Below are 142,845 nucleotides of genomic sequence, written 5' to 3' on the forward strand. Positions count from 1 at the left end.
TGCTGAACTCCTGTTGATTTAGTCACTTCATTTCCCTTCTTCACCAGCCAGTGAAAGACACTCAACCCCACCGCCCCACTCTTGCTCAAGGAGTTCAGCTATTTAAAGTATTTTTCTCACTCCTCTATTTTCAAAACTGCTTTTTGCCTCTAACAACAAACTTTGCTGAGAGAAGTAGATCAGAATGTCACAGTGCAGACTTGTGATCTTAAACCTCAAGGGCAATAGTATAAACCAGAGCATTGGGAGCAAGGCATTTAACTTTTCCTTAGTGCAGTACTCTGCTTAAGGTTTTTTTGTTTGGACACACAAACAATTATATTAAAAAAGTCATTCTTTTCTGAAAAGATTTAATGGGAAAATACCCTTTAATTCTGATTAGGAGTTCACTAATGGAATGCCCATACCTATTTGTTCCAAAGTCCGCCTTCAGTGGTGCAATGTTTCATGTGTTATGCTGACAATAGGAAGTTATTAGCAAAGTAATATCTAATAGGTTCTTTTGTGAGGTTGCCTAACTATTGGGTTTGATTAGTAATAACATTCTGCAACAAAAGATCACTTACAATACTGTATCATTTAATGTTCTAAACTCTATTGGCCAAACACCATTTCCACTTATTCAGCTGAATGCAACTAGGCATCTGGTATACCCCTGATTTAGATCTTGACAGAAAGTAAGCTAATCTTTCACAGCAGTAAGAGTTTCTACCCTGAACATAAGCAGTTCTCTGCTTGGACCTTCTAAAAAGGAAGATTGCAGAGATGTTACGGAGGTACACCACAGCTCAGTAACACATCCAATGGGCTTCAAAAATAGGGTGATGTGTACAATAGGATGAAAATATGTATGGCATATTTGCCCTGGGTACCAGTCAACTTACCCAGAAAGTCAGTAGCAAGAGTTCATAAACTGTACTGTACATAAGCTATTTGCAGGCAAAGATCTATAAAAAGTTCCTGTACCTCCATAGATTGTCCTGGTTTGAGTCCCCCACCGGAATCACCCAGAGTTCTCACATGTATTGAGACAAGGACATACGCATTTAACAGGATTTTGGAGCAAACATATTTTTAAACTTGCTGGGTCCCACAGGTGCCAGCTAGCTTTTTGCATTTACCACGTGCAACTTCATCCAGCTAGACCATTCAGAAACTCTGTCCTCTGCATCATGGTCCTCTTGAGCTGGCTCCCGTTGAGGTATCCTACAGAAATAATATCCTACTACAGAAATGGTAGCCCAAGCTCTCCTCTCATAATGGGAACAGAAGGCCTAATTCTGTCCTCAAGCACATCACTGTAAATTTGGAGTAAATCTATTAAGTGACTGGAGTTATTCCAGGTTTACATAGGTAGAACTGTAATCAGTCACTCAAGATAGGACCAGATTCTGAAGGATGCACTCAAAGAACATATACCTCATTGAGGAGAATTAAGGTATTACATACATTAAGCAGCAGAGGAAATCTAGGTTTTTGTTTAGCAAAGGAAGTATTAGTCCAGAGCTTCATAAAAATTTGAAAAAAATCTTTATCCAATTATTCAAGACATACATTATAAAATGTAGCCAAAAGTGACAGCGTCTATTCACATCTGTAGAATGTGCTATTTTTTTTCCACACAAACAAACAGAAGATAAAGAAAGTACAAAGGAATCCAATTTGTAAAAGCTATAATCAGTTTGACTTTCCAATACAAAATTGATATAAAAATTGGCAGATTCTGAGGCCTGGAAAGAATCCTTATGTAAGTGAATAAACCCATGCTTTACCCAAGCTCTCAAAGAATAAGGGCAAGATCATAGCTTATCCTGCAAAAGGAAGTAGGGGGATGCAAGCTGCCTCTTACTCCCTTGCACTGGAGTTCTGTACCAACACTTCCTGTGGGCCTGGGAAAGCAGGCAATACATTCCTCCCCACACCTACAGATGGGCAGAAAGAGAAGGAGTAGCCAATCTTGACTTTACCTCACCAACATACTAGAACAGCAAGGCGTGTGTGCGGCACCTGTATAGACCCACTGCAGCTTAATCCCTCCCCAGAGGAGACTGTCACTTCAATTCACAGTCCCCCAATCTCCCTCCCAGGCTGCTCCAGCACCCTACCCTTTTCTATGGGCTAGACTGCAAAATGACAATCTAGCCCTAAATATACAAGAGGCTGTGGCCTGAACTGTAGTTCTCTGGCTTTGGTACAGCAAGTTACTTTGATTTTCCTGACCCTTGTGTTGTCACAGTTACCATGTGTCTTGTCCCTTGGATGCTGCAAGATGGAGCAATTAAGAGTTGGCTGGTGAAAGGAAAAGAAGAGAGTTTCAGGTGCTGTCACAGTGAGGTGACAGGTAAGTCCTTGAAATCAGGATCTCTACATAAAAAGGACTGTTTTGCTATGACATTTAGCACTGGGACATCTTACCTGAGTAGCCACAGGGACAAAAATGCAGGTCAGGAAATAATTTTTGACGGGTTCAGCTATTTAGCATAGAATTCTCATGTAACAAATACACTCTCCCCAGTGAAAGAGAGCTGATGAAGGATGGAAACAACTAAAACAACATACATGAGACATGACCAGTCACTTGTGAATTTAAATACACACGCCTTGATATCTCAAATAATACTGAATTTCTAACCAGCAATGTAGGAAGCATGGACTAACTACTTGAAAAAAATAATTTATGTATCAAATCCCAAATTTGAGGTTGAGTCACCAGTTTTTACCTCTGCAGATTAGTCACCTTCATAAGAGGTTTGTTGGAACCACCACATAGACACACACGCAGAGATCATCAGTAGCTTTGTGAATCTAAATTGGTGACCTGTTAGGCTCCTATCTGGCTTGTTTGAACTGGAATCTCATAAGAAAGGAGGTTTGTTGGAAAGAAGATGGATACTTGGAGGCACAAGTATATAAACCACTAATGCAAATTCTGGAAATCTGAACAGTGAAGAGCCGGCTCAATTCATTTTGCATTCTCCCATTTTTTTTTTTTTAATATTTAGTAAGAATATAATAAAAGAACTGGACCATACTTACATACACTGTTTGGCAAATCTTGGCATAAATCTTATATTCTTGTTGCTGAATAACTGACTTTAGCGACAGAACTGACTGTGTTAAGTGGCTAAAAGGACATCATCTTTTAAGGCCATAAAATTCTAAAAAGCATTTTAAAAGGCAAAAAAAACACAACAGTAGAGGGGACACTGTTCCTGAGCTCCTGTGATGTATATACAAAAGTCTACCACGCCAGGTGAATTATGGGTTTTTTAATCATTAACGATTGCACCCAATACACATTGGACAAGATAATTTACATTTGCAAAGAACAGAGCTTACTATAGAGTTGTCGGTCCCATTTTACCAGTTCCAGAAAAAAAGCCTGCTGCCATATTTAGCAGGCTTCAAATCTCCTTCAATGGGCGGACTTGGCTCTGGTCTTGGTCTGGAATGATAGACATTCTCAGGGATAGGTCGGTCTGTCTGCACTTTTGTGACCTGGAAGGAAAAGTAGTACACTGGAATTTTTCTTGTAGTATTTAATAGACAAAACTACACTAAGCCAATAGCTTGGAGGAGAAACAATACATGTGGCTTTAATGCGTCATGCAGCAGAAAAAGAAACCATCCATTAGTAGAATTAATCAAATGCTTACTAATTCAGCACATATTGCTTGAAGACTCTGCAAGTATTTAGTAGGGCACCTTATAGTTAAGTGGGCCAAATGATTCACAGTGATAGACTGACACAGATACATAGGGTACATTAAGGAAAGGACTCGGACACATTTCTATAATCTAGATTAGGATAAGAAAAGCAGGAAGGAGTGAAATCAAAGAGTGGTCAGGGAAGAGTAAGATAAAGCAAAAACAGTACAATAATATGGTCACTTAGGAGAACAACGCATGTGTCAAGGGTTACACAATTTTTTATTTTTTTTTAAACTCAATAGCTTAAGCACTTTCTTGAAGGTAAGCTTCTAATTTAAAGTCTAGCTCCCATTTACACCCAATACAACCCCCTTGACTTCAGTGGAGCTACATGCGTACGAGAGAAGAATTTTGTCTTGTCAACAGTAGGCCAAAACCTCAGCACCTTTGAAAGCTGCTACTTTGCAGATAAAGTCAAAGTATACACAAGTATGCACAAGAAGTTCCTGTTTTAGCTGTTTGAGGTTAAGCACCTGAACTGTCTCAAAAATCAAGCATAGAAAAAAAACCTAACAGATGCTCAATGCTGCCTAAACTTGTATTTTTACTTGTATAAGAAGGCAATTCTTAAAGGGATTATCCACATAACAAAATTTGTATCAAATTTTTAGTGGAAGTGTCCATTTCAAACCCAGCACATCCTTTCCTGCAGTCCAAGGTCAAATATACAAAAGAACCAGCATAAGCAAATCAATGGAACAGTAGTGCATACATTAGAGAGAACCATCACTAGCCAGACATTTTTCCCCGCACTTAGCATCTATGGTAGCAGGCATTTATTTTGTGCCATCCTTTTTTCTTTTAACATATTAAAAATTTAATTAATTGAAAATTTACTGAGTTCCACTGTAAGCATTTTTGTTTTTAAAAAAAACTTACAAGCACTCAAGTATTATTAGTAACAGATCAAGAAAAGAACCTCTCACCAAAGTAAGTACACACTGTAGGAAAAAGAGTTCATAATAAAAGATTCCCCACCCCAGAGTGTGCTTAAAAGGCCTCTACAATTCTGCCACAGGCTTCAACAGAAGGTTGAGAGTTCATCAATAACTTGCCACTTCCATTGCAGTAGAAGTGGTAATTTAAAAGTAGTATAAGAGGGGAACGCTAATAAAACAGACAGAAGAATCTGGCCATCCAGTTAAGGAAGAGCTGAAAGAGTGTCATGCAGTACACTGGAACATTTTTTCCATTATATTGAACTGACAAATGGAACACTGGTATATGAGAAAGGAAAAATGAATTCAAGACAATATGAAAGCTACATAGGGATCTAGAACCGGAATTGTCCTCCTGGGTCGTCTAGTCCAGTCCCTTGCTACACCTATTAAACCAGAAAAAAATCCACTATTACAGTGGAGAAGTTATGAACTCTGCGCTGTATTTATTGCAACACAACTTTCACACAGAATATCCTAAAATGCTTTACAGAACTAAACGTAACAGCTGATTAAAAATAGTAGATAGAAAGAGATGAGGCATACGCAACAGAAAGATGTTTTTCAGACTAGATCTGAAATGAGATGGAGAAATACAGGGGGGTTATCCCAGATCACAAGCATTGCAGAGGAGGTTCTTGTATCAAAAGTGCTGAGACTGTGTTCACCTGGAAATCTAGTCTGTTTAAAAACAGTTAAAAGTAGTTTAAAATATTATGCATGAAGAGTGGGAAGATGTGAAGCAAAGTGGAACAAGTACATAGAATACTTTCAAAATGTAGCAGCACAATTCTGAACTAGTTTCTCAAATAAATGAGAAGCAGTAGATACACTTCAAGATTACACTAAAGGGGACCATATAGGACCTGGGTGGATAAGGTGATGAATCTGTGGGTCTCTGTGAACATCAGAACACCAGCAGCACTCTGCACACGCTGGGTAACAGGGACTTTAGGAGGTCAGAGAGAAGGGAGCTGAAATAACCAGTAAAAAAGGAGATGAAGACATGGAACAGGATTTCCTAATTACCTTAGACAGCTCTCCCAGATCAGGTCTCACCCAGCCCAAGTTCTCCAGCACACAATTATCAAATGCCAGCTGCTGTTTTCGGCAACGACGAAGCTCTTGAAGGTTGGTATAATCAATACAAGTCCAGTACTCAGTAAAAGGTTCTGCACAGTGTGCCTTAATCTTCCTATAAAACAAAGGAAACGACAAGGTGTTATTTTGGAAAAGACAAGGTAGCTTATAAGAGCTACATTTGCAAAGCTGGCACTCTCCCATTCACTCCAGCCCAAAATGCATGAACCAATTTCCATTTGGTTGCCATTCAGTAGTTATTTGCAAAGTTTAATTTCCAGATGGTATTCATAAAATTGTTAAAGCCTGGTAATTTTGAAAGAAATAGATAAAAGAAAGATAAGCAATAAATAAAAAAATTACGACACATATGCATGGCATTTCACAGAATACTACAACACCCTGTCAAGAAGAGCTTACAGTCTAAGCATATGAATTTATAATTCCACACTGATCTCAATACAGGTCTGTATTACCCTTTAAATAACTACAATACAATGATTAATATCAGGTTTCAGAGTAACAGCCGTGTTAGTCTGTATTCGCAAAAAGAAAAGGAGTACTTGTGGCACCTTAGTCATTAATATGACTGTTAAGCTCAGTCAGCTTTCAGACAACATTCTTACATCTCACTTAGTGCATGCTTATTTTAATAATATAATGTAAATGCTCTGTTTAGGATACTTAACTGCTTCCAACTAGTTAGATTTTTTATTTTTTTTTGAGCTTAGTAAGACACATCCGCTTAAGGTCTACTATTAAGGCTGCGGGTCTGTCATGGAGGTCACAGATTCCGTGACCGTCCATGACCTCCGTAATTTTTGCCATGGCTGGTGCTGGCTCAGGGGCTGCCCGAGCTCGGCAACCCCTGGGCCAGCAGCAGCAGTTTGGGTGTGTGGGAAGGGGCTTGGAGCAGGGGGTTGGGGAATGCCTGGGGACACTTACCTAGGGATGGGGAGCTCCCCGGATGGCTCCCACTGGCATGGCCCCCCCTGCAGCTCATAGGCGGCAGATGGGGCTCCGCGTTGCACACTGCCCACGCCTGCAGGCCCCATTCACGCAGCTCCCATTGGCTTCAGTTACCAGCCAACGGAAGCTGTGGCAGCCGGCACTTGTGGCGGGAGCAGCAGAGCCCCTGCCTCTGCCGCCTAGGAGCTGCAGGGACACGGAGCAGGATAGGAAGCCCCTGCCAGCCCACGTCCCCTCCAGTACCTGCGGGGGTCCCGGGCCACATCCCCCAGCACCCACGGACTGCCCCCCCACCCCCCAGAATACCCGTGGCCCCCTGCCCAAATTTTAGTCAGGGCAGGTATTTTTAATAAAAGTCATGGACAGGTCACAATTCTGTGAATTTTTGTTTACAACCTGTGACCTATTCATGGTTTTTACTAAAAATACCCGTGACTAAAACATAGCCTTATCTATTATTAATATTTGTAGTGCAATAGCACCCGGGGGCCTCAATCAGGATCGAGCCTCACCTTGCTGGGTGCTATACAAACACATACAAAGAGGTGCTCTGCCTCTAAGACTATGATCCTCCAAACATTTTTACGCATATGATTTCAGTCATGTGAGGAAAGTTTTGTATTTATTTAAATGTTTGCATCATTGTGCCCCAAGATGACAAAGGATGGGGAAAGCAACTCACAAAACAAGTCTGACATTTTTAAAAGTATAGTCACAAGTTACTGAAGCCCAGATACTCCTGATCACCATCTTCAGACTTTCAAACAAAGCCAACTTGCCTTGAGGCTGAGCGCAAGCAAGAGAAGTCAATATAACAGAAAGAGTGTGGGTCACTGTTTTATGAACAACTGAAAACTATTGAATACTTTGCCTTCCAACTAGCAGAGGAAGTAGTCTCCACCACTGACACGCTCCACTGAGGAAGCACTGCCTCCAACCCTCAGGAGTTCAAGTCTAGGGAACAGCAACAGCACCTCAACGAAAGTTTAAGAATACCATGATCATCTTACCTATAACTAAAGAAAGTTGTTATTGTAGTGCTTGTGTAAATGGTAGCACACAGGTAGAAGCTATGCCAGCTGACACTTCAGGACAGATTCTCTCCTCCTACGTAAATACCTTAAGCAGACAGGTAGCAACATACAGCACATGCTCACTTCATTACCATACTCTTTTGAAGCACTAATTAAAAATAAAAAGTGTGTGTATTGTGTCAAAGTGCTGAAGCATGAAATATATATTTAATTTTAATACTTTCATCTTGGTTTCGATAGGGACCATGTATGCTACAGGCTACACTCAAGTAAAAATCTCACTGACTTCAATGTGAGTTTTGCCTAAATAAGATCTGCAGCATCCAGCCCTAAAACTGAATTTGAAAAGCCACCTGAGACTCTTACCTGAAAAACTCCAGTGCACACTGATTGACTTGCTTTCCTTCCTTTAAGCATTTCCGGGGGTCCTTCTCCTCCCAGCGGCACAGCATGAACTCCTTGTTGGGCTTGTCACACTGCGAGCCATAGTGATGGGCTGCAGCTTTCAGCACGGAGGAGCTGACGCTTACCTGAGGCATTGGGGGAGGAACGCAAGAACAGCCACACTGGGTCAGACCAAAGGTCCATCCAGCCCAGCATCCTGTCTACCGACAGTGGCCAATGCCAGGTGCCCCAGAGGGAGTGAACCTAACAGGTAACGATCTAGTGATCTCTCTCCTGCCATCCATCTCCACCCTCTGACAAGCAGAGGCGAGGGACACCATTCCTTACCCGTCCTGGCTAATAGCTATTAATGAAACTAACCTCCATGAATTTGTCCAGTTCCCTTCACAACCTCCTCAGGCCAGGAGTTCCACAGGTTGACTGTGCGCTGAGTGAAGAAGAACTTCCTTTTGTTTGTTTTAAGCCCTACTACCCATTAATTTCATTGGGTGGCCCCTCGTTCTTATGTTACGGGAGCAAGTAAATAACTTTTCCTTATTCCCTTTCTCCAAGCCACCACTCGTGATTTTACAGACCTCTGTCATATCCCCCCGCCCCCCTTAGTCTCCTCTTTTCCAAGCTGAAAAGTCCCGGCCTCTTTAACCTCTCCTCCTAGGGGACCCGTCCCAAACCCCTCATCATTTTCGTTGCCCTTCTCTGACCCTTTCCCAATGCCCGTGTCTCTTTTCTGAGGCGAGGGGAGCCCGTCGGTACGCGGCACTCAAGAGGCGGGCGTGCCGTGGCTGTAGCGAGGGGCAGCGAGACGGAGAGGAAGACGGAGGCTGCCCCTTCCCCCGTGTCAGGCCCAGGGTCGGGCCCCTCACGACGCACCCGGCCGCTGGGACTCGGGCCCAGATTTACGCGGCCGCGGAAGGGTTTCGGGTCCCCTGCGCGCTCGGCGTCCGCTCTAGGGCAAGTTCCGCCGCCGGGAACCCCCACAGCCTGGCACAGCTCTCACCTCCGGCACCTCGAGCTCCTCCAGCGAGGGCACCTCCAGCGAGCCCGGCATGGCGCCAGCCCGCGCCCGCGGCCCGGTCTCCTTGAGCTCCCCTTCCGCGCCCGCCCGCTACGGACGGCAGGCCCCACGCCACTGCGCGTGCGCCACCAGGTCTCGCGGAACTCGTGCGCATGCGCCACCGACGAGCGAGCGGGTCAGCGGCGCGCCGACTACGCAGGGGGCGGGGCTTGTTCTCTGTCCCCGCCTGCTCCTGCTCCTCATGCCCCGCCTTCCGGCTTGTTACCATGGTGACAGTTTGCTGCCCAGCCCAGCCCAGGGCAGGACGCGTCCCGGGCGGGCCCCATGGAGGTCACGGGCAGCACCTACCTCGGAGACTATGTGCATGGCAGGTGGGGGCTGGGGCTGAGGGGGGAGGGGCAGCCTTGGGGAACGGGGGGACAGGGCTGGGCCATCACCCCACAGTGCTGGGCCATTGCACTTGTGTGAAACGCAGGGTATGAAAATTCCCCAGCGTGAACAATCTGAGGCCGTGGAAATCTCTGGGTGTGAAAACCCCCAAGTGGGAAAGCTCCGAGATGCACTATCCTTGCACGCCCACTTGCTTGTGCCCACAGAATTGCAGGAGTGGAAGGACAAGACTGCGTTAGGACCTCTTTGGAAATTGGGACCTTTTAATGCGAGAGAGGCACAGCCCAGGATGGGGAGTGAAGCGTAGCTGCGGTCTCATCCTGCTCCTGAAACAGCTTCCAGTGGCCTTGGGCAAGTCACTTAGGGCCAGATTTCTAACGGTGTTTTGGCACCTAGAGGTGCACATAGGCCTAGTGGGATCTTCAAAAGTGCCCCATCGTCTGTCTCCCAACTCCCCTTGAGATCAATGGCAGTTAGGCATCTAGGTGTTTTTGAAGATCCCACTGGGCACCCGTGTGCATCTGTGGGAGCCTAAATATCTTTGAAAACCTGGGCCTTAACTTCTCTGCATCACTGTCTGTAAAATGGGGCTAAAGTTACCATGCTGAGGGATGTGAGGATAAACCGACTTCATGTTATTCATCACTCAACCACACTGCCTCGCTGGAGACACTGGAGAGTGGGAGGAAGAGTCTAGGACATGTCCTATTACTAATTGTAAGTAGCGTACAAATGCTACAGGAAATGATGTTGGTGATTCAGTAGGTTGCACGTGTCCTTCCAAGGCCACAGCCTGCTGATAGAGGGTGCTTTGCTGCTGTCGTCATCATCACCACATTTTGGATCAGATGTAAACCCGACATCTTATGGTTATTAAAGATTCCATGGCAGATGTTTTGTTTTTTTCAAAATTAGGGGTGTTTGCCCTATTGTCCTGGCCAAATTCTTAAAGGCTGATTCAGTTTTGTCTCCCTAGCATTCCACTTGTAGTTCCTGTTGCAAAAAGTGTTTTCACATCCTATCCTAAACTTTTGGGTGATGTTGCTATGGACTGTTAAGCCCCAGAAATGGCTGTGGTTAAATGGTGGGTACATTGATCCCTGTTTGTAAATCCAGTTTGAAATATATTTGGGGGGGTTGTTGGATGAAAGCTGCCTTGTAAATAACAGCCATTATTATCCACCCTTTCTAAGGGTGCTTAAAGATGGTCATCAATTTTCTACCGTTCATAGCTTCTGATTTATATTAATTACTATCAATCTCCCCTTCCTTCAATTTGTTGATTTTTAAAATTATTTTTATAGCTCCCTTCACTTCCCCTCTAAACCAGGTCAATTTTTTAACCAGTAAGGCCTTCTTCGTCAGTTGTTTTGCCTTTTTGGACATCTGGTTAAGTGTTCTTAAACAATTCCTGATTATCATTCACAGGATTGAAGGGAAAGGCTGCTATACTCTCCCAACTGAAACCAAATATAATGGCAAAATGAAAGATGGAATGTTTCATGGCAAAGGAACCTTGTATTTTCCTAATAGAAGCAAATATGAAGGAATCTGGGACTGCGGAATATCGAAAGAGGTATTATATCACTAGTCCTTTAGATGTGATCCTGAAGGCTTAGAAACATAGGAATAGAACACGAGGAGGTTGGAAGTTCACCTATGCCAACCCCTGTGGCAGTCATAGGAAACTGATTGGGTGGGGGTATGCCCATCTTATCTAAAGTCTGATCTCTGCTCTGTACTCAAAAGCAAGTTAAAACGCCTTTGCTCCCAAAGGTTACTGCAAATATGCTTTAGGGGAAATTCTCTCTGTTTCAAAGACTGTACATTCAGAAATGTTTGTATCATGAAAGAAGTGGAAGCTATCAAACCAGCACCTTTCCCATTTTTCACTCTCAATTTTGGCTTCCCCTATTGCATGTACAATAGCTATTTCCCACTGAACAGGGAAATGATTTGGTTATGGAATGTGGTTCTCATGGATCTGCAGGCATCATTTTCATCTGCACTTAAATGTGGAACAAAACTACATATTATTTATTCTCAGATAACATGCATCCTTGGTAATGGATATAAAAAATTGTTATTCTTCACTCCATTCATCACACTTATTAGTTCGGTACTTGAATTTGTTTTGCAGGGGAAATACACTTTTGCAGATGGTCTTGAATTCAAAGATAAAAAATGGCATTATTGTGATGGCTACGACAGAAGATTTTATACAGAAATCTGTTCCGGTCTAAAACCAGCAGGTACTGAGTTGCATTTGTGTCCGGAAGGATTTAAACCAACAACTATGTTTATTAAGAGAGACTAATTCACCTACATGAGTAACTTGGAGCAGGAACATTCTGGTTTATTTCAGAACTCCATCCACTTGACACTGACAAATGTGGTGAATAGTCTCTTCTTGAGTGATCATGTCATGAGGGCAGGACATTGTAACCTAGCAATTTCTGACATCTGATTAAGCCTTTTATGGGTTTCACATTCACTGCATTCTAGACATATTTTTATTACAGAAAGCTGGAACATAAAACAAAAGAAAACATATTATCTTGCACTCATAATTTTGCATAATGTTCTAAAGCACCTGAAAGAATAACAGAAGTCCACAAACAGCATGGTACATGAGATGTGTGGCTTGAAAATGACAAATTTTCAGTGGATACGAAAACATATACTTACTTTATGTCCAGCCTATAAAATGTGTCTGTTAGACACATTTACTAGTTCATCTTTTCACTAAAAGGTGAAAAAATTATGTGATAATCACTGAATAATATATTGGCATAGTGAACAATGACATTTCTCTTTAAGCCATGGCTAGGCTTTCTTGGACTCATTTTGGAGTTTTCAGTGCATGTTCATAGTATCAGTCTTATGGGCTAAATCACAGGACTGTCAGTAAGGGTAACCAAGATCTCTTCCTTTCTGTGCCAAACATTTTCTCGGTGGGCCACTCGGTGCTTCAGTTTCTCCATCTGCAAAATGGTCATAATAATTACCTGCCATAGGAGTGATGGAAATCTTAATTTAGTAAAGTTTATTAAATGCTTTGAAATCTTGTGATGGAAAGTGTTACAGAGATGTAAAATAATATATATTTATTATCATTATTTATTTTGATAAAAGAGTACAGTTGTAAAAAAAATGGGATTTTTTGTTTTTCTAATAAATTATACTGTGTCTTTTCAGGTATCTCGCAGCTTACAAACTTAGATCCTCCCAGAACGATTCCAACAGGCTGTTATGACTGTGGTGATGGATTCTATAATCCTAATACCAGAGTTGTCATTGATTACAAACTCAGGTTTTTGAGGAATGCAGGTATGTGTTTTTTTCATCTTGAAGTTCAGTGTAAGTTGACTTTGTTTCACATACATTCAATCGTGTATGATTATAGCTGACATTTAAAAACCTGTATTCAAGTTCTGCAGCTACTAAGCTAAAATATTTCAAACAACATGGATTGTTTGTATTAATTAGTTAATTCCAAGGAAAGTTGCATAAACCATCCTGCACATGGTTTACAAAATTCTAAGTGATGTTTTCACAGGCACATATGAATAAATGCATTTGATTCATATTTAATAGCTTTTAAACCCAGGAAGACTCATTCTCCATTATGATACCCAGCAAGACAGTGTTTTCAAGATATATATCTATCTTTTCAATGGGCTCAGTCCAGCAAGGTGTCAAGCTCTTTGCCCTGATCAGTTAAGTATATGTTTAACTTCAAGCACAGGGATAGTCCCTTTGATTGCAGTGAGGCTGCTCACTTGCTTCAAATTAGGGACATATTTAAGTGCCTTGCTGGATTGTGTCAGTGCTCACACTTGCGAAATCATGTCCTGAGTGCATTTACAAATCTGGATATAGTGTTGGGGGAGGAGAGCAGGGAAGAGGAGAGACAAAAAGAACTGTAGGTATCATCTGCTACAAAATATGTCCTATAGTATTTAGCCTGTTTCATAAACCCTCAATAAATACTGATTTAGATTATTACAAATGGCACTGATCCAAAATACTAGAGTGGGCCTACTGATGAGTAAGATAAGTAAAATGCTTTCCAAAAACACAGGAACCTGCACAGATTAGTACATGCGGGAACGCCTAGGAATTCAATTTATTGTTTTTTAAATGTATGCTTTGAACTCATTGTCCTTAGCTACATTTATTTCTGTAGCCTACAGATTGTATCAATCGATATTCACTAACATCACATCATAGAATGCAGTCTAACAAGATAATTGTAAGTAGAATATGCAGTACATTATTCTGATCTCTTTTATATTAACATTCCTTTGAGAATCCAATACTAGCGTAAAGTTAAATTTGTCAACATGGGTGTGAAGGAGGAATGTATCATGTAGGCCATACCCTTCCTCTAAGAACACAAACACAATTGAAAGATCCAGCACTTGTTCGACATCAGAGGAATGTTGACTTCCCCCAGAGAAATAATTCAGGGCACAAGGCCACTGCAGTTAAAAAAAAAAACAGCTGTAGGAAGAAGAAACTGAGGAAAGAGGTTGGAATGACAGGGAACAGATCCAGAACTATTCCTTTATAGGTTGGTCAGGAAAAAGCAGGAAAACCTCCAGGCTTCTGTCCAAGTCTTGAAAGCATCAAAAGCAGATGGTAGGAAGCATTCAGGAAGCTCTTACAACAGCTTGACAGGTTTAGCCAAATGACACCATCTTCCTAAGGTCTGGGAGTGGGATTTGAGGATACTCCAGCCTTTCACCCTTGTTTGTTGCGAAGCTGCTTGCTTCACTGCTGGTGGAGCTAGCAGGGAAAGGAGGCACTCTGCCTTTGGCACTGACACTCCTGCCAAACAATCAATGAATCAAAACATCTTTCTAGCAAGGAACAGAGAAGGCTCCATTTGAATTTGTTGCAGGTTGCTTTTCTTTAATGCAATGTGTGTACACAGAGTATCATAGAGATTCCTGCCTCAGTTAGCAGGACTTCAGTTTCACAAATATCGAGGGCCTGACACTCATTTACATTAAGGCCCCTCACTGCCAAGTGGTGCAACGGAGTCCTAGTGTAATTGAGAGCAGGTCCAGTGTGCATAATGAAAGCAATAGTTTAATTTCTCCTAGTGTTACTAGTCACAAGGATTTCAATTTTTTAAAAAAGATTTGAAATTATTTCTCAGTTTATAAACCTTCCTTGGTGATATACTGAAATTTCTGTAGTCTGTTCATGTGCTTTTTGGATCTTTTCTTTTTACCCCCCAATATCATCTAATACACAAAATTGCAGACATGAAAACACATGCAGAAATACCTATTTGTGAGAAGAAATGGTGTTCACATTTTTCAATCAGTCATTTTGGAGTTAGACCCCTCCTACTGCCACTAAAGGAGTATAGCCTTTGAGAACTCTTACTCATGACCCCATTTTTATTGACTGGCCAATACAAAGACCTGAAGATGAATATCTAGAGTTTTGCATCTTTCAATGAAAAGCATAAAATATGAGATTTTAGATTTGCTGTCAAATGGCGAGCAAATTCCAAGGTTAAAGGAGAGCTATGGCATTCTGGGAGTGTAGACACTAGATGCCATAGTTTTCAAAGAGAAATTACAGTTAGAAGTAGAAGTCATTCCCTGCTGAGGAGGTGGAGTGAAAGGGGATAACTGAGTGTTACTAGCAGTTCTGCCCCACTGATAACAAAACAAAGATGTTTGTGATGTAATATGCTTTCCTTCTGCTTCCGTCCTCCTGATGCTAACTTAACTGGTGCAACCCCTGCTCCTGCTTCTCCTAGTCTGAGATGGATTCTGCTTTGCTGCCTGTTCTCCTTGCCCCTCCTCTGGGACTTAGATGGTGCATAAGCCTTGGGGTTGACCCTCTGCATGTGGAATTGTATCTGATGTACCTTTGTCTCTTTATAGAACATTAGAGAGGAGGGCAGAGAGGAGGCAGAGACAAATCCTTCTCTCACTTACACCAGTGTAAATCCAGGGTAGGTTCATTGAAACCAGTAGGTTAACTATGGATTCACACATGTGTAACTAAGAGCAGAATTTGGCCAAGAGACTCAAGACAGGTTATTATTTATTGAGAGGAAAGGTTTTTTTAATGCTGGAGTCACAAAGCAGCTAATAAGCAAGTTATGATTTTGACAAGCCTAGCATCTTGTGACTTAAAAGAAAAGTCCCAGAATGCTCAAATGCGGAGTTTCTGAGTAAATTATTACTATTAGAAGTCAGGAGTATTATTTTATTCTGTAGTTTAAACTGCTGTATTTTTAGAACATCAAGAGTTTATTTACATGTCACTAATATGACTATAGTGAAGGTTGAGATGACACTTTAATTCTAAACCTCAATAATTACATGCTTGCAGCTTCCTCCTAACATTACCCTTGGGACTGAAACTTCTCATGCTTGGTCTGAACGAACCTGGAAGTGAATCATCTTGAAAAATTTGAAGAAATTCCATTTATCCCTTCTGGATCATCCAAGGACAAAATCCATTCAATAATTGTGTAGATGTGTGTGGCTATCCTTCCCTGTCAGTATCTGAGGGAGGCCACGCCCCCACATAGTTGGGCCTCTGTTCAGGCAAGGGTTACTGGAGAATTAGCAATCTCTGAGATGCTGGCCCTCTAAACAGGGCCAGACAGCAAGCCATCTGGGGCTCAGGCTCTCAGGTAGGGCAGGACCACAAACAGTCTTGGGGCTCAGGCCCTCAGGCAGGGGAGCACCAGTCTTGGGGGCTCAGGCCCTTGGGCAGAGTGGAGCACCAAATAGTCTGACATCCTAGCTCTGGCAGACAGCAGACAAACGCAGGCCTCTTGGCCTAAGGTAGGGAGGCTGTCACTCCAGGGGTGGGGTTGGCAGCAGGAGGTAGGGGGACCTGGGCCCACCCTACTCCACCTGGTGCCAGCCTAGGGCCTAACAGTGGCAGATGGTTCCATCACTGAATCAGCGGGGATCCAGTCAAAACATGCTGACCTGGATTCAGACAACAACACAACTGGACTAAAGTCTGGTGTCTCTAGGCTATTTCCTACACTCCCGTCATTGTGTACCTGTTGCTCAGGGTTGTCCTCCATCTCCCCGGGGTATACAGCTAATGGCAGTCCCAAACAGCTCCTCGGTGTTCCTGTCAGCAGGTGGCTCTGGCAGAACCTCCAGGTCCTCGGCGCAGTGGAGGTCTCCATCAGGCTTATGTCACAGCGACGGGCGGGAGACATCTGTGTCCTCCAGCGGCTCTCGCCCAACTGAGCTGCCTTTTATACTTCCTGTCCTGCCCCTCTGCTTCTGGCAGGGCAGGCATGGGTCTCATGGCTCCACCCACCTAGGGGTAGGCGGGGGTTCTTCCCCATCAGTCTCTGAGGAATGTCGTGCACCCTTCCTGTCTTCAGGAGCTTTGTCTTACAATTTAGATGTGGTGTGTACAGAGTACTCAGTGAGGAATGTGGGCTTTGCTTTGTCTGAAGAAATGTAGTTGAGAAATAAAGCCATAACTATTTGAAAATCATGCGTTACTCATGCACAGTGTATTACTTTCCATACCGCTCTTAGCAAGTACCAAATGTGAGCAGGTTGTGTGCTCATTCTCGCAGCCAGGGACTCTAGATGACATCAGAATTGGTAGAGGGGCGAGGACTTGGCAATCTTGCAGACCTAGGGAACTTTCTAGATATGAGGCAGCAAGTTAAACTTAAAAACATTACTTGCTGAACATCATTCTCCTCTGCGCTCCTCTGATGTTGTCCATTCTATTGATGTAGGCAGTGGGTGAATGCTCTGATTCCAGACTAGCCCCTAGTCATTGCCTGAGAATCTGAGAACTTTTTTGGCAGATGCCCTTTGCAAAGGTACAGGAAAAGAAAAGCCCTTCACCACAAAATATCTACATAAAGAGAATAATATTTTCATTCTTCGACTGAACTTAGCTTCCTAGTGATTTGAATGTCTACTTATAAGACAAGATTATTTAGTAATTTATATATTTGTTTCTCTTTTATTAGATTTAAGATTCTGAATGTAAATGAGCTCTAGCTCCTGTTTGTTGAAAATCTTAAAAGCTCTTCAAATAATTGTTCTATGGATACTTGTTAAGCTAAAGAAATCAGTTTTGATCGGCAATAAAAGTTCATGCTATTTCAAGTGCAATGCTACAGCTATTTGCTGTTGTATATTTAATCATTTTGAATTATATGTCATGTAAAAGATTTTAGCTCTGGGGCAATTGCCAGATGGCTGATTCTGCGTTTCACTACAACAAAAGAAATAATGTTTTTGTAAAGCTCTGAAAAATTGTTGGTAATCAGTATGTTCTTCAAGGACTGGGATCCAGACCTGTTTAGGAAAAAAAAAAAAAAGCTTTTGCAGAAATTAATTTGAAGTGCTTAGTCTTTACCTCTGGGCTCTGAACAAAACAAATTGTGTCTATTTTTTGTGGATTTTTTTTTATCAATTTGACAAATCCAGTGAATTTTAAATTTTACATATTTTTGTGACAAATGCAGTTTGTTTGCAATTCATTCATCTCTCTGCTTGGGGCTGGCAAGCTTACTTCTCCTTAAAAACAAGCAAAGACAGGTGAAGAAAAAGTTGTGCTCAGGTCTGTACATACATATAGATACAAGCCTGTAACCCTTGCTCACACAAGTAGTCCTTATGAGCCTGAGTAGCCTATTGCTTTTTTTCCCAAACACCTAAAACAGTTGTCCTCGTCATCTCCTGCCTTGCCTGCTGCTCACTCCTCTTTCTGAACTATCTGATATTACAGTCTAATCCCACCAAAATGCCATAGCAAAAAGTATCTTACTTGTCGGCCATCTGACCAAGTCGCTCCCCTTGCTTCCCTTGACCTCAAGGTGTTGCTCGATTTTACTCCAAACTGTGCCTTGGATCTTGTCTCCTATTATGTTCCCTGATGTCCCCTTTCCCCACCCTTCTTCTATTCCCACCATTTATCTTCTTCTGTGCTGCCCCATATTCATGCTACTCCCCAATGTCCCACTCCCCCATCTTCCAAAACCCCCACTTCTGTGAAGCCCCCAGATAGAAAATATGGAAAATATTAGATCAACAAGAGGGACAGAATATTTGTTATTATAAACCCCTTCCTCTGGGTCTCCTAGTTCATCTTATCTTCCTGTGACTGTCTTCTAAACTGTAAGCTTTTGGGGGCAGGGCTTGTCTTAAAGTCTGTCTTGTGCAGTGTCTAGCTGATAGACAGCATTTAACAAATAATACAGATCAATTGACTTTCAATGGGATTCCTTACAGGAGTAAGGGTTGAGGAATACCACAATCCCATCTTCTACAATACTAGCAAGAAACTTACCAAGTAATATCTTTATTTAACTCACTTATTTACCTTAGGAACAAACTGCTCTTTGGGTGGTGAGAAGGAACCCAAACATAAGAGAGCAGGGAGAAGATTGCTGGGATTGATACTGGGGACTGCTGTGGGGCCAAGTCAGGGGGGCTGAATGGGAAGACTGAGGGTGGGGAGGAATTCAGTGTGTTTAATTTAAAGAGAAAATACCCTAATCTCATAGAATGAAGTGCTGTGTGACTGTCATCACCCTGATCACTTTGGTTGTACCCTTTTCCCCGCCCTTCACTGGCTGTTGTCTTTTTAGATTGTATTTTCTGTCGTACAGGGACTGTGTCTTCCCCGTGAAAGCATCTAGCACATTTTGGACATGACTGCAAAATACATACTTATGTCTTCCTCACAGCTAAAGGCTGTGCAAGCTACAGCTATAATTGAGAACTCTATGCTATGTAACCTAGAGAGCATTTTTAAAAATTGAATCTGGCTTCTAAGTTTTACTAGTCAATTTACCCCATTCAAAAAACCAGTTTATTAACCAGTATGATTAGCCCTCTCTGCTGCAGCTAGCATGGCTAACATGGTGTTAATATTAATACATGCATCACATTACTAAATCACTGCAATCATGTAAACAACTGTAGCCTTTGCTGATATATTGTTCATTGTGGTTTCCTGAGCCTAATATAATTATCGCTTTGAAACCTGTGAAGGTTTAAATTCCAAATAGCAGCATGCCAAGAACAACAACTTTGTTTGTGTGTTAGCCATCCCATTGCGAATCCACTTAGAAAGTTTTGACCCAAACAGTATAGGGGTTTGTGTTCAGCTATACAGTACGTGTGAAAACAAGTTTTGTAGGAGATGGAAAGTTCATTTTGAGGCCATTTTGGATTTACGCAATTAAATGGAAATGGAACGGTGAGAGTTTGCTTGTGGAAGTAAAGGTTAATTGGATACATATTTTCCATTTTCTTGCCAGCACTGATGTTGTTGAAGTTAGGTGTGGTAAGGAAGGGGGTGCTGGAGATTTTGGGGAGAGGCAGTAGATGTGATGGCTGTGATGCTATCACAGATGGCTATAATTGTGGAATGGAAGAACATGATAAACTGCACCATGGATGATGGGAGGAGTCAGGTATGTGAGACAATGAACAGCTGTCGTTATTTACGAAGCACTGAGAATATGCTTGGCACTGACATAGATTAGAAGAAGACATAGTTTCTGTTCCAAGGAGCAGACAATGCAAAGGCCCTCTTTTGCAACCTTTGCTCAAGGCAAAGTAGCTCTTACTTATGCTAGTAGTCACATTAGCTTCAGTGAGACAGCTCTTGTGGGTAAGGATTGCAGGATCAGGCCCTAACACAGATGCAGACAATCACATTCTAACATACGGGATGTTTAAGGGGACAGTGCATGGTTTTCTCCTTGTGAGAGTCACCGAGTATTAATGCCGTGGGAGATTATAGAAAGATGCAAATACGGTTTAGCAGAGTGGTGGAGGCCTGTTGTTGGCTTGTAGCAGATTGGAAGGTAGAGTATCACAGTTTGGATGGAAACAAAAAGGCACAGAAATCATTCAAAAGAATCAAATGATGTATTCTAATGGCTCACCTAGCAAGTCCTCAGTTTACCTCAAGACTTCAACTATATTTGTGCAAATTATTAGATTTCACTAACTTTAGAGTAACAGCCGTGTTAGTCTGATGAAGTGAGCTGTAGCTCACGAAAGCTTATGCTCAAATAAATTGGTTAGTCTCTAAGGTGCCACAAGTACTCCTTTTCTTTTTACTAACTTTAGAGTAAGTTATTAAGCAAACTTGGCCTCCTTGGATGTTATCAATGTTTTCATACAAAGCAATGTCCTTTATTTTCAAAATTTGAACATGAAAGTAGCCCATTTTAGCAGAATATATTTCATGAATGTATATTCTACTGATGCTGCTGAAGAAAACGGAGAAAGAATAAACTTTTAAAGATAAATGAGCTGAAATAAAATTCAACACACAATGTGAAGAACCACACACTACCTAATTCTGTCCAGGATGATAATGTACAGTTGATTAAAGAGTTTGTATTTTTTTTTTTAAGAAAAATTACTTCTGAAGGTGAAGATGTGCTCAGACAATCATATTAACATATTCAGACAATCGCAATTTGTAAAAACGTAATTACAACAAGCTATCTGGTAGCATTAATCAAATGTCAAGGTTTAATTCCATTTTAAATATTGATGAAATGTGATTCTCCAGTCTAACCCTGGTGTTGCAGGGTTATGGAAGCCGCCAGCGACAGAAAAAGGGGAACGTGTAGTTAACAAGCAGCTGCCACAAAGAAGGATCGGCATCTGTGATTTAAATTGTTAGCTGCACAGTCAGGTAGAGTGTAAAAAGGGTAGTCAAGAGGCTGTTAAGTCCATTGCTGCCAATTATTAACAATCAGGGAGGAGCTTTAAGACTTGTTCAGTACAATAAACCCAGTTTGTCTTGTTTCAGGGGTTACTACTGAAGAGGTTGCAGCTGCACTGATTCAAATAGCCCTAAAACTACAGTAATTATCAACCAGTCTTCTTTAGCGTGGCAAAAGTATGTTCAACCATAGCTTAACTCTTTATGTTCTAATATTTCTCTGCCTCTTTACACATAGCTAATCCCTGGACCCCTTTGGATCTATATTTTTGTGGTTCCTCTAGCTATCCTGAATAGGATCCTTCATTTCCCTTACCTCAGTCTAAGGAATATTTGTGAGGTGCCACTAGTTGGATAATAGTCCTGGAGGTTCCAGATATTTTGGTCAAGGTCCTTCATTGTGGATATGGCGTCCCTGTTTCTTTTTGGGGCTCCCAGTGCATTTTACCTACCTTCCAGGGCTGCAGCCCCATCGAAGACAATGATTAGAAGTCAGTGGGACTGTGAGCGTGAGTGGAGGTTTGCAGACAGCGCCCTGCCAGCTCACTTCCACTTTCTTTTCCACTTGAGTGAGTTCTCAGCTCCGTATGCCGTTTTCAGCCAGCTTTTCTTTTTAGTGCAGCTCAGCTGTGAATAAAATGTTAGGAGGCATAAGAAAGAGGATGGAAAATAATACTGAAAATATGCCAGCCTGTGACACACCCTCACCCTAAATAAAATGTTACGTTCTGGTCACCCGCTTTCGGAAAAGAAAGAGGAGGTGTCCGCGGATGAGTGCTGAATGGGGTTAGAAATATAGAAAGGATACCATGGTTTTGTTTGGAGAGGAGACAAAGAAGAGAGGGACATGATAGAGGTATACAAAATAATGACGTATAGGTAAAGTAGATCAGTTGCGCCTATATATCCCTTTCCCGTAATGCAAAGCATGGAGACATGCAATGAAAATGAAAGGCCGCCAACTTAAACTATCCAAAGAAATGCTTTTCTATACCGTGCCTACTTAACTGGGTGAACTTATTGCCACAAGATGTTATTGCAGTCAAAATCTTAGGAGGATTCTAGGTATAAGTCAATTGCTAAATGAGAGTGGGTAGGAAGATGCTTTCCCTGTGTACATATTATTGCAAATTCTTCACTATGAGGTTTCTTGCGTCTGCCTTGAAGCAGCTGATACAGGCCACTGTCAGAGACTAAAACCTGGATTTGTAGCTCTTTGGGGCATGGACCATCTTTTTGTTCTTTGTTTGTACAGCACCTTGAACAAAGGGGGTCCTGGGCCATGACTTGGGTTCCTAGACACCACAGCAATACAGATAATAATAAATGGATCACAGGTCAGATCCAGTGGGGTAATTGCTATATTCCTCTAAATGAAGCAGAGGGTGCCCTAAGGTAGGACAATGTGCTGTAGTCCCTTCACCAGACAAACTCTTCTTTCTATTCAAAGTGTAAATTGGTAATAACTGACTCCATTGGGACATCTCCTTACAATTCAGTCTTTGTGAAAATTGTACGTAGTCTTTATCAATGCTTATTTGCTGATACTTACTGTGCACAGAATCAGATGGCTGCATGAGCTGAGCTATGGTGGTGCTGGGCCTGGATGAGAGACTAAAATCCTTAGAAGAAAAGACTTATATGCATGTTGTCTATTGAAAAATAAGTTTCCTTCTGCATCAAGCTGGATGGACCAGGCTCCTGTTGAAAACTCATTAACTGAAGTCAAAAACGTCTTGTGCCTTTCATATTGGTCAGCTGAGCAGCAGAATTACATGACCAATGCAGATTCGTTACCAGGAAGGCAGTTTGCTCACTTCATGCAACTCTCCTAAACAATATGATCTTTATCAAAGGAAGCAATGGATACAGGTGGTGTTTAGCAAGTGGAGTTTTTGATTGATTTCCTCATTTTGACAGAAACAGACAATTTCATTTCTTGCAGTTATTACAAATCCAGAGTAACAACTCTTACATTGAGGAGGTTCATAATCATATAGACACTAACAGTCTGCACACTATCTAGCTCATCTAGGTACTTCATGGCCTCCTCTCCATAATATTGGAGCATCTGGAGTGCAGAAATAGAACCTGACATGCAAAATAATCACAGCTTGCACATGATTTATTGATTACTCCCTGTCTTGGGCTCTGGGAGCCTCCCCCCTTGCAGGGTCTCACAGTTTTGAGTCCAGCATGAGCCCAAACATCTACACTGCAGTTTTATAGCCCCATGGTCCGAGCCCTGCCAACCCGAGTCAGCTGACCTGAGCTAGCCGGAGGTGTTTTATTGCAGTGTAGACATACCCATAGGGGCCAACTTTGCAGTCCTACCACAGATTTCAGTGGGATGTGTCCGCCTAAGGACTTCAGTGTCAGACCTTAAACAAATTCAGTGTTTTTTCTCTTCTTTTTAGTCATCCTTTTTAAAAAGTTATTCCGGTGGTGCTTATTTTCTCCTGGCTTATTTCCTTCAAGACAGAAAGAAAGAACACTATAATTGGGTGTTTTATTAATGTTGTACTCATGCCAAGGAATAGAGCAAAAGATGCATCATATACTTGCTGAGGTGGACAGAGAAAGCAATGTATCCACTTGGGGTATGTTATGAAAATATCACTGTATCATGCGTTACAGTAGTTAAAGCACATCTACAGACTAAACTAATGAGAGAGATCATGAGCAATACAGCAGTCTTTTCCACAGCCCCCTTCATAGCAGAGTAAGCTTTTACAAAACGTCATCCCTGAGTGTGGAATTGTGAGAGAGGTGACAAGCTCAAATAACTGCTGTGTGTATAAATTAGTAACTGTGTGCAGAAGAGTAACACACAGTAGTGTGCTCTTGGGGAAAACCTCCTCTGATTCACAAGCATTGCTGACTGCTGTTTGTAGAGGGTTTTGTGACAAGTGCCACCGTTTAGACTTGGGACAAAAGCTTGGGCATATGCTTTGGTTAAGTCTACATTCACTGGTGCTGTAGCAGGGCTCAGCATGAGCAGCACCCCCAGGCCGTGAGTGCCTGCACTTGTTCCACTTGACCATGAATGAAAAAAGATGCAAAGATGGCAGGGAAAATAGGAAAGGGAAACAGAAAAAGGAAAAGACGAGCAGATAGGGTTTGATCTAAAGCCCACTGAAGGCAATGGGACTTAAGAACAAACTTAAGTTTTTAATAAAGGGGCACCTCTTTGCCATATACCCTTTGTTTGCTTCTCTCCTTGTTAGACCAGCACAGCTGCATTTATATGACTTTTTAAACTTAAAGGTTGCTATATAAACATAATAAAGGCCCAACGCATAAGCAGAAGTCTCCCTTCAGAAGTTGATTCCTCACTAGCACTGTGTTTCTTTTTTTAAAAATATCTGACAAGGTCAGTATGTTCTCTTTCAGGTAAGCATTGCTGATTACATTGCTACAAAATCCTTGACATTTGGAACTAGGTTGGTTAGAAGCACAAATTGCAAACATTGATCGGAATTTGTAAAGATGACAGTAAACAGAAGTAGCTCTGCTACAGTATGTTTCATTTGAATAAGAAAATAGATACTGGTACTCTTTAAAGTGATATAATTAATATTTTTATCTGATCACCAACACAAGTAAAAGCCTATCAAACAGGTTTTTCAGACAGGCTGTTTTTAGTCCCTTCAACTGACAGACCCTAACTACTTATGTTTATCAAGTTATACTTTTCTGTAATTATTCAAAATATTTCTATTCACACTTTGCTGGATAGGTGTTTTCTCCAAATTGCCTTTTGGGTTTTCACTTTTCACCTTGTCTCTCTCTGAGAGATAACATGACAGACATTGAATAATTTTGGGAGACGCAGAAGATTGTCTAAAGTACTTCCATCAGCCTGTTGCTATCTGTTGTAATGTGGCATTTTTGTATAATAATGTTGGAAGAAGAGCTGTAAAAAAAAAAAATTCAAACAAACCGGGGCTTTGACTCTGGACTTTTCACCAACTGCAATTTTCATAAACTGACACCAACATCGATAAAGTTTTAGATCCTCATTATTGGTACTGGTATCACACTGTAAATGAGCATGAGACCAGAAATTATACTATATACAAGGAAGTGTTACAATTTTTTGCATGAGTTCCAAACAGTTAATTTGATCAGATAGCCTAATGATCAGATCTATTACCATAAAACCGGTGTTGCTTCCTTCTGTTATATATGTTTGAATCTTGGCAAATGCCAACAAAACTGTACCCAGGATCTGTTGGCTAAGCAAGAAGTATTTTAAAAATATATTTATTCCTCAAAGAAAATTGCCTGTCTGATCTGGACTCCTCTATGCAAAGAGCAGGTCTGAATCTATAAGATTTGACCATTTCTTTTTCTCCCTTTCAGATGATGATGAACATGAATGGATCATTCGCACCTGCCGGAAAGGCTGGGATGAAATAACTGGATATAAACCTAAACACTGAACACAGCTTTAGCTTCTACCCTGATTTTGGAAAACATAATTTGATTCATCCTTAAGTCTGAATGTCTTTGTGGATTTAGATCAGTCCCTACCATTATGTGAATGTAGTTTTGTAGCCTTTGTTAGCATAATAAAATTGGAAGGATCATTTAATTAACTACGTTCACATGAAGCCATGGAAATAAGCTTACTATACTTATCCTAATATTCCTGAGAGGTGTGCAGTGTAGTAGGATCAATATATACACATTATTAAGCCTCAACATACAAAACAATGTACTAAAGAGACTGCCTGAAATTCAGTGCTGAAGGCATTCAGCTCTAGCTTAGCATTATTTCCCCAAGGCCCAGTTAGCTGTCCTGGTGTATTTCTTTACCCTTCTTTTGCTCACTACTTTGATATTGACTGATCATTGTAATAACATACACCAGTTATTCTTTAACAACTGGTTTTCTAACTAGGAAATAATATCCATTTACCAGGAACATTTGTTGAACTCTCCTTTAACAAAATAATAAAAGAGAAAAACTGGGTGGGTTGCTGTTTGATTAGTAAGCCAGAAAATAATTTTAAAAATCAAATGGAATTACATCATTTTCTTGATGTAAGTGCCAGCACTTCTACTTGCATGAACTTTATTTATTACACAAATCAGACATTTACAAAGCACAACATTAAAAGTATGTAACAAAACAGACATTGGTTTTACAAAAAAGTGCTTACAATTTAGTTTTTGTTTTTTCAATAAATACTAGTCTTGACTGTCCACTCATTCAAAAGGATTTTTTTAACCATTGTAGCCAAGACATGTAATCGCAACATGCTACAACAAAATGATCTGCTTTTGAAATAAAATTATGAGAAGTGTGTATAGTTGGCCTCATATTACAAGGTCTGAATAGATCAGTGACAGCAGTAGTGCAGGATTTAGCCCCCACCCGAGTATTACGTTGTGCAAGCATCATTAGCTAGGACACTGGGGTTAACCAACATGAGCCAAAAATCAACAAAATGTTTTGGGAATTAAATTTTAACACACTCCATTTTCAGTCCTTCCTCCCATCAGATTTATTTATCGTATTAAATTCTAGTGGAAAGTTCATCTTTCACTGGCTAACCCCATTGGGTGGGTCTATAACGTTTTTTGTAAATAGCCATTGGAATATTGTAATACACAGAGTCTGCAGCACTGCACCGTAACCCATTTGGCAATTACTGAATAACCTAAGTAAATGAGAAGGATTTAAAAAAAAATAAATCTATAGACAGGAGATGAATGCGAATGACCTGAGTTAAGGTTTTGTTCAATGGCAACAGTCAATGTGAAATGCATTGTGAAACAAAGTATTGAATAAATTAGAGTATTTCTTACATTCTTGGTACAGTTGAGTATTTTCCATACACAATAGTTAGCTCTAAAACTGCACAAGCTGAATTGCTTCCAGTTCTTCCAAACAATTTGGGCTTAAAACGTCAGAGTCTGATTTCTGCAAAGCTGAATGCTGCTGTGGCTACTTACTGAAGAGATCTTCCTTGAGCATGAGTTGTACAGTGCAATACTCTCTACACAGCTAGTGGTGACTCCACTTACACAATATATATTTGGTCAGAAATGTCTACACATTAGCCCTGTGCTTTGCATTCTGATCCTGTCAGTGGTAACAGTTAAAAGAACTTTGATGTACAGTACATATTACAAGTCAAATTTGATCAGTAACTAAGTAGTTGTTTAGCAGACATATTCCGCAGTCTCCTGCTCATAATGCTGCTGAGACAGAAGAGAAATGCACCAAATCTTTGTCTCCCTCAATAAAACCGTGTTGTGGAAATCTCAATTACCATGGCATGTGGGGTCAAGTTACAGTCTGGAGTCTCACCTTCACCATCGTAAACTGAACATCTACCCATTACTGTATTACACTAGTTCCATAACAAAACATTCATTAGCATGAGCAAGCAGAGATGGGGGAGAAAGTGGCCCTTCCAAGCAGCATGTCACCATCCATGCCATTTCATGTGGACACAGACCAATTCACTGCAGCCTCGCTGTGACACATACCAACAATCTGAACGCTCAGCTGTTGCCGTTCTCTCGCTCGTTGTTAATACAAAAACAAAAATCTGGCTGATCGTTGACTGGTAGAAATTTGCATCTGTTTTCATTCACCTCCTCAAAGGGGCAATAATACTGGAGTTCTGGAACACATTAACCAATCAGATCACAGATGCAGCTGGGTAGACACCAGTCTCATGATGGTTGAATTCAATGGAAACTATTATTAATCTTTCAGGAGGTGAATAATAGTATTTTATGGACTTCTAACTTCATCTGCCCTTTCAAATGTTAAAGTGTGGATACAACGTCTAGCTGTTGGGTACAGTTGGCCTAGCTGAATTATCATAACAATAAATATCTGCAACGAGACATATTGACTTGTAATTTCAGCAAATCTCAAGATGTGTTTTTGCTCAGTTACTTCTCCGATCAATAGATCTTGATATTCACCTCAACAGAAGTCCATATCTGCTCATTATGTAATTTACTTTACAAAGTTACTTTGGTGAACACCACCTCGCAATAAGCTAGACCCACATGCCAGAAAGCTTTGTTACAGTGAGATAACAGGGTACAACTAGGAAAGGTGCTGCAGTGCTGGAAATACTCATTGCCTAATGGTAGTGTGATGGCTGCCATCTTGACTGAAACTGGAAATTGAACCAGGGACCTCCATAGCTAAAAGCAGGAGTCTCTGCAGCTTGAGCTATAAAGCCAGGTTGCATAGCTGGTGGACTCAGCCTCTGTGGATCAGGCACAGAGAGGGACAGGTCTCACACACTGATGGGTCACATTAGGACCTCACATTCTTGGAAAAGCTGCCTTCAGATCTCACCAGCAAGGTTGGCTGGAGCACTCACAGGAGAGAGATTTTGTTAGGGACCAACTACTAATTTCAAATATTGTTTATCTTTTATTATTACTATCTAGGAAGGATCTTTGCAGTGTTTCTTTCCTGGCTCGGGACCGGGTTGTTGAGCCCTTACTCAGTGGTTGCAATGCGACTGCTCGTGAGAGTAAGCACTCACCAGAATGGGGTGAGTGCTCTACAGCCTGGCCCTTTCTGAGCTGTCATTTTGAATTGTGGCCTAGTCAGAGCATTGTGCTCTCACCTCAATGAGCACTAGCCAGGAGTAGCCGTGAAACACCGGAAATGGGGTACAACAAAGACCGAGGTATTCATGAAAAAGAAGCTGCCAGATCTAGCAGCATGGCCCGTTTAAAAAAAAAAACAAAAAAAACCACGCTGTTCTTGCCTGCTGCATGAGCTCAGCCATCACTTGTTCCTACTGGCCCCCTGTGTGCAGTTTAAATTAGTTAGTGTCACTCTCACTATATTGAAAATGTAAAGCAAAAGATGTAAAGTGATCTCTTAGAAGTTACAGGCTTAATTCACGCACCACTGAGACAAGGGAGCAGGAACTGAACCTCTGGGGCCAGCAGAGGCTGATGAGCGCTGGGGGCTGATTCACGGGAATCCCGCCATCAGGAATTCCACCAAGTAGGGACAGCTTTAACTAGCTGCTGGGCCACCAGAGGAGTCCAGCTAGCAGAGGCTGCGTAAGGGATATGCTGAGTCCTACCCACTCTCCTGCAGGACAGTGCCCGTTTTTGTTTGGATGTAGGCTAGCTACAACATCTATGGAGTACTGGTGTACAGAGCCCTTGTGACCATTCTCACTGGCTAAACTTTTGCTGCTAGGGTTCTTCTGCTGGGGTCTGTGTCAGAGTGAATTAAGCCCTGTGTATTTAAGACACAACTTTCATCTGGAATTTTAGTAGTGAAATGTATTGTTTCCTAACCCCAGTGGGCACAGTGGCCAGCAGTCTGGTGCAGATACACTCCTGGGATCACTCATTCAGCAGTGAGAAATGGCTCCAAGGAAAAGGCTGCCAGGAAACAAAAGATGTGGCTGATGGTCCTTGGGATGGATGTGTCTCTAACGCACTGAGAGCGGGAATGACAGTCAGGAACCTCTGAGCACTAATCATGGCCATGATACCCACTCCCTTTGTGAGCCTGGGGAAGTCATCAACCTCTGTCCCAGTTTTCCCACCTGTAAATTGGGGAGAAAGAGATTTACTTACCTACCTCGCAGGGAGAGTTAATGGATTAGTGGTTCTAAATCTCTTTGAAGATGAAGGGCCATATTTCTGGCTGGCATAATTCTATTAGCTTCAGTAGAGTTGCAACCAGTGGTGAATTTGGCTCAAATGAGTGCTAAGTGGCTGAGCTAATGGGCCTGATCCAGATCTCATTTACAGTAATGTACATCAGGCGTAACCTAATGGAACCAACAGTGTTACACTGGGGCGAGTCAGAATCAGGCCCAAGTACTTTGCTCCCTCCTTTCTTTGTATTGTTAGGTAATAATCAATACCACCTCGGGCTCAGCATGTAATGATCTTTTCCTGTTCCAGGACGCTGGAAGCAACAGTGAAAGTGCAGTAGGGTCACTAACTTGGGCTGTGCATGGCAGTGCCTTTGGGGCTCATTGTCATTCTGCAGGTCCACAAGAAACAAGCAAAAACCATGACTGTTGGCAGTGCTGCTGGGAGGCAAGAACATTGGCTGTCAGATGCTGTCGGTGCGAACAGAATGCTGAATTGAGTTTCTCCTGCATGACTGATCAGAACTGCCTTCGATTGAACACCGTGTTTCAGCGGCTGAGGGTCAGCGGTGGTGGGAACGCTATGGACAGATGAGGAAGAGTTCGCGCCGTCAATATTGAAATAGGATGACCTAGCGGGAAAAACGTTAATGGAGAGTTAGCTACTTTCAAAGACAAGCCAACGCCTCAAGAGAAACATGTCTTCAGGGAGCAGTTGCAGGCATGTTTCCCAGCTGGAAACCAGAGGCTCATGCAATCAAGGATTTTCCCCCATCAACCAACCTTTTTTAAAAACTAAAAACATGGTTTGAACTTAAGCTTTAGTGACCCTTTCTACAGAATAAAGCCACTTCCTGAAAGAAGAGTTGTCTTGTGTAGATCAGTAGTTAGGAACAGGAGATTATGGGAATATGTTAATAGCAGCCTTCATTTAAAATGAGCTTTACACCAAGGGCAGATCTTTAGCTTTTCAATCATAGTACACCTTATGCAAACTTCATGTCAGCAGTTATTTTGTTTGCTCTATGGTAGCCTCTCATACAGCCAGTCACTGAGGTGTTTTGTTTTGTTTTTGAAGAATAAGATCAGGACTTTAACCAATTTGTTTTTAGTCTATCTACTCACAATAACAGAGCAGCCTGGCCCAACAGTACAATCTGAGTGAGCGCACACATGCTTCTCTTCACTGCAAATGGAAACAGGGCCCTAGGTTTATTTGTGTAGGGTCCTCCCTCATTTCTAATTATCAGTTGAATCCTATTACAAATCACATGTTTGGAAAAAGACACCACTTTAAAGTGACACGGTGGGGGAAGTAATAGCTTTTATTGAACCAACTAAAAAAATATTACCTCACCCACCTGGTCTTTCTAATATCCTGGGACCAACGGGGCTACATCACTTCAGAGTGACTGTTTTAAAACGGTGAGTAGCATTTGGGACAGCCCTGTACCCTCAGCATCTGATCCTGAGACATTTCTTAAGCAAGTAGTTTAAGTGGCAAGTAGTTTAATTGAAACCAGTTGCATGACCTGTACGAGTAGGGTTTGTGTGTGTAAGGCCATCAGAACTGTTTATCAAAGAGTTTGATAATCCAGGGCTGCCAAACAAAATACTGAATGCTTAGAAAGGACAGAGCTCAATGTCTTCAGAAATGGGTGCTGAAAGCTGAAACCAACGGGAGCTGAACACCCCAGGCTTTTGAAAATCAACCCACCATTGAATTGCCTAAATAAAGCTTAGGAGCCTAATTTTAGATGCATTTTTGAAAGTCTTGGCACTAGGTAAAATGTTTATTTGAACAGTAAGCCACACACCGAACATGGTCAGTGTTCAGTTGAACCACACTGGTTCATATCCAGTAGTTTTCTGTTATTGTTTCGAGACACAGTAGCCTAGTATTTAGGGTTGGAGGGTTTTTTTTTTAGTGATGCCAGAGAGTCTCCAGGAGCATTTCTCTTTCATGTTAACTCATGGAAAACTGAAAGGTCGTGGATGGCAAAGGCCTTCTCTACTCAGAGTTAATGTGAATGCCCATTCACCACAAACCACATGGAAAGCTGGGTAATGAAGCATGAGAAAATGCTCATTACTACACGGAAAGGGAAGAGACCAAACAAATGGGTGATGGTGGATCAGGCAGGACGAATCAAAATACTTCAATAAGTCTAAGTGCAACAGCCCAACACATCACAAGAACACCAGGGGCTGAAAGACATACAGACAAAGGACATTTTGTCAGTGGTTGGTGAGTAAATCAAGGGTCACCAGCCATGGGGACAGTAGGGATGAGCTGATAGCAGCTGGGGAGATATTTGGATGAAGGAGGGATGTTGGTGGCACCAGGAAATAGCTTTCATCTGACAACAGGCAGCACGAGGCTGTGGCAATTATATTATACACAACTTTACTACAATTAATGCTTGGACTCCACGCCTGGAACAGGGACTACATTTACCTTCTCACCCCTATTAGATAGTGGTCCTTCCATGTCTGCTTTGAGGTGCACTGGTGGAGCAGTGTAGGGAAGTCTACAGTGCACTTGCCCACACTGTACCTGACCTGTGAATGAGAAGAGGGCTTCAGCCTCTGTGACCTTCAATCAATTATTCTTTGTGCCAGAACTAAATTAGTTGCCATTATGCTATAAACAACACACACACCCCCTCTAGGCTAGGCAGCCAGGATACTGAGCAAGACATTGATCCGGACTGAGTAGTAGGAGGAAAGTCCAGGAAGAGTAACTTGGACATCCTTGCTTTGTTTCCAGCATACTGATGCTTAACAAAAATTAGCTTCTATCAAGGTGCATATGGATCAAAAGAGAGGGGAGAAAACCTTCAGATTTTCTTAAAAGCAAAATGATCCAGTGAAGTCATTGTACCCACGTTAGCAGCCCATTAATGAAGTGGGTGTTCTGGGACCGACCATTCACAAATAATGATTTGTGATTAATCAGCACTTAGAAGGATAGGAAGAAAACTTCTGATCCCATTCATGGGAACAAGACCACTCCATCTCCAAATTAAGTAATAACTACAGGGTCATTAGCCATCGTCTGCAATTTACAAGGAAAATGGAAGGAGGAATAATGACCAACAACGTGAAGCCAATACAATGACCTCAGCTGAGGATGACTGATCCTATTGAAAGACCATAACTAGGACTTCTCCTTTATCCATTCCCTTCTCCACCTCTCTGATTCTCTCCACCACAGCTGGCATTAAGCTCTTTGGTCTGCTCGGCTGAATAGACCCTTCAGAAAGCTCCAAAGGCCAGAGAGTTTTTCCAGGGGCCTTTTCTCTATAGGGAATCAGGCGCTCCCCTGACCATGGTCCACAATTAATAAGACGTCAGACCTGCAAAGAAGAGTATCTGCACCATTTGTGCACTGTACGTTCACAAGGAAGTTCTTGATGGCGGATATCTATGCAATGGCACCATTAACTTCTTTGAACAGACCTTCTCTTGCTACAAAGCCCTTACTTTCCCCAGTAGCAGGGTTGCCAACTTTCTACTTGACCAAAACCGAACCCTTGCCCCACCCCTCCTCCGAGGCCCCACCCCCACTCACTCCATTCCCCCTCACTCACTCACTTTTCACTGGGCTGGCCCAGGGGGTTGGGGAGGTGGTGAGGTCTCTAACTGGGGGCCAGAAATGGGGAGTTCAGGGTGCAAGAGGGGGCTCCGGGCTGAGGCAGGGGGTTGGGATGCAGGACAGGGTGAGGGCTCCGGCTGGGGGTGCGGGCTCTGGTGTGGAGCCAGAGATGAGGGGCTTGGGGTGCAGGAGGGTGCTCCACGCTGTGGCTGAGGGGTTTGGAGTGCGGGAGGAAGCTCCAGGCTGGGGTGTGTGGGGGAGTGCAGGCTCAAGCTGGGGATGCAGGCTCTGGGGTGTGAGGCCGGGGATGAGGGGTTTGGGGTGCAGGAGGGAGCCCCGGGTTGGGGGCAGGACTCAGGGTTGGGACACAGGCTTACCTTGGGCGGCTCCCAGTCAGTGGCGCAGCAGGGCTAAGCCAGGTCTGGCTCCTAGGGGGATGTGGAGGTGTGGGGGGGTGGCAGGAGGCTCCGCGTGCTGCTCTCACCTGCAGGCACCGCCCCCAGCTCCCATTGGCCCCCCGCCTAGGAGCCAGACCTGCTGGCCACTTCCAGGGCGCAGCCCGGGGCCGGACATGTAGGGACTAGCCTGTCTTAGATCCGCAGGACCGCCAACCAGACTTGCAACAGCCTGATCAGAGGTGCTGACTGGCGCCACTAGGGTCCCTTTTCAACTGGGTGTTCTGGTCAAAAACTGGACACCTGGCAAGCCTACCCAGCGGGCCCATCTCCCTTTCTGCCCCCGCCACGTACACGACACCACGTGGTGTGGTTGACACTTACTCTCTATGTATCCGTGCAGGGTTACCATCCTGGCCCTCTCGGGGCTGCTAAAGGGAGAGTAGTGGATGTCATCAGAAAGCGACGAAGGGATCCGGGACTGGGGGGCTCCAGAAGGCGGCACCGTGTGCTGAGGTGTGTGCTTTTTATGGCGCGCTCTGCAGTTTTGAAACCAAACCTGCAACGCCAACAGAAACCAAACCATTTGGGTCAAGCGAGATCTGCACTGAGATTTGATCGATCACAGAGACCACAACAGACCTGGGGCTTCCTTAGAATTCTGTGCATGGGGAAATCTTCCCTCCACCACGCTGTGCTGACCTCGCTGCCTTTATTTTATATGTTAGAGCAGAAGTTTCAACGCCGTGAAGCATGAGCGTCAGGGCTCCTTGGCTGCATTTTTACTATTAATTTGCCTTGGCTCATGAAATGACACAATCCAGCTTTAATGCAATGATGAACCTGTTGGGCTTGATGCTGGAATCACTGCGTGAAATTTCATGGCCTGTGTTATACAGGAGGTCAGACTAGATGATCATAAAAGGTCTCCTCCGGCCTTAAAATCTACCCATTTTTAATGGACAGCTACCAACTGTTATCTTGGTCTTTCGGTGCTCAGAACCAAGCTCAGTGGAAGCACTTGGTAGCAATATTGTAACATCTTAGGAAGTTCCCCTAGCATGTTCCTGACCAGGACTTTGGAACAATCAAATAAAAAGACGTTCCCCTTTGCCAAGGGTCCACCCCGGGTTTCACACGGAGTCCAGTGCATGCCGAGACAGGACGTTGTGTGTGTCTCTTCACTGCAGAGTGAACGTGGGCGATTGGCACGAACATCTGAGCTCCCAGGTTAGCCTAGCCCTGCCTGAGTTTAGCGGCCTCCCTGGCGCTGCACTCACCTGTGTGTGTTCCTAGAACTTCTGGGGGCGCATCCCAGAGTCCTTTGTGCTGCAGCAAGCTGAGCCACTCTATGAATCCTCCCCAGTGAGTCGGGGGGAAACCTGTCTTCTTGTCTTTCTGGGCACACAGGGAGAATTGTGGGAAGGCTTTGGAGGACTATCATACTTAAGTGCTTCACTGCAAAGCGAGTGAGTTACCATTGTGACTGAAAGCCTCACTCAGACTCAAGGTTTGTGTGTGCATGCGGGGGGGGGGGGGGGGGAAGAGGCATTGGGGCAATGCCTGGGTTAACTCTGCAGTGGAGACAGACTCATACTGTACAGCCAGGCAGTACAGACCGGTCCAATGAAACCAATAGGTGTGTATCTCATTGCTTGGATTAAAACAACACCCAGTAACCTCTGGCTGTAGTTAGGATGCTGAATCCTGCTTTTTCTGCTACAGTAAGATACACGTGAATGGCCATTTTTTAAAAAGTGCTAAAGTATTAATTTTATTTCTTCCTTTTTAATTTTTTTCAGAGGTAGGTCAGAGTACAAATGTTCCATGACTCTGAGAAACCCTCTCTCTTTGGTGGAGAATGTGGATATTGGATCACAGAGAAGGAAACATAAGTGTTTCACACAGGATTATGCTTGACAAATTGTTTCCTGATGAAAGGTCCTTTTTTAGAAAAAAAAAATCTGCACATGCAATTGCCCAATGTATAGTCCACTTGGTCGATAGAAACTTATTATTGGTCTTGGGGTTATTAAAGAGCCCTGTAACTGAGGTTTGAGCTAGATTTCATCCTACTAGACATTTAAATTTGCCTTTGGCCAGGCAAACATGGATGAAAGTCACAGGTTTGTTTTAGACTTTCAGGTTTTTCTTACATGCAAAAATAAGTCAGTAAAACATTAAAGCTGAGAATATAAATGCACAAGAGGGACAGGATGTTCAAGGTGAGATTCCTACAGGAACTGTACTTACTGCTTGCATAGGCAATGCTACTACTTAGCTGTTATATAGAGCTTTTCATCCGTAGATCTCAAAGTGCTTTATAAAAGACGTCAATGCCATCATCCCCATTTTACAGATGGGGAAACTGAGGCACATAGCAGTGAAGTGACTTGCTCAAGGTCACCCACCAGGCCAGTATCACAGCCAGGAACAGAATCCAGCTCCTGTGCTCTACCCACTGGGCAGCATTTCTATCTTACTCTCTATCATTATTACCTTCACTGCCTTGCTGCACAATATATACAGTGCACCCTCACTGTGATGGCTTTTGCAATTTCCTTACATATTTTCCTCATGGCTGTTGAAGTCCCTCCCACGTTCATTTGAAAACCTCACCCTTAATGTTTTCCAATGTTTCACCTGGGCTGCTCCTTGCTATCATTCTATTCAATGAAATGCACTGAACAGCTAAAGTTTCTTCGTATTGAGGAGTGTTTGTTCTTGGTTGTCTGGACAGATTTTCAATGACAAGGTAAAGTGGTTGGTGCCAGTATTAAAAGCAACTCCCCCCCCTTTAATATATTTGCACTGGCTTGGAGCTAGACTTCTTTGATTATACAAATTTGAAAAGAAAGAAGAGAAGGGAAAGGGGAGGAAAGAGTGGGAAAAGGGAGAGGGCGGGGGGGGGAGAAGAACAGTGCTGGTACAATTAACGGACTCTGCAATCAAACACATGCACCTTGGAGCCACCACTTGCTAGATCCAGCTAATCCAGCGTGGCAGTTCCTAGCAGTGACTCAGCGATGGTCACTCCTACCATGCGTAAGACGACTGTGGAGATTTAGGCTAGTGATTCCCATGAATCTCAATGTGGCAAAATCCCCAGTACAGCATGGCACTAAGTAACACTGCAAAGCATCAGAAGAGCAGAGCTTCTCCCCCGACCCTTACCTGAATGACTCTCCTACTAAGTCCTGTCATATCTGCCAATTTCTGAAGGGTCTGTGCATCTGGGTTGTTATCCTGAGCAAACTGGGCCTGCATGACCTAGGGCAGATGGACACAGGGAGAACAGTCACCTGGACTCATCCAGCAACGTAACCCTACTCCAGGCAGAACCCCACGCCAAGGCCACTTTACCTGCAGCTGCTCCGCGGTGAAGGATGTCCGCGCTCTCTTTGCTGGTTTGGGTTGGCTGTCTTGCTCAGACGGGACCGCTCCTTCTAGTGTGATCCCATTGCCTGCAGGGAGAGAGGACAGTTCTGAGCACACATCTCTATGGTTTGTGGCTCAGTCTGTTTGCACATGCGGTTGCTGTATATGGTGGAATGCCAGTTAGAGCCCACTTACAGGAACCCAGAACCAGTCGTCTAAGAGAAGGGGATTTTCTCATACAGCCGGAGCAGAATTAACCCCCTCCCCATATGACTGTCTGGGGAGGTCACTGAAAACAGGAGCTTGCCCAGTAAGGGAGAGTTTTGGGTTGACGGGATTTGGGCTACTAGTTATTTTAGGTCATGCAAAGTGATTCAACTCCCCGGGACCTGACGCAGTGCCCCATTATTCAAGTCAGCTCCCATTGCAGAGCATAGGAGCTTGGCCCAACTGCAGGATCAGGCCCTGACCTCGATGCACAGCCCAAGCTGGGGAATTCAGGAGGAGCGTGGGAAAGAGAAAGAATCAGGGCTGGAGCAGTCACTGCACCTCTAGATCTGCTCCAAGCAACACAGACCCTGTTGCCCAGCCTCGCGCCGGAAGCCCCCACAGAGCTGGGTTCCCTGGCATACCAGGGCTGTGCACTTCCTGCCTGCTCCCACGTCCCCAACCCTGGGTTTTGGCTCCCCTGCAAGGCCTCACAAGGGGACAGGATTCCCCCACTCCCGGGTGTTTAACATGTGCAGAAATCATGCGCTTGCAAAGCTGAGTCCTGCGTTAGCTACTGATCGTGGCTGGCAATTAGCACAAGCACCAGCTGCAATCTACAGCCAGGGGGAGACATTTCCCTTCCAGCAGGTGCCGAGTGTTTCCTTTTGAGGAATATGAAGTTCTGTGGTTCAAACAGGTCTCGAAGCAGCATCCTGCCAGGGACGTTAGCAAGGCAGGTCCTCTCCTCCTTGATTAACATCTCTCTGAAACGTGGCCCCTATTGCCAAGCACCTCACAAGATTTATCCTCCCAACAACCTGCCAGGGCTGTTATCCCCACCGTACAGAGGGGGATGGAGGGCACAGAGACACGAAGTTACTTGCCCAAGGTCACACGCAATCTGTGGAGGAGCAGGGAACTGAACCTCAGTCCCCTAACGTAAGAGCGGACATTCTGAGTCAGACCAATGGTCCATCTAGACCAGGATCCTGTCTTCCCACAGTGGCCAATGCCAGGTGCCCCAGAGGAAATGAACAGAACAGGGCAATAATCCCCTGTTATCCGGTCCCAGCATCTGGCAGTCAGAGTCTTAAGGACACCCAGAGCATGGGGTTGTGTCCCTGTCCATCTAGGCTAATAGCCATTGATAGATCTATCCTCCATGAACTTACCTAGTTCCTTTTTGAACCCGGTTATATTTTTGGCCTTCAAAATAACCCCTGGCAAGGAGTTCCACAGGTTGTGCATCATGTGAAGAAATACTTCCTTATGTTTGTTTGAAACCTGCTGCCTATTAATTTTATCAGGTGACCACCTGGTTCTTGTGTTAAGTGCAGAGGTAAATAACACTTCCTTGTTCACTTTCTCCATACTACCCATGATTTTATAAACCTCTGTCATGTCCCGTCACGTAGTCAGCCTGCAACATTAATGTTGGCACTAAATAGTTTGAATAACTCCTGCACCAGCTTTGTATGGGCTGGCAAGTTCCCAACAGAGCGACACCACTTAGCACTGATGATCTCAACTTGGCACCAGCAGGCGTCTTTGCACCGTCTCCTCCAGCCCCAGGAACAGTTCTGATTTATCTAAGGCTAGTGCCTAAGAACCCCAATCAGGATCCGTTGTGCTAGGCGCTGTACAAACAATATAAAAAGCAGTCCCTGCCCTAAAGAGATCCCAGTCTGATTAAGACGCAGCACAAGTAGGTGTATCAGGTAACTGGGAGGAAGGGGGCACAGTAACAAGGACAAGCATTTAGATACCATACCAGCCGGTATCGGTAGGCACAGCAGAAGCAGGTCTCTACATTCCGAAGCTCTGGACTCTGAGCACCGAATCCAGGCCACATGGAAGTCATTCGGGATCAGCCTGGCCCTGGATGTTTTGCTTCCTTGCGGTACCTATAGCTCCTGTGCCAGCCTGGCCCAGGTGCTGGCACTAACTATGGGCGGCCCAAAGTCAGAACCAAGCCCCAGACGCTTGCCCAGTGGCGACCCTGCAGTGCCGTACTGGAGAAGTGCTGCCCGGCTACAGCTGCTGTCCTTCAGCTGAGACACTCCAGCAAGGGCCATGCCACTCCTCCCTGCTGACTGTCCAGCGGGAGGATAAAGGTCTCCTGGCACTTTCAGAAGGATAAACCCTGAATCCTGGGCAACATCCCCTCCGTCAGTGAGCAGGTTCTAGTGCTCCTGGCTGTTGCTTCAGGTATAATCATTACCCCACTGCAATCCACGGGCAGCATCTACTGTAACTTTTCAGTTTGCAAAGTCCTTTGGAATCACTTTGGTAGTTCTGCTCTGCTGATTAAGGTGGGACCCACCACAACAAGAAGGCTCAGTGGGGAGAAAAAAAATTGGGGTCGGAAAAGTCCTCTTTGTTAGCTCTCCTGGAAACCTGAACATTGTAATGAGTTAAGCGAGTGCCGAGAAACACTTGGGGCGTGTCTCGTGAAGGAGATGTGGCTTTACTGACAGATAGCCAAGTCCCCAGCTACACAGCAGAGGAGTCCCTGTTTGGGGGTCTCAGGGTGAAATTCCCCAGCATAAAACTTACACACCACTCGAGTCCCACTGAAGTGTAAAGTGGGGTGGGAGTGGAGGACATTCACGCTGCCAGCACGCAGGAATCGCACCATCCATTGCCCCTGCCCTGCACTAGCTCTCTGGCTAAAACTAGTCATTTCCATGGCTAAAAGACTATTTCTGCCATGTAAGTAGTTTGTGGGGGGGTCTTTCCAGCTACTTCTGTCCCCCAAATCCTCCTTCCATGCGAAGAATGTAAACCCCTCAGTTCTAAAGTCTGGATCTAGGACTCCTACAGTGAGCAGTGAATAAGACCTGTGGTGTTGGTCATCTGGGTTCCCTGCCCTCCCCGGCCATTGTGGGGTGCTTTTCTGTGGGGTATTTCCCAGGACATATGCAGCTAAACCACTGCAATGAGGAAAACAGGAGAGGAAAAGGATATTGTGCGTTTGATTCATGCACGTTCAGCCAGAATCAGTTTGCGTCTGAAATACAGAACCAGGCCGTGCCTTGCCAGGGCCCACCCGGACACAAAGAGCTTTAGGGAGTGGGCCTAGGGCATGAGGTCACGTCAGGCCCCTGGGGAATATTAGAACCTTCATCTTTCACAAAGTCCTGGAAACGGCACCCACTATAAGACCTGCTTCTACGAAGTGATTCCTGAGTGCAGTGCTCCCTCCAGGGTCCTCAGGCACACTAGGGCTGGCCGTGCTCAGACTGGGTGGGTGCCTGAAGCGGGGTTCAGCAGCTCCCCCTTCCCTGCACCAGGAGCGGTTTGCTTTGTAGGCTGCACCAGGCTGTGATTGTCTTGGCCCACACTGAAGGGCTTTCTCAGCCAGTTTGACTTGTTCCTATAGGATGATGAATGGGATTCAGGCTTCAGCAACATCTGTTTATTTTTCTTATACATAAAACCTCATGTGCAGAAGAAATTGCTTTGCAATTACTGGGGTGGGGGAAATGTGTGGCCCTCTGCAATTCTCCAGACGTTGCTCCTCTCCACACCTTTCCCATCCTCTCCTCAGGGTTTCCTTGTTTGGTTCCAGTGCAGGAAACGCTGGCTTTAAGCTGCAGAATCATGCGGCATAGCCGCTCCGCCCAGCTGCCACTGGGCTGCCTCCTGCTGCTTGCCCTGCATGGCTGGTGTGATCTCCCTTTGGGAACAACCACCCTGTGCCTAAGCGGCAGGAGAGAGACAGCATCTCAATTGGTGTAAACTGGGGAAGCTCCAACCACTCCATTTACACTAGCCAGAGAGCCAACCCATTCATACCGGCTGGGGATCACAACGTTCAATACCCCCATGTCAGGGGAAGTGGCATCTTCCCCCTGCAGCCCCCTTCCCACCAAGAGCTAACCCTAGCAAACACAGCAGCACACCCGCATTGTTAAGAGCGGCGCTGTACCCCAGGCGTCGGTCTGCCATGTGGACTGACGTCCCGCAAACAAGCATCCCAGAGTCAGGACCCTCCCAGGCGGATTTGACATTTTGTTTTCATCTCGTTGCTTAAACCTTGTAAACACTCTCTGATTGTTTTCATGTCATTCTGGGTAATCGTTTCCACATGCAGCCAAGGATGGTGCACCACATTCACGTCTCTCAACAGCCCATCCGCCCGAGTTAAACACACACCGGCCTCCCCAGCAAACAAAAATAAGAACAGTACTTAGCACTTCGGCAGTGCTTTCATCTGCAGAGAGCTCTGATGTTAATTAGAGGGTAATAAATGGCAGGGGAAGGCACTGGGGACAAGACTAGCTCCCCCATGTGAAATTCTCTTATTTAAACTTCTCTTCCCTCCTCCCCCTTTCTCCTCAGCCTCTTCTGTGCTCCAAGAGTTTGGTGGAAAGATATGAGAGTCCATGATCTAGGCAAGAAACAAGCACCCTGTGAGCTCTCCTGATCACTCCTAGTCCAGTCTAGTAACGATCCTTGCACGCAGCTCTCCCACACAGTCTCTTTGTTAGCATTAGCCCTTTGGTCTCCTGCCTAACTGCAGCCCACAGAATAGCCTTAGTTTCTGCAGCACTAGGGAGGCCCCAAGGTTCTGCCCAGGCCAGGAGAAATTGTCACCCTAGGAGAAAATTAAGCTTCATTGAAAACCACTGTAGCACAATGCAGTTTGAATCACGTAATTGAGCTAAATGAATCTGCTTTGATAAGCAGGCAAGAACTCCAACACCATCCCTCAGAAAAACAGGCCAGCTGCATGAGGCCACATGTGGAAACAGGAGCAAGGGTAGGCCATGATTCCCGACTCACCCACCTGCACTGTACCATGGGAAACATTCCTCCCAAAAGGGTCTATTAAACCTTTACCTTTGCAGAAAAACCCAAGTGCGTCTCTCCGTCTCAGTACAGAGATAGCAGCCAGGGCTGGAGGAGACCTACCAGACTGAGCCACACAGAACTCGACAGATAAGATACATGGGGCCAGATCCTCTGCGGAGTCAGTCCCACTGAAGTCAAGGGGCTGCGCCATTTACACAGCTGGGGTCTGGCCATTGCTCGCCAGAAGGCGAAACAGAAGTGCTCTCAAGGCGTCTCAGTTCAGAGTCAGACACTCTGCAAGCACCGGCCACAGGCCTGCTGCTGTGCCCTGTGAGACTGACCAACCTGCTTTCACAGCCTGCTTTTATCACAACCTGTCTGTGTCCAGTGGCACCCTGGAAGGGCTCAAGCAGGGTTTCGAAAACCTTCATGTGACTCCCTGCACCCGACAGCACCTCCTCTGAGCCATTCGTATGGGAATAATGTTCTGTCAGCCTCATGACAGGGGTTTAGCTTCAAATGAGCATTTAGATCACAAAGCAATTCCTGCACCCTGCTGATTCCTGGGACCGTTCCTTCTCCCCTTTCAGAAGGCCACCTTCACAGGTGGTAGGTCTTCTCCAGTAACAATTTCTCTGGCAGCACAATGACTCTGCAGGCATCTACACCTCACTCCACACAAGCAGTCAAATAACAAAAGCAAACATTCAGCAGGCACCAGGCCACGCCGCAGTTTGCAGGGACAGACACTCAGCTCCCATGCTGGGGCAAGAGGAGAGGACAGTCCCAGATTCAGCATCAGGAGAGGCAGTTGCTGGGATTGGCCAGGGCTCCCTGGGGGCACTAGGGCCCTGGTAGAGATGCTGCCACTGACCCCTGCCGTCTTCGTCTTGACTAATGATAAATCCCTTGTAATGGCATAAGCACTCGTTCACCTCCACCCATTCTATTGGCCAGGGACACTGTGATGCTCACGTTATGGGCCTCACATCTAGCTAGCTTTCCCAGGGCATTTCCACCGGCCTTTCTGCATCCAGACCATTGCGTTACACATGGCTTCTGGCTGTGAGAATACTACTGGCTTATTTGTGATAACTGCAACGTGCAGCACCACCTGAAGACAATGCTGTGGGCAATTCTCCCCAGCCACCCGAGAGGGACGGTGTTCTTTGTCTCACTGTATAAATGCTAACTATTATATGCCCGTATTTTCTCACATAGCTGCGTTATCGCCTAACCCTCAATATGCCACATAGATACAGAATGTCTGAGACTGGTTTTTTGCACACGTAATTGTACATGTCTGTCAGCTGGGCACTAACAAAGCACAGCTCGGCCCCTCCCACTCCGAAATGCCCGGCCAAGGAACAGTGCATCAGCTCTTACTGAGTTGAGAAGCTGAGGAAAAAAGCAGGACAGTGCTAGGCTCTCTCTGGTGTTGTGAGCTTGCGTCCTCTCCAAAGCGTTCTAGACCCTTCACCAAAAACTTTGGCGCGAAAGCAGTTTAGATGGCTCAATCAACACCAGGTTTAATGGCAATAACCTGTAAAATTGCCACAGGTTCAGGGACGCAGACGGTGTCCCTGACCTGACACTCGGCTCACGCCCATGGCACAGTCACAATGAAGCTTAAAACCCAGGATATGCCACCTCAGCAGCTCGCCCCATGGCACAGTTACAATGCAGCGTCTCACAAGACTTGCTGACTTCAAGGTGAACTCATCAGGGACCCAAATCCTAAAGCTGAATGTCATCAGACTCCAAACATCCCAAGTCACCCACCGACCAGCTGTGCGTAATGCATGAGAGCTAGGGACGGTGCTCAAACAATCCAACTTTTCAACCCTTGGGCCTTTCATTTGACTCCCCACATGGCCAGCTCCTCCACATCATCCATGCCGAACTTCGCCATTCCCACGAGAGCCTCTTCCACCCCAGCCCCCGGCATCTCACAGTCCAGCTGCCTTGTTCATTTCCAGCAGCCAGTTCTTACTGTATTTTATTGGTATAAAATATAAACACCAGCACTCTCCAGCCCTGAGTGCAGTCCAGCCCCGCACTGCCCTGTGTTCGATTAGCTCAGCCAGTTGGGTTCTTTCTGTGTCCATTTGAATGTTGCCACTCAGGAAGAGGGAGCTGGAATTAGTTCAAGGGGAAGGGAGCTGCTCCGTTTTGCATTTGACCTCTGCTGCTCCCTGAGAGGTGTGGGACTTGATTGAGAAACCAGATCCTTGCTGTCTCGCTCTCCAATTGTGCTTACAGTAAGGGGAAGGTCAGCGCACAGTCCAGCACAACTGGGAAGTGGCAGGATCCGTGGGAGGGCAGGGCCAGTGGAAAATGAGGGGAATGTTTGGTCTGACTGCCAGGTTTCCCATCTTCTAGATTTATGACTCACCGACTCAAAATCCCTACTGCTTCCTGCCCCGCGTGCTACAACGGGAGACCAGCAAACCCAAGCAACAACGCATCCAATCAAAGCCAAGAGCGGGGCCTCCATTTCCTTGAGAGAGAACTCTCGGCGCCCAGGCCCTCCCGTGCGTTTGGGGGCAGCAGAGCTGAGAGAATGACAGCACCACCCCTCCCCCCTGCCTAGTGCTACCACGAAATCTTTGCCAGATTAGGCCCCTCAAGGCTCTTCCAGGACCTCAGTCACCACTTTGGATCCTGCTGGGCTCCTGGTAGCCTAGGGAAACGTCTGCCTCGGGCCTCCTATTGGAAGGCCAGGGAGGAGGAGAACAAAGGGCTTGTTTTGCTCCCGGGTGGCACCTAGACACGTCACCTACACACAGATAGAGCCCCAGGGCAGTTGGGAAAAGCGGCAGCAGTGGGAGGCTCCAAGGCAGGAGAAGAGGCAGCAGACAGCATGGGGCGGCTGTTCGCAAGGGGCGGCCACTTCTCACCCAGAGCAGCAGCAGCTGCATGGAGCTCAGCGCTGCCGGGGGTACAGAAACTAGCAAGGCGAGTGGGAAACAAATAGGTTAAATTGGCCATGCCACCCCAGTGGGAGGTTTAACCCTGTGGAGACTGTGGGCACGTCTCTGCAGAAACTGGAAAACACCAGGGCTCTAAAGCAAAGGCTCAAACTCTGCCCTGGGGCACACACAGGCCCCCGTCCATTCCGGACGCATCTGAGGGTGGAATTTTGCCCACAGAGAACTTGCCCACCAGGGATGATGAGGTTGGTGTTTGCTGCCATCTGGACTGCCCAGCTTTCTAGGTAAGCCTCATCCAGCCAGGGTTGCTGGAACAATTTGTATAGTGGGGGTGCTGAGAGCCAATGAACCAAACTGCAAAGCCTGTATATGAGGGAAACCACTTCAAGCCAGGGGGTCCAGCAGCACCCCCCGCTCCCAGGGGGTCCAGCAGTGGGCTGTTTGAACTGGCCCTAGCATCAATGCACACAGAGATGGGCTAGCACCATGGCTTAGTTACCTAGTAAAGGAACAGGAGGGGAAGGCGGGGAAAATCCGCTTATTCGGCCATTCTACTAACATGGAGGGTGACATTCTCAGGAGAGAGCAGTGCCAGCGAGTATCCCGGAGGGTCTGCATACCATTTTCAGCTGCTCGCTTGAGGTTCTCTATCATTGTGTCATAGTGAATCCGGCACAGCACTTTCTCTTCCACCAGGCCAAACTCCTCGCCAGTAGACAGCTGCCTTTTACAGGAGAAGCAGGCAAAGCAGGCAAGATGGTAGGCATTGCCGCGGGCTCTCCTTACCCAGTCGCTGGCATAGATCTGCCTGCCGCAGCGGGCACACTTTGTACCAAATCGACTGGAAAAAAAAAACAAACACAGAGAGAAAGGGTGAGAACTAAGACAGGCTGCCGCACCGTGATTGTCATTCATCTGTATGACGCCCCACCAGCATCAGTGGGGCAGGCCACACAGACACAGGCTCAGAGACAGTCCTTCCCTCAGAGAACTCGTGCTCTAAACAAACCAGAGGAAGGGTGGGAGCGGAAAGCGATGCCCAGAGAAGCCAGCTGACTTGCACACAGGAGGTTAGCGGCATGGCTCTTGACTCCTGGTCAGTGTCTTACTGCCTCCCTGGATTGTTGCGAAGGGATGGCTCTAAATACAGGCCAGCTGCACACGGACTGGAGTGAACACCACTTACCTAGCTGTGTGCAGCGTTATTGTCACCGTGACAGTCCCAGGACAAGGTGGGGGGAGGTGCAATACCTTTTATTGGGCCAACTTCTGTGGGGGAGAGAGACAAGCCTGAGAGCTTACCCAGGCCAGACCTGAAGAAGAACTCTGTAGCTCGAAGGCTTGTCTCTCTCCCCTACAGAAGTTGGTCCAATGAAAGATATTCCCTCCCCCACATTGTCTCACCGCTGACATAGGCCTTATCACTCAGCACTGTGCCACGGGCGCGCCCAGACGCCACGGGCAACAGGGTCAGAGAAATCCTTGAGCTAATAACCGTTCATGCTGCATTAAGCCAACCAACCAAAGCAAAGGTCCAGCAGATAGATTTGTTTTGGGGTCCCACAGCCATTAGTAGAGAGGAGAGAACCCCACGTGTATTCATCTGTTAAGAATTCACGAGAAATCTCAGCCCCCTCCCCAGGAGAAGAGGTCCACCACGGACACTGGCCATCTCAGCTGAGAGGCCAGGGATGAGCCACGGAGAATGAATTCTCCCCCCCGGTCAGGGTTAGGTGCACTGCCCGTGAGGGGCAGCATTTATGGTACTGCCTGGGCCACCCCTGTTCTGGGAGCGAGTCCTTTATCCCCCAGGTGCCAAGCCAGCACCTTTCAGCACATTCACTGCAAAGAAAGGAGCTCAGAAGCTAGAGGAGGTGGAATGTTGGAGGCTTTGAGAGCCCTGTCCCGGGGGATCGAGTAGGGCAAATGCATCTGGCATTCAGAATAGTCTGTACCACCTGCTGGGAGCAGGGGATTCCCAAAGCATTCGGTGTTGGCCCAACTCTGCTCTCATTTAAATAAATGGGAATGAAGCAGAGTGTTTTGGAAAATACCTTCCCCCCCCCACCACCACCACGGTGAAATGCTGACCCCATGGAAGTCACAGGGGGTTGCCCACGGCTCCAGTCGGGCCCGGATGTCACCCATCCTGCACACTATCACACAGGCTCCGGTGAGAGGCAGTCTCAGGAAACACTTCAAATTATTAGATCCAAACAGTTTAGTGAGATTTAGAAAGTTCCAGCCCTGAGAAAGCCAAGCAAAAGGGCCAGGCAAGGTAGTGACCTCAATAGGTTTCTTGGGGTCAGAGACTCAGAGGCAGAATCATAGGACTGGAAAGGACCTCAAGAGGTCATCTAGTCCAGTCCCCTGCATTCATGGCAGGAATAAGTATTATCTAGACCATCCCTGACAAGCATTTGTCTAACCTGCTCTTTAAAATCTCCAACAATGGAGATTCCACAACCTCCCTAGGCAATTTATTCCAGTGCTTAACCACCCTGACAGTTAGGAAGTTTTTCCTAATGTCCAACCTAAACCCCCCTTGCTGCAATTTAAGCCCATTGCTTCTTGTCCTATCCTCAGAGGTTAAGAAGAACAATTTTTCTCAGAAGAGAAATAGCATTAAAGGTCTGATCGAAAGCCCACTGAAATCAACTGAAAGATCCACCTCTGGTTTTGGATCAGGCATTTGGATAAGAGTTGAAAGTCCATCTGTGGCAATTGCCTAACAGATGATAAATTCATAAACAAGCAGTTGAGGTAACGTGGTTAAATGAATCATCTTTCAAGTCTGTGGGCTTTTTATTTTGGTCTTTGTCAATGTGACATTAGGATGGGAAATGTGTAAAGCTGGTCAAAAAAATAGTTGACAACTTTTTTCCTTCTAAATAAGCCGGTTTTATTGAAACTGAAATGTTTCAAAAAAATTTATCCGTTTGGGCTAAAGTTTCCTTGGGAAGGTTTCCCAGGCTCAAGATGGAATTCCTGTGGTGGGGAGGGGGAGAAAGAGAGCCCAGAATAGTCATATTGCCTAGTGGTCGTGACACTCATCTGGGGTGTGGGAGACTTAACCCTGGGTCTCCCACATCCCAGTTGAGTGCTCCAACTACTGGCTTTTCTGGAGTCTGTCTCTCTTGAAAAATTTCAGAAGGTCTGCACTGAAACAACAACATTTTGAAATCTCAAAAATTGTAGCTACATGGAATTATTATATTCCAGCCAGCCCTAGATATTTATTAGAGCCGTTTTCCCCATTCCAGTGAACGGAACCATTTTTTTTCAAATATTATATACATCATTTGCTTTTTTTTAATTTATAAATAAAAGTCTTTTCACTGATAGAGGAAGAAAGTCGGTTGATTAACGTATGCCAAAAATGTCATTTCATGTGATGTCCTTGAAAAGGCAACAAAAGTTCCCCAAGTGCCCTGTGTTCTGGGCTGTACGTCTAGGACTATTCTTCGGTTTATGCAGAACCCAGAACGTCCATTGACATCCATAATGCCTGAGGGGTGCAAGTCTCTGTTGCTTGCAAAGGGTTCTATAGTTTACAAGAGAGAATCAATGTGAAATCCTTAATATACAAATGTCCCATTCAACTCCCCAGAGAACAGGAGACTGTTGGGGGACCATTAAATCCAGCTCGGTGAAGTCCAGTTTGCATTTTCCTTCTGATTTTTTTTCTTTTAAATGCATGTTTATAGTTCTTTAACAAAGTGCAAAAACCAAAAAAAAAAAAAAAAAAACCCAGCAGCAATGAAATGATGGAACAGACTATTCTTTGTGACAACAGAGTTAATGTCAGTCCTGAAATTATTCTCATATCAGATAATGTTTCCTTCATATACAGTCTAGAGATATTATTGGGGTGAGTTTTGTTGCCTTTGCCTAAAGCATCAGCAGGAGACAAAGGATACAAGACTAGATGGGCCATCTAAATCCCTGCATTATAACCCCAGTGGAGATCCGGCATCAAATGAACTGCTTGTGTGTTCTGCTATTGCGGTTCCCATTTTTCAATATTTAAATGTGGCAGGTTAGCCATGCCCGAGCTGAGCCAAGCGCTTTTGCTACCAGTCTACCAGCTACAAAGGGCCAAGAAGGTGCAGAATACATTGCTTTGTGTGTATGTCAATTCTCAGTCTCATACATCTGCATAGCTCAAACTTCCTTTCAGTTTTGTTCAACAATCTGAAAACATCTGCTCAGTGTGTAGCGGCAGTCAAAAAAGCAAACAATGTTAGGAACAATTAGGAAAGGGACAGATAATAAACCAGAAAATATCCACATGAGGAGAGATTAAAACAACTGGGACCGTTCAGCTTAGAAAAGAGACGACTCGGGGGGAATACGATAGCAGCCTCTAAAATCATGACTGGGATGGGGAAAGTGAACAGGGAAGTGTTATTTACCCCTTCACATAACACAAGAACCAGGGGTCACCCGATGAAATTCACAGGCAGCAGGTTTCAAACAAACATAAGGAAGTATTTCTTCACACACATTTCTTCACAGATAAATTCCTGGAGGACAGGTCCATCAATGGCTAATAGCAAGGTGGTCAGGGATCCAACCTCATGTTTTGGGTGTCCCTAAACTTTTGACTGCCAGAGGCTGGGTCTGGACAACAGGGGATGGATCATTCAAAATTGCCCTGTTCTGTTCATGCTCTCTGAAGCATCTGGCACTGCCCAAAGTTGGAAGACGGGCTACTGGGCTAGATGGACCATTGGTCTGAACCAGTCTGACCACTCTTCTGGTCTTAATCTGGGATCTGTTTTATTATTGGATCAATTTTTATTCCCAAAGATTTTTGGGAAACAAAAAACCATAAGACACTTGCAAACCCTTCATGTTTCCAGACTCATCTCATGGCTCAGAGCAATTTCAACCATTTCAGCCGTATGATATAAACCGATTGTTAATTTAACTACAACCCTCACAGAGCTACCCCAGACTCACCACCCATCACCTGCACATTGCAAATCCAACCCTGCCCAAACAACCTTTCACACTCTGTGCTGGCTAACGCATTATTTCCAAGTATTCTAATGGCCCACAAGCTCATCGCACTCTCTGGAGCGACTCCACCCACTGTGGTGGAGTTCGTTCCAATTTACACCGGCGTTAGTAAAAGCAGATGCAGGTTCTCAGTGCATGAATACCTGCAGAGCTAGGGTAGAGACACTGGGCTAGTTAGATGGGACAAGACTAGCATCTATTCAAATTACTAATTACGAAACTATATGGGAGGAATAGAAATGTCTAAATTTCCGAGTCTGACCATAGCTGACCAGAAAAAAAACAAGTAGGCTGCCAAGAGAGGACACTTTACGCTGAAGTTGCACAGAGATCTAGCTCACGTACTTCAGCTGGGAACATTGGCTGGCAAGAAGTCAGTTTACAGTTTATATAAAAGCACAAACAAAAGAACTGTGTTAATTTTTTTCTATTCAGAACTACAGATCATTCCTGCAACTTGGATTACTTGGAACAATGTGCTACGTAAACAAGCTTACACACTAAACTGTCGAGAAATAAGGGGAAGGGTCAAGCTTAAGCCAATTAATAACACTCTGTAATGCCAAAAGTCTTAGCCCATCTAATCACACTTCTCCTCCAGAGCGCACAAAGCACTTCATAAAGCCAGGAGAGTTTCATTATCCCATTTCACACATGGGAAACTGAGACAAGGGGTGCTAAAGGAACTTGCTCCAGGCCAGTGACAGAGCCTGAATTCCCTATGCACTGGGAGGCGTTACCATTTGAAATTCAGGCAACTATCCAATCAGTTACCTCCCCTGCTCTGCCCAGCTGCTGAAGCTTAAAGACCACCTGGTGTAATGGTGCAACTCCGGGAAACTGCAGCTCAGAGAAGAAAACCAAAGGCTCAACCCTGCACCCACTAAACTCAAGGAGAGTTTGCCACCGATTTCAGTAGCAACAGGATCGGGCCCCTTGGACTTTTCCACAGATCTGCTGGCTTTTTCTGACCCCCAGCCGAAATTTAGGAGAGGTTTGATTGTGACATTCCTTGCTCACCACAGCCCTGCTTCTCCCCATCCCACCTTAATACTAACTTGACAAAAGCAGACTGGATACTGGGTACAAATATGGGGTACAGAAATGTCTGGCTGTTATTTACCGACGAGGCTCATGCAATCTTTCAGTGATTTAATGCAGTCTGTAGGCCCAATCCTGTTGCCACCAAGACTGACGGTGTAGCATATCAGAATAGGGTAGTATCCCTTTGTATAGTTTGAGAGCCCTCAGTGGTGCTCACTGTGTTCTAGGTTTGTTTAGAAGCCTGCCAGAGCTCCCATGTGTATTCGCAGCCAGACTTCACATGCTGTGTGCAGCTAGTAGCCATGATTATTTGGAGCCCACAGAGCCCATGCATTCATTCCCTCATGTTGTTTGTCATGTAAAGTGACAACAGATGGCAAAACTCTCAGGCACTTCCGTGGTGAGGGAACAGGGTTTAGACGTTTAAATGAACTTTCCATACCGGACTCCAGCGCTCTGCCAGGCACTCAGCTATTGGGGAGTGACGGGGACTGCTCAACAGATTGACAGACCCTCACACCTTCAAAGGGCTGGCTAGTTACAGTCCCTTCTTCCCATGCACTTACGTCAAGGAGGGCCAAATCCATACACCAGCATACCCCTCTGCAAAGGCCATGCAGCTACATTTCTAAACCAAATCAGAGCCTTTAAAAAAAAAAAGTCCCCCCCTCCCCCCCCCAAATACTGAGAGAGGGAAGTTTACAGTGCATCAAAGCCCCTGTAAAAATCCCTAGCCTTGGAGAAGCTGCATTCCGGAACAATAGGAAAAACTGTTTGGGCTTTTTTTGTCTGCTATTAGAAATCCAGCACCCTTGGGATCTGAATGGTTCTGGAAATTAGTAATGGAATAGGAGGCCTTTCCCCTCCAGGTCACCCGTCATGGCTGTGGTCAGAAGTAACCAGAAATGATTGGCGTTCAGTCGCCTACGTGGAATGAGTTGGCGGTTTCAGTCTAGCTCCCAACAAACGAGCCCACAACACCCAGCACATTCCCGTGGGGCAGCCCCAGCAGGAAGGGGCAGAATGGAGTGGGCCATGGAGGCTGTACTCCCCTCCTCCGCCTTGAGCGGGGTCGCCTGAGAACAGGGCTGTCGCATGATGGCAGGAGAGGAAACTCGCTCTGTCACTCTCTGTGCTGAACCTGGTCTCTGGATACCGGGCTGTGAGTCTGACACCAGCACTAAGTCGTGTGTGTAAAAAACCCCTTGCTGGGGCTGAGGCCAAATCACCAACTCTCACGCGGCGTGGACGTTGCCAGCCAGCCAAACAGGCTGCTACGGGAAATGCCAGCAGGCCTGTACCTCTGGCGCTGCGGCAGCCCCAAGGACAAGGTGCTTTCTGATCTTCTTTACTAGATCCTTGCTGTAAACAGTGGAATGAAAATAAAATAGAACAAAATCCTCTGGGCATTGTCCTGTTACCGCCTGGGCTCTGGGAGAGCCAGAAAAGGGGACTTGGCTGTAATCGCTGCTCCAGGAACGTCCCGTACAGCATGTGCCGTAAGGCGGAGAATGCCAAGCATTATATAACCACTGCTGCATGGGATTCGTGCCAGCCCCTTGGAGAGGAGATGGGCAGCCATGGACATGCTAGAAGAGGAGGTGAAAGATACAAAGCTGGAGGCTTTCCCAGGCAAAAGCTCATATCCTTCTGATTACAGTCTCAGTCCTGTGTCTCCTCACCCCCTGCCATGTAGCAGCACTGGCTCCGATGGTCTCTTACTGTGTGTAAGAGCTGCTGGGTTGGGTCCAGCAGCACGTGGTTTGTGGCTGGCTGACCACCACAGCTAACAGGAGCTAGACAGCAGTGATGTTCCCAAAGCTCATCTTGGGCTTTGCAAAGGTGGATGCAAGATCTGGCAATAGGAAAGTGCAAACTCCATGTAGAGCCTCCTTTTCCCAGCCGGCTCTCCGCACTCTATTACACAACCCTGCCACAGCGCTTTAAGATGTCTGGGCCAGTTTCTCCCAACACCGTCTTGTTTACTAATTCTCACAGCCCCCTGGGAGGCCAGCAAGATTGTTACCCCATTGTGCAGACAGGGAAAGGAGATTAAAGAGAGCTGCCCAGGCCTCAGTGTGCAGAGCCATCAGTAGAACACGGCATTCCTGGCTGCCGTGATCCATTCTGGGACCTTTCCCTCACCCTGCTGCTATCTGCTGAAGGTGCCTCAGTCCTGGCCTCCAGAAGCTCTGGTGCAACCCAGCCATTTGCCTCAGACAGGGCATTTCTAGACCAACCTACAGTTTAAGACCAGTCCTCCCTGACTGGCAAAGCACCTGAATCCTGCATCTCGTTCGGGGACCCTCACATGCCCTAGAGACTCTGAACTGTGCCAAACATTGTGATGGCAACAGCGACTGTAGGGATTAGGCTGAGACCACCTCATGCATTTTACACGTGACCGAAGTCCGAAGATTGCTAGCCACGGCTCCGCTGCGGGGTGTGGGGCCAACCTCCCAGGGCTTGCTCCGCAGCACAAACAATATGCAGCAGGCTCCATCTGAACCACCTTCTTAGTCCAACTTCTACCCCAAATCACAGAAGAAAACCTCATTTTTCTTGGCTGCAGGGGCCTGCTTCTATTCTCTGAGCGATTCCACCTCAAGGCCCGAGTCACAGGGATGGGAGCCCTTAACTCCTGGCCGGGAAGAACAAATGGTTACCAGTTATACCCGCACATTGCCCTTCCCCGGAGGGGCTCCCAGCCCTTCGCAGCCATTCATTCAACACTCCGGAGAGGCAGGAAGGAGAGTTAGCCCCCCTTGCTAGAGGAGATGCCCCCAGGTCTGCCTAGGAGCTGGAACCAGCGCTCCTGACTCCATGTTCCCCCTCTCCTGACAGCCATTTTGCTTTCTCAGCTTGGAATGGCCCTCAGAGACCCGCATCAGATGCTCATGGACGAGCTCCTGACCCCTCTGTTCCTGCTGGCTGTCGCATGGCACCATGCTCCTTGGGAAGGCAGGCTGCCAGCTGCAGCGGGGACCGTCCAGCACAGCTGGGTGTGTATAAAATCATGGCCAATGGACTCAGGCCCATGCAGAGGCATCATGCCCTCAGAACAGAGCATTCTGCTCAATGCTGTATAGTCCAGTTTTGATCCTGAAGAATTAGCCCCCGGGTCACTACATGCAATCAATTGACAAGACACAGGAAAAGGGAACAATTTTGCAGGGAAATGCCGATGAGGCAGCCGGTGCATTGCTCACAGGGAGGAAATGGGCTGTCTTGCCACGTGTCCTCACCTAAGTGAGGCAAGGGGAGGCTGGGGGTGACCAGAACACGTCATCTTAACGTGATCTCTGTTTACTGTAACAGGGACATCCCAAGCAGAAGAGAAGCTCTTGTCCCCTCTCTCGCTAGGTATTTACAGGCCACACTCAACAACGTAGCAGCATCTCTCCAAGTGTTTACACTGCACCTATCACCATTAGCTGAGGGCCTGCTTAGCTCCCTGCTTTTGGGCAAAGGGATGCAATTCTCTGCAGGGCTGAGAATTATCAGCTGGCATTTCTGCAGGTGCCTGTTTGCCATTATTCCAACAGCTGGGCTGGCCACACAAAGGGCAGGCCAGGTTCAAATCAATGTGTGCCGTTGAAATGATACATTCAGCCTGTGGGGAGGGGGAGGCACATCCTTCCACCCTAGCAGAAGGGAGCTGCATCCAGCCGGGAGCCAGAGACTGAACATGGCTAAACCAACAAACAAGGCTGGTTTCTGTCTCCCTCCACTTCGCTCCTATGGGAATTTCTTCTAGTCTGATAAAGACAAACGTGTGCTACATTCGGAAATGCATTCCCCAGTCCCGTGCTCATCTATCATGGCTTTAAAAAAAAATGCTTCCCCTGGAGCAAATGAGGAAAATATGAAATGCAAAGACCTGTGTTTAAAGGAGACAGCTGTAGATACAGCAACGTGCAATGTGGCGATCCCCCTGTTCTGAGCTCACACCCCCAGGTACAGAGGTGGCTGCAGACCAACGTGCAATCTGACATGTCATCTCTGCGGGGAGCCGCCCCGGAGCAGGGCTGCCCCCAGCCAGCTAAGCCATTTTAAAGGGTGGCAACCACCGGGGTGCAAAATGGGGTTTAAACATGGGATTTTAAATGTGCTGGCTGAGCCGTTTTAACACCACCACATATTTTCCTAGTCTAGAAAAACCCAGAATAGATCATTTGCCCTCCTTTGCCGGGTACCATACAGTCAGGAAAAATCAAAACTATTGAAATTAAATGTTTTTAAAGGGCTAATAATAAAGTTATTTTGCTTAGTGAAAGACTCAGACTCCCCAGAGTTACTGGTAAAAACGTAACAAAGAGATTTGTCTGTTAATGAGGCGTTGGGCTGCTATGTTCCCAGCAAGTCACCCAAAACCTGGTTCTTTGCTAAGTATAATTAATAAGAAGAATGTATTTATTATCTAATTCAATTCAATTATATATTTGCGGATGTTTCAGCGTTTGGGGACACTAGTGCTCTTTGCTTTGAAGAAGTGGCTGCCAGTGGACGCACACACCATTTGCCAAAACACACGAATAGTGAAGAAACACAGAATTCAACTGCTAACCCCCTGGGAATCATTATTTGTGTGTGAAAACCTCACCAACAGAAAACTCCTGTTTAATAAGGTAATTCTCGCCTCTGGTAAAAGATCGCAGATTATTATTTATCTGGACGTTTAAAATAACCGCGGAGCCGCCTATCCAAAGCCCTAGGCAACCTCACACACATTCACAAGACAATTTACATCTCAGCAGCGTTAAAACGATTAATTCAGCAGGTGCTCAGCCGCCTACAGAAACCCTTTTCCGCCCCTTCCTGGCGTACGAAGCCCGGCCCCAGCCCTCTCCAGCTCCCTGACGAACAGACCGGGAGAGCTCCCCACTCGGATCCTTCCCTTTCGTTTGCACCGCCGGTTCCGGGCCGTCTGTGCAATGAAACCGGATCGGATTTGCTCACTTTCGTTTTCGGGGCCTTTTCATTTTCTGGTTCCCGGGCCTGTGGCTGGTGGGGGTCGTAACGGTACCGTGAACTGGCTCCGTAAAAAGGAGAGAACTTTGCCTTCCTTACAAACCCAACCCAACCCCTTCCACTAGCCTTGCGCCTTGTAGAGCCAGCAAACCCGGTCGCTGGAGCCCGCTGAAATCGTGCGACTAGCGATCCGCGGAGTGTTTTCAATCGGGAACCATTGTATTGTGAAAAAATTATTTTCTGCCAAAATATTCTGCTTCTTGTAAAAAACAAAACAAAAACAATTGGGTTTTTTTGTTTTTGTTTTGTTTTGTTTTCTGTTTTGTTTTCAACAGCTGGAAACCGAACTTGTTCATTAAAAAAAAAATTCAAAGCTTTTGGTTTTAAAAATTAAAAAACGTTTCCGTTTTCGGTCGCCAACCAACAGAGGTTTCAAAAAAAATCCAACCTTGGGCCAAAACTTTTTTAAAAATGAAACGGACACGTTTAAATCAAACCCCACCTTCGGAAAGCACCTTCAATGCCCTCCGCCCGCTGAGCGCCTCGGTTGTTAACCAGAAAGCTGGACGACACGCCTGGCCTGAACCAGGGTCCTCTTGATTTTCTTCTTCTTCTAACTCAAGGAAGAGGAGGTGGGAGCTGTAAGGAACCCTAATGACCCCTGAAGTGACGCCTGCTCGGCTACTGGGCACCTGCTTGTGAACAAGCGTGTGGTCACCAAAGTGCACCAGCTCGCACGCCCGTGCCAAAGCCCTGCTGAATGCCCTGCGCGGAACACCGCAGAGCCCCCCAGAAACTCGGATCCTCAAGTCTCGGAGCCACCTTCTCGCACCTGAAACAAGCCGCGGGACGCCAGGAATCGGATCTCCACCGTTGTCCAGTTCCACTTCGCTTTACTGTCACTTTAATCCCGCAGAGCCCGTATTGCCATTGACTTCCCATTGGGATTGAGAGCCATGTCCATGAGTCACAGGGCTGAGAGAAATCACCGAGCGGAGTTAACCACCTCCGGGGTGGGGGAGGCCGGCTCTCCCAGCGCGGTGTGAACGGGCGCAGCAATCTGGCGCTGTAGACAACGATGCTGCTCCGAACTAAACTCCTCATTCCCCTCAAATCCCTGGGAGAGCGCGGGGGGGTAACACACCAGCTACAGCTGCACTTGCAGGAGGCATGTCCGACCAGGGGCAAACTAAAAACGCGTCTCTTGTCAAGTCATTGGCACTGGGTTTTGCAATAGGAATCTCTGGCACAATCGAAGTCCGGTGCGTGGCCGGCCAGACACACTCCGTTGCTCCTGGGAGGGACCGGGAAACGGGCTGTCTGTTAAAGGTGTTTCCCAGCACCCGATGTGACCTGCCTTAGCCCGGCTAGCCCCTGGCCAGGGCCGCTGCCCGCTCTCGGGTTGTGTCTAGCCCAGCAGCACCGACACCAAGTCCCGCAGGCTCTAACGCTGAATTCCAGCGGGGGGGGGGGGACCCGTTTCTCCCCCAGGGAAGGGACCCAGAGGTGCGGCTGGCTCGATGGGGTGCCCCATCTCGGCCCAGCCCGGACACGACCCCACTGATCTCACGGACACGAGAAACCAGCCAGGCTGGCAGCTGCCCCGGGCACCCTGGCTGGAGCCCTGGCCCGCGGGATGTTTGTCTTCCAATGGAGCCAAGATTGCCCTGTCTGCTGGGCCAGGCTGGCACAGGGTCGGAGCCGGGATCAGAGCAGCCGGGCGGGCCGAGAAGGGCAGGTCCCAGCGGCAAGGCTGGGCAGTGTCCGGGTCGCTGTTGGCGGAGCTCAGGTGCGTTGGGATGGACGCTGCGTCCGGCGCTGCACGGCCAGGGCTGGGTGCGGAGCGGCCGGGAGAGATTCGCAGCTTGGTGCCCTGCGGGGGGTGGGGGAGGAATTGCTTTGGGGGGGGGGGTGATTCGACCTGGCTCTAATTGCTGCCACGTTTGCAGCTGGCCCGGGGATGTGCGGGGAGCAGCCGGGAAGCGCAGGCACCTGCTGAGCAGTATTTTAAAACGCAGTGACTGCGCGAAACTCCGGCCCGGCCGGCTTCGCGCTCCAGCTCGGCTCCCTGTCCACACGGCAAAGAATCCGGCGCAGGGAACCCAGCGCGGAGCAGCGGCCCTACAGACACCCCGGCTCTATGCACACCTTCCGCCCTCCCTGTGTATGGACACACACGGACCGGGGGGGGGGCTCTGATTGCTGCCACACTATCAACCCACACACCGGTCATGGCACATAACACGCCGGTGTGAGGTGTGCGTGTGTCTCGCACAAATATACACAGCACGTGTGCAGAACGAATGTGGGTGAGGGACACACCCCCCCCCATTAAAACGCAAACGTGTTAGGAGATCTCTGAGTAATCACACGCCCCCAATTTATATTTAATGTTAATTATACAATTAATTTCTACGTAGATCGGTTGGGTGTGTGAAATAACATGGGCGCGTTTACATTAAATCCAGGTAAATGGCACATACCTCACGCACATATGAAACTCGTTACACACACGAGTTTCTTCCTTACTGGCAGGAATATTTATTCCATTAATAGCGCCAGGGTCCCCCCAAGACCATACCCGCCCCCCGCTCTTCGCTGTTAATCGCCTCCTGCTGGGGCCAACGCAGCTTGAGGGAAACCAACTTCCTGCAAAGCCCCAGCCCGGCTGCAGGAGCGAAAAACGAGATTGAGCCCCCCCGCCCAGCCCAGCGGCTATGGGGCCTGGGGGGGTCGACGTGACTGGGCGCAGTAACGAACTCAGCTGGGCAACCGCGCCACGACCCCCCCCCGGGCACGGGCTGGCACCAACCTGCTCCCCCAGCTCGCCTGGGTTTTCGGTCTGTCCAGCGAGCCCCCCCGGGACCCTCTAAAGCGCCTTGGCCGGAGGCAAGAGCCGGCCCCACAAGCCGCAGCTCCGGGGCTTCGCAGTTTGCGCAAAACCCATCCCTCCGCTCCCGGAGTCCTGCTCCCGCAGCAACCCGCCCTCCCAAACCGGCGGGGCCCCCATCGCTAGCGAGCCAAGGCGAGCCCCAGGTGAGGAACTCCATTATTCCCCCGCTGGCTAACCAGCGAGCCAGAGCAACGGAGCCTGGCCCCGGGGCCGATTGCCGCTAGGCTGCGGAGCTGCGAGACTGTGGACAGCAGGTTTGCGCGTTTTATTCAAAGCAATGACAGCGGGTGCGGCTCTGCTGTTCGCAGGCGACTGTGCAAACGGCCCCGACTCGGGGCTTAGTCACGGTCCCTTCTGCTCACTGGAGAAGAAACTTTAGTCCTGCGGGCATTGAATTGTCCCTAGAACCGGGAGCTAGAGCCTCAGGCTGGAAAACACGGCCATGGTCAGACCAGAAAGGACCCAGATTTCGCAGGCTCGGCAGGCCCAAAAACCAACCGCGCCCTATCATTGAAATGGTAAAGTGAGCGAAGCATTCACACCGCACAGTGACCGGGGCAGGCGGAAAGGGAGTGACTGCGGCGTCACCTGAGCAGTGGCTTGTTTAGTCCACCCCCTTTTCACCATGGCACCCAAACTGCCAAACAATCAAACAACAAAGTCATGGCACCAGCAGGCGGTTTGCCCGCAATTTGCAGCAGGACTGTTCCGTCCGCTTCCCTGCGACTTCCTCGCCCCTTTGTCTGTCTGGTCTAGTCACACTGTAAACTCTTCGGGACAGAAATTAGATCTCCGAGTGTCCGTACAGCGCCTGGCACACTGGGGCCCTGATCTGGGTGGGGGTGGCTAGGCTGCACCCTGACTCTGTGTGTGTGAGAGAGTCTCACACACACACACACACACACTAAAGCTGCAAGACGTGTCACTACAAATTCGGTCGCCGAAGCAGCAAAGCGACAGCCCACGCGGGAATCTCGGGTCCCTCCGACAGCCCCAGCCAGGGTCCCTGGTTGCGGACTAGCGCTGCCTCTGAACGCCCAATACTCGCTCTCCGCGCTGGTACCACAAGGCCGTAACATCCCCAGAGGAACTAACAAGGTCTGACTGCAAGAATCAGCCGATCTCCTGGAGTTAAGCGCTTCCTCCCCATCCGCTCACCCCGCACACGCCGGCTTAGGCCCCGTCTAGTTTGGATGGCAAGTTCTGGTTAACTGATTGGCCTGCGCAGCGCCGTGCACACGACTCGTGCCCGCCTCCGGCTCCTGCACAGTCCCGCAACCCCCCCCCTTCTGCTCTCAGCCCCTCACGGAAGGTCATGAAGCCAGGCACCCCAAGTGTCAACAAACCCTGCCACCGGCTGCGATCAAGCCCATGGTCTGGGTATCGGAGCCGCCCTCCCCTGGCCCCCTGGGACAGCCCATTTCAAAGAGCTGTCCCTGCTGCTGCCCGCTCAATACCCAACTGGCCCTGCCAGCCAATGCCCGTTGTAACCTGGCCCTGCCCGTGCGCCAGAAGCTACATCCAGTGCGCGTCCCCTGCGCCGCTCCGGCCACCAAGGGGACCTTCCCCTCCTCAGATCTCAGACAACCTCTCCGCAGCGGGATACCCTGCATTCCGCCTGGGGGACGGGTAATATCCGGCAGCTCTCTAGCGCTCACCCCCCGCCAGCCAAGGATCCCAAAGCGCGCCACAGCCCGCCAGCCACCCGCGCCACGCAAAGGGCAGGGATGCGGAGGGGGCAGGCTCGGGCGTGTGACAGCACGTAGCGACACGCCCGGCAGTCGGGGGCAGAGGGATGAACTCCGCATCCAGCGGCGGGGGGAATCGAGGCACAAGGGCTGCAGCTCTGCGAGCGGGAATGTGGCCAGGACGCACCAAACAGAATTCCTGCCCCCGGGCCGACTCCGAGCGCCCAGGGCCTGGGCTTGGCAGCTCCCACACGCTCGCCGCAGGCCAGGGCATGGACCCTCTGCTGACGCGGGGGGAGAAGCCAGCACCTCCCGCTCACCCAAGCAAGGGTCTGGTGTGAACCCGCAGGAGCCCCCGAGCTGGCTGCCAAAGGCGGCGGACAGGCGCGGGAGAGAGGCCGAGCAGCGTTACGCTCAGGCTAGTGGGGCAGTCTCTGAAAACAGGGGGTGACTCCACGTGTCAAGCCTGGGCGGAGAGCCCTTCTGGGGGAGCCGTGCAAAGCAGCACATGGCCCACCTCCCTCTGAGGTGCCTCGCTCGGTCCTGCCTCGGAGCCGGAGGGATCCCCCAGCACTTTACAATCTTGAACGGATATAAATTAGCCATAGGCGGGAGTCACTTTCTTCCCCACTGAAATGCAGCTACCTCCGAGCGGGACGCAGCAGCTGCTTCCCAGCTGCACGGAATTACACACCCGTCCCGACAGGAAAGGGAGAAGAATGCCTGATCCACTTGACACTTGCGGGGCGGGGGGTTGGGGCGGTGAAATGTAATTCTCAGAGCCGGGGCTTGGCCGGGACACCACGGTTAATACTCCCTGTTACACAGCCACTCCTGGAGAGACCCCAGCTCAGCTGCATCCATGAGCCCGGGGAACAGATTTCAGGGGACAGCACGAGAATAGGCCTTCTTAGAAACCCCTCCTGGACAGGTAACCCCCGGCAGAGATTCACCTCGGGCAGTAGGGGTTTCTTGGGAAACAGGCCCCGGGGAGGCTCTGCAGTTTGATTGCACCTTCCGCGTGGGATGTCCCCAAGTACTCCTTGGGGACCTCAATCAGCCCCCACTGAAGGCAAGGGGAGCTTTGCCATTGCCTTTCAGCGGAGCGCAGTCAGGCCAATGCTGAGCCCCCTTCGAAAATCCCTCTCTCCATCCCGCCGCTCCTGCAGCGTGTGGCCCAGGGCACAAACGATACACAGGGTTTACAAGGGACACGCTTCGAGCCAGGGAGCACGGGGCCTTGCGACTCACCGCACTGTCTCCCCCGCCCCGCATGGCTCTGTACAAGTTCCGAGTCCCCTCCCCACGGTTAGAATAGCGCTAGTTCTCCGCAAACCTCTCAGTCCCGGAGCTGCAACCCCCCGTGCAACAGAGGCCCAGATGGATTCTTTGTACATGAACCCTCTGGAATGGTCTGCGTTAAACAAAGCGCATCGGAACATTAGTTCATCAGAAACAGCGGAGCGGATCCTCCCCACGGGGCCCGAAGTATTCCCCTGGGGCTGGGAGGCATTTCAGCCCAGTTCCCTGCCTCGGGAGGGCCGGGAATGAAGGGGCCCTCAGGATCAGCCCAGGGTAAAGCCACAAACACGTGAAGCCGGAGTGTCCAGACTAGCCTGCACAAGCGTGTTAACTGCCTCCACTAAACTGTCAAACCAAGGAGCTGAAGGGGAAAACCCTCTAGCTGCAGTCAAACCCTCAGCCATAACTTGCTGCCGCAGCGCTCGGAGGCTGAACGAAACCAGACTCACGATAGACATGCACAAAATTTAAGTTCTTGAATATTCATGGTTAAAGCTCTCACACATCTCTGGAGTCCCCTGCCTTCTACCCAGAGAGCGTCCCACTCCTGCAGCTCTGGCTCACACGAGTCAGGCCGCCCTGAGGGAGGGGTTCCGAATCAGAGCCCCAATATTTCCAAGGGGAACACACACCACACACTGCACCGTGCCAGACACGGTCGCTGCTGACTTCTCTGTCCCGTGTAAGTCACACAAAGGCCGAGCCGCAGCTCTACCAGAATCCGAGAAACAATCAGCCGCAGGCGAGGCCAGGCACCCCGGGCCGCCAACACTCCCCAGTGGTCCACAGAATCATGGTAGGGAAGTAAATGAAAAACACAGATGCCAAATTTCAGAGGAGCAGCCGTGTTAGTCTGTATCCTCAAAAAGAAAAGGAGGACTTGTGGCACCTTAGAGACTAACCAATTTATTTGAGCATAAGCTTTCCTGAGCTACAGCTCACTTCATCGGATGCAGATGCCAAAATAACTTGTTTTCTACACACCATCTACCCCCGGACACCTTTCAGAGGAGACCTGACAAATTATGTCTGTCTGGATTTGGACATTAAATAGCCCAGGCACTCATCACAAGAGAAGGATCTCGCTCAGGTCTCTGACCAAAACTTCTCCTCCCACCGTTGTCATTCAACACGTTGGTTATCACCTGGCTGCCAAGCTAGCCGGCTCCCCAGAGGTGGCTGCGTTTGAGAGGAGCCGTGGGCATGTAGGTCAGTAACCCCACCGATTTCAAAGGGACGAGTAAAGTTCATCCCACACTCGAGAGTTGGCGGGACCGGGGCCACAGTTTACGACTTTCTTGGAGACCACTGGAATAAAAAGCACTTTCGGCATGTACAATACCACCACGTTTCATTGTTTCCCCCAGAGCCAGCCCAGTTACAAGGCTCTTCCCCGCTGCAAGATCGCTTTGTAAAAGACAAACAGCCCCAGTTATACGCCATCCCAGCTCCTAGCTGCCACCGCTAAGCACACATCGCCGGCCCCTCTCCCAACACGCCAGGACGCTATGATTTTGTGTGCGGCTCTTGTACAAGGTCATTCTCATTTCCTGCCTTGGATTTCCCCGTCCCCCTGGGGCAAACAACTTTGGGCTGGCCAAGCTGAAAGGGGGGGAAATGCAGAGCGAGGCGCTTGCATCAACTCCAAAACCCAGCTGAGGGTCTGGACATGCTCACTGATCGGAGGACCCCCGTCCTCACTCCCCCACTTGCTGGGCTGCCTTCAGTCGCTGGTGCACTTCGATTCGATTTTAGTGTAAAAACGCCGCTCTCCCAGTTGGGGATCTCACTCCTTGTAAGCGGAGTCTGCGAGCAGAGAGTGTTTTCCTAAAACGGGTCTGGCTTTAAACCCCGATCCGCCGGCTGTGGGCTTGTTTGGGTGTTTAACGTAACATCAAAGATGTTCTAGGATGTTTGAGGACTGTAACACAGAAGTTAGGATTGCCCTAAAATGGAGTCTATTTAAATATTGCAATTAATCTTCTTTTGCAAAGGCGGGGACAATAAATACTATCCTAACCCCTTTCAACCCCCCCCCCCAACAGAGACAAGAGGCGGCATGAATCGAGCTAACCCCTTTAATGGTTGTTTTTTTTAAATTCTCGCCCTATGCAACTCCAGTTCATACAATGAGAGAAATAGAAGCCAGTAACAATCAACCCGCGCAAATATCGGGGGGCGGGTGGGGTGTGTTCTCTCTCTGATTCCTTGTGACTGGTACAGCTAAGGAACCTGGCCAGTGGGCCTCTGAGAGCCAGGATTATGCACGAGAATTTCTTCATAATTTAGAAGTTTGGGTTTCTGATGATTTGCTGCTAGCAAGGCCCTGAACGATAAACAAGGGGGAGAGAGAGATCCGGAGTGTGTCCCAGGATAAGGGCAGCTCCTTCAAGGCTGCCAGGAAAGGCTGCAAAGACACACCCCCAGACAGAAGAAGTGGGATGGGAGTGAGAGAGGTGCACAGGTTGCAAAGGCTGGGGAAGGCCCTTAGAGAGACAGAAAGAGGTCCGCTTAGCAGGGACAGGAGATCCATGCACCCCAACCCCCAGTCATAGAATCATAGACTACCAGGGTTGGAAGGGACCTCAGGAGGTCATCTAGTCCAACCCCCTGCTCAAAGCAGGACCAATCCCCCACTAAATCATCCCAGCCAGGGCTTTGGCAAGTCTGGCCTTAGAAACCTCTAAGGAAGGAGATTCCATCACCTCCCTAGGTAACGCATTCCAGTGCTTCACCACCCTCCTAGTGAAATAGTGTTTCCTAATATCCAACTTAGACCTCCCCCACTGCAACTTGAGACCATTGCTTGAGTCAGTTGATCGCATTGCAGTCTTAAGTTCAGGAGCTCCAGCTAAAGTCCTCCCCAGCCAGACCCCCCCTCCCCCCTGCAGCCAGCCTGGAGTAGTTTTAAACAAATCTGAATCAGCTCCCGACGCGGGAGGGTTGCAGAACAAAAGAGGGGCTGGGTGCCTGGCGTTCGCCTCTGGCGCCGGAGCCCGCGGGGGGACATTGCCGAACTTCCCGCCACAACCGCGAGGCTGGAAACTTCCCTTTAAAACGGAGACACGCCTCTAATCCCCAGCCTCCCGGAGCCGGGGCTTTAAGGACAGCACGGCGTGTGTATCCAACACAGGCGTCAGGCAGCGGCAGCTCAGCCCAGCGCTGTGGGGCTCCGCCCAGGTCCTCCCCACCCGGGCCTTTGGGCACCTCTTCTCCCCCGTCATCTCCTGTAGCGACTGCACGGAGCCGCTGAAGCAGAGCCAGGGCCGGGGGCTGCCCCGGAGAGCACCCTGCCCAGGGAGCGGCCAGACCCCTATGCGCTGCAGGGCAGAAAGGCCGCGCCGCCCGCCTGGCCCGGGATGAGCAGAGCAGCCCGGGTCTCTGGCTGGGTCTGGCCCCCGGTGAGCCGGCACCGCTGTACAGCGAGCTCCTCGGGGCTCGGGCCTGGTCTCTCTGCCTGCCTGCAGCGCGCCTAGTTCTGGGGCTACACTCCGGTCGGTAAATACACCCGGTACCTGCCCAGGGACGCGCCGCTGACCTTGCGGGTGGCTGCAGCTTGACCCGGAGCCGAGCGCGAGCGAGGCGGGCTGGCTCCTGCTCTTATTAAGACCAGCCCGTCGCTGCGCTCCGCGCCCCAAGGTCCCGGGGCGCTGAGCTACCGGGGCCAGCACAGGGGACCTCTCCCGGCGCCCCTGCACCGGGAGCCCCGCGCGCTTTCACGGGGCCGGCTCCCGCCCCGGCTCTCCCCCCAGGGAGCATTGTCCGGGCCGGATACATCCTGCTCCGAATTTACCCCTTGTCTGCCCTGCAGCCGGGGGCGCAGGGGGCTAGAGCCGGTGCAGATCCTCGCCGCATTCCTGCGATCTCGTAGGTCTGCCGGGGAGAGAAGGCGGCGGCGGCGGCATGAAACCATCGACAAACCCAGCCCGCCGGGGAGCGACCCCGGGGCAATCCCACGAATTAAGAGTCGGGAGACTCCAGCCCTGAGCTAGCGCGAGCAGGGCAGCCAGCATGGCCGGGCCTCTACCCCCGCCCGGCAGATGCGATCCCCTACCTGGCTTCCTAAGGAGCCCGGTCCGGCCGGCCCCGCGAAGGGGACCCGGCCCCAACGCCGGGCTAATCCCTGCCGCCAGGGCCAGCCCAGGGGCTCTCCCGCTGGCTGCAGGGCCAAGGGGCGCCGGGCAACGTCCCCCAGACGGAGGAAGGCACCAGCTTTGGAGAGGCTGGTTCTAACCAAGCGACGGTGCCTCTCCCCGCAGCGGGGATGGGTTCCCTGCAGGGGGCAGATCCCCTCGACTGCTCGGCTACCCGCTGCCCTGTCTCCTCCCCCGGGTTTAGTCTGGCCTCTGGGCTAGGAGAGCGGGATGCTCTTGGCGGACCGCTCCGGTTCTGTACCGGATTCACCTGCCCGGGGCCGGGAGGCCTAGCTCTGCCTCGGCCCGGGACACCCGGCTTTTTGCGGCGGCTGGTCTGTAACTCGCCTGACCTTGGGATCTCCTCGCGCTTCGATCGCACAGCGAGGCAGCGTTTACACTGGTCGGGTGGTGGCGGTCGTGGCGGGGGAGGAGGGGTCGGCCTGTCCTTATACACCCTCCTCGTCCATCCCTTCCTGGGACACTCAGAAAGAGGCCTCTGCCAGGCGGCTGGGCGCTTCGCCCTGCTGCGAACCCGCCGAACCGCCCCGCGGGGACTAGAGGGGCCAGCCTGGACCCAGGACAGCGGGCCGGGACACACCCGCCAGCATTTAGTCCAAGGAAGCCGACGACCTGGTCTCTTCCTTAGCGGAGACTTGTGCCGCTCCCTTGGGGTTTTGCAGTAATTAGCGCAGGCCCCTCCTTGCGGCAGGAGAAAAATCCCCTTCCGGACAAGGTCCGGAGTCTGGAGGGAGTTCGGGAGAAGTTTCTAATTTCCACGGCCTGGCAGGAGAGGGGGCCACGGGGACACGCCCCACCCGGCCCAGTGTCTCTGGGAGCTGCAGGTGCCTCGGGCCCACTGGCTGCCCCTGCAGTCATAGGTTTGGGTTGCAGGTGAAACTGTCCCAACAGGACCACGCCCCTGGAGCCAGTCCTGCGGCTAAAGCATTGAGAGCAGAATCCCGGGCTCGTTCACACGAGGGGGAATCCGGAGTCACCGGAGCGACTTTAGCAGAGTCACTCCGGATTTATTCAGGTGGCACTAGCAGAATCTGCCGCTTCTCCCTCTAGCTCCTGCGCTAGTGACAGTGGGCCGCACACCCTACAACTCCAGACTCAAGCGGGCTTGTCCCAGGCAAGTCCTCATCCTCCCCCTAGGCCTGGTCCTGGGAGCCTCGCCTAGACCCTGGGCTGCAGCGCCCTTTAAATCGAGCCCTCATGACAGATCAGGAAAAGGTCCTCGCTTACCTAGGGACCAGACCTGGGCCCGAGGGAGGGAGCCCAGCGGTGACCAGCCTGCTTTCCAGGGAAACGACCACCAATCCCGGACTGGGCCCTTTGCTACTCCGGCTAAGGACGAACCGGCCCTACGCACCAGGCCCCGTTTACACAGCGAGTCCGCAAACCGAATCTGCCCTGTAAAGGCACAAACTGCCGAAGGGCGCCAGATGCCCGGATTCAGAGCTGGACCCGGAGTGCCACGGCCAGCCGGGCTCGGCGCGGAGCAGGTCTCCTACCTGAAATAGTCCATCTTACAGAAGATCTCCTTGTTCTTGATGTAGCAGCTGCTCTGCAGGCGCAGGGGGGCCCGGCACACCGAGCACTCCAGGCAGCGTACGTGCCAGATCAGGTTGTTCACCTGGGACAGACAAAGGGCCTGTGTGAGCTGGGCTTGGGGCCAGGCATGGACCCCCGGCAAGTCCCTTCGGCCGCCCAACTGGTCCCCGCTCCCAAGGCAGGGCCCCCAAACCGGCCCGTCCTAGCTGGGCCCCATTCCGCCCTGCCCGGCGCTCACCTTGAGGAGGTACCGGTCCAGGATCTCCAGGCCGCAGCTGGAGCAGACGTTCTTGCCGGCGGAGGGGATGGAGGAAGAGGAGGAGGAGGAAGGCGGGGAGCAGACGGACGGGGTGGATGGGGTGCTGGGAGCCGAGCGGACATCTTCCTTATCCAGGGTGCTGGGCAGCGTCTCTCCGTCAGACTGGGACTGCGGAGAAAGCACCCCAAAGCAGTCAGCCAGGGAGTCCCCAGCGCCCCTCGGGGGTCCCATTCCTCCGCTGCGTGGGGCTTCTGCTGGGATCTAACGGGACCGAGCAGCAGAACCCCGGAGCCACACCCTGCCCTGTGATTAATACCCCCAAAGCCTGGCTCTGGAAGAGGGATCCTCCCCTGTGCGCCTTGCCATTGCGCTGCCCCATCTTCCTGCTCTCCGCCGGGCCAGTCCCATGGGGCCAGGGTTAAACCGCAGGGCACGGGCCAAAGGAGTGGGGACAGCGCGCACCAGAGCCCGCTCCTCTGGAAGCCAGCGGCAAAGCTTCCGTGGGAGCAGGCTGAAGCCCTACGTGTCACTGGGGAGCTGGGACAGCGGATTGGCCGGTGCGCCACGGCCGCGCTCAGACCTTCGCCAGGTCCCGGGGCGCCCAGGCGGTTCTGCGGAGCCCGGCGCTGACCCCTCGCTCCCCTTGAGAGAGTTGCCGTCTGCTGCATGCGGAGCCCCAGCTCCCATGGGGACAAACTTCCCAGCTGCCCCATGACTGGGGCAGGTGCCTGCGCGCCCCCAGCTCTCCTGGGTCCCAGCAGCTCGCTACCTCCCACCCAGCTGCCCCTGCAGCCTTACCATGATCTGGGGGTGCTTGCTGTCCAGGCAGCGGGAGCTTCCCTTGGAGAGGGGGCCGTCCTGGGCCATCACCTTGAAGAAGAGAGCGGGAGAGGTTGGCTGGGGTTCTACCCGGCTGGGCTCTACCGCCTTGGCTTCATGGCACCCTATATAAACCAGCTCAAAACAATAAATAAGAACTTTCTAGTGGCCATTTAAATCCTTTGCAACAAAAGCTGCGTCTCTTTAATGAAGCAATTTGAATGTGGATTGAATTCTCTCCCTGCCTGCACTTAACCCGGGCCTCTTGAAGTAATCGCTCGGTTCCCATGCGAGCCAAGGCGCTGAAAAAACACAAACTACCTGCAATTAGAAATTGCCGTAAATGCCCAAGATAAGAGGTATCCAGAGTGTCAATTCCAGCTGTCAATCAAGGAATCCATCAGGCCACCCAAAGAATTGCAAATTTGATTTTTTTAATGGTAGTAATTAAAAATCGAAAGTCTTCCCCCCGCGCTCTGAAACGCAGAATGCAGCAGAAAGCGCCTGGATTGAAAATCCTCCCCATTCAAGTGAAGGGGAAAAAAACAAACACACTTTCTGCTTCCAGGTCTGGGCTTTAAAAACCAGCCCGTCTGCAGCTGATATTTAAAGCGTACAGAGGGCAGCAATTTTTGGATTCCTCGCCTCTCATCTCCCCCCCAAGCCCGGCCCATTTGCGGTTATTAAGCCCCTATTCAGGCAGACAATGCCCAGCGCTTCCTCCTGATTTGCCTCTGTCTTTGCTAAATCGCTTTTTTTGAAATTCCTGAGCCATTTGCATAAACGTGCGGGGCTCGGCGGGTCTGGGCAGGCTCCGTCTCCTCGCCCGGCGCGCACCTTCCAGCCCCCGGGCACGGAGCCGTTCGCAGCTCCACCGAGCCGGGCAGGGAGAGCAAACGAACAGAAGCCAGGATCAGCACCCCGGGCGCCCGGCTCCCCTGCCCCGCTCACCTTCCTCGCTGGGGCGCCGGCGGCCAGGGGCTGGCTGCCCTGGCGGAGCGGGGCCACGGGCTCATTCTTCCAGTACATGAACGGGGCGGCGCGCCCAGAGAGACGCGTCCCGCTCCGAGCAGGGACTCGGCGGGTCCAGCACGCGGCTCTTCCTCCTCCCGCTGCGCTGGCCCCGGGGGCTCAGGGGGTCCAGGGCCCTGCCCGGCCAGGGAAGGCCGGAGGCGGGCGCAGGGCTGGAGGCGGCGGCGCTGGCTGGGCTGGAGCTGCCGGGAGAAGTTTCTCCAAATTCTTCCTTCCACTGGCCCCGGCGGGCAGGACGCGCGGCCGAGCGAGGGCAGGGTCCGCCCCGCGCCTTCTCCAGGGCAGCCCGGCGGGGGGCGAGCGGGACCCCAGCGCCGGGGCAGGAGGCCGCGGACAGCGCTAGGCAGCCAGGGAGTCTTGACCCCCAAGGCCCGTTAGGCTCTCCCCGGCCAGGCAGCGCTGCGAGCCGGCTGGAGCTCCCGGCAGGCCGCCGAGGGGCCGCCGAGCCGGGCGCTCGCCCCACCGTCGCTCGCCCTGGGCCGGGCAGCCACCTGCAGGGGCAGCGGGCCGGGCACAGACACGTGGCGCCGGCTCAGGCGCGGGGACTGGCCTTGGCGGGAGCAGGGGGCTGCTCGCTGAGCCTTGGTCCCATAGGAGCTGCCGCCCGGACGGGCTCCAGCCCGGGGCCCGCTCAGCCAGCAGCCAGCCGGCGGGCACTGCCGCCCTTGGGAGACCGGAGAGGACTGCGCGCTCCCGCGCGTCTCCCCAGCATTATAGGAGGCGAGGGCTGGAGGTGACGGGGAGGGGCCCGGCGGGTTCTGCTCCTCTCTCCTCCTAGCTCGTAGGGAGCCAGCGCAGAGGCGGGGGAGTGACCTTACCTCTGTTCCCAGGGCCTGGGGTCTGCCGCCGCCCCCTTCTGGGGCCTTGCGCTAGGCCCTGCGCTCCTAGCAGCCAGCCCGGCCCTGCGGGGAGCCCTTTCATTTCCAGGGAGCTACACCCGGGAGGAATTTGGCTCTTCGGGACCGACCCCGCTCCTCTCCCGATAAAAGCGGTGAGCGGCCCGCTAGAGAGAAGGGTGCAGCGCTGATACCTGGCCAAGGGGCGGAAATAGCCCTGAAGGGAGTTGGACAAAGAGAAATTAATTCCACCCCCCATGTCAGTGGTTCTGTTTCACTAGGCTCCCAAAGCGCCCTGGGGCGCGGGCTTTAAAACGGCAGCGGCAGGAGAGCCTGTGCGGGAAACAGCTCCCTGCACCGCCAGCCTGCAGCGAGGTTCCCGTGGGCCTGGCCGAGGATCCTGGGGTACTACCGATTATCCCTTCTTTAAAGCCAACTGGCTCGCTCATGGGGCCTGCTGGTGCGGAAGCAGTTAGTCTGTTTACATTAGAGGGGGCTAAATAAGCGAGCAACAGCCTCTCGCCCTCTTCATTACACCGAGGCGTTAGTTTCCAACAAGCAGCCTTCCCTGTAGGCAACAGTGTCACCAGCTTGACTACAACATTGATCTACAATTTGATTCAGTGAAATCCCCGCTGTGAACTCGCTTAAAATCAATTGACCAGATACAACTAAATGAGTTTGCGGCACCCTCAGACCAAAGGAAGCGCATCCAGGTGAAGGTGGCTGCATCAATGTAAGGGTGAATCCCCACACCTTTTAATGACATTGGTAGAATTCTCCTGTGTAGACAAGGCCCCACCAGTTCCTCATTTAACCCAGCCTTTCCAAACGTGGGGGCTGGAGGGCCACGGTCAGACACCTGCAGCTTGATTAGGGACTGAGCTCCACAAGAAAGGCACACCACTGACCTGAAAGGGTTTGGAAACCAATTTGGTGAAACAGGTGCTAGCCCGGGTGTGCACGCACTCATTTTGGTTTAAGTGGTTTACTGCAGCTTAATTTAAACCAATTCCTTTGTACAGTGATGGGAAAGGGCAATAAGCCTGGTTTAAATCAAAAGAAGAGGGGGCAGGCAGGGGCTTGCAGCAGTGTAATGACATTGGTTTAAAATCACACCTTAGCTAACCTACTGAAACTTTCTTGTGTAGACAATGCCCACAACTCCCAAAGAAGGGGCCTGCTTTTCAAAGGCACTGAACTTTTCACTGAACTTTAAGAGACTTTTCTAATAATAGGCTAATAGCATGTCTCCATATCTGTTTCAATGGCTGCTCCCCTCTGAACAAATATGGGGACATAGGCCCCACTCCTTCAAAACACTTAATCTTGCATTTTTATAACGTTGAGCATTAAAGCAGCACCATTGACCTACTTTACTGCTTTGTGGAGAGGGCTTATTTTGCTACTTTACTCTCTGCTTAGTTACCTAACTTCAGGCACCCCTGTTTGAAGATTGTGGATGTTGTTGATTTCTGCTAGGAGAACACTCAGGTTGGAAATGAGACAGCCCGCGCTTGGCTGCACACCAGTTAGCTTTTCCATTGCAGTTGTATCTAGCAATCTTGGTTTAAAAGGGTTTCATTAGTAACATGATAATTCTAGAGCAGAGAACCAGCAGCAGTTCCACCATGAAGTAATTCTAGGAAAGTAACATGAGATGATGAAAGCTAGAGATGGATACTCGTGGATATTAATTTTGACAGCTAAATTGGTAAGCAAGAGGGAAATCAGATGAAAGTCATTTTAGAGTAAATACAAGACATTACGTTTAAACATTCGGGTTGTGACAAAAACTGAGGGGAACCAAGAAAATTCAAACAGGAGATTAATAGTCCACCCTTCCCTCAGCCCTTTGGGCCTCTCCACAGTGACCTGACAGAAGGATAAAGTGGCAGCAGGAGCAGAGGCAAGTGCAAAGGAACCGATGCTGGAAAGAACAACTTAAGTCACTTCTCCATGCTTATGGGTTCTGAACTAGCTGGGAATTCTTCAGAAAAGGAATGAGAACATGTGGAGAAAATAAAAGAGCAGTCTGCTCAGTACACAGCAATGCTGAGTTGTATTAAGGAGATAAAGAATAATGCTGTATTAGAATGGCCATAGCATAAAAACTATGTCTAACTAGTGTTTTTCTGCATTCTCTGTTGCTGTCTATGGAAATCAGGAGTGGACTCAGCACAGAGATAGGAGCTCTCCAATTTAAGCCTAGTTTATACTACAAAGTCAGGTCAATGTAAATCACCATGCATCAACCTATTTAGGCACATGTCTACACTCAGCTGTGTCTCCCACTGTTGTAAGTGTCCCATTTTGGCAACACAGTAACACTACATCCCTGAATGGCATTGAAACATAGTCAATGTGCTGTGGTCAATGCAGTGCAAGTGTAGATACCACGTGACCTACGTCAAACCCAACGGGCCTCCTGCAGCTGTCCCACAATGCCTGATAGCAGTTGCTCTGTGACAGTGACAATTGTGAACTCCACTGCCCAGGGGTCATGGAAACCAGGCACCACCTTCCTCCCCAGAAACTTCCCCATGTATTTTTTGAAATACCTTTTCCTGATTGTCCACCGTGGTGAGCACACCTAGCAGCTCTCCCTTATTGTGTACAACTGACCAACCAACCAGGCCAGCTGCATGCTCTGAACGGGCTCCTGCCTGGAATAGACATGAGATATTGGATCTCCTGGGCCTGTGGACAGAAGAGTCTTTGCAGGCACAGCTACAGACCAGCTGTACAAATGTGGGATATTCACAGATTTTATGCAGGACGCAACAGACAGCTGTAACTAGTGGGATATTTTTCTCACTAAGATCTAATCTAGTTAGTAAACTCCCCCAGCATCCCTTTAATCTACCAAAAATGCATTCAACTGTCACGCTGCACCTGCTGAGCTGGGAGTTGAATCTTTCCCTGGAGCCATCAAGGTATATGTATACCAGCATACAGCTTCATGCTCCAGGAAAGCAAGGGGTAGACTGCCCACCCACCCATCACTATTGGTTTTGCAACATCGCCAACAGTAATCCACCCATCAGGGAAAAAAGGCCTCGCTTGCAAGTTTCCTAACAGTCCTGGGTTCTTAAAGATGCAAGCATCATGCACCTTCCCTGACCAGCCCACACTGATATCAGTGCAACATCCCCAGTGATCCACCAAAGGTTGCATCCTATAGAAAATTAGCCCTTTCTATTGGTGTATGCTGTGGCAAGTTGGGTCAGGGCTAAAATAGGGATGTGTATGCTGCCTATCAGGAACCCCATAGCTGCAAATCCATCCATAATGCCCTGCACAGTGCCAAGAGTCACAATCCCAGGTTTCAGAGTAGCAGCTGTGTTAGTCTGTATTTGCAAAAAGAAAAGGAGGACTTGTGGCACCTTAGAGACTAACCAATTTATTTGAGCATAAATCCCACAATCCTATGACAACAGCCCCCACTGGATTTTCCAACTCCGAAATGATTTCCCACTGATCACTAGTTTGCTACTGTTGCAAGCTTCCACGAAGCAATCACCACTCACTTCTCCGCTGTCAGTGCAGCTCTCATTTTGGTGATAATGCGCTGAAGAGCCGGCACGAACTCATCGCACCAATCCAGGAATGTGGCCTTTCAAATTTGAATGTTCTACAGCCACCGCTCATTGTCCCAAACCTGATCCCAGCAATCAGGGCTCATTTCTTAGGCCCAGAAGAGGCACACCATCATCTGCAGCTGGTCTGTGCCAACCACCACCTTGAATTATTTTTCACATCCCTTAGCAATCTATCCTCAAATAAATCATATCCCCCATTGTCACGGTACTTCCTGCGGCTCTGCAAACACTAGAGGATCGTTTGACCTGTGTTTGTAACATTCATGACAACAGTGCAGAGCTGTGCATGCTCCAAGCTTGTCAGAGATGGCAGACAGTGACAAGTGCTGCGCATCTTTGTGAGATTTTTAAAAACATGAACATTATGGAATAGGGGAAAATTGCATGATGGGAACTTGACCCCTCAGTCCCAGCCCCCACAAAACATTGTAAAAATTCCCCAAAGGTATCGTGCCAGAGGGTGGCATGTTGCACAGTAGGATACCTACCCATAGTGCACCACACTGTGTCAATAAAAGCACTCCTGAACACGAAGCACTGACACAAGCAGCCAAACACATAGGCAGACAAGCAATATACTAGCCCTGGTGACTTTACACTGACTAACTTGTATCGACCAATGGCCTAAGTCTCTATCACTACCTTCATCTGTGGCCTTGAGACCAAACCTTCATTCCTTTGACACCCAAACTCCAGCTGTTGCTTAATCAAATGCAACCTGGGATCAGGGAGTGGATCTCCTCTGAAGTCTGAGTTACACACATGTACCAAAAAGTGGCACTATTTACCTATGGCTGGTGAAGAATAATAAGTGTTTGCCCAGTGCTTTGGGAATGCAAAATATTAATTGTCAAGTATTAGTAACTTTACTTCCTTTCTTCCATGCACCAAAAAAATCAAAGTTGGATCATCTGTGATGGCAGTAAGAGCTGATTGTGTCAATCAGCATAGTAGCCAATATTGCGTGAGATTTCTCAGTAACAAGGTATGTGAGATAATATCCTTTATTGGACCAACACCTGTTGGTGAGAGAGACAAGCTTTTGAGCCACAGAGAGCTTTTCTTCAGGTCTGGCAAAGGAACTCCCAGCATCACAGCAAAATGCAAGGTGGAGATGTAGTAACTGAAGTAAGGTGTTTTGTGCAATCTCGATTCTCTTCCACAAAAGGATAGTGGCGCATGAGTGATGTTTATATATATAACCTTTCATATACTCTTACTTGTTCGAAATATAGCAACAAATAAAAATTCTGAGAGTTGAAAGACAACAAAAGTTAAATCCCAGCCCCTTTGCATATGGCATTCATTCTTGGTCACCCCACCTCTAAAAGGGCAACCCAGAAGCAGTGCATTGATGCAGGATGAGATCCCTGAAGAGGCAAGATGAAAAAATAATGACACTAGCTTCACTGATTTCAGAACAAAGTGTAAAACTCAGTCCTTTTCTTAGCGATAACATCAGTGCCATAGATTCAACCCTCCAAGTCTCTAGGTTATGTCTGCAGTGTACAAAATGGATTTTTTTTTTTAAAATCATGATAGCTAACTACATAAAATCCTAATGGAGACAACAGGTTGACCTCACCACCAAAGGAGAACTATTATCTTCAGTATAAAGCGTGCTTATGACACTATATGATCCATAAAGTTCTGTAGTGCTCACTTCGATAGAGAAGATTTACTTAACACTTTCTATCTCCTTACCATCCAGTGCCACTAGGATAGTAGCAATCCCTTGTCTGAAAAAAAAACAAAACCCAAATATTAACTTGAAATAGTTTAAGTATGAGGTAAAAACATTCAAACTTACATTATTTTTGCTTTTGTAGAGTTTATAAACTCCTTGATATTCTATTCCAAATGGCAGGCGAGGGCCAGTACCTCAGAATTAGAAATCCACTAAAATAACTGTAATGGAAGCACACACACACTCTTACCAGTATATTCTTCTATAAGCCTTTAATTGTGGCAGAGAATAAAAATATCCATGGACATTGTGAAAGGTGTCACATTTATCATTTAAAAATAAATGTTAGTTGGAGATTTGTTAGTCTGAAAGCGACTGTATTAGTCTGATTAACTGTTGAAGCGTAAATCTATAAATGCTGAGAGCCAACTTCCCTTCAGCTTCTAGGGGAAGGGATTTGTTGCAAACAAAGCACTCAATCCTAACAAGATGCACTACCAGGAGTCCTACTGAAGTCTATTGAGGCTACTCCTGGTCGTAAGCCCTATTCCAAGTAGGATTTGTCCCTAAAAAGCTAGTTAGAAGTCAGACACCTGCCATTCTTCCCCTTATGCTATCATCTAGAGTTGGGTCGTCATACTAGCAGCCACCATCTTCATCTGCGAGTCAAAACTAAGGTAAGGTAAGAGTCCTGGCATACTGAAGGATGGCAATCAATAACTGAATTATCATACAAAGTTTTTTTCTAACAATAGTGCAAACAGTTTCATTTACAACATAGGCAGAGCCCACCAACTGAAAGGTCCATTTACTCCAGTCATTCACCCTCCTAGGTTCTAGTAAAGAACAGATACACAGTTTAGACTTCTATTTATTCACACAGAGCTGTAAGAGCCTCAGCAAACGATCATATTTTAAATACAAATAAATATCACAGTAGCTTTCGAAAGGGAACACAACAGCATGCCTGATTCAAATGTAGCTATTTCTAAATTCATATTAAAAATAGAATTGACCATTTTGTTTTAAATAATTAAGCTAAATCCTCTGAGGATTGCAAGTGTGAGACCATATCACATAAGTGTAAAAACCTAAAACAAAACGAAGACCCTGTCTGCAAAAAATTTTAGCAGACAGCAGTGTGATTCATAGGGGTGCTAAACCTAAAAGGAGGCTCACTTTCTTCAGATACCTGGGTAACAAGAAAAGTTAGAAATCAAACAATCACTAAAGACCTACTTTTAAACAATGATCCATTCCAGGCTTTGAAAACAGTCCATCTCTCATACAAGTGAGAAACTATGCTCTAGACAGATAGTAGAGAAGCTTTAAGGACATTTTATCAGAACTGTCATTATAATTTCACTGTAAAATAGGTGAACAGTTTTAAGCATACAAACCTTAGTTTGCCATAAAAATGAGAAACATTTGGTCTAGAGAGAAACCCTGGGCAGTTTAGAGGTATAATTATCTCTTGTTTGGAAATGTAATGGTTATCAGTCTGGGTAAAACATTCAGGCCTGACTGGCAAGGCAGAAAACTATATTATGGTTATAAGAACCTGCAGGGAGAGATTGGACACCGTGACAAAATAGAAGTACATCTCCTGTAACAGTACATGAAGCTGTCTCCATCATAACTTCCACTTGTCACGCATATCCAACACTATATTGTACACATAAAGGAACTAAACATTTGCAGTTTTATGGATCTTTTCTCAGATCTTCGGTGTTGCAGAGAATGTTTAGGGAACAGGATGTGCTGTGTGCTATTTTAAGTGAAATGCCAGTCCATTAGAGATAAATTGAACACTTTCTAAAGCAAAGATAATCCCTATCATACAGTCGCACCACTATGCCACAGATCCCAGTCACCCATATTTTCCTAACAGTCATAACCAAGCATCTTTGCTAACCAATCAAAAAAAGGAATTAACCTAGTTTGGGTGGATTTTTGAGGTAGTCTTTCTGACAGATGTCTCTGGGGCAGCAACATTACAGTGTCACACTGTCACATCTGGTTTATGGAGAATAACTTCTAAGGGGGATTACATTTATGCATGCTAGATATGCTACTGTAAAAACTTTAAACAGCATTTTCACACCATAAAATTCTAGTGTTTTGCACATGATATTTCAAGATCCATATTTTAAGTATTGTCATTTTAGAAGCACAGAGTAAATTCAATTATGTATAATAATTTAATAATTCCAATGCATTGAAAGAGACACTTGCATTTCTACAACTGTTCTGAAATATTAACATTTAAAATCCTTTTGCTGTCCCATGCTTAGATCTGGCTTTAATTTATTAAATTGAGGTGTAAAACAGATTTGCTGTCTTGTGTATAAATATTGCATTTTTATTTGCTAAAAGACATTGCAAAACCCATTTTAAGTTTGTTGTATGGAAGATGAAAAGGATTTTTTATGGTAACTAGTGAATGTTTATCAAAACTTAGTGTTTTCCCTCTGCTTAAAAAATATTTAAACCAAGTGGAACACTTTCTACGTTTTGGAAAAAAAAAAAGAGAGATACTTTCTTAAATTTAACATTCAGAATTAAAATGGAACATTCCTTGTGTTTTCTTTTCTAACTGCATACTGGCTAATGTTTCTGGTCTTACTAATGAAACCAGACTAGCAACATGGATTGTCTAAATGTTAGTCACAAGTTTTGGATGGAACCTTATTTTTTCTGGACAGCACTGAATTCTGTACATACACAGACAGTACGGCACAGTTATCAGAAAATTTAAAATGTTATGTTACAAAACACTGTAGCATATGCAGTGAGATTGGGAAGGAAGGTGCCAGCTGAGCACAAAGGACAAGAGCACTGGAGGTGTATAAAACAGTCTTTCTTGCTACCATTATCCATTCATAATCATCATCTTCTAGATTTCCAGGCAGTTCTGGAGTAAGGAGTAGTCCTTTTTTTATCGGGTGGTTTGAAGTAGGAATAAGCTGGTGGTGTTGGATATTCCGCATCTGGATTCTCTGCCATCATTTTCAGCTTGGCTTCAATGGCTTTTATTTTTGCACTGACACTGGAAAGGGGAAAAAAGTGGAAGAGAGAAGTCTAGTTTGTCTTTTACTAAAGACTGAACAATGTTCTCAAATAAACCAATGTCTCTTGCATCAGAATATTCAGATATGTCAGGAGTAGTTAGAAGGTGGCTAATGTTACCTTCATAAAGTAAAGGTGGTAACCAAGAATCTACCAGCATAAAGATTGATGTACACTTGCATTTTGAATGCTTTGTACATTTTGGCTAGTGGGAGATCTGACCTGCATTACTGCACAACAAAATAAGGATCCCCTCCCACCACACACACAAATAGATGTTCTCTTGTTCGCTTTGAACCAGGAAAGCATGCCTAAAGTCTTCTCACTACATGCAAGTAATGCTACTTTACAACTAGTCTGAGCAAGTTATGATACCATGCAGGAGTCAGCCTCATACAAAGCCACTAGAAGTTGCAGGGAAAAATGCAAGCCAGGCACTTCCTTCAAGCTCAGAGTGAATGGAATTTTCCAGTCCTGGGGTCGAGTACAACTATGCTGCCATTAATATAGAGAGACCGTTTTTCCAGCTTTGTCAGAGCTCCTTGCAAAGGAAGAAACTCCTCCTCTGCCCCATCTCAAACTCCCAGAGCCCTCTGTCACCAACACCCTCCTACTAGGTAGGGACAGGACGGCACTCCCTTCTTCAGCTCACATCAATGTACTCCTCAGTCAGAGCACTGGGTGTTTACTACTACAACTCCTATGTTCATCCAGTGAAAACAGTCCCAAATGACAGTGACCAGTGGAAATTGGCTAGTACTAGTGCAAATTTCTATAAATTTCAGCCTAGTTTTCTTTATTTACTGGCAATTCAGTTATACTCAGTCCTATCCCCATATAATGCTTCATTTATATGCTACAGAATAATTAGACATATTTATATAAAACATTTAATTCAAGGATCACAAAGTGCTTTAAAAATATTAAACGTCACAGCTTCCCTGTGTGATAGGTAAATAGTTTCAATTATATGGTTTCTCTTAGTGGACTACAGAGTGATCTCTTCTCACTTTTTTATATGGAGTCTTTCCTCTTGCATCTGCTCTTTTAGATCCAACCTTTTGCAACCATGATTCAGAACTGTTATCTGATGAACAGAGCATAAAGTTATCTGCTAGTTTATTCCTTTGGAGATATTTAACTTGTAAATCATCAAGGAAACTCATCTTAAGAGATCAGGCTAAAACAAAATTAAGTAAGGAAGCATCTAGGCTTGTAGTTTTCCCACTGGTGTAACAAAGGGACGTTCAACGGGATTAATTATCTTTCCTGACTTCCAATCAAGTAAAACATGTTTTTCTCAACTAGAATGTTCTTCTAGAGTTGTAAGTGTGAGAGGTTGAAACAGTTTCTTGGGCAGCTAAAATTGCAGTATTCAGAATATTGCATGGTGCACACACTAATAAAACAGTGATCCCAGTGTGGCTACCAGAAACTGATAGAGACAAATGGCTATTACTGAAATACATCTGAAAAATGTGGGCATCTTTGGCCAGGTGTGGTCATGGGACCTGGTCATGGTGATGCATTACACTTAAAAAAACCAAAAAACCAAAAACTATCAGGGGTTTCATGTATCAATAAAGATAAAAGTTAAGTGTCAAAATTGTTCTGCATTAGATCAGTTATTTTGCAGCCTGACCCACATTCAATAAGATACAGTAGTTAAAGTGACTGTTTTAGTTAGGATCCAGAAAACAAAACACAAAACCAAAAAACCCTAATTGTGGGCCCATTTCTGCTTCCACTGAAGTCAAAGGGAGTTTTGCCCCTGGGCTGACTGATCTGGCCACATTTTAATTATGTGGGTTCCTACCTTAGGTTAGACTGGGTTGGCTCAGTGCTGGAAGACGGTTCAAGACTGATTGGAAGAATTTTTTCGTTTTTATTATGATCATATCTCTGCAGGTGAGAAAAGAGACTTTTAGTAATGATATTGCTTAAGTGAACTTGAATTGAAAACAAAGGCTTAGAAACACCAGGTTCGCCAACAGACACACTTCCAGCCTGGATTAATCTCACTTTATATTCTGCTGGCAAGCAAGAGTCTGTACAACTTTTGCCAAAAAGCCTTGAGTTTAAGCTACACCGTAAAATGTAATGGCCCTTACAAACGTATTTGTTTTATTTGAAAATGCCTCAATTTGGAGTTCACATATGGCTAGAATGCTATATGATTACCATGTGCACTTTATTTTGGATCATTAAGGTTTATTGTACCACCATTTAACATGTTTAGAGATGCTTCTTAGGAGTATGATGTGTGGTGGTGGGGAAATATTCCAAATAGAACATATAACATATGTTCCCAGAGCTCCCATTGGCCGGGAACGGTGAACCGCAGCCACTGGGAGCTGAGAGCGGCCGTACCTGCAGACGCTGAGGTAAACAAAACGTCTCGTGGCACGCCAGGGGCTTACCCTGAACAAGCCGCGAACCAAGTTTGGGAACCCCTGGCCCAAGGTAAGCCTACCATAGGGTACTAATAGATATGACCTTTGTAGAAGCACACCGCAGAACCAGAAGGGAACACAGAACACTTGTTTCCTGTTCGAATGCAGTCATATGGAATTCCGCTGTGGAAAAGTAACGCATTCGACAACAGTTCAGAACCAGCTCCAGTCATCAGAAGGCAGTTTGTGAGCCTCTCTTTTCTGACTGCAATGGGCCTCCTGAAATATTTTCAGTGTGTTCTACTTCCATGTTTCACTTGGCACAAATTCAGGTTTGTTTTTCTGTAGAACTGCTCAAAATGACAGCATCTAGTAAGGTTTTTTTCTTTTTAAATCCTTGGCTGTTCATCTTAAAACTATGTAGCGTGGTGCTGGTATTGCCTAAAATAAACACTTGTCACAATAGGCAAAAGCCTCCTGCAGTTAAATCTTTCCATTCAGAGAATTGCAAATGCTGTTGCAAACTGAATTAAGGTATTTTGCACATTATTTGCGATACTCCCACACTGCCTGTGCATTAGGTTTTTCTGCAGAATTCCTCTCTAAGCAAACATTTGCTGTACTGACTGAAATTCCATTTATGATCTGACCATTTTCCATGCATAGAGAAGCGGGTAACATTCTACGAGAGTGCTACAGAATTTAGAGTTAATCAAAAATGGAGACTGGGTTTCCAAGAATTTGTATGTACGCTAAAAAGTACTGAGCCCTTAGAGCTTGATAATTAAAAAAACACGGTGGCCCTTAACAAGGCTACCTGTTTCCTTAGCTTTCAACACAAATACATGTGTGTATTTCACAGCACAAAGGCTGGGGGAATTCCATATGTAACATTCCACATTGGGTAATTTGCTTTTAAAAGCAGCAAGTCACTCCCAAAAATCTAATTTTCCCCAAAGAAAATAATGAAAGATAGTTGTTAAGTACAACTTGGTAACCCAATGGCAGGGAAAAGACCACATATAGAAGAAATTAAAAGATAGGAATAGGAGAACGACCATACTGGGTCAGACCAATGGTCCATCGAGCCCAGTATCCTGTCTTCTGACAGTGGCCAATGCCAGGTGCTTCAGAGGGAATGAACAGAACATGGCAATTATTGAGAGATCCATCCCTTGTCATCCACTTCCAGCTTCTGGCAGTCAGAGGCTAGGCCGTGGTTCTCATCTGCGGGCTGCGTGCGGCCCAATCAGTACAGAGCTGTGGCCCATGTGACATCCTCGGGACCATACAGGTAGTACTGGATGTGGCCCACAGTGGTAAATAGGTTGAGACCCATTGGACTAGGGATACCCAAAGCATGGGGTTACACCCCTGGCCATCTTGGTTAATAACCATTGATGGACGTATCCTTCATGAACTTATCTAATTCATTTTTTAACCCAGTTATACTTTTGGCCTTCACAACATCCCCTAACAAAGAGTTCCACAGATTCATTGTGCATTATGTGAAGTGCTTCCTTTGGCTTGTTTTAAGCCTGCTATTAATTTAATTGGGTAACCCCTGGTTCTTGTGTTATGTGAAGGGGTAAATAACACTCCCTGATTCACTTTCCTGAGACCACTCATGATTTCAATAGACCTCTATCATATCCCCCCTTAGTCATCTCTTTTCCAAGCTGAAAAGTCCCTGTCTTTTTAATCTCTCCTCATGTGGAAGTTGTTCCATACCCTTCATCATCTTTGTTGCCCTTTTCTGTACCTTTTCCAATTCTAATATATATTTTTTTTGAGATGGGGGGACCAGAACTGAATCCAGTATTCAAGGTGTGGGCGTACCATGGATTTATATAGTGGCATTTACCGTCTTCTTATACAGAGGCACCGACTTCCACAGTTCCCGGGGGATGCTTGACCCCCGCTCTGCCCCAGACCCTACCCCCACTCCACTCCTTCCCCCAAACTCCCACTCCCTCCCCGCACCTCTTCCTGCCACCACTCCTCCCCCTCCACCCAGTGCATCCTGAATGCTGCTGAACAGCTGATCTCTGGCGGGGCAGGAGGTGCTGGGAGGGAGGGGGTTGAGCTGATCAGCGGGACTGCCAGCGGGTGCTGAGCACCCACTATTTTTTCCCAGGGGTGCTCCAGCCCCGGAGCACCCACGGAATGGTTCCTAATATTCTGTTCGCTTTTTTGACTGCTGCTGTACATTGAACAGATGTTTTCAGAGATCAACTATGACTCCAAGATCTCTTTCTTGAGTGGTAACTGCTAATTTAGATCCCATCATTTTGTATGTATAGTTGGGATTACATTTTCCAGTGTGCATTATTTCGCATTTATCAGTACTGATCAATCAAAATTTGTTAGTCCTTACTACAGTGCCTCTCAGAGCAAAATCAACATGTGTTAAAATGAAAGGTAAAGGTGATTTGTTTTTAATAAGAAATGTGTTGTTTTATAAATCAGAAGTAAAAGAATCTACCACCTGCAGCGCTTTAGGAAGCAGAACAGAAAAACTAGGAAATGCAGAATCAGTGACACACCCTGTCCAAAACACAGTACTGGGGAGAAAAAGTGATCTATAACCTCAGCTTCAGGACATAAGCCCATCACTAGCTGATCTCTTGTGGGCAAATTATTATGGAGATTCTAAGATCTTCTAAAGTTCCTGGCCAGTGTTGTAGACAGGATGCTGGCTTTGATGGATCACTGGTGTATTCTTGTGGGACAGTTCCCATGTTCCTAAATTTTACTGGGATTATATCAATACAATTGATAAAAATCTGATTCTTAATATTTATCACGTACAACTGATTATGATAAAAGACAAGCAGTCAGTCTGCAGAAAACATTCAGTACACAATTTCTAAAGGGTGAAAATATGTAAGGAATAAGATGGGCAGCAACATTCGTATACCAGGATGTGAACAAAATAAAAGCTGAAAATAAGATCACACAAGAAGCTTACACAAGTTCTGAATGCTGAAGTGAAAAGTTAAGAGTATAGAGAAGGACAATTATGCAACTCTCCCTGCTTTTGATCTAGCACAGAGAGAAGATTTTTGTTTCAAATTATGCATCCTCATAAGGCAGTCGAGGTTTGCAGTCAAAAGCTTACCTTTACTTGTGCATGTGCCCATCGCACCACCAGTTTCTTGGAGAGGGCCAGCTTACCATTGAGACACTGGATTGCTTGTTCTGCTTCCTGCACCAGAAGACAGTTCAATAAATAAACCAACTTAATTTTCTACCAAAATCTGTCCAAGGACCTTTTCTTCCATGTACAAGACTGATTTACAGGGACAACTGACTAACATCATAGAATCAATCTATGATGCTGTTCAGTTAGTGTTTCTGGGAACCCTAAGCACACATGCAAACTACAATGCCCTTATAAACCATTTCAGAGATTACTCAAAAGGAAAACTTTTACTCAAGGCAGAATAAAAGCATCACAGAAACTTCCAATGAACCTGATGTAAGGAACATTGGAACAGTGTTTCAAGGAGGTTTAAAATTGCTCGGTTTCCTATGGTAAACACCTGCAATTCACTATTTGTATTTCTCTCAGTATTGCTTGCCTAAACTATTGACTTTACACCTGGACTCTGTTAAATAATCAGTGTTAGAAAGATCTGAGAATGAGACAAAGAGACAGAATATGAAGGTCAGCCACAGACCACACAATACATCATGGATTTCCTGAATCCTTAATATTAACTGGCTGATCCAGACCAGGCCCTACTGGATCCTGCTATTTCTTCCTATCCAGCTTATTTGTCTGTAGCTGCATCTGAAAAATGAGCTTCAAAAGGTTCCATTAAAGTCATCCTGGCTTGCTAAAAAATTGCAGAAGATGGGGGTAAGGGGGAAGACTATAGTCATTAGTATGTTGTTTGCTTTAACTTTGAGTTAATTTCTTGCTCATTACTTTAAAAAGCATTAAAGTTAGAATTACAACAGCATCTTTCACTTACTCTGCTGCCCCACAGTGCTTCTATGCAGTGATCCCACTACTGTTAGCAACCTTCATTGCGGTATTATTTTCCCCAGTTCCTCCCTTCCATGCATCAGTGTGCTCCAATGTTACTTCCTGAGCCACAAGGGAGTGATACTAAGCGGTATGTTGTGGCTTTACCCCACCTCCTTATTGGTGATACAGCAACAAAGGAGGAAGGCTGCACAAAACAAACTCACTTTACCTGTGTAGCTCCTCACAGCTACACCCAATCCTAGTTGAACTGTGACAACATTTGTGACTATGATATTACAGGTAACTGAAATTTCAACCCATGCTTTATAATATAAGATAAACCCCACAGGGATCAGAAGGAAATATTTCTTCCCCACACTCCCAACAGATGCACAGCATTACACAGGTGGAGAATTGTATGAGGGTGGGAGTTTGTGTCTTCCTGAAGCATCAGGGTCTGGAAGAGTAAAATATAGGGAGAAAACAGCAGCAGTAGTCCTAGGTTTAGTATGCTACACAATATGAAACTAAGAATGTATATGGGTCGTCAACAAGCACTTTAGTACCCTACTAGACTACCATCCAGTAAATCTAATGGCTTGCCTACTAGAGTTAGCGTCAAAAAGCTTTAACAAAACAACCCCCGGGAGGTGGTGGGGGAAGCACCACTGTTACTTCTAGGGACTGCACCATATGGGTGGGATGGGTATGCAGAGGGGTTTATGTACTGCAAGGCACCTGGGCACCTCCTTTTCCCCTTCATTATTGTCTTCCATCTCATCTTTCAGTTGATGAAGTTAATTTAGACAGTAAAGGTAATCAGCCAGTCACAAGGATCAAATGTTAAGAGAAAAAAAGCCAACATACCTGCTTGGTTTCAAAATTCACAAAACAGTATCCTCTGGGCTGCCCCTCCAATGCGCCTGACTTATGGAAGAGAAAGTCAAATTGCTTTACTTTGCCAAATTTCTGAAGGAGTTTGAGGAGGTGGTATCTGAAAAGAACGAACACAACACAGACATTTATAGGCAACCTTGCACATGAAGTTACAACAATGAAATTTTAAAAGGGTGAAGAAGTCACCACATAATTCAGTGACTTCAATCCGGTCTCAAATGTGTTCTCTTAAGAGTATGCACTCACTTCCATATATTTGCCAACCAGTCTAGTACACAACATCCCTCTGTGAATATCATCAGTGGCTGTTTTGTCAACTCACAGCACAAAAGCCTTAGAACATAATCCATCCCCAGCAGTGCCATCTAAAGGGTTTGCAGTCTGGGCTAAATTGCGAGTTAGTGACATTTGCCTGACATCAAAATCAGAGAATCAGCCAGATACTGGAGGACAAAACTCCATAAAGTGACTGAGAAGTGACAGAAGACAAGAAAGAAGCTGGTCAAATTTTGCTTTTATGTCAGCCCAGTGAGACCTAGTGATATGTTTCTGGTTGAGGCACATAACCATTGACATGCGCTAACCGTTTAATTTCAGCTATGGACATGAAGATTACAGGCACATCAATTTAACATTATCTTGCACTATTAAATGTGTTTTGTTAAACAAAGTATAAAAACCAGCCACACAACTGCACATACTACTAAGATTTTGCACTTGATTTGTCTGCTTTGCAGGCTAGTGCACTAGACACAATAACAAAATAACTAATTTTGTTGGTTGAGTTAAAGAGATTTCTGCAAGTTCTCTGAGCTTTTGTTAAAACAACAAGGAGTCCTTGTGGCACCTTAGAGACTCACAAATTTATTTGGGCATACGCTTTTGTGGGCTAGAACCCACTTCATCAGATGCATGGAGTGGAAAATACAGGAGCAGGCATAAATACATGAAAAGATGGGAGTTGCCTTACCAAGTGTGAGGTCGGTCTAACGAGACAATTCAATTAACAGTAGAATACCAAGGGAGGAAAAATAACTTTTGTAGTGGTAAAGAGAGTGGGCCATTTCACAGTTGACAAGAAGGTGTGAGTAATAGTAGGGGGAAATTAGTATTGGGGAAATTAGGTTTTGTAATGACCCAATCACTCCCAGTATTTATTCAGACCTAATGTGATGGTGTCCAGCTTGAAAATTAATTCCAGTTCTGCAGTTTCATGTTGGAGTCTGTTTTTGAAGTTTTTTTGTTGAAGAATTGCCACTTTTAGGTCTGCTATTGAGTGACCACGGAGACTGAAGTATTCTCCTACTGGTTTTTGAATGTTATAATTCCCAATATCAGATCTGTGTCCATTTATTCTACCACAGTCTCTGGATGATGGCAGCTGATTTGAGAAGAAAATAACTGGACCACACTTCACCTGGCTAGACTTCTTCCTCCATAACAGGAAATATTACCTAGGAGTTACAGCAGGGAACTGAATCAGGTCTCTTAGGAGCCAATGCCCAGGTCTAACAGTGACTTGCTGTACAGGTTTAGCAAGTCACCTGACCTCTCTGTGCCTATTTTCCACTATATTAAATGGGTAGAATACTTGCCTCTCTACCTCACACTTAATGTTTGCAAAACTCTGAGATTCTTGAATGAAAGAAAGAAAAAAGAAAACCCCAGCATATGCACAAACTCATAAATTCAGTGGTTGACCCACAACTGCCAGCGTGTCAAGGACCTTCAGCAAGACACATGAATAGCAAGGGTGCACAAATATTTTCCCTAATTAAAACCTGTTTCAAACATCTTTTCAGGCTACCGGCAAGAAAGTTCCAGGAATCTGAGTAAGCTTCCGGGACTGGCCAAAGTGGACATGCAGGATGTGTGGTGTTAGAGGGTAAAGGTGCAACAAACCTTCAGGCCAGTGGTGGATGTGGAAGTTGTTTCAGAGTGGATTAAGCAGATTTTAACTGATTACCAGAAAAGCCTTCCACCTCTTACAAGCACAGATGAAATACTGATGTGGTATTTCCTACACTATGTTCTTCCAAAAGACCTGTAAACACTCAATCGCTGCTCAGGGGAATATGAACAAACTAGACATCAGAAAATATATTGAAAACTTCTAAGCAAAATGGAGGAATTAACTAGATGCTGGCAAACTTCACCACTCCCTCCCTTCCTGTTGCATCCAATGCTACCCAATCAACAAATTCAGACACAACTGAACATCCATTTCTAGAATGTGCACTCCTGAGATGCTAAATTCCTCAAGATATGGAGACCATTCCTTGTTGCATCCTCCAGAGCCAGGAAACATGTTGAAATTCCAGGGCCTTTTGAAAGCCATTTTCACATAATTAAGTAATGTTTTATTTTAGCTATTTTTAGGAGTATGAAAATAGAGCCCTGACCAAACTGTTCTTTCCCCAAATATTGTTTCAAAGTAGAAGGAAACAATGTTTCTGACCATATTTTGTTCAGAAACAAAAATACCCCTAACTTATATAGCTACCTTGCCAAAGGGAACAGAGTTTGTTTTTCTTGTGAGAGCCCACACATCCAAATAGTGACTATTTATTTTTACTTTCTTGGCAGCGGAGTGGTAGTTTGTAAATGTCCTAAAAATACAATAATCTGGAAGATATCTCCAGCAGATTATATTTAGGTCACATTTGACACAAACACCCTTTATCATCAAGCCACAATTAGCTAAATTTATACAAATGCTGGCTAATTCTATTCTGGATGAACCAACCAGAATTGCAGTCTTGTATGAGTAAAAAATGGCAGGCTCTGTATATGCCTTTTAGCTATTGATACTTTTAGATCATTAATAATAATCAGAAGTTTAACCAATGGGGTTTACAAGCAAAATGAAATTTAGAAGTGAAGGAAGACCTGCCAAGGAAGTATGTAGTCTGAAAAAAGTGGTCTGTTGTAAAAACTCCATGCATGAAAACTTTATTAGACCAACCACTTGGGCTACTTGGAGCTTTGAGCTATTCACACAGATGTGGCCCCCTCAGATTGCTGTAGCCAACCTCAATTTCCACTTCCTGTCATCTGATGTAAATGTGAGACAAACCAGCAGCTCTCCCATTTCCTTTTCCTTTGGCCTTCCTCCTGGCACCCTGAGCGCTATTCAAACACACTCAAGGCTTCCTCTGAACAATGCTATCCCAAGGATACCGAAAAGGTACCGGGCCACATGCTAAATCTATCATTACTAGGAATTTTCCCCCATAGGGAGCCAGTAAATGTCTGTAACAACAACTTATGTACACATTATTTTCTAGGTAGAACTCATTAGGTTAGAATCTTAGACAAGTAGCTGCACAGTGGAGGAAGGAGAAAAACATACTGTAGAAGCTTACACACATTCGATGGCTAAGAAAATGGAAGTCAAAACGTGTGTAAGTGGGTAACAAAGTGTAACATTGTCAATACAATATTTGCCTTTCCAAAATACTCTTCAAGTAATGACCTCAGAATGTTTTGCAGACAATAAGCCTCAACGGCTGTGAGGAAGGCAATTGTTACACTCATTGTACAGGTGAGTAAACTAAGGCACAGCAAGATTAAGTATCACATCGTAACAGGTTAGTGGTAGAGAGCAGAATCTAGATGTCTTAACATCCAGAACTTCACTCTAACTCCTAGAATAAAAGTTCACAAACTGTGGACTGTGAACAATCGGTGGTCTCCGGAAGAATTGCTGATAGTCATAGACAGATGTCTGGTCACATGACAGGGTGGAGAAAAAAAGGATTTTTTAAAAATCAGATTTGTTTTAAATTAAATACATTTTTCTTTTAAAAATAAACTAATTTAAAATTAATGTTGAAGTTATGACAGCCTGTATTAAAGGCCTAAATTTACTATAATCTATTACAATCATTTAAATAAAAATAACGTTCAAGCAGTCTGTTTGTTGCCAAAGTTTAAAGAAAGTCAAACCACTAACTGGTGCAAGTCACTGGCTAAGCACCTACAACCAGAGTTTGTTGAAGTGCTAAACCTGCTTTTGACAGCAGTATACTGCTCTACAGGTGCAGAATATTTGTTTAATTTCAGTTTATTTTACTATTTCACTGCAATGACTAGGCAATTTAAAGTTGAGAAACTGATTGTGAGCTGAAAAAGCAGGAAAGCTGGTTTTCCTCTTCCACTCTACGAATAAAAATGAGGTGAGGATGAGAGCTACTAGTTCTAACATCTTAAAGGACATGGTGACTAGAAACAATCAGCTCAGTTCATTAACTACAGATACTTCCTTTGTTTAATAAATCACTTAGTTTTAAAACAAAATGTGTTTTGATTAATTTTTTCTTATGTATTGATCAAAATTGAGATAGTTTTAACTAAAAAAATCATTTTAAAATGCTCTTTCTGGGTATTTTAACTGAATTCCAATTTCCATCCAAATTTAGCTTGATACAAATCATAAGTAAAAAAATCATACTCTAGTAAACAAAAACTATGTCATTCTCCATTTTCTAAAAAACGTTGTTGAGAATTCAGAATCTGAATAAATGTATGTGAAAATATATAATTGCTTAAATAAATGTGCATCATTATCATGTATCCTCCTGGTTAGCAAACAGAATCACCAAATTTGGCACAAAGACTACATTTAACTGCAAGTCAACATGATTTTATGGTTACCAACCAGTGAGAATCAACCTCTCTTTAGGAACAATCAACCCACTCTACCCCATGATATCAGGGTGGATTTGATTTAAATCAATTGATTTAAATCACTAATCAGGAAGACTCAATTTAATCATGGATTTCTACATTAAAAAGTGCATTCTTGTTGGCAGTTATAACCTTAATACATATTCTTCACAACTGGGTCTCTTTTATGGCCTGCTGCCATCATAGGTTTTCCCTTCTAGTGAGAGAATGGTATAGTAGATCTCAAATCAATGAAGGCTACACTCAGGAAGACCTCAAGACTTCTGGAATATGCTGCTCAAACAGTTTCACTTTTGTTTTTACTGCCTGTCCCTCCCTTCTTACATTTATCTCCAGACTTCTTTTTCTTGTCGAGATCTATTCTGCCCCCAACAATCTTCTTTTCACTGAACTTTTTGAAACTTGCACTTTTAGAGAGAGGTAAGAGATTGACTCTGTGTACACAAATTTGCAGAGGGACAATAGGGTTGGCGAGCTGTTATTTCTCACCCCTATATATTATTTATTTAAAACATTTTTGCTGTTAACAAGCATGTTATCCTTGGAGACAAAAATCCACAGTTTGAGAACGGCAAAACTAAGCATCTCTGATGGTATCTTCTAGACTGAGAATTGAGTCCCATTGAGTAGATAGAAAGATTAACCTAAATAATCTATACAGAAGTCCCTGGAACCCCATAAGATTGGGTCCCTAATCCATGAACTACTGGAACTCATTTACAAAACTTTTCTTAAACATTACATGAATATATTGTCTCATACTATATAATTCGAATTTATAATCCCTATTCCATGATGAGATATCTTTGAGCTATAATGTATCTTAATTAAAAGTACCTTTAGATAGGTTTGTTTCCTCAAAAAGCATTTTATCAAAAAAAATCTGAATAAAAAAAGCGGATTTAAAAAAAAAATCATTGATTTTTATCCACACTGGTTGCCACTGAGATATTATGTAATTACAAAGGAAAGGAGACGAGGTCTGTGCAAGTATGACTGGGAGAGGAGATGTCCATGGGAATCTCACTATTAAGACACAGTACATACCATGAAAAGAAGAAATCCTGTGCTAGTCCCATAATAGAATCATGGCCATTGTATCTGCCACACGATTCATTTTTGCATAGCCAATAGTCTCCTTAACTTCACATACTGGTGGTTAGTAATCTGTGGGAAGCAACACTCCCTATGCTTAATTTATAACTTTTTAATATTCATAATTGTACTGTGAGATTTGAGCTCAAACATGTATATTTTCTACTGTCTTTACAGCACCCAATTTGTGGCTATGGGTTGGTCTTTAAAGGGCTTCATGACTGTAAATACTCAGAGTTGGGACCTCCATTTAAATAAATAAATTTAAACCCAGTTCTTGAAGGAAGAACACCAGCTATTGGCATCAAGATGGTTTTACTCAATTATAAAAAGATGCTACATACAAATTCCAGTGGGCAATTCCCTGAAAAAACAGGGATCTGCTGCAAACAAGGACTGACATTTAGTTTTCACATGTACTTGTCCTCCTGATTGGTAAGCACAACTAGGATCCCTATGAAGGGCAGGTAAAAAGCACATGTCAAACTCAGAAGTGATCATGAAAAGGCAGGAGCCAAGAGATCTCTTCTTGTATGTAAACTTTTACTGACGTGACATGAAAGATTCAATTTCTTTACTCAGCACTGATAGTTCAAAGTGAAAAAGGGAGCTGCACGGAAGTAAACTCAAAGGCTGTTTAATCCCTGTAAATGGTGTCCTCTGCTGAAATGATTTTTAACTGTATAGTACTACTCAGCAAAAGAAGAACAGAATACTCTCACAAAACTGTGACTCAGACCTTTGTTATGCTAACACTAGAATACCCATAGGTCTTAACCCAGAATTACAAAACTTTAAAATGAATACAATTCATTTAAAAACAGATATTGCCAATAATGTGCAATTTATTTTAGTGACTGTTTTAGTGCTGGGAAAAAACTCCTCAGCACAGGTACAGAATGAGTAGCAGCTGGGCAAGAGTCACCCACATCTACTCACCAATATGTTTCAATCCTGTTATAGAGGGACCACCTCCAAGGGTGAAAGTGGAATTCAGCCCTCTGCCTTAGCGGAGACTACCAACAAGTGGACCAATTAATGCAAAATAACAGTGGTTTTTGTTTGGTAATGAACATCTGATCACCAGAAGGAAGTGGTCTGAGACACACCAAACTAATTTCACACAGATCACCTAAGAGCTGCCAGATGGTAACAACGTTCAGCCATTATTGATCTGGGCTGGATTTGAAGTGATGATCTACAGTAAGAGGCTCTAACAAAAGGTCTTAAAACAAGATGTAAGAACATCGCAGGAAGGAATGTCAGAGGAAGTTATACAGCCAATCTATTTAACAAGCATATTATACTCCTTCCCTCACACTGACCCTGCATCCTGAATCCCCAAGGACTTCACAAACAAATATTTCCAAGAGGCCATATATCTAATCATGTCATCTTGTGCAATTATTGAATGCAGGCAAACCAAAGAAATACAAATGTGGGGCAAAAAATGGTAATTAATGCAAAAGAGGTGGCCGTAGCCCAGAGCTGAACGATTGAAGAGGACATTACATTAATGATGGACTCCACTTAGAGACACGATTAGAACACTGCTCCCTGAAAAGGAACTGCACTTAGAACAAAAATGTAGCACTTGCAAAAACATAAGGAGCAGAACAAAAATTGGTTCCATGACTGAGACACATAAAATAGTCTAGGGAAAAAAAACCTATTTACTTGAAGTGTGTAAACCCTTGATTGTTCTATAAAAACTCCTAAGATTTTTAGTGTACCACACAACTAGCGTCTAATATTTTTAGAGCAATCCACCTACTTCCCTGAGATTTTAAATGTACACTTGTGTTACCACAACATTTAATTTGCATTTAATCATTCCAAGGCCAGGGAAGTGTGATGCTTACACATTTATTGTAGACAGAAAATCTTAAGAGATTAGGGTCATGTTATATTCTGTATAGCAGCTGTTCAGTTACTAAATTAGTTAATTCCCTGTTTAGTCCACACCCAACTGCTGACAAGGACAAGATAGCAAAATAACCACCTGGATCTTCCCGCAAAGTGTCGCAACAAGTCTAAAGTTCCTGAACACATTTTTAGAAAAATAAAAGGATTCTTTTCATCTCCAGATTTCCAGTCGGAGAATTGGCTCTGGGAAACGTCACATCAAATGCACTTGCAGTGTGGCTACATGAACTCTCTCACAGGACAACTGTGCAGCAGGAGCTGTACTCTATATCTGCTGTCCATCTCTGGAGCCCTTTCCTACTATTTCATGCCTCTCTTTAGGAGGTACTGAATCATGGTGGTACCCAAGTACTACCCTGGCACCCAGTGAGATCCAAATGAAAACAAGTCAGCAATTCAGGCTAAGCACTCTGTTGCTCTAACTCAATGGTTTTCAAACTGGGGTCTGCAGACCATGTCTAAGATTTCCAAAGAGGGTCACGCTTTTACTTGAAACTTTTTAGGGATCCGCAAATGAAAAAGGTTGAAAACCACTACTCTAACTTATTAACATTAACTTCTATATCGGTATGTTATTGAATCAGAAAATAGAGAAGGGCACTATTACACTATTTAAGATACCGTCTTGATGGGATGTCATAAATGTCAACACTTTAGTATCCTTCTCTCCCCCAAAAGGGCCAGCATGTCTCACCCACTGTACACTTGTAAATCTTCAATATTGTTTTCAGATATTGCAGTTACTTCTTTTAATGTCACTTGGGACTAAGTTTAACACTTCAGTATACAGTGGGTAGTGCTGGGTAAAAACAACTGGTAGTCAAATCAATACTAGCCAGCCCTTTCACTGGATGGTCTGTCTCTGATTTGCATTAGTCACTAGATACTACCCAAAAAGAAAAGGAGTATTTGTGGCACCTTAGAGACTAAGGAATTTATTTGAGCATAAGCTTTTGTGAGCTACAGCTTTCTTCATCAGATACAGCATCCCAAGGGAAGCAGAATGAGCACTTGTTTGGGAGCAATTAAATTAGGACTGGGCAAAGCATACAAAACTGCTAAACTCTGATGGCAAGAAAAGTCTGACTTCATACGTTAGCCGCTTTAGAGCTGGTTTCTAAAGTATCTTAAGCAAGTCTTCAGCAGCAGCTGGAAACTTCTAATCTAACTTGTAGCAATACAGTGGGAATGGAGGAAAGAATCAAGGGTCAGGAAACAGGCAATGTTTTAAGCAAGTATATTAACCTCTTTATCCACTAACTCTTTGCCAAGGTACCACACAAGGCTCTGAAGGCTTAACAGCTCCTAAATATTCCAGACATCTCCAGAAATACTTAATCTGCCATACATTATTGAATGCTGCTGATTTTAATGGATAGCAGAGGCACAGGTGCGGTGGAGGAGCAGCAGTCAGAGCTGAGAACTTCAAAAGTCAACAAATTAAGACCTAACGTGCCTCCAGGTTACCAGCACTGCGATTTGCGGAAGTTAAAGCAGTTCAGACTTACTCGGTTATCTTCGGATCCAAGTTCCCAATCCACAGCCGATGGCCCTCCTGCAGAGAGCCCTCGGAGAGGATGGACGCGTTCTCCAAAGGCAGGGTTTTGATTTCCGCCGCCATCAATCTCTGCGTATGAGAAATGAAATCCTGACGCACTGAGTGACAGCTGCGAGACAGCCCGGGGGGAGCAGAGCCGCCGCTTCCCTCCCACCTTCGCCCGGGCCGGGCCGGGTTAGCGACCCCAGGACGGGGGCTGTTTATTTAAGCGGGGACACAGAAAGCCAAGGGGGGTTCTGGGGAGAAAGGAGCCCGGGCAGGGGACACGGTGACCCCACCGCAGGAAACCAGAGACGGGCCCGGACTCGCACAGGGGCACGGGTGGGCGAGGGACGGGGTGGGGGAGGGCACAGAGAAAGGCCAGGTCGGGGGGGAAGGGTCAGGAGGCCGGGGGGGGGCTCAGGAGGCCGGGGGGGGGCTAGACACTGTGCTGGGGGGGGACATGAGCCTGGGGGTGGCAGCAGGGGGAGGCGGGGCGAGGCCGGGGGCTGTTGCCATGGTGAGGCCGGGGGCGACGCTGGCAGGAGTAGGCCGGGCTCACAGGGCCCGGGCGGGGGCGCCGGGCCGGGCCGGGCCCCAGGGCCGGCGGCCGCACTCACCATGGGTCCGGCACTCCAGACCGGCGCTGCCAGCGGCGGCGGCCTTCACTCCCCTAGGCCCCGCCCCCTCCCTGAGAGGAGGGGCACGCCACGCCAACGTCTGACGTAAGGACGTGTCGCAGGTGGGTGACGTTGGCGCGGCGTGCGGCGCGGGGCTGAGCGGCGAGTGGGAGCGCGGGGCCGCGCTGCGGGGACCGGGAGACCGAGCAACGGCAACCAGAGCAGTGGGCGGGGCTTAAGGTCCGGGGCGGGGCTGAGCGAGCATGGGGGCGGCCTGAGAGTGGGGGCGGGACTGTGCAGGCAGCGTGAGCGCAGGGCACCTGGGGGCGGGGCGGTGGAGCTGTGTTCCATGGGGGCGGGGCTGGAGAACAGGGGCGGGGCTACACGCTATGGGGCGGGGCTGTGTACCACCGGGGCGGGGCTGGGGAACAGTGGGTGGGGCTATTCACCATGGGGGAGAGCTCCGGAGCAGGGGGTGGTTCTAGGATAAGGGGCGGGGCTTGCATTATGGGGCAGGGCTGGTAGTGGTTGGGGCTATGCACCATGGGGCAGAACGCCAGGAGCAGGGGGTGGGCGAAGGGGCGGGGCTTGTACCGGGGGCGGGGCTTGGAGTGCAGGGGGTGGGGCAGGGTTAAGTGGTGGGCAGGGGAGGTGCTCCTGAGGCCAGGGGCCCTCTTGGCCTAGGTTTCTGACACAGGGCTTCATAAGGGGTGTGTAAGGGTCAGGGAGGTGGGGGAGTCTGTTAAGCATGAGGTGCCTGGGGTGATCTGTAAAACCCAGCCCCTGGCATCTTGTGGCTGGTAAAGATCCCCAGGCATTGATATCACTGTGTGAACTCCTCCCCAGAGCCCAGAACAGGAAAGTATCTTCTGCCTGCCTAATTTCCCTATTGCTGTTTTTAGCTGGGTGTGGTATTCCTCACTTCCTGTCCTAAACTGCAGGGCAACATTGCTGTGTGGCTACTAACCTGCCACCACATTCTTCTCTGTCTTTCCGTCTTCAGTTGTTGCCAATTCTCCCAATTGTTCGGTCTCGCACTAGGCGTTATTTTTACGTAAGTCTCAGCTCCTGGATTCATGTGAATTCAGGAGAATCCCAACTGTCATTTAATTTTTTTACAAAGGTTCGTGGCTGACCTGGTCGCAGAAAAATGCTTGAAAATGTGACCTATCTGTACCCTAGAAGTTCAAAAGCAAGAAGGCAAAATAAAAGAACCCCACATTTATTATTTATTAATAAATCGTATTTTTAAGTCAATCTCATAATATTCAAACGGTTGGGGTTGGCAGTAGTGTATTATTATTGTTATTTACTTGTTTTGTGGGAGCATTTTGGAAGCTCGGACAAACGGTCCCTGTTGTATTGTGTGTGGTAAAGAAAAGACGACAAGTAACAGAGAAAACAGTCTTGCTCCCAGAGAACTTAGAATCCAAGTGTCACAGAGGAAGCAGAAGTTGGACAAAACAGACAAAAGAAACATAAAAACAGCCATAGTGGGTCAGACCAATGGTAGCCCAGTATCCTGTCTCTGACAGTGGCCAGTGCCAGAGCTTCAGGGGGAAGTGTACAGAACAGGGCAATTATAGAATGATCCACTCCCAGCTTCTGTCAGTCAGAGGTTTAGTGTTGCCCTGAGTGTGGGTTTGCATCCCTGACCAACATGGCTAATAGCCACTGATGGATGTACCTTCCCCAGGGTCTTGTTCTGTTTGTACAGTGCCTAGCACAATAGGGTCCTGGCCTAAGTACTACTGCCATACAAATAATATATAGTCATCATTATTTTAAAAACAGGAAGGGGATTGCGGGATTCTAGAGTCTCAAATTTTGTGCCACCGAATTTTGTGTTTAAATCTGTATGCGACTGACATATTTAAAAGCATCTTGTCAAAAATGTGGTCATACCTGTGTTTCGAGTTTCCATCTTAATGCAGCCTCCACATCTCCTTGGCAGATGTCAATATTAATGCTATATGAGTATATTGGATCCAGTCATCCTGCCATTGAAATCAGCAGCAAAACTGCATTGATTCATTAGGACCAGAAGCAGGCCTGTTGTCCTCTGATCATTATCATGGACTGACAGTTTGATATTAAACTTGAAACCATTTTTACACGACGATTGTAGAAGACTGTTCTCGTATCTCCCATTTTTTGCTTTTCCAGGTGAACGAAAGAGTAGTTGTATGCCATGGCCATGGCATTAAGGTGTCTCCGTCAGCTGCCTCCCCTGTTTCATAATTCTCTCTCAGGACTAGTAAGGCCACCCCTGCAAGTACCTTCGAGGCATACAACCCTGATGCTGAATGGCTGCAGGCAGTGTGTGGTCCACCAGACAATACTGACCAGACATCTAGCTACCAAGAAAGCCAAAGGTAAAGAAAGAAGCCTCTTTACTAGAATTTGCCATTTCTAATTATGTATCCATACTTTGCTGAAAGTAGGATTTCCGTCCTGATGTCACTTACACCTTAATGAACATTCCCCTTCCACCATTTTTTCTCTGGGAAGTACCTTTATTTTGGTGACCAGAACATTTTATTTTCTTCAAAACGCTCTAATATTTTTAGTCCTTGTGCAGCTGAAATTTAATTTTAAAATGCTCACTTAGCACTGTTGTTGCCATCAAGGTGACTATTTGCATGAGTAAGGCCATTAATCCCTGATCTGGAAAGGAATCTCGCAAGAGTCCACACCTGTAGAGATCTTTGCAGGATCAGGTCATTAATTAGCAATCTTCACATTCCATATTGAAATTAGTGTTGCAAAACACACAGCGCATGATGTGCAAATACATTTTGGATCACAGGCTTATCATTTACCATCTTAAAAATATATACTTCAATTTATGCTAACCTCCAGTTACTAATCTGAAAGTAATTGCAATGGCTCCTTTTTGTTTTCTAATGTGATAGTTCAGTAAGAGACCATGGTGTTGTCAGTGGTACAGAAATTAATTGTGTGTGCAATTTTCAGCTAAAGGTAAAGGGCAGACCCAAGCTAGAGTGAATATTAATGCTGCCTTAGTTGAAGATATTATCAGTCTCGGGGAAGTAAATGGCGAAATGAAGGCAGTGATGGAAGCCCTTAAGGAAGAATTCGGGAAAAATCTCAATATAAGAACCTCACCAGGTCAGTAACTTGCTTATATAATTCTCTACTGTCTATAAATAAATCCGCTGAGCCTTTCCAGCCCAGATCTGTGTCTTTCATTTTCTGTAAATTGATTTTCTTTTTATTGAGTTACTCACTGGGTACCCAATTACTGCAACCTTGAGATCCCCAACTAAAGACTTTCTTCACCCTGAGCTTGACCAGGAAGAATCCATTTTTGTTAATAACTTCCTGAAAATGGCTTTTGTAAGTGGGAGATGTCAAAAATGTCTAACTGAACTGTTTGCAGATGTGATGAAGAAGCAAGTTGTCAGCTAATGGTGCAGTAGGGCAGGAAAAATCCAATTGCCATTAAATTAGCCTTTTGGAAATTGCCATCAGCCTGGTGTCTGGCATATGCAGACTTCTTCTACAATGCATATTTGTGGTTAGTGACCTTTACAAACCCTGTTCAGTGAATTTTGTGTTCATAAAGAAACGTGAATATATTTGACCAAGCTACAGTTACTCTAGCACACTGAATACACACATTTGTAATGCGTATCCAGTTTCAGGGAGAAAACTTAAACAATGGCCAAATATGGATCATTCACCACCCCAACTCAGTCTCTAATGGAGTTAGAATGGGCAGCTCAATTGCTTAACGATTTATTTTAACCTCAGTTATTTTTTTTTTTAAATCATACTGATAAAGTGCCCTGTCTCCCCTGTGCTTTCTGGCCTGTTAACATTTTGCAGCAGAAACTACAAAGCAGATTAAGGGGATCTTAGAGTGAAATAAAATACTTTAAATTAGACAGTGAACTGCACCTCCTGTGGGGATTTAGGAAAGAATCTGGGGGCACAGAGGAACACCGTCAGCTTAAAAATCATATAAATCTCCTGTACCTGTGTTATAAGAGGTTAGATCATTTATACTGCAAGAATTTTAAATACTTAATTTCCACCTTACTAGTTATGTTCTTCCTTTACCATTTTCATTCTGTCAGTTTATTAGTCAGTTTCACTTTCTGGTTTTCATGCACTAGCATAATCCTGTGAAGTTTGGATTGCAAAAACCATAGGGGGATATATAAATACAAACTAGGACTGCTTGTTCTGCAAGGGAAGAACAGACCTATTTTAAAAATATATTGTTTTTTCTTCTAATGTCTGAATGCATAATATGAAGAAGTAGGAGTATGAATGCATATTATAATTTCAATGCTGTTCAGTTTTTTTAAACATAAAAGTGCTGTGTAATATTGACATGCCATTGTTATTTCGGTTTATTTTTCAGGCACTCTTGATCATATAACTGTGACAACAAACGATGGAAAGTTTCCATTAAACCAGCTTGGACAAATCTCGCTGAAATCTCCTCAGCTCATTCTAGTAAATATGGCTAGTTTTCCAGAGGTACGTGGACATGATTGAAGGGATATGAAAATCCAAATGGAAGGAAAAGGGGACTGAGCAGCTCAGAGGCACAAGCGTTTTATCTCCTTTCAAAACCAAAAGGAGTATAATTACTGTAGGAATAATGGGATGAAACTGAGCAAAGGAAAATTTAGACTGAATGGGGCACATTCCACCCCAGTAGAATTAGCACAATTCTTATTGACTTCATTCTGGATCAGTATCACTTCCTGATCTTACAGTCACAGAATGAAATGTTTCACTACTGAATGTACGTGTTCACTTTCCTGTGTTTTGGGTACCTCACCTTCGAAGCAGCGCTGGAATGTCGCCATTGCTCCATGATGCACCCACTATATCAAGATTGAATTTGGCACAATATCGTGGGGAAAGTCCTGAGAGAGCTCTTTTAGCCTTGTGGAATAATTTCCTATCACTTGAGTCATTTAAAACTGGCCTGAATAAAGCTAGAGATAATATAGAGGAAAATTCTGCTTTGGCAGAATTTTGCTTTGCCGTGGCCTAAAAGGTGTTTCCCTCTCCAGTATCTGTGTCACATACAGCGCTCTTTGCACACACACGACCTCCCATTGACTCATCAGGAATTATGCATACAGTAAGAATGCTAGATCTGTCCTGCTATTTATGCCAGCCCACCTCCTGATGAAGACTAGTCTATATCATGAAACCATTACGTGGTGGTAGAGGACTGAAGCTCCTATGAAAGTTATTTGTCTTTCACTTGTGTCGATGGCAGCCTCTGAAAGTTTGTGGCAAAAATAGCATATCCACTTCTGAATAGATTGTGCCACTCCCATAGTGGAGCAAAGTTGGGCATTTAATTTCCACCATTATCAGTCCCACAGAGAGGGCTTTTGCTCAGAAAAGTGACTGTAAAGTGTCCCATTGGGCTCTATAGATCCTAGTTAGTATTAGTGGGCACAGGGTCAGCCATTGCCCCAGCTCTAGAACTGGATGTTAGCCAACATTTATTTATCTTTATTTTTCAAAGGCTTCTCCCAATTAATTAAGCCAGCAAAATCTCCAAGGAGGTCGTTACAGGGCACTTCATGCCACAAGGCTTCTTAAAACATATCCAGTGCATGATAACTTTTAAGAATTATGGGCCCAATCCTGTGAGCTGTTCAGATCTAGGTTCCACTAGAGCTGAACCTCCAAAATTTACAGGTGAGAAGGTTGGAATAAGTCATTGTGGGACTCAGCCCATCCACAGTGAGGAAGTGAGAATGGCTTTGAACCAAATGCTTAGAAATGGAATATGGTTCTCTGTATCATCACCCCAAATCTAGTTATTCCCCAAACCAGGTACCACTTCCGATAAAGTGAGCTGTAGCTTACGAAAGCTTATGTTCAGATAAATTTGGTAGTCTCTAAGGTGCCACAAGTCCTCCTTTTCTTTTTGCGAATACAGACTAACACAGCTGCTACTCTGAAACCTGTCACTTAACCCTTGACCACCAGCTCTATACTTCTCTAGCTGAGGTAGTTATGTAATCTCTTTGACGGAAATAACCTGGGGCTACTGCTTGGATGTATGAGGATAGGTTAATGCCTAGATAACTTCATGCACGTATTGACCTGGATGTGTTGTTTACAGCATCTGTCTCACGCTTGCATTGTATCAAACAAAGAATAAACATTCATAGAATATCAGGGTTGGAAGGGACCTCAGGAGGTCATCTAGTCCAACCCCCTGCTCAAAGCAGGACCAATTCCCAATTTTTGGCCTGGATCCCTAAATGGCCCCCTTGAGGATTGAACTCACAACCCTCTGTTTAGCAGGCCAATGCTAAAACCACTGAGCTATCACTTCCCCCAATAACATTATGTCAAAAGAGCATGTGAGAGAAAAGCACAGTGGAAATGGACCCCCTGGGCCAAACCCCGTTTGCCTTAGTCATGTGCAAGGTTTAGAAAAAACAATTAGATGTTTTGTGAGTTTTTTGTTTTTCTAACAGGAACAGTTCATTTGCTGGAACAGGGTGGGGGTAATGTTGTAGTATTTTTCCCCTTCCTCTGTCTCAGCCAATGTATATGTTAAACAATATTGCTTTAACTGAGCGTTTCCTTCCCATAGCCCAGACACTGGTTTATAACATCACATGTTTATGGCTTTAAAATGCTGAGCTAATCCACTAGAGGTTTTCTCTGTTCTCAATGTCTTTAGCATTTCTTAACTTTTAAGTCCACGTAAATGCTCGCAATTGTGTTTTACACCACATTGACACAATGCTCGTTTGCATGCACGTGCAACGCAGTGCTCGGGAGTGCCTGGGCAGAGGAATGGTGCATGCCGTAGCTGTCCAGCTATTGTAGCAGTCTGCAGCTAAAGTTAATGGTACGAAAAGAAGAGCAGAAACAGCAGCGCTACTTTAAGGAAACTTAATACTGTTGGGAAAAAACCCTAGGCTAGTTTTCTTCTGTTATTGCCCATGTTAAAGAATGAAATAAATGGACAGGGCATGATGGAAATTTGCTACCAGAGTGTCTGATAAAATGACATTTTAACTATAACGTGACCACAGTGTTTGACTATTTGATCAGAAATCACTCAACAGTGGAACCCAACAAAAGTTCAGTTTGGGATTGATCGAGGTTGCTTTCAAATGGGCCGGTTAATGCTTGCTGTTTCTGAATATGATGCACACTCTTTGCATCCTTCCCGAAACATCAGATCTCCAAATGCTGTACTAAACAAGAACTGATTACGTGCTTTCCAAGATGCCACACCACATCTCATGGGATAGAGAGGATTGTAACCAAACCTTGCATTTGGAAGGGATAATTTTTGTTAAAGAGGCAGGTTTGTCTTTCATGGATCATACAGAGATAAAATGAAGCAAAAGATGTATGCATTTGAGACTAACTTGTGTAGAAAGGGATCTGTGCTCTGATGAAGCAGGGCAGCTCCCTCTAACATTATAGTGGGTCCCTCAAGAAGTTCTCTTACAGGTGAATTTTAATATGGGAGATGGCTATTAAATATCGTGTCTAAAGCCCTGATTCAGCAGAGCATTTAAGCACATGCTTAGCTTCAAGCACCTGAATGCTTGGGTCCATTCTCAGTGTTTTTCTCTCGTGCTCTTTTGACTTGACTTTATTTTGCATTTGAGACAATACAAGTACCAAATAGATGCTGTAAAACAACGCAAACAGGTCAGTGAATCCACAGCACTTAAATGCTTAAGTACTCTGCTGAATCAGGGTCTAAATAGATTGTCAAGCCCTGTGTACCAAATTCATCTCTGGCGTTGAACCGTTGAAGACGACTGGATTCATCCCCATCAGCCCGGTTCCTTTAGGTAACATTGTAACCCTGTTTGTCTTTACTCCAATAATATGTGACATGGAAGCTGTTGGATAGGTTTGGATCACTTCACTGTTTACCAAGCATACCTGTTGTGTTGGGCCAAGTGACTTTCCAGCGCTGTCCTGTGTACAGGTACCTTGCCTTCAACGAAGTACTGGATTGCTGGCATTGCCACATTATGCTGGCATGCAGCAGCCACCGGGGAAAGAGTTATAATAAGTAAATAATAAATTATGAGACACTTAAATAAATACAACTGAGCCTTGTTGTAAAAGCACTGGTTGCATTCCTCAGCCACAAACTAATGTCTGGATTTAACCCAACTTGATTGTAGTGCCGCATGAGTTAAATTAGTAACTTTTCTAAATTGGCACTGTGCAATTTCTAGTGTAAAACATTCAACTAGAATTTTTAAAGGCAGAGAATCTTTCATCTCCCTTTTCCCCAGTCCAGGCTCTCCTATGGGGATTTATTGTGGTTTTGATCTGCATTGCCTCAAAGCATTCAAATAGTTTCAAAGAAGCAAAACTGTTTTCTTTTGTTGTTGCTTTCTCCCCCTCCCCACTCCCTAATACTCTGGTACCAAGAATGGACGTAGTTTGCAATTCCATTTGATCAAAGCACTCTGCACCAATGTAACTTCCTGATCGTACTGGTAACAGAACTAAATGTTTCCATGTTCTGGTGAGATGGATTGCCAGCTATCAACAGAGTTCTGGCATCTGGTAATAATTATTTACTAATTCCTTTTACCTTTTGATCTGGTTTACAGAGTACAGCTGCAGCTATCAAGGCTATAAGGGAGAGTGGAATGAACCTGAACCCGGAAGTAGATGGGATAATAATTCGGGTGCCAGTTCCTAAGTAAGTAATTATAATGACTGTCTGTCTAAATTCATGGTTATGTGAGATGATGTAATGGGCTGCAGTGGATTTCATTTGTGATCCTGGTGCATATTCTCCGGAGGATAAGAATGCATGGTTACTGTAAGGTCTTGACACAGTCGCTTTGCGTATTGCTACATCTGGGGTTTAAAAAAACCCAAGCCTTTAAGAAATATCTGATGGAACCTCTTCCAAGTGTCAAGCCAGTGGTTCCTGCGAATTCTCCAGCATTGCAGTATCCATTCTTTTGATACATGGGGCTCTGCCTCGCTGTTTTCCAGTTTCCCCCCTGCGCAGAAGGGAGTTGGGCAGTGGATGGCTGCTGCATTTAACAAGGCATCAGAGGCAATGGCCAGGCACCTTAAAGTCAAACTCTCCTAAGAGAGCTGAATTGAGTACCCCGTTCAAGGCCTGATTCACCACTGCCTTTCTGTAAATAGCTGGAGTTACGCCAGCATATAACCACACTGATGCAATGATGAATCAGTAACATGGAGATGAACCGTCATCCAGCCACCAAAGGAGTGGCAGGAGGGAGTGATGGCCAAGCAGGGAACTTGTAATTTTCTGCTTCTTTCACTATTTCCATTTAACTGCTATGCAGGATTGCTGTACAGCTGTTAAACAGCTGTCAAGTTCTACCCCAGAGGCAGCTGCATTACAGTGGTGCCTGAAACAGTTCCTGTATTTATAGCAGTACGAATCCAGAGTAAGTCCATTCACTTCTGGATACAAACCAATGTACTGGAGTGCAGAACATAAGAACAGCCATACTGGGTCAGATCAAAGGTCCACCTAGCTCAGCATCCTGTCTGCGGACAGTGGCCAATGCCAGGTGCCCCAGAGGGAATGAACAGAACAGGTAATCATCAAGTGATCCATCCCCTGTCGCCCATTCCCAGCTTCTGGCAAAATGTCTGTCATAGTTATGGGCAGATATCTGTTGTGTACTTGAGATGAATTAGGGTCTGATCCATCTCCCACTGAAGTCCACAGTCACAGAAGAGCTGATGCTGGGAGGGGCGGACATCAGTGTATGTTACAGCCTCAGCCCATCAGGATGCTCTGAAGATTTGTGATGTATCTCCGTTTTATTAGGAATTTAATTATGCAGATTACACCACAAAAAAAACCCCAACAGGCCTATCAGAGCATGGCTTTATTTTTATTCATTCTGACTTCCATAAATGCTTATCCACAGATCTAGACACATGGTTAGGGCACTAACCTAGTACTTGGGAGACCTGGGTTCAAATTTCTGCTCTGCCACAAACTTCCTGGGACCTTGGGCAAGTCCTTTAGCCTCTCTGTGTCCTCATCTGTACAATGGGGATAACAGCCGTGTCCTGCCTTACAAGAGTGCAGTGAGGATTATAAATTAAAGATTGTGAGGCACTACTGTCCTATGGAATGAGGGCCAGATAGGTACCTAAGATAGACATAAACGTTGCAAAAATACAGACAATTGGCATTCCAAGCCCAGTGAATTAGGGCCCGCATCTCTGAGAATGGTCTGGAACAACTTGCATAAGGGCCCCTGATAGAGTCTTACCATATATTATGTATATTTCCAAGTAGGTGACTTTGGATAAGAATAGACAAGTTAAAGTTTGCTTGTATTACAGATCTGCTTAAAGAAATTACATTACGTTTCAAGTATTTCAATCAGAGAAGTCTCTAATTGCTGTTGTCTGTTGCTTTGAGGGAAGCTGAGTGGAATTTTCATTCCATTTGCTGGTTTTCTTTCTTTCATATGCTCTCTCCCCTTCCCTGTTTCCTAAGGAGTGGCAGGACGGAAGAGGAGGGCACTATTATCTTCATAATTGCCTAGGATCTTGGGTTGCCACACAGTATTGTTAATGGGCACTCAGTGAATATGAATTACAGGGGAGAAGAAATCCAGAAATCAGTAAATCCTTTAAAAACAAAAAAGTGTTGTCAAACAAGTGTGTATGTTCTGTCACTTTCTTTTGTGGTGCTGCAGATGAGGCGGAGTTCCAGTCATGTTGCCTGTCTAACCATACGGTCAGCACTAGGAAATCTGTCCGGCTTATTTCATCGTCCCCTCTGGGGTATCACTGCTGTCATTCCTAGTTTCATTTTTCCTGGGTGTTTGGCAGGTCAGGGAGTCCCAGTTTAACAGAACATAGTCTCTCTCTCTCTCAGTCTCAGTTCTGACTGAGGACAGATGACCAGCAGGTTGCCACATAAGTTCAGATTCACGCTTCCCACGTGTTCTCTTGTGACAAGACTAAATATTAACAGGTTCAACTAGCCTTTAAAAAGGGACAGTGTTAACTTGATTAGTTTCAAAACAATTACTTATAAAAAAATCCAGTTTTTGATAAAGGTACCTTTTTAAATAGTATGCCCTGGATTTTTTTAAATTCTTTAAGTTTTTATAATTTTTTTTCTGCTTCCTGATATTTACAAAGGAAAAACTCACTGACAAGTCAAGAGAATCAGTGAAATTGACTATGCAAAAGTGATGTCAAATGTGCATAGTAAAAAACCCGAGATGTTTTCCTTTTATCTTTCTTCAGAAAGTGTTATTTTAGGTGTTTTTTGTACTTCCAGTAAATCCAATACTTTCCACACAGAAATGTGATTGATCATGTTTGACAGTGTCCCTTTAAAGTGACGTTATTGGACTACAAATCATTTTTAAAAAAAATCCAACTATTGTACTCCCAAATGTCAGGTGGTGTTGATAACACAGGTAATTTCTGTCCTGATCCAGCAACCAGATACATGTGGTCAAATTTGCATCCACATCGATCCAGTTGCATGATCACAGCCTGCGATTATTATAACGGAAAAATTTCACAATCTAATTTACTTTTCTCGGTCTATTCTATTTGTTTTGTTTTTGCATTTCCCTCAGCTTAGACAACAAATAGAGACTAGTCACCTTTATTTTTGTCTACTTTCACTTTCATGTCAATTTCCCTTTTAGGGCCTCCGGCACAAACCTGCTTCAGTGTTTGTGTCGCAAACACTGCATGGGCAATGTTTATTTGTATTAAAAAAAGTTTCTGTTCCAGTTTAAAAAATAAAACTTGAGAAAATTTCTATCAGTTTGATTTCTCAGCCAAATCTGACCTGACGTTGTGCCCTTTGTGGTATTGCCTCCTGGCTACAGCCATCTCTTTTTAGATCTATTGTGAGAGACTGGATGTTGTTTATAAATTAGTAATATTTTTACACACACTTGACTGAAAGTCCAGTGAGTCATTTGAAAGTTCAGTGACTCTGCTTTAATTCTTTTATTTAAGAAGTACCCACAGTCCCCAGTATGGGGCAAACAGGCTCATGAAATGTCATTTGAAAAAACAAAGTGTTTTGGAACCTTGTACTCCAATTCTTTCATCATAACAAAAATATGTCATTCTCACCTAGTACTGGGTAATTCATCTTGCACATTAACTTTCAACATGTATCTCAAATCATACAAGCAGAGTATCCAGTTGCGCCTGTGTACCTCTATCTGATCCCTCTCACTCACAGGAAATTCCTATCATTTATGATACAAAACCATTCTTACCAATGTAAACGTCTTTCAGCAGAGACCAGAAGTGGCCCGCATTGTTTTCCCTCTGTGTTTGTGCATGTGCCCCAGGCTCATAAGAGAGCATCGAGATGTGGCCGTGTTTGGATAACTGGCGACTGACTGAAAGAAACAAAGAGGAGACATCACTAGCAATCTGAGCCCTGCACACTTTTAAAAATATTGGGTTTAAATAGCGAGGGTTCGGCCCTGGTTATCTGCTCGCAGCTCTATGTTGGGGGTGATGTGAAGCGGCACCACCCCAGTAGGAGCCTCCTGGAGTTCCAAGGGTGGGGAGTGTCCATGCCCCAGCACAGAGCCAGTTCTATGGGCTGGTGTGAAAGGGAGGCGGAGAAGGGGCAAGCACCTTGCCCCTTTTCGTCACTTCTGATTAGACATCTCAGGCTTCTCTTACAGCAGTTCCCTTTAAAGAGGAGATAGGGACAACAGTTCCTACATCCAAAACGAAATGTGCCCAGATCACCTGTGAGGTTAGCAGATCTGGTGCCAGAATCGCCACGTTCAAGGGAATAGATGGCCTTTGAAACCAGCAGCCTCGCATTGATGAATTCCTTAGCAGGAGCAGCGGCTGCCTGAAAGAAATAGATGTTTTTGTAGCATTATTGGTGGTAGGAGCTCAGAACCTATATATAATCTCAGTGGAATGTAAAACCCACAAAGAAAGCTCTATGTCACTACACATTGTTAAACAGAAATGGGCATTAATAAAGACAGACAAGGAGATGTGTGACCCTGTGCCAAGCAGCATAGGAAATCTGGCAGCACTGCATAAACAAACATTTCCTTAAAGGTTCAGCAGCCCTGAGCAGCTGAGTGATACCCTCAGCACAATCCACAAAACATTTACACATGTGGGGAGGTGAGCAGCAAATCACAAACTGGATCTACCGCACGTGGGGAGCTCTAGCCACAGACCAACACACCCTCTGCCTAGCAGGGAAGTAAGTGAAAAGAGTCATGTAGAAATTTCCAATGTCCAGAGTAGCAGACAGAGATGCTCCCCTGAAACACTGTCTGGGAATCTGACCTCTTTTACCCCTATTTCTGAACAGTATAACTAGATAAATTCATGGAGAAGAGGTCCATTAATGGCTATTAGCTAAGATGGTCAGGGATGCAACCGCAGACTCTAGGTGTCCCTAAACCTCCAACTGCAAGAAGCTGGGACTGAACAACCGAGGATGGATCACTTGATAATTGCCCTGTTCTGTTCATTCCCTCTGAAGCACCTGGCATTGGCCACTGTTGGAGGACAGGATCTTGGACTAGATGGACATTGATCAGACCCATATGGCCGTTCTTATGAACAGACTGTGCTGTTTTGGTATGTGGCTGTTTTCTGGTTCATAACTTTCAGAAGAGAAGCCCTGAAAGGATTGGTGTTCTGATTCATAGTTTCTCCCTCCTAGGTCAATGGCTCAAATGCAGGCTCAGGTCTAAGATGACAGATGTTTGCCCTGTGTGAAATAAACTGGTCACCTTCATCCAGGCATCTCCATCACCAGACTTATGGGCACAGTCACTCTTCCCGTGGCCACAGCTCAGCAGAGGAAACAAAGGGCTAGGGAGGCAAACTGCCTGCCTCCAGACCTCAGCTGCAGCACGTTAACAGAGCAGTGCAGTCGTGAAGCGGATCTGTCCTGGACTACGGTCTGTGGGTCTGTTAAATGCTGCAATTTTAAAGACACTAAATTCATTCCTAATAATAATTTAATAATCAGCTCTGGAAATAAATGAATGAGCCTGTGATTGGTCAGGGCCTCTGCAAACATCTGCCTTGAGCAACTTGGCTGTGGAGCGAAGAAACCAAAGGGAATGTGGCTTATCAGGCTGTGAGTGAGCTAGGAAAGGGTTCAGAAACTGCTCGGGTAATGAAAGACTCTTTGTAATTAATACCCGCAAAGAGGCAGAGCTAACATTGCTATGGGAACCCTAACTCCCCATTTCCTGATTTCCGCGCAGGAAGAGCCTTGTCTTTAATGTTGCAGTGACCTAGTCTGTTGCAGTCAATTTCTAAATACTCCTGTGAAATGTTTATTCTGCAATATCTCCCACTAGCAGACAGGCATTCTCTTGCTAATGATATGTAGCACTTGCAACAGGCTTTTCATCTTCAAGGCACTTTGAAAACATTTACTAAATAATTAATCCTCACAATAGGTGCTGTCAGAGCCCCATTTTCCACACTGGGAGAGTGAGGTATCAAGAGATTAAATGACTTGACCAGGGCCTCTGAGGGTGACAGGGTCTCTGCAGCTCCAGTGCCCCATTCTTATGCTCAGGATCCTAGATGCCTCTCCTTTCTGATCTAGAAACTGAAGCAACTGGGGAATCATGGGAGTTTTCCCTGTGTTTGTCTGCAGCTCCTGACCCACTGTGAGGAGCTGAGTGTCTGAATTACAAGTCTGGTTTGAAACCTCAGTCTGCTAGAGTTGGATACAAATAAATTGAAATCATTATTTTAGAAAATTTTGCAATATTGGTCTCTTCTCAAACAGCGTGTTAAATACGATCACAGTGGAAATACCAGTCTGGTTCCCGCATGCTCGTGAAGAACTGGAAAATGGCTGAATAAAGAGATTCACCCTGTAAGCTGTATAACTCCCAGATATAGTTTTCAGACTATTCCAGTTGCAAGGAGAGGTTAAGGGGTTTCCTCCTGCCCCTTCACAGCTTTACAGCAGGATTAAACTTTTCAGCTCAGCATCTCAAGTTTTGAGGTTGATATTCCCTCTTCACTCTTGCAGATGCCTTGGCAGCACAAAAAAGAAAAGCCTAAACATTTCAGCATGGTTTTCAGGCACTGCACAGAAAACCATAAACGTAATAAGATCTGATCCAAATCCCTAAGCTACTGCCATGCTTGTTGCCTTCCACTCCAGTCCTGAGACTTACATGACTTAGTTTGAAAGGTGTCGGTCCCAGACCCAGGAGGAACTGTTTGAAAGAGGCCAGTGTGGACAGGATCAGTGGATTGTACTTCCTCAGCTTGCCAGTTTATCCTGCACACACATAATATCACAATGAACAGATCAGTTACATGCTACGCCTAACGCCCTTTACTTCTCCCTGATTAGGGTAACAAGAGAACACCGTGAAAGCCTGGCTAAACTCGCCAAACAGCTTACGAACAAGGGTAAGGACTCTTTGCGAAAGGTCCGGAGTAACGCTGTGAACCAAGTGAAGAAGGCCAAGAGCACAGTGTCTGAAGACACCATTAAGCTGGTAGAAAAGCAGGTATTTTTTCTCCCCAGCAGTGCGTTGCATATGTTTCCTGACTCCCTTGGGACAGGGCCATGAGGGAGAAGATCCAGCTGTGCTAGACTTTGGTAACAAAAACGCAGATTTCAGGAAACACTTGTTAGGAGCTGGGTTTGAGGGGGGGCTGAGGTGGGCCTGGCCCTTTTTTGTGTTTTTTTTTTAAATAAGTCATAACTGCTGCTCTCTCTGCCTTCCGCAGAGCGATTTTGGCTTTGTTCAAACCTGAAACTTAGAGTCAACTTTGGGGCATGAACCTGTGCAAATTGAAGGGGGGAGGGTAGTAAAGGTTCCCACAAACCTTCAGTAGCCTGACAAGCCTACTGTAGCAGCATGTGCCAAATACGCAGGCCAGCAGGGTGGCCAGAGTCCAGCCCTGCTGCTTGAATCTTCACTGGCAGTTTTATCACCATCATTTATGCAATGCCGTAAGTGCACATAGACTTTGCAAGCACATAGGGCCAGATCATCAGCTGGTGGGAGTCGACAATGCTCCATTGACTGCAATGAAATTAACACTAATCAAACATTAGTAACCTTGCACTATGCTATGGCTTTGTGGCTAGATTCAGCAAGATACTAAAGCACATACCTAACTTTAAGCAGATGGGCAGTCTCACTGAAGTCAGTTACTCATGCTTAAGATTAGGCACATGCCTAAGTACCCTGCTGAATAAAGGCCTCTAACTGCAAGATATTATTTGTTAGCAGTAAACCCTAGGAATATAGCAGAGAGCACTCCTTTGCATGCTCGCTGCTGGTAGAAGTTAACTTTAGCTTCGTCTACACTATGAGCTAGGGGTGGGATTTTCCTGCTTGGGCTAGCGCGAGAATAAACAGCAGTGCAGTCGTGGTAACACGGGCAGTGGTACTGGAAGCACGGCTGAGCTATTACATTTACTCTGCTATCTCTACTCGCACTGGTTCCGTGAGAGCACGTGGAATCCCAGCCCTAGCTCATGGGATAGACAAAGCCATAGTAGCATTAGCTGTTGCCGTGATGGGGATGTTTTGGTGTTAAACAGGAATTATCTTCTGAATGTGTCAGTGTGCCCAAAAGCTGGTGCTGTGGACACCTTTGATAAACACTTCCTGGCATAAAAGTTTGTGCAAGCAAAAAGAGGAGCTCTTCCAGAGCAGTCAGATGGCTTCTTGTATTTGTGGGGTCAGTGTCTCAGCTCAGATTTTGCTTGTGCCAGGGATTTTCAACATGAGGCAAGCTCACCTCCCACGTACCTGGAATCCTAGGAAACTGGGGACCAAATTGATATTAGACCCTTCTACATAGGCCCTGTAAGATTGGAGCAGGCAGAACCTAAATTTGCACACAAATAGCGATGGTATGTGCCCAATAGTCACCTCTGCCTGTATTGCACATGCAAATTCCCATCGCACACTTACACATGGCTTTTGCACCCAAATAGGTGCATGCACAACTCTGGCCACCACAATTTAGGAGGTTCCTTTGAAATTTTGGCCTGTCTCCACTCTTATTACCATGATCCTGGAGCACCAGGTTGGGCTTTTGGAATAGTGCTGCGTTCCCCATGACAGAGGGGAGTAAATCAGTCTGGTACTCGATTTGCAAATAAAAGCAAAAGCTTCTACTAGCAGACTGCGGCTGCTGCTGTGCAATTCATTACAACAGCAGGAAGGCTACGACGAGTAAGGAGATGAGTCCTTTACGTTCTGGCTCTGACATCTGGTGGCCTCCAGTTTCACCGACAGACTGTCCCACCACATTAGGTCTATTAAATAAGGACTTGGCAGAGCAACTGATCAGTCTCAGCCAAGAGCTTTTCACTAGGAGCCTTTCAGAGACCGGCAGGGATTGTACGGAGAGTAGGTTAAATGTTGGGTGTGTGTGGGTGTGGGAGAGTCAGCCACTGACGGGATCTGGCTAAAGGAGAACTGGATGCTGATGGAGGAGTCAGACAGGTCACTGGACATACCGCGTGGCAATGCTCAAACCCAATCAGCCATAACTATACCACTGAGAACGCCCGTGCTGAGTTCCATTTCTGTGCCCTTTACCAAACATTAATTACAACACGCCTGTGCTGTGAAGAGGTGCTATCATTTTACAGCTGGGAAAATGGAGGCACAGAGAAGTGACTTGCCCAAGGCTGCAGCAGGAAATAGTGTCAGAGCTAGGATTAGAAATCAGGAGATCCCGTTTCCAAGACATGTGTGCTCAGACCATTCCTCGTGCACCTGTTATTGTGTTGGTGGGAAGATGCATCTGTCGGGGTTTTGACAGCTTGTGAAATGTATTTGTGATCTTCCACATACAGTCAGTTGGCTTCTAGTCTCAGTTACTCCAAGAACAAGAACATTCCACTGACCTCAGAGGAGTGACTGGATATACACCGAGAACGGAATTTAGCCTGCTGGCTTGCTTTGGAGCTTGGGCTTTGTGTTAGGAATTGCCTGTGTCCCATCTTTACAAGGATCTAACTCAAGGCCATGTTATGTTGCTACAGATCCAGCAAATGACAGATGACACTGCAGCAGAGATGGACAAGCTCCTGGCAGGGAAGACCAAGGAGCTCCTCGGCTGAGTGCAGCTTGGACAGACGCAGTCAGCAGTGACTATGGCCTGCAGAGAACCACAGACCAAATGCTCCATGCTTGGTCGTAGCAGCTTAGTGTGACTGGCAGGACGGACTGGGTCGTACCTCATGAACAGGGTTATGCTGTGATTACTCAGGGGATTGGCCCATAATCATTGTTGGGGGTGGGTGAATCTAGTCTGTATTTCATTGATTCAAACAATGACAACTGAATTTGGATAAAATAAGGTTAAGAGGAACTGAGGAATACTGGGCGCAATGGCTCTTAGTTGTCAGCCTTCACCATGGCAGCAGCTTCTCTCTGCCACTGGCATTAAAGCACTGAGGGGTGGGGTTGTCAGATTAATGCATGTTTGTCCCCTTTGCAGATCTCTTTCTTACACTTCCTACCATGAAATTCCCACTTAGAGCCTGTCTACACTAGGGTCAATTGCTCTGTGTTGTATCAGTGTTGCTACCGGATACAGACAGGGTCTTAAAGTCAATAGCAGCAAGCAGGGCCACCCGGCCCTAAAGCCTGCCATTCTGCAGGTGTTTCCCCCAGGGGCTTGGCTGAAACTCATGCATTGGACAAGGGCACTGCATAGATTTGTCCCAGCGGAACAGGAGTGCTCAAAAACCACGGCTTTCACTAGCTAGAGTCCAGCCACACTGAGCAGAAGGTTGGTCTCGCAGGATCCTCCTTTCAGAGAAGGCCCCATGTACCTCACAATTCTGAAGGCTCTGCCTGGAGCCTTCCCAGGCTCCTTTGGGTTCCAGCTGCCCCTAACCATAATGCTGGGGGAAGAAAGGGAAGCGATTAAGGGAAACCCACATGTTCATTGCCCTGCTGTGAACCAGGTCGTTGGTTTTCAGCTAAAATAAAATCAAAAGGAGACGTTAAAATCCAGACCAGGCAGTTCCCTGTCACTCCATCCCCTTCCCTTTGCAGGAGAGTTTACGTTTCGCTCACCTGTGGCCTGGCCCCTGTTTACGCAAAGGCTCCCAGCTCGATGTGTTGGACGGGTTGCACACACCTGGCAGAGCAGCCCAAATCTCTTAGTGGCTGAATGAGGCTGCAGTTACGTCTAGCAAAACCACAAAGCTCGATGGCTTGTGTGACGCACGTTGATGGGCTCAGGCCAGTCCGCAATGGACCAGTGTGCACGTCAGGGGTAGGTTGCGGGGGAACAGTGCAGTGAGCCTCACGTCTGTTGGCACCCTTAGCAGAGAAGCCAAGGAGACTGGATGACTCTGTACCCGTTGAGGTGTAGAGAGAGGCACGCTGGGAGGGGTGGGGCAGGGAGGATGGTATTTCTGTTCCCCAGGCTGTAGCAGTTTCATGGATACAGAGAAGATTTGAAACTCCCAAGCTGTCAATCCAGCAGCTTTGGCCAGCACTAAGCTCACCTAACGAGAACTCGAAAGCACCGTGCTAGACGCCTCCTGAAAGCCACATTCCGGCCCCCACTCTGACTGCAGGGTCTCAGTTTCCAATGGGAATCATGTGCACGGTTTGAGGCATGGGGGGAGCAGAACTTGCTCTAAATGTTGGATGCTTTGTAGCAGCTTCCTGCCCCTCATTATCCGCAGGTACGTCCCAAGAACACAGTTTATCTTCATAAACAGAGGAAATGATGAATTATGGAGTAACCCTGCTCCAAAGGCCGTTTGGTTCTGAGCAGCGCCGAGTTCTCTGTAGTCTTTAAATAAACAACCAAAAAAAAAAAAAAAAGAAAGTTATTTTGTCCACAGAGCAGGGGGCGGGGGCTGGAATGAAAGATTTTCTATACTTGGGCCCCACATGTCAACAATTTCTCTGCTTTGTGTATTTTGGCCGAAAGCGTCTATCATGATAAATGAATAAAGGAAAATGGTAAGCCCAAGGCGGTTACACGGCTCAGCAAATTGCTTTCAGCTGATTACTTTATTTCTTTTGACATTTATCAAATAGTTTTTTGGTTTGGGGTTTTTTTTTAACCCGTCACCAAGGCTGCTGGGCTGCACCAACAGAAGAGCTCCCCTCGTACCTACGTAAAGGTGACTGTGGGGAACAATGCCCGTGCTCCTAGATCCACCTTTATGTGGAGCAGACATGAGAGTTCAGAAGCACTTCCACTAATTGCAGCACGACCGAACCCGGCCTAACATTCCAACGACTCTCACCTATTCCAGGGCTGGCTGTGCACACCTCATCTACTGTCATGCTTAGAGGAAACCTGTGGGGAGAGAAAGGCATTGTGGGGGTTGGTCATGGGCTCCTGCTGCTGCCCGCCACATACCTCCCAAAGCCGTTGATGGAGCTCCAGACAGTGCCTGTTGTTTCTGGGAGCCATTAGGTGGAGAGGTTTCAGAGTAACAGCCGTGTTAGTCTGTATTCGCAAAAAGAAAAGGAGCACTTGTGGCACCTTAGAGATTAACCAATTTATTTGAGCATAAGCTTTCGTGAGCTACAGCTCACTTCATCGTGAGCTGTAGCTCACGAAAGCTTATGCTCAAATAAATTGGTTAGTCTCTAAGGTGCCACAAGTGCTCCTTTTCTTATTAGGTGGAGAAATTCCCTGGAACATTTACAGATGTACCAGCCCCGTTACCATAGCATCTGGCTCCACCTCATTAACTAAACCCATAACACCAAACAATGCCAGACAGGCTAGGCATGGTTCGTGCAATGGCCAATGCATTTTGAACCACTTGAAGAGTGAATCCCTGAGCCCATGCACCTTGTGGTGGGTCCTGCAGGCTGCCAGCCTCTGGCCAAGAATAGAGGAAATTGGTTCCATCAGCAAGGGTGTAGACATGCCCAACCTCCACTGGATGGAGTCTCTTCCATCAAAAGGGACATTTAGGCAGAGTCAGTCAGCTAATGAATTTACTAAGCTACAGGCAGTTATTTTCAGAAGATCAAGGCAAAGCAGGGTGCCAGAGAGGGTGCGAAGGGAGTGGAAAGCAGATGTGGGGGCTGATCTTTAAAAACTGGAAAAAAAGAGCAATGGCTATGCAAGTTAGGATAACCCGTCCTTCGTAAAACAATGGCACCAGTAGTAAGAGAAGAAACCGATAAGCACTGAGAGCTAAAATCTGCTTGAATTCTCCTCACATAACTGCCTGGCAGTCACTGCAATTTGTGCCCATCAGAATGGTAACAGCAGGACAAGTGTAAACAACATGTACCTATAAGGAACACATCATGCCAGGCTATGTGGATCACCTTCCGTTCACACAGAGTTAGCCAACAAGAGGAACACCAATTGGCGTTACCCCTTCGGACTGCAGGAAAGCCTCTGACTCAGCACTTCGCCGGCAGCCCTGGAAACGTGGATTCTCACAGGCAGTGGTGTGGAGAACTGGCTGAAGGGGGTAAATGAGTGGAAAAGATCAGTGGCAAGCTGTCGACTTGTGAAGAGAAAACCTTGGAGGTGCCACAGAAATCACTGTTCTGGCTGGTTTTCCGAACCATATTAATCATGTGGCAGAGGCAATAAAGAGCAAGTTAATTACACGCGCTGCAATACGGAATTTGGGCAGAACTGTGAGGGCCTCAGTTGGGCTGGATCTGCTTTTCCCTTTCCCGGGTGTAAATCCAGAGTAACTCCAGGGGAGAATGGAGATCACAGTCAGATCCTCAGGGCCTGATCCTCCATGGCCCTACATGTTATGTGGTCGTTTGCATTAGTGCAAAGTGAACGTGAGATGCTACCCTTGTGATATGGCAGCATTCTATGCCCATTTCTGTGGGAATGACTGCACAAGGCACAGGGCAATACCCGGTCTGGCCCCCAGCTTTTAATTCAGTTCCTCCTCAGGATTAGGCTCTTAGTGACGTGCTGCAAGTAGCAGCAAAGACAGAAATAATAGAGGGTGCTGGAAATTCAGGGGGAAATCCTGGCTCCATTAAAGTTAATGGGAAGTCTCCCATTGACTTCCCTGGAGCCAGGATTTCACCCCCAGTCAGGCAATAAACAAAAGGCAACTGAGAACATGCAAATGCCAGCAGATAAATTTTGGGAAAAGATCATCCCAGCCACGGTAGGAGAACTGGGAAATCAGCAATGCCATGAGAGTCGTAGGGCCAAACTGAGACTGAGTGTAAGAGAACATGACAATGTTGACTGCATTGGGCTGCCATGACTGTCTCCAGGGTCTGATTTGTCATTTAGTCACAAATGACAGCGGGCAGCCAGCTAGCTACGAGATTGCAATAGAAAATAGCATGTAAAAGAAGAAAGGAGCTGCCTGTTTATCTTAGAAAGCCCAAAATCTCCAACAGCCCAACGTTGCACTATTCAAACCCTATTTTGTTGTGTTCCCATCCTGGCCACTGACCTGTCTGATCCCTTTCCCTTATCTGCCTGTCTGACTTTTAGGGCATAAACTCAGAGGCAAGGTTGTGCCTTCCTTTCTGCTTGGAAAGCACCAATATTGGGCTCCTCCAGAAACAGCTCCGAGATCACTTGAATGCCATTGTGCAGAGACTGCCCAGCACTGTGAGATGGGACCTGCTCCGGCTTGGCTTGGCTGCGGAAAGGAAAGCTGGGGCATTGATCTTAAATAACCTGGGAGGGAGCTTTCTGATTCAAGTTAATAAAGAAAAGACTAAAGGTAAAATTCACCCCCCTACAGAGGGCCAGCACGGGGCCTGGGGGTTCACAGAGCTCAGCAATGGGTGCAATATAAGATCCTCACTAGAAGGACAGGAGTGCCCTCCATTCAGAACCTCACAAGAGAACGAGGACTGAGGGGGGACATATGAGTGAAGCAGAGGCCTCATGTTGTGTCCACGCGTGAGGGGATTTCACCCCACAGAGGGACATCGGCGGTCTTGCTTATCGAGGATCCCTTGGTTAGGTCTGTGCTATTGAATACGTAATTGTGGCAGGACAGTCATGGGTTTTGGAGCGAGGACCAGGGGAAATTCCAACCCCCTTTTAAAAGAAAAACCCACAGCGGAGACAAACTGCAACTGGAAACAAAAGGAAGGAAAAACTCTGAGGAATCTGCAAGCTCTCAACATAGTTAAAAACCAACACTGCTCTTCAAAATAGATGTGATTGCACTCCTTATGAGTCATCGAGCAGAGCCACCGAGATTGCTTCGCACCGAGGACGAGCCTGGGCTCTGATTGTGTGCTTCCTGGATTTGTATAAAACAGAACATGGATGGCATGTCAGAGTTTACAACTTGCATACATTTTCGACAGTGAGCTTTGCAAAATGTATCTGTGTAATCTCTGCCACCTATATTCAGTGTTGATTAGACACGATTTCTGGGTGGATTTTCAGAAAGCTCAAGTGCTTTTTTAATCACTACAGAAGCTCATTACTGCTTTCCAGTGACTCTTATGTCCTTCAGTTCTCCTTTCAGATTAGAGTCTATAGTCAGATGAATATTGGATGATTTCATTACATACAAATGCAATCAACAGTTTTGCATAAATTTCTCCTCTTTTCTTGAGTTTCAATTGACCTCAGCACCCGGGGAGGCCGGCACAATACACATGTAAATGAGCAGGAGTTGCTGCAAAGCCTGGGATGCAGAGAAACAAAATCAATTCTGGGATAATATTTGAGCTTTTAAGAGAGACCAGAATACTTCCTACTTGTCCAACCCAGAAAAATGTCATCTTTAGCTGACTAGGAGTTAGGGTCTGCTGGGTTTAGTTTCTGGCTATGGACAAAGGTCCAGGAGAGGGAAATACCCAACTCCTGGAGCTAAAGGATGAAGTAGGAAGAGTCCAACTAAAAGACAGTTTGGGTGAATTGGCATAACATGGGTGGGGGGTTAGTTTCATAAGAAAACCACCTTTCATAACTACAATGGCATGTAAGCAGGGGGTCAGCAGGCGTAGGTCTGAGCAATGGAAACAAAATAACGTGAGTGTTTTTCTCGGGAGCAGACTGATCTCTGATTGCTTTATGGAATTCTTACAGAACCCTAGGTTAGGATCTTACTCTTCTGGAAGGTGATTCGGTCCTGCTACCTGTCCAGTGTCCTATAGGCATGGCCATCTTGGAGATGCCAGTTTCACCAGGCGTTGGGAACAAGAAAGGGAAGGACTGTCAAAAAGCTGGACTTCTATAAAGAGGGACAGCAATAAAAACGCAGGTGACTGAACTAGCAAGGTACTCTTGTTCCCTTGCACCTTTCCCAGGCTTCACAGCTGCTCTCCAGCCTCCAGTGTGCAGCTGTGCTGGCTAGCGTGTGGCTGAGCACGCTGATCTCTGCTGGAGGGAACGAGGCCAGCTCGAGGGCTGGCGTGGATCTGTCCCAACGTCACCCCTCTAATGGCTGAGGCCTGGAAAGAAAATGTAACATCTCTTCCTCCTGATCACTAAAGCACCGCAGCCCTCTGGGCAGGAGGCCGGTGTTTGGAGCAATGTTTCTCATGCTGCAGGTACCCCATGGGGGCTGCTGGCAACTACTGCCGGGGTGGATTATAGTCGCCCGAAGGCAGGGACTGTCTTTTTGTTACAAGCTTGTACAGTGCCTAGCACAGTGGGGCTGGCTGGGGCCTCCAGATGCTACGAGGATACAAGTCATCAATAAGCCTAATGTGTGCACGGTGGAATTACCACCTGGCTAGGATTTGACCGCCCTGGCCCATTTTTTATGGATTTGCCAGTTGCTGAAAAAAATAATGTAATCTGCAGGTTTTTTACCTGAGTCTAAAGATTTGCATTATTCTCACACTACACTGGAATATCGAATGTTAAAAGTTTCTTTGCCCAGCTAAAGATGCTGCAGTGTTCCCACTTCTGCAGCTTAAGCAACAACAGATCAAAACCGTTGAAAATACAGCAGCGGTCTGCCCACCAACACGCAAGCGCACCGCACGGGTGCGAAAGAGGGCTTGAGTCACACGAGAGGGAGGAGACGTGAGGCAAATTAAATAATGGAAGATCGGGGCAATGGTGCAAGTGATCCTACTACACCTACAGAAAAAAAAGCTCGTGCCAGAAACTTCACATTCAATGACAACTGGTGAAAGGAAACAGACTACTAAGACTGGCTGGCAAAATGTGCTAATGAAACAAACACCGGTTTGTAATCAGCGATGGGTTTTGGGTTTTTTATGCTTAAGTCTGCCATTCTTTATTCATAATCTAATCATTTATACTGCCCATGCTCATTATTACAGAAACCCAAGTGGTCTCAGGAGGTGAAAGGTATAGCAGTCAAGGGTTGCTGGACCTACTGTATATACATCCCTTCCCAACTGCCACATAGACATGAAGAAAACATTCATTGGTACAGAGGGAGGTCCAACTGCGCCTCCTTTCCTCTTTAAAATGAGGGAGGGGCATGAGGAGACAGTGATGTCAGAAGCAGTTCTTTGTCTATGGCTTTCTCCTTTCTGTTCTTCCATTACAACCCTTTACTCATCCTCCTCCTCCTCCTCCTCTGGGACAAAGATATCATGTTCCTCAAGCAAGACTGCACAATTCTTACTGATCTGAATCTTATTTATAGGTGTTCTCTCTCTAGATACTATAAGTGGCTGATGGGGGGCGGGGGGGGGGGGAATGTCGCCAGCTTGCCTTGAGTGCTGGGTGGTTTTTTTGCATTTCAAAGGTGGTAATCTAGTGCACAGATGCTTACAGAATCCTCCCTGCCAGGAAAGGCAGGCTGTCAGCTCCCTTAATGTGACAACTGGTGCCTAGAGAAAACATGGCTTCTCTTTGGATAGTGTTGTTCATTCTTCCATGTTAGCTGGGTCCCAGAACGCGCCATGGAGCACAAATCACAGAGATTAGTCATGAGAAAGAGAGGCCAGTGAGACTGGGAAAACAGGGAATGATGGCGCAATCTGGCGAGAGCCGAGGAGGAAATTATCACTTGTAATTTAGGAGGCAGGAACAGATTGTGGGGGGCAGGGGATTGAAACATGAAGCCCTTGCAAGTTTGACAGTGGGACTGGCAGGGGTAGGGGAATGGGCAGGAAACATTTGCAGTTCTTGCTCCTCTAGTGGATTTTTTATGCAGTTCCCAGTGCATGCCCAGCCAGCAGGATCCAGCTACGTTCATGGTCAAACTCGGACGCTGGCTCCGTGGCCAAAGATATATATTCCTCCTGGAGAAGGAAACTATCAACATTCCACTTCTGTAAGCTTGTGACTTTGCACTGGGGAGAGAGGTTGGATTGCTTGGGAAGTGTCACCCTTTGGTGCGGGGGTGGGGAGGGTGCCTGATTTCAAGCAGAACTCCCAGGCTGTCTCCAGACATTAGTGATCTCAGTTCCATTTAGGAAGAGCCCCCCGGCCATACTACTCCCAGAAATGCAAGTCTGTTATTCCCATAGGTCAGCAGAAGGATCAGATTCACACAAACCATCACTCTTCCTTGGCACAGATCCTCATTATTGCTCGGGACAATGGGCCTACAATAAATCTGAGCCACCAGGGGAAAGTGGAGATGCCTCTTCCAGGGAGAGCCACAAATGAACTTCCTTCACTGGAGCGTCCTAGAGTCCTGTAGAGGTTGGTCTGGCTGCCCTGCTCTGACTGGGGACCCCAGTTAATTTCCCAGAAGCCCCCACTTCCTCCTGGACAGCAAAGCAGTTTTGAAGGCTGAGTTCTTTACTGATGTGGATCACATTAACCCAAGCCAGCCCTTCTATTGTGTTACACAACTCAGATCCCATTGACCCTGCTCAAATTCAGGACAAAAATCCTTCCCCGTGCGTTGAGTCCTTACTACACTTCAGCAGCACCCAACTTCGGAAAGTGAGCTGTTTACAGAAGATCAGGGTGAAAAATTCCTCCTCTAACCTGAACTTCCCATGGGAACTTTACCCTTTGACTCAACTGAACAGTTTTGCAGTTGGCCCCGATAGAGCTTGTCTGTTGGCTGTGGTGGCAACCAGAAGACCAGAATTTTGACCTCTCCCCACCTACCCCCCCGCTTTTAATCAAAATTCTGTGCCAATTTTTTTTTAAATGAAAAACTTTGACAGGGTCCCTCACCAAAGGCTCTTACAAAAAGTAAGCTGCCAGGGGATAAGAAGGAAGGTGCTGTCATAGATTGGTGACTGGTTAAAAGACAGGAAACAAAGGGTAGGTATAAATGGTCATTTTTAAGAATGGAGAGAGGTAAATAGTGGTGTCAGCCCGGGGTCTGTTTTGGGACCAGTCCTATTCAACATATTCATAGATGATCTGGAAAAGGGGGTAAATGAGGTGGCAAAATTTGCAGATGATACAAAATTACTAAAGATAGTTAAGGCTAGGGTGACCAGACAGCAAGTGTGAAAAATTGGGACAATGAGTGGGGAGTAATCGGCACCTATTTAAGACAAAGCCCTGAATATCGGGACTGTCCCTATAAAATCGGGACAGCTGGTCACCCTAGTTAAGACCAAGGCAGACTGCGAAGAGTTACAAAAGGATCTCTCAAAACTGGGTGACTGGGCAACAAAATGGCAGATGAAATTTAATGTTGATAAATGCAAAGAAATGCACATTGGAAAGCATAATCCCAACTATACATATAAAATGATGGGGTCTAAATTAGCTGTTACCACTCAAGAAAGAGACCTTGGAGTCATTGTGGAGAGTTCTCTGAAAACATCCACTCAATGTGCAGTGGCAGTCAAAAAAGCAAACAGAATGTTGGGAATCATTAGGAAAGGGATAGAGAATAGGACAGAAAATATCATGTTGCCTCTATATAAATCCATGATACACCCACATCTTGAATACTGCGTGCAGATGTGGTCACCCCATCTAAAAAAAGATATATTGGAATTGGAAAAGGTTCAGAAAAGGGCAACAAAAAAGATGAGGGGTCTGGAACAGCTTCCATATGAGGAGAGATTAATAGGACTTGGACTTTTCAGCTTGGAAAAGAGACAGCTAAGGGGAGATATGATTGAGGTCTATAAAATCATGACGGGTGTGGAGAAAGTAAATAAGGAAGTGTTTACTCCTTTTCATAACACAAGATCTAGGGGTCACCAAATGAAATTAATAGGCAGCAGGTTTAAAACAAACAAAAGGAAGTATTACTTCACACAACGCACAGTCAACCTGTGGAACTCCTTGCCAGACCATAACAGGGTTCAAAAAAGAACTAGGTAAATTCATGGAGGATAAGTCCATCCTTGGCTATTAGCCAGGATGGACAGGGATAGTGTCCCTAGTCTGTGTTCGCCAGAAGCTGGGAAGGAGCGACGGGGGATGGATCACTTGATGATTCCCTATTCTGTTCATTCCCTCTGGGGCACCTGGCACTGGCCACTGTAGGCAGACAGGATACTGGGCTAGATGGACCTTTGGTCTGACCCAGTAGGTTCTTATGTTCTTATGTAGTTATAGTGCACTAAAGGAGTGTGTGCCATAAGTCCCCATCCACACGGGATATCAGGTTGGTACAGCCATAGCTAAACAGCCTGGTTCTTTAGCTCACGCTTTTAGATCTGGAGGGCCCTGGTTCAGTCCCCAGTGTGTCAGCCACCATGCAGTGATTTGCAACATGAAAGACATCTTCCAGAAAGTCAGAGTAACCATTGCTTTGTCCAGGGAGGGAATCGCTGTGGGGCTGCAGCCAATTCACAATCATTGTTGCACTAACTTAGAGCTGAGAGAAAGACACCCGGGCAGCAGGCTTGTCCCGGCCTCTCCACTGGGGGTACAGCACTGGCTTTCCCCACACTGTCCTGCCTCCGCCGGGGCTCAGAGAACCGTTCAGGCTCTGACCTGTTCATGCCTCGTCTCCTTGGCTGTTACTCCCAGCTGCGGTGGGTTTTCAGCCAGACTGAATCCACCCAAAGTTCACCGCGCAGGCAGCGGGTATTGTGTGTAATCTCACAGGGCCCAGGAGCCTGTTGTGCTAGGCGCTGTACAGACACAGCAACAAGATGGTGCCTGCCCAAGAGCTTGCAATCTAGGTACAAGACGAGGGAGTCCAAGCAAACAAGAAGCAGCATGATGGACAGTGGGCTCGGCCCATGGGCATCTTGCCTGACCATTGTCCAGGAGGCCTCATGGCATCGGCGGCAGTAACAGCTTTCGGGAGCTCCTGATGGCGGCTGGTTTTGAACCGGTGACTGAGTGGGGAAAGGCCCCACGTGGCCCACCAAGGCTCTCAAGCCATCCAGCCCCAAACACAGAATGAATCAACCGCAGGAAGAAGCACCTTTACGAAGGCCACAAAGCCTGTTTGGGATGGTAACATTCCTCCCTTTCAGCTCAGGGGAGGCACATGGGAACAAGACAGCTAAAATATATTTTAAACTGACACTCCACATGAACAATCAGGGCTAATTTAAACAAACTATAATTAAACTCAAAGGACCTATTGGTATGGGTGTGAGGGACTTGTCAGCACGTTCGCAGTGGGTAGTTACTTTGGCTATAAAGCCCTTACCTTTAGTGGAATAATTTCAGTAATAATGCGTGTGATCTGGCATGCCTACGCTCATGCTTGGGGGTGGGGGCAGAAGGGGAAAGAAACTCTTGGGTTTCTTTTGATGCTTTTACACGCTAATCGTCTTAACAGATTTTTAATTAATGGGAACAGAGCACTTTGCCACAGTGAACTATATTGGTATAATTGACTGGTGGATTAGTTCCATTATACACACAAATCACTTGTCTCCAGGCTTCCCGGCCCCCCCGGGAGCTCCCCTCACTGGACATGCCGAGCAGCCCCATTCTGAAGCAATTTTTATAAAATAAACTCTCTAATCAGGTAAATAATTCCATAAGGTAAATTGCTCCCTTCCCACAGCTCCCCTCCCCCGCTGGGAACCTGTCTAGTTTCAGGGGAATGAAACGTGCTTCAAATTACAGGCAAATCTCAGACTTGAAAACCAGTTTGGGAGAAGCCTGCAGCACAGAGGACCCCTTGAAACGCAGCATCGCAAGAATTAAAGCATTTAAGCTGTCAGTCGGAATATGAGAGAACTCCTGATTACCTAGGGTGGAAATATAGTGTATTTAGGTTTGTGTCTGTTGCAATTTCCTGGCCCCCTGCATTGATCCTGAATGACTTGTGCTTATGTCAGGTTTCTGCACAGGGTCCCTCAGACACGTGGGCTCTGGTCTCACTGATACTAACCTTTGGGCCATTAAGGATGTCCAGAGTGTAATGAACCTGGAGAAGTGGAAACGTGCAGTTACCTGGGGTAGATGACTCTCGACTGCTAACCACGTATGTTCTGGTCCAGCGCAGCATTCGCTGATGTTTTAAGAAGAGGGGATCGTTGTCTTGTGGTTGAAGCAGACGGCTGTGTGCCTGGACTCCTGGGTTCCATTCCTGACTCTGTCACTGACTCACTTTGGGAACTTGAGCACGTCACATGGTAAGCTCTGCTGGGCCTCAGTTTTCCCATCTATGGACCCTTATTCAGGTAATGGCCTTCTGACTCCGGCCCATGTCCTGTGACTGGGGCCATGAGGTAAAGGCTGGTTTCTTACCAGCACTCCTGTGCGTTATGCTTGTTACGGGCTCCATCACTGGGCTAGGCTACTGCCTGCAGTGACAGCAGATCCCTCAGAGCTGGGGGCATGCATCAGATCAGTGCAGGCTATCTGCAAGCCTTACTCTGCCAGACGGTGCATGGGGCTGATCCCTCTGGACCACCAGAGAACCCCCAGCGGCAGGAATTACCTAAATTTGGGCTGGGTGTGTGTGAATGCCATCTCCAGCACAAGTGCCCCCATGGGTGCATGGTACTCCCCTTGCACCTCCCGCCATGCTCACAGGATGGCTCAAGCCCAGCACATGCAAAGCTGGGAGAAATGTCACTGGTTTTGCTTGCAATGGGTGTGGAGATAGTCCATGCATGGACTGCAGATTTCTAGGGGCTGGACAGGGCCCTGCCCTTACACAGCTGTGCTGGGGCATAAGAGGGAGTACAAGTGGCTGGCTCTTTGCATGGCACACATGAGGGCCAGCCACAGTTGCAGCCCTGGTGCTTGGGGGGAGCACTGGGGATGTATCCAAGGGGCTTTTCCATGGGGCAACTGCACAGACAGGGGTGGGGTGGGGGCAAAGGACAGGGAAAGCTCTGGCTTTGCTGCCCCCACTTGCTGGCCACCAGAGTTGGCCATGCTGGGAGGAGGAAGGGCGGGGGGGAGAAGAGATTGCACTGCTCCTAAAGGGTACAGTGTAATGAATTATGCCAGGGGCTCCAGCTCTCCATGTTCAAAGCACGATCTAGCCGAGCCGTGGTGTAAGTTACAGTGCGTCAGCGTCCGTATCGGAGCAGCAATGTGCTATCGCAACAAACACTCTGCTCTGCCATAGCACATGCTGCCAAACTGCTCACAGGCCAGGAAAACCAGCAGGGAGATGAACCACGTATCGCCTGTGGGAGCCAGATACTCCAGCACAAATCACAGCACCGCTCGGGGTCTGTCCTGGGAGAATGAGGATCACAGAAAGGTTTACAGACAGCCTCCCACACGCTCTGCTGGACTATAAATGGCTCAGCATTCATCTCTGCAAGAGGTTCCAGATCCGCTCAAACAGGCCGAGTTTAGTCTGTCACATGCAAGAAGCTTGCTCATACTTTCTAATCATCCTCTCAAACAAACCCCACTCTGTATATTGGAGCCATTTGTAATGTTCCTGCTCCAAGAGATCTTCGGAGCAGAGCCAGAGCTGTAATTAGCCTCATGGGCCATTCTTGTCTAGCAGACAAGATTTCCCATCACGTCTTTGCACTATGCCTCAAACCCACTCCCAGGGGCCAGTGCAGCCTGTTCCACTCTCCTGCCCTCTTCTCCTTCCCCTGCAAACGGAGGTGGGACACTCCACACTAGTGACAAGTGTCCCAGAGACCTCCAGAAGCGTGCCCACCGCCTGGGACTGCTCCCAGCTGCAGCCACCAACGGACTTGTGCACTGCGCTTGTGCCACACACACAGCTGGGTGCGTTACAAATACTGCAAACACGTTTCCGGAGGCCCTTGAAGAATGTGACTTGTGTTTGGAATGGTGCTTGCCAAGGCCTAGGTCAATTACTACCATCCCAAAGGGGTGAGTGGTATAAATGTATTAAATATAAACACCAATCCGACCCTGCAGGCAATTCCGCCTGCTCTCGCTGAGTGTCAGCGTGCACAGGGTAAAAACCCATGTGGCAGGGAGCCTTTGTCAATTCAGGCCCTACAACAATTAGAAACATGCTCACGCAGAGCAATTCCTGTGGCTGAAAGCCCAGTACACGTAACACGATGCCACTTTTTGCCTGGTTATTATAAAAACTGAACAGAAATGGTTTTTTAGAAAGGCAGGAGAAATTACTGTAAGGTGGGTGCACAACTGATTGAAATATAAAACTCAAGGAGTAATTGTCAGTGGTTCACTGTCAAACTGGGGGGACACAGCTAGCAGGGTCTCACAGGGGTCAGTCCTGGGTCCAGTACTATTCCATGTTTTCATTGATGACTTGGCTAATGGAGTGGAGAGTATGTTTACAAAATGTGCAGATGACACCAAGCTGGGAGGGGTTGCAAGCACTTTGGAGGACAGCATTAGAATGGAAAACGACCTTGACAAATTGGAGAATTGGTCTGAAATCAACAAGATGAAATTCAATAAAGCCAAGTACAAAGTACTTCACTTAGGAAGGAAAAAATCAAATGCACAATTACAAAATGGGGAACAACTGGTTAGGCGGTCATGTGGCTGAAAAGGAGCTGGGGTTATAGTGGATGACAGACTGAATATGGGCAATAATCTGACGCAGTTGCAAAAAAAGGCTAATATTCTTGGGTGTATTAACAGAAGTGTCCTAGGTAAGACACAGGAAGTAATTGTCCTGTTTTACTCAGCACTGGTGAGGCCTCAGCTGAAGGGCTGTGTCCAGTTCCAGGCACCATACGCACTATAGGGAAGATGTGGACAAATTGGAGAGAGTCCAGAGAAGAGCAACAAAAATTATCAAAGGTTTAGAAACCTGACCAATGAGGAAAGGGTAAAAAAATTGGTCATGTTTCGCCTTGAACAAAGAAGAGTGAGGTGGGACCTGGTAACTCTTCAGATATGTTGAGGGCTGTTATAGACAGGAGTTCTCCATGTCCCTTGGGGGTAGGACAAGAAGCAGCGGGTTTAATCTGCAGCAAGGGAGATTAGGTTTGGTATTAGGAAAAAACTTTCTAACTCTAAGGGTAGTTAAGATGTGGAACAGGCTTCCAAGTGGAACTGTGGAATCCCCATCGCTGGAGGTTTTTAAGAACAGGCTGGACAAACCCCTGGCAAGGATGGTCTAGGCTTATTTGATCCTGCCTCAGCACAGGGGTCTGGACTAGCTGACTTCTTCAGGTTCCCATCCAACCCCACAGTTGTAGGAGTCTGTGCTGTTCCCTAGGAGACAAGGCTGCACTTTGCTGGGGATTTCCTTATTTCACCTGGGACACACACAGAGACCAAGAATCACCCAGAGATCAGAGACGGACCCACAGGGACAGACTGCAAAGGGCCAGCCCCTCAGTGGTGCTCATAGATATGGACTTCAGTGGAGCTGTGGGGATTGACACTGGAGTGCAGTTTTTATTTTCATCCAGCAGGAGCCTCTTAGCTATAACCCCTCTCCTGGATTTGATGAAAACCCTGTTCTACAATGCTCCCATGTCCCTGTGCACAGTGCAAGGGCAGGAAGGGAGCAGCCCTGCCTCTTCCATGCAGCAACAACTTACCCACCTACGACGGTATTAGTGCGGGAATGGATACCATCCCACCGCACTGTGGTTCTAGCCCTCTGGCTTTAGACTCAAAGCCCCAAGGCCCAGATCACCTGTAATTACTGGTCCAAGAGGGGCCGGATAGAACCTCGGACGCTTACACACGCCAGGGTTCACGCTGTACGGGTTTGCGTGTTATAGTGGTGCTGTGGCAATGGGCATCATGATAATTAGGTCCTTGGGTAAGGTGCTGTGCATCCTGCACTGCCATTGACTTCAGTGGGAATTCAGGGCACTCAGTGCCAGACAGGATCAGACCAGGATGGAGGTGCTCTCTCCCTCTCTCTTTCTGCAGCATCATAACTTCCTCCAAAAATAACAGTCACCCTCTGCTTCAAGCTCAACCCTTCAGGGTATTTGTACAGGTGGAGACAGGTAAGGAATCCCCTGCTCCCCTTGGGCTTGCACGGAGCATGGAGAGTTTTTACCAAGGTTGGAGAGGTCCAGAGAGCTCTGGAACATGGGAATCTGGGTTTCCAAATCCCAGCTCCCTGGCACTGGGGTGTTCACTGCCTCGGCGAACGACACTGCTAACACTTCCAGCTAGTAGCATCATTCCCCACCCTGATCCCTCTTCCCACCCCGGCTGCTCTCCCTCTCCAACAGACAAGGAAGGGAGCCCAAACATTGGTTAGGACCATGGGGTATTTATAGGTAGCCACACAGAAAAAACAGCCATGGTGTCGGAGGTCAGGTTCAGTTCAGATAAGCACCCAGAACTTCAGTGGCTTCTCCAGAGCATATCTGAATCTCTTAGGCTGCTGCTCTGCCCAGACATTTTCTGGGACATTCCCAGGGCTGACTTCCTGGCTTGCAGGACTTAGAGATGGAAGAAGTTCGGTAGGTCTGCCATGGTGTAACAGATCTCACCAGCAGCAGGATAGTCACCTCAAAACATTCCCCTTTCTTGCATTTCACCACAGGAGTCTGTATGGTACTCCTGGCACTGAAGCTTCCCATCCCAGCCACAGACCCCAGGGGAACCACCTCTCCATATGTGCTGTGCTGTTTCCAGAGAGGACTAGAGAATAAATATGGAAGCCAGGTCAGATCAGCTGCGCCGAAGCAGCTGCAACAAAGATCAGTGTGGAGCAAGGCGGTTGAGAACTGGCCCCTGAGCTCTGCCATGGCAGAGACCTCGCCATATCCTGTTTGTTACCGCGCTGTCCTTGGCAACAACAAGCCTGGGGAATCCTACACCACGGGAATAATTGACATCAGATGCTTCTTTGACCTACAATATCTACCAGAGAACCTGGAAGCATTTATTTGTCTGAAAATATAAATATATCTCCCTCTGTAGGAAGGCTTGGAGCTGGACTCCGTGAGGCTAATGAGTCTGAGCTGCAAGCCCATGATGAATATGATTGCTGAAAGCATTTTCCTGAGTTCTTCTTTCCTGGGTATCGAGTTACAAGTTACCAGACTTCCTGTCCAGCCCATGCTTTTCATTTCTTATTTGTAGCCTTCTAAACACTGTCTGTCAACTCCCAGAGTCGGCGGAAAGGGCTCTATCACTTCCCTACCCACCACAATAGGAGGGCCCAAGAACCCCAGCCCAGCAGCTGTTACCAACTCCAGGCTGGGGTGGGGTCGGAGATTAAAACTCGGCCACCTACCAAGGCTACAGACTGAAATTGGGCCAAGAAGCCCCAGAGGGATTTGGTTTTATCTTTAGCACATTTCTGTCATTTCCACCATGTAGAAGTTGGGCAAGTTCTGCTTTACTGGTGCTTCCAAACTGGCGCGTTGCTTTCCCAGCAAGTGCAGAAATATTTAAATACGGAGCCACAAAGTAACCTGCAGGTTCCGGTGGAAGGGCAGTGGGCCAGGGACACAGGAGACCTGGAATCTGGTCCTGCTTCTGCCACTGGCCTGCTGGATAACTTTGGGAAATTCATTTCCCCTCCCCACATCTCTGTCTTCCCCATCTTCCCCATGAGCCACTTTGTGAAGTGCTTTCAGATCCATGGATGAAAAGCACCCACGGTACAAGAGCAAGGTATTAATGTCCCAAACACCAGCTGAGCCAGACTAGGGTCTTGTTTCAAGCTGCCTTGCCTAGGGCACTTGCTCCTACTATCTGTAGGTTTGCCAGAGGTCAGCGTAAAGCATTTCTAGTCCGGCCTAGCCAGGGCTGCCCATTGCAGCCTCCCTCCTTTACCTGCTCTTCCCTTACCGACTCTTTTCTTTGGCCTGATTTCCCCCTCGGTGGCTTTTATCCACCCCTACTCACTGGGGTACCTCTGCACAGCATTCTCCTTTCGTAAACCTCTCCCACCGTTCCTAGCTCTGGGGTCACACCTCCCCACCAAGACAGACACTGACTCAGCAGCAGTAAGTCCCCATCCTCCCAGCTCCTCCAAATGGATCCCGGGACTACAGCCCTGCCAGAATCCAGCAGCAGATAACCACCATCCGAGTCAGAGCTGTTACACCTCTCGATCAGGCGTCTAAAGCATCGTGCAAAAGCAGATGCACCAAATGGACTAAGGGGGCCCAAGGAGAATTAAGCCCCCCCCCCCGGAGAGCTTTCCATCCCTTGTGGGTGCTGCACAGCGGGAGCAGGGAGGGAGGTTAGATGTTATCCTCCCTCATCCATTTCCCACGGGGAAACTGAGCCACAGGGTGGGTAAGCAACCTAACAGCGGAGCTGGGAATAGACTCCAGCTCCCTGTTTCCCAGCGCAGTGCGTTAGACACTTGGGGGTGATTGCTGCTTCCCCAGGCCACCCCAGGGCTTTTGTGTGTGGAGCCATTGAGGAGGGGGCCCCCATTTCCCCCCTGAAAACCTGAGGCGGATCTGCTCAGCTGTCTTTAAGGCTCAAGAATTCAGATGCACACAGGGCTGAGTGAGATTCGATAGACCACAAAATACATCCTCTGGGCCGGACCCCACCAGCCTCCACCCACCACTGCGGCCTCCATGGGTGATTCCCACTGCAGACAAAGGGACCTCAGGATTAGCTGCTGCATTAGCACAGGGGTGGGAGCAAAGTCAGCCCTGGCACAGGCCACCAGTTGCTGGCATCTGGGTCCATGGAGCTGACTTCCAGGCCGCACCAAGTTGCCTTGGGGTCAGGTCCACCTCTGGGTTACTTGATAACCACGTAGGAAAAACAGCCCATCGTAGTGAGCAATTAGCCGCGCCTGGAGCTGTGTGCACACACGTGGGAAGGGGTGCCGGGGGAACCCACCCAGTTCTCCGCAGTTAGAATCCGAGCGGGGAGGTCACTTGGAGGCAGTTTGGTGCTATTAATAGAGGGATGCTCGAGGGGATTTCAGCCTCTGCCTCCCTCAGCCAGGACTCATCAGCCCCAGGATTCTGAGGCCCGGAATCCAGCCCCAGACCTACAGCCAGGCAGGGCTCATGCAGGTTCACCCTGCAGGAATCCCCTGGCTTGTCCTGGGTTTGAGGGAATCCCACCCCAGAGCCTCGTCCTGCCTGAAACTCCCGCCGTGTGTGTTCCTGGGAGGGTAGGGCGCGCTAGACTGCCAGGTGCTGGGGCAGGGAGTCACGTCTGCAAGGCAGGAAATGAGAGCTGCTCCTGGGGCCAGGACCCAGGGCATTTGGCATAAGCAGGTGGCTGCTGGAGCGAGAGCTGGGTCAGAGAGAGGGAGGAGGAGCGCAGGGCAGGACAGGGGAGATGCAGCAGAGGAAGGTGAGAGCCTGGTAGGAGAGGAGGAGGGAAGGATGGGGGCAGTGCAGGGGTGGGGAGGGCAGGCTGCAAGCGCTGGAGAAAGCCTGGGAGGGTGGGGTCTGAACAGCACATCTGAGAGCTGTGCCAGATACAGCGGGGGGGGGGGGGGGAAGAGGTGTGTGAAGAGGAGGGATGATGGGGCAAGGGGGAGCAGAGGGTTATTCAGCCAGAGAGGGCCCCCCCACCAAGTCATCCTGCCTACAGACTCCCAGACACAGTGAGCGTGAGACCCCCCCTCCGGCCACAGGCAGCTGCTGGCATCGAACCAGCCCAGCTGCTGGTGCCACCCAGCTAAAGGCTTTGCTAAAGCCAATGGGAGATTTGCCTGAATACGGACCAGCACAAAAAGGCCAAGACCAGGTCAAGGCAACAGGGAGAGCTCAGGGAGCAAATCCCCTTCCTCCTCCCCTACCCTCTGGCAGGGAGGCCCCACCCTGGCAGCCGCTTGCCCCAGCTCGGTGCACTGGGTGGGCCAACGATAATGGCTGGGTTGAGCCTGTGTCTAGAGAGGATTTCCAGGGAGAAGGCTTCTGTGCAGCTGAAAGAAGGGGCCCAAATGACCAGCCATCAGGGCCCCATTTACTCAGAGAGGTAAAGTGACTTGGCCAAGGCCACAGAGGGAGTCAGTGTAGGAGCCAGGATTAGAACCTACAACTTCCTGGCTCCCAGTCCTGTGCTCAGGCCCTTCCTGGCACTAGAGTTGACATGATCAATCAGGTCTTCTCCATCTCTGATTCCTGGGAAAAATTCCTAATGAACATCATTGATTTTTCGTTACAATCCCAGGGCGTAAGCAGCTGGCCCCACGCCATAGCATCCCCGCTCTGGGCAGGGAGGCTGCCCCCAGGCTCTGGCTGGCCAGATGGCCATAGGGGTCGAAAGTGCCATCGCTGCTAATCGAGATTGGCGTGAACCAAGCTTTGGGGAAGTTTGGTTGTGAGGCTGGATCCAAACTCTCGCTCCGAGGAGCTGAACTGACCCCCACGTGGTCAGGAGAAACAGACGCCCCTTCTCAGGACTCACAGGAGCTCACCTTCCACCAGTAAAACACGAGCAGGGATGCACACAGTACAGGGACATAGGAGCAGAAGCCGAACCATGTGGCCCGCAGGGTTTCAGATGCTGGGACGGGTGAACCTGTTTGGGTGTGTATGTGCAAGAGACACGTAGAGGGGAAAGACACATGCTGACACAGGGACAGAAGCAGGCCACGTGGAAGCTTGGTGTGTGGCCCTGGGAGAAGCCTAAAGAAAGGCTAGGGTTAGGGGTGCTGGCTGATAAAGGCTTGGCCCTGCAAGCGAGGACACGGTCGGTCTCCTGTTGTTTGGTTCCTTCTACATCCAGGGAAACAGGACCTTGCACATTCTTTGTAAACACTGCCCCAAAGGAGTACCTGCCTGTCTCCAGTTTCTCCTCCAAACTGGAACAATGACCCTGAGTTCTTGGCTAGCTGCCTGGGTCAAGAGAGGAAACTGGACAACACCTTCAAAAAAACCGGGGAGAGAGAAACTCATTTGCAAACACACAGTGGGACTCTCCCCACTGGGCAGAGAGCCTTCTCCCCTGCAGCCCTCCCTGGAAACAGCTTCCCTGAACTCTGCCTCCGGGACTTTTCATCTCCGTGGCCTCCACTGGCCCCCATCGCACAAGAGCATCTGGTGCAAATCGCCTCGTCAGCACAGTTCACGTTGGGGAGCGCAGCTACGAAAGGGGCCACTGACCTGTCCGGAAGCCAGCATCTTCCCATGCTGGTGACATCGGCAGAGAGCGAAGGTTCTGGACAACAGCTCCATCAGCCAATATTCTGATGAATTAACATCTGAAAAGAGCAAAAACATAAGTCATCTGTCCAGACTGAAAACAGCTGAGGGAGCCCAGGGTGCACTGGGCTAGCCCTGGCCCACATTGGAGCTGGCTGGCTTGTCCCCCTTCTGCCCCGCCCTGCGCCTTCTTCTTTTAAGGTCTTGCTTTACAGAAAGGTGGTGCGTTGCTGCCACCCTGTGCGAGAATGGGGATCAGCAGGATTTTCATCTCTGCTTCATTTCCCACCAATTCCTCCTCCCGGTGAGGATGATGATGTGAGCGATGAAAAAAAGTGGATTTTGCAGCCAGAGCTTATTTCCTTTATTGAAAGAAATGCATGTGTGGAAGCCCCCTGGAAAAGGTCCCCCTGGAAAAGGTCCCCCTGGGAAAGGTTTTACAATGGGGTTACTCCCCGGATTTAACTGGCGTTACGCCTGGTTTACTGTGATGTAAATGAGATCAGAAGCGAGACACAAAATGTCCACTCCAGCTAGGTAGCAATGTATTCAGAGGGCAAGTCTGGGAAATGCCAGTGTCTGGGGAGATCTGAAATATGGTCCCAGAAGAAAGACTGACCACATACCCTCGGACCACTAACATATAATGCACAGCCGCCGCCACCAGGTGGCCTCCCTAGTACACCTTTGCTAGCTGTGCCTAGGCAGGGAAAAGTAGAGAAAAACTCTGAGTTAAACAATCACTGGGGAGGCAGCAAAGCCCCCTCCTACCGCTGCCCCCTCCCCCACAAGCACTCATGTCCACTCTGGAAAGAGCCGAGAGAAAGAGATCCGGGTGTCACTTGCTCACTCTGTGCAAAGGGGGAACAACAAGGAAGTGAAAACCAGGAGATTGTGTGAAAAATCCAGGTCGAATGAGGAAAGGGTGCCAAGTCATCCCCCCTCTCCACCCCTGCAAAGCCTGCCGGCCACTGGCAGATGAAAGGAGGAAGAACAGGGGGAATCCAGATACAAGGTGACCAGAGGGCAGCTCAGGAGATGGGCAGGGAGAGGGCTGTGAGATTCTATGTGCCCCCTGGAAACCAGCTCCCTGCAGAGCCAGGAGAGCAGCTCCCAGTGATGGCAAGGTGCAGACCAGGGGCTGGGTCTGTGATCCCGCAGACAAGGATCACAGTCAGGATGGGACCTTGAATACGCAGGGATCTAACAGGGTACAAAGGTGCACCATGAACTGCTTGTGAATTGGGGTGTGGAACAGCATGGTGCCAAGGCCCTCAGCAAGTGCGGATAGTAACAGGACTGTCCACACTGGTGTGTCTATAAATGATGCTGCCCAAGTACATCCTCCCATCCTGGCATCTACAGCAACCGTGCAGCTCTCCTTGGACCAGCCACATAGAAATAAGGCTGTCCCCAAGTTTCCCCCAGCCCTAAATGCTGCCGTCTACTCACTCCTGCATTTGACGGGTGTCTATCCACACTCACTTGTCAGGGTCATGTTTTTACAAGAATGAGTAACTGGCAAGACAGTTGCTGCTTTTCAAGAATTATGTGATTTTCAAGTAGAAGAGCAGCCATCTGAATGATTTTCATAGCTCCGTAGAGTTTAAAGCCAGATGGGACCATCAGATCATCTGATCTGACCTCCTGCATATCACAGCCCCTTAAATTTCACCCTGCTACCACTTTGAGCTCAATAGCATTTGACTAAAGCACGTCTTCCAGAAAGCCTGAAGACATCAAGAGACAGCAAATCCACTGCTGCCCTTGGGAGCTTGTTCCAGTTGTTAATCTCTACCACGGTTGAAACATGCAGAGTAGAAACTAGGCACAATTTGTCTAGCTTCAGCTTTCAGCCACTGGTTCTTGTTCTGCCTTTGTCCACTGGACTAAATAGCCCGTTCGTACCCTGTATTTTCTCCAGGTCCAGATGCACTGTACTCAAGTCACCCCTCGATCTTTTTCACAGACTAAACAGACTGAGCTCTTTAAATCTCTCCTTGTGAGGCATTTTCCTCCCACCTTCAAATCATTTTTGTGGGTCTTTTCTGACCCTTCTCCAATTTGTCAACATGCTTTTTAAAATACGGACACCAGGAGCGGATGCACTATTCCAGTGTCGGTCTCACCAATGCCATAGACGGACAATAAGTCACTTCCCTTGTCCCCCATTCATACATCCAAGGATGGCATTAGCCCTTTTTGCCCCAGTAAGCACATGTTGAGTTGCTTGTCCACCGTGACCCCTAAATCCTTTTCAGAGTCACTGGTTCCATTCTGTAGGTGTGGCTTACACGCCTTGTTCCCAGACATAGAATTTGATATTTGGCTGCATTAAGATATTGTGTGTGAATGGGCCCAGATTACCAAGCGCTCCAGACTGCTCTGTATGACTGTCCTGTCCTCATCATTCTTCACCATTCCGCCAATCTTTGTGTCACCCACAAATCGGACTTGCGGTGGGTTTATATTTACTTCCAGATCACCGATGAAAAGGGTCCATAGCTCAGGCTTAGTATGATCCCTGCAGAACCACACGAAACCCATTTGGTGATGATTCCCCATTGACAACCTCTTGTTCAGATCGCTTGGTTAGCCAGCTCTTAAGCCAATTAATGTGTGCTCTATTTATAGTCTATATTGCTAACTTTGTAATCAGCATGTCATGTGGTACTAAGGACATGTCTATATGGGGAATTAGTGAGTGCAAGCTGGGGTGTAAATCTACAGTGCTCGAGCGTGTCACATGCTAACTCGCCAAGTGGACCCTGCTTCTGCCTGTTTAGGTCAAAGCACACTACGGAGCTTTAAGTGCATGGTAGCAGGGCCCACATGGCCAGTTAGCATGTGACACGCTAGAGAGCTGCAGATTTAGTGCCTGACAAGCTGGGCTGTGAATCTCCATGTGGACAAACCCTAAATCAAGTCTAAGTGTATTACATCTACTCAGTTACCTTTATCAACCAAATGTATCATCTCAAAAAATGAAATCAGCTTTGTTTGACAAGGTCTAATTTTCCATAAAACCTATATTGACTGGCATTTATTATATGCCTATCTTTTCAGTCTTTATCAATTGAATCCCATATCAATTTTCCATTATTTTGTCTAGGATGAATGTCAGGCTATCAGGCCTAAAGTTACTCAGATCATCCCACTTGCCCTTTTTGAAGAGTGGCACAATATTAGCACTCTTCCAGTCTTCTGCAATTTTGTCAATATTCTGAGACTTAGTCAAAATTATCAGCAGGCCAGAGATCTCCTCAGCCAGCTCTTTTAGGACCCTTGGGCACAAGTTATCCAGGCCTTGCTGGTTTAAATGCTTTTATCCCTGGCAGATATTACTAATGGACTGGGAAGTAGTTAATCATCCTCATGTGATAGGAGTGATTTCATGGCATGAATTAAGGCAGCAGCTGTACTTGTCTCCTAGGGATTCTCTAGTGCAGTGGTTCTCAAAACCAGTCCGCCGCTTGTTCAGGGAAAGCCCCTGGCGCGCCAGACCGGTTTGTTTACCTGCCACATCCGCAGGTTCGGCTGATCGCGGCTCCCAGTGGTCGCGGTTCACCGCTCCAGGCCAATGGGGGCTACAGGAAGCGGCATGGGCCAAGGGACGTGTTGGCCGCCCTTCCCGCAGCCCCCATTGGCCTGGAGCAGCGAACCACGGCCAGTGGGAGCCGCGATCGACCAAACCTGCGGACGCGGCAGGTAAACAAACCGGTCCGGCGCGCCAGGGGCTTTCCCTGAACAAGCGGCGGACCGACTTTGAGAACCACTGCTCTAGTTAATGTTCCTAAAGCATTTTATAAGTATGATGCATTTCTCTCTTTGGCTTTCCTAGCCAAGACATCTACTCCTCATCGTTGTCCAGCCTCCAATCCCCAACATCAGCAAATCGCTGCATTGTTGCTTTTGCTTTTTCTAAACTGCTTGAATTGGTGGTTGAATAATCTCCTAGTGTGACACTCTGTATCTCAGGGGACACCCTGCACCCCCATGTTCATCCTTATAATATGATTGTTTGTATCCAATGCAAAGTTTGTCATGTCAGGTGTCTTCGAAAGGCTCGTGATACACTGAGCATTGTTGTTATAGTAATGTTACAGGTTGTAATTTAATGTATATAGTTCTGAGGCTGAAAAAGTGTCCTCATGGCTTAAAACAAGCTGAGGCAAAACACTCCAGGAGCACAGGGGCAGTTCACACCTCATGAGGGCATGTTTGGGACAAACCCAGCCCAGCCTCACAGAAACAAAGGACACTGGCCTAGGCAGCAACAAAAGGATCTGTTGGACTCTCTAGTGAGTCACCCCCCTTCCCTTGGTTAGTTTGGGACTACAATGAGGTAATGCTCACCTGACTCTGGGGGGGGGCACAAAGCCAAGAGGGAAGAAAGGACATGATAAAAGGGAGAGACATTTGCCATGCTCGCTCTCTTCCACCTCCATCTACAGACACCACCACCAAACAACTGAAGCACTGATCAAAGGGGAGAGCCTGGCTAAAGGACAACCAGCCAGCCTGTGGTGAGAAGTGTCTAAGTCTATAAGGGCACTGAAAGGGTTAAGATCAGCCCAGAATGCGTTTTGCTTTTATTTCATTTGACCAAATCTGACTTGTTGTGCTTTGACTTCTAATCACTTAAAATCTTAAACTATCTTTTGTAGTTAATAAATTTGTTTATTCTACCTGAAGCAGCGCGTTTGGTTGGAAGGATGTCAGAGACTCCCCTTGGGATAACAAGCCCGGTACATATCAATTTCTTTGTTAAATTGATGAACTCATAGAAGCTTGCAGCGTCCAGTGGGCATAACTGGATACTGCAAGATGGAGGTTCCTAGGATTGTGTCTGGGACTGGAGACATTGGCTAGTGTCATTCGGTTGCACAATCCAAGCTGTGGCTAGCCAAAAGTGCTCACTCACGTAGCTGGAAGCAGCTGACATGCTAGAGGCTGTGTGTGAACAGCCCAGGAAGGGGGTTCTCAGAGCAGGGTCAGGCTGGCTCCCAGAGTTGAGGATTGGAGTAACCTAGCAGACCTCTGGTCCAGATACCACCAGGGGAACGTCACAACTAGCCTTGGCTCAGACTCTGCCTCCCTTTCATCCGTGCAGCCTTCACCACATGAAAAAGAGGGAACAGACACAGGCATAACTGAGCGGGGAGCTTGGCCTCTGCCGTTTTACTTTAATAATCAACTGCACAGCATAGTGATGTGAGTGTCTTTCCTGTGCTGTGTGTGCAGTGCTGGGCACTGCTGGACCAGCTGTGTTTGCAGCCAGCAGCTTGACTCAGTGGAAGCAACCACTTCACCACCTAGAACAAAATGGGGGGAGGGATATTGCCCATAATTCTTGCCCCCCACTGAGTTAAGGTCCTAAACTCCAAACCTCAGCCACCCTCAGCACCATTAGAATCCCTAGCAGCTTGGACAGGCCATGGAAGCGTATAAACAATTCAAGCCGTCAGCACTCACAGAGGCTCTGCTGGGCTAGGAGTCAGTGAGTCAGCAGCTCATCTCGACTGGTTTTTGAATGTTCTTTTTGGGGACAGCACGTAAGCAATACCGGCAGTGCCTCAGCATGTATCTCTGGAGGAAAGTCAGGAGCTGGGATCTGCCCTGAAGGAGAGCAGCTTACCCTTCTACGCCACCCAGCTCAGGAGCCTTGTGCTTTGCAGCTCAGAGCTCCCACACCATGGGACCTGGCTACCACCTAACCCTGTTTGCAACATAGTGCAGGGCTTGAAGTGTGCTCCAGCCCTGCAAACACAGCTAAATATGCCACCCGGTCCCAGCTGCTCGTCAAGACCAGACAGCGCTGTGTGGCACAACTGGGTCCCGCTTTAGCAGCTTCTCGCAGAGTAGCTGGGACCTTACGTGCGTTTGCCAGGAACATCTGCTCAGCTTAGACTCAAACACCCCAGCTGTACAGGGCCGTGTCCTCCACACTAAACCCCTCCCCTAGCGCTGCAAAGCGTGGGTGGGCTTGGCCTACAGGAGGGTCTGTTAGCCCAGCATTTCCTTTGCTCTCCCTTCATCCGAGGGCCTAGGACAGCCAGCATCAGCTAGTGTGAAAAAAGCTCTGTCCTTGCCTCCGTGGGTCCCGCGTTTCCTGGCGGATTTCACTAGCCTCAGAGGCTCACTGTGACCCTCCATGTAACCTTCTCTCTCTAGAGACAAGGGTCACAGTCTACTGAGCCATTTCCATCATAAGCCAGCAAGGGAGGGGAGGAGAAGTTATCCTTCCTTGCACGGTCTCTGTTGTCTCCCAATCTCAGTGATTAATCAGGGGGCAAAGGTGTGGGGGGGGGGGAGCCCAGGCCCATCCTCTACTCCGGGCTCCAGCCCAGGGACCCGAATAATATCAGCTATGGTAGCTGACCTTTTAGAAACATGACATGTACAATTCCCTGGGCTACTTCCCCCACAGCAGCCCTCACTTCCTCAAGCTCCACTTCACCCTTACCTCAGGTTCTCCTTCCCTGTGCCTGATATGGTGTGTACTACTCAGCCTCTCCAACAGCGCAACTTCCTCCCACAGCTCCTGACATGCACCCCCACCTGACTGGCTGGGAGGCTTTTCACTAGTTTCAGCCAGCCCCTGATTGGCTTCAAGTGTCCCAATCAACCTAGCCTTCTCCCTGCCTTCTGGAAAGTTCTTAATTGGCCCCAGGTGTCTTAGTTGACCTGGAGCAGCTTCCATTTCACTTAACCTGGTACCAGGGATTTGTTTAGCCTGGACCTAATAGATCTATCTCCCACTACTTTTCTATAGTCATCTGGCCTTGCCCCGTCACACTAGTTACTGAGGTGCAGTGCCCAGTGCTGCTTGAAGATGCGAGAACTCGAGCAATACAGCACGCAGGACCGGAGAGGTGCCAGGGAATTGATGATGGTTAAAAACTTCCCCACCATGGGGCTCCATGACTCCTTTCAGCCCTCATCATCATCACTGCCTGGCAGCTCCCCTGCCCTGCTCGTGCGATGCGATGCTTCCAGGGAGAGGGCTGGATGTTTTTTCCAGTGCAAACCAGGAGCCTCTCAGAGTGTTTACACATTCTGGGGCCTGTACATTGCAGGCTGCTGAGTTAGTGACAGACAAATAATCAGGGCCACTACGAAACACATGCTCTTGTGTTGACACATTTAGAGACAGGCTCACCAATGCCATTCACCTCTCACATTCTCCCCCCGCCCCCCAACATGCCCCACAAAGTCCCCGCTGCTCCCCCCCCCCAGCCCCCGCCCGGCTCTCCTAGCCTTGCAGGGAGAGAGTCCTGTTTCTCCTCCTTGTAAGGAGGGATCAGGCAGAGAAGCCTCTGGTGGACCACCCAGCTGGAGCGGGAGCTCAG

The 142,845-nt window shown here is 47.0% G+C and overlaps 5 protein-coding genes and 1 long non-coding RNA gene across 9 annotated transcripts; 2 read left to right on the forward strand and 4 right to left on the reverse strand.

Annotated features, from left to right (window-relative positions):
• Positions 1-3,254: 3,254 nt before the first annotated feature.
• On the reverse strand, positions 3,255-9,293 carry NDUFA8 (NADH:ubiquinone oxidoreductase subunit A8). The gene is made up of 4 exons (XM_084649870.1): positions 9,135-9,293; positions 8,099-8,262; positions 5,679-5,844; positions 3,255-3,498 (listed from the first exon to the last, which is right to left on the reverse strand). Exons 1-4 carry the CDS (start codon positions 9,183-9,185, stop codon positions 3,361-3,363), a joined length of 519 nt encoding a protein of 172 aa, XP_084505996.1. The 5' UTR covers positions 9,186-9,293; the 3' UTR covers positions 3,255-3,360.
• A 91-nt stretch (positions 9,294-9,384) lies between these two features.
• On the forward strand, positions 9,385-26,152 carry MORN5 (MORN repeat containing 5). Of its 2 annotated transcripts, none has more exons than XM_084649871.1 (5): positions 9,385-9,523; positions 10,971-11,118; positions 11,683-11,794; positions 12,741-12,872; positions 25,632-26,152. In XM_084649871.1, the coding sequence occupies exons 1-5, from the start codon at positions 9,477-9,479 to the stop codon at positions 25,709-25,711; spliced, it is 519 nt and encodes a 172-aa protein (XP_084505997.1). In that variant the 5' UTR covers positions 9,385-9,476; the 3' UTR covers positions 25,712-26,152. The 2 variants fall into 2 exon arrangements, with proteins under 2 accessions (XP_084505997.1, XP_084505998.1); XM_084649872.1 differs by lacking the exon at positions 25,632-26,152 and adding an exon at positions 15,906-17,465.
• Positions 26,153-28,793: 2,641 nt separating this feature from the next.
• LHX6 (LIM homeobox 6) lies at positions 28,794-70,572 on the reverse strand (the record flags this gene model as incomplete). 3 transcript variants are annotated; one of them, XM_084649868.1, is made up of 10 exons in its annotated part: positions 69,832-70,572; positions 68,860-68,931; positions 68,041-68,229; positions 67,763-67,884; positions 45,810-46,030; positions 37,235-37,335; positions 37,046-37,141; positions 34,256-34,430; positions 32,337-32,440; positions 28,794-30,510 (listed from the first exon to the last, which is right to left on the reverse strand). In XM_084649868.1, exons 1-10 carry the CDS (start codon positions 69,907-69,909, stop codon positions 30,490-30,492), a joined length of 1,179 nt encoding a protein of 392 aa, XP_084505994.1. In that variant the 5' UTR covers positions 69,910-70,572. The 3 variants fall into 3 exon arrangements, with proteins under 3 accessions (XP_084505994.1, XP_084505995.1, XP_084505993.1); XM_084649869.1 differs by lacking the exon at positions 32,337-32,440 and having other exon boundaries at positions 29,061-30,510; XM_084649867.1 differs by lacking the exon at positions 28,794-30,510 and having other exon boundaries at positions 32,295-32,440.
• Positions 70,573-76,235: 5,663 nt separating this feature from the next.
• RBM18 (RNA binding motif protein 18) lies at positions 76,236-96,352 on the reverse strand. Its single transcript, XM_084650517.1, has 6 exons — positions 96,240-96,352; positions 95,591-95,709; positions 86,343-86,469; positions 84,621-84,707; positions 80,923-81,008; positions 76,236-79,086 (listed from the first exon to the last, which is right to left on the reverse strand). The coding sequence occupies exons 1-6, from the start codon at positions 96,240-96,242 to the stop codon at positions 78,927-78,929; spliced, it is 582 nt and encodes a 193-aa protein (XP_084506643.1). The 5' UTR covers positions 96,243-96,352; the 3' UTR covers positions 76,236-78,926.
• Positions 96,353-96,362: 10 nt separating this feature from the next.
• MRRF (mitochondrial ribosome recycling factor) lies at positions 96,363-116,231 on the forward strand. Its single transcript, XM_084650516.1, has 7 exons — positions 96,363-96,479; positions 98,406-98,614; positions 99,216-99,371; positions 100,633-100,751; positions 104,855-104,946; positions 111,613-111,772; positions 114,277-116,231. Exons 2-7 carry the CDS (start codon positions 98,431-98,433, stop codon positions 114,352-114,354), a joined length of 789 nt encoding a protein of 262 aa, XP_084506642.1. The 5' UTR covers positions 96,363-96,479; positions 98,406-98,430; the 3' UTR covers positions 114,355-116,231.
• On the reverse strand, positions 108,230-111,605 carry LOC311532232. The gene is made up of 3 exons (XR_014714354.1): positions 111,431-111,605; positions 108,999-109,107; positions 108,230-108,637 (listed from the first exon to the last, which is right to left on the reverse strand). It is a non-coding gene; the product is annotated as an uncharacterized lncRNA (long non-coding RNA).
• Positions 116,232-142,845: the final 26,614 nt, after the last annotated feature.

This window comes from Lepidochelys olivacea (assembly GCF_965140295.1).
Source record: "Lepidochelys olivacea isolate rLepOli2 genome assembly, chromosome: 16".
Lineage (NCBI taxonomy): Eukaryota > Metazoa > Chordata > Testudines > Cheloniidae > Lepidochelys > Lepidochelys olivacea.

Bases quoted from the DNA above. Each gene is read 5' to 3' on its own strand.
- NDUFA8 (XM_084649870.1), bottom strand. From the start codon at position 9,185: ATGCCGGGCTCGCTGGAGGTGCCCTCGCTGGAGGAGCTCGAGGTGCCG. The intron at 8,263-9,134 runs GTGAGAGCTGTG...CCAATGCCTCAG, and splicing joins AGGAGCTCGAGGTGCCGGAG to GTAAGCGTCAGCTCCTCCGT. The intron at 3,499-5,678 runs GTAATTAGGAAA...TTTTCCTTCCAG, and splicing joins ATCTGGGAGAGCTGTCTAAG to GTCACAAAAGTGCAGACAGA.
- MORN5 (XM_084649871.1), top strand. From the start codon at position 9,477: ATGGAGGTCACGGGCAGCACCTACCTCGGAGACTATGTGCATGGCAG. The intron at 9,524-10,970 runs GTGGGGGCTGGG...TATCATTCACAG, and splicing joins GGAGACTATGTGCATGGCAG to GATTGAAGGGAAAGGCTGCT. The intron at 11,119-11,682 runs GTATTATATCAC...TTTGTTTTGCAG, and splicing joins ACTGCGGAATATCGAAAGAG to GGGAAATACACTTTTGCAGA.
- RBM18 (XM_084650517.1), bottom strand. The intron at 84,708-86,342 runs GTATGTTGGCTT...CTTCTGGTGCAG, and splicing joins TGAATTTTGAAACCAAGCAG to GAAGCAGAACAAGCAATCCA. The intron at 81,009-84,620 runs GTAAGCTTTTGA...TCTCACCTGCAG, and splicing joins GGGCACATGCACAAGTAAAG to AGATATGATCATAATAAAAA.
- MRRF (XM_084650516.1), top strand. From the start codon at position 98,431: ATGGCCATGGCATTAAGGTGTCTCCGTCAGCTGCCTCCCCTGTTTCAT. The intron at 98,615-99,215 runs GTAAAGAAAGAA...TGCAATTTTCAG, and splicing joins AGCTACCAAGAAAGCCAAAG to CTAAAGGTAAAGGGCAGACC. The intron at 99,372-100,632 runs GTCAGTAACTTG...TTTATTTTTCAG, and splicing joins CAATATAAGAACCTCACCAG to GCACTCTTGATCATATAACT.